Source organism: Lampris incognitus, chromosome 7, assembly GCF_029633865.1.
Source record: "Lampris incognitus isolate fLamInc1 chromosome 7, fLamInc1.hap2, whole genome shotgun sequence".
Lineage (NCBI taxonomy): Eukaryota > Metazoa > Chordata > Actinopteri > Lampriformes > Lampridae > Lampris > Lampris incognitus.
This window is the reverse complement of record NC_079217.1, coordinates 26,667,547-26,810,792: the sequence shown is the minus strand read 5'-3', so window position 1 is coordinate 26,810,792 and position 143,246 is coordinate 26,667,547. Positions and strand designations below refer to the sequence as shown.

At 44.4% G+C, this 143,246-nt stretch overlaps 6 protein-coding genes and 2 non-coding genes across 12 annotated transcripts; 4 read left to right on the top strand and 4 right to left on the bottom strand.

Annotated features, from left to right (window-relative positions):
- Positions 1–64,203: 64,203 nt before the first annotated feature.
- On the top strand, positions 64,204–82,053 carry LOC130115512 (protein NipSnap homolog 2-like). Its single transcript, XM_056283203.1, has 10 exons — positions 64,204–64,298; positions 69,621–69,760; positions 69,851–69,896; positions 72,256–72,350; positions 75,338–75,408; positions 79,361–79,501; positions 79,918–79,949; positions 80,342–80,436; positions 80,597–80,680; positions 80,923–82,053. Exons 1-10 carry the CDS (start codon positions 64,207–64,209, stop codon positions 80,985–80,987), a joined length of 861 nt encoding a protein of 286 aa, XP_056139178.1. The 5' UTR covers positions 64,204–64,206; the 3' UTR covers positions 80,988–82,053.
- Positions 82,054–82,184: 131 nt separating this feature from the next.
- On the bottom strand, positions 82,185–85,851 carry psph (phosphoserine phosphatase). Its single transcript, XM_056283202.1, has 6 exons — positions 85,646–85,851; positions 84,828–84,968; positions 84,504–84,638; positions 84,103–84,248; positions 82,916–83,064; positions 82,185–82,658 (listed from the first exon to the last, which is right to left on the bottom strand). Exons 2-6 carry the CDS (start codon positions 84,965–84,967, stop codon positions 82,548–82,550), a joined length of 681 nt encoding a protein of 226 aa, XP_056139177.1. The 5' UTR covers position 84,968; positions 85,646–85,851; the 3' UTR covers positions 82,185–82,547.
- A 5,532-nt stretch (positions 85,852–91,383) lies between these two features.
- Positions 91,384–91,523, top strand: LOC130116225 (small nucleolar RNA SNORA15). The gene has a single exon (XR_008810571.1). It is a non-coding gene; the product is annotated as a small nucleolar RNA SNORA15 (small nucleolar RNA).
- A 409-nt stretch (positions 91,524–91,932) lies between these two features.
- LOC130116226 (small nucleolar RNA SNORA15) lies at positions 91,933–92,067 on the top strand. The gene has a single exon (XR_008810572.1). It is a non-coding gene; the product is annotated as a small nucleolar RNA SNORA15 (small nucleolar RNA).
- A 5,843-nt stretch (positions 92,068–97,910) lies between these two features.
- Positions 97,911–104,852, bottom strand: phkg1a (phosphorylase kinase, gamma 1a (muscle)). The gene is made up of 10 exons (XM_056283889.1): positions 104,692–104,852; positions 103,309–103,439; positions 101,655–101,833; positions 101,261–101,315; positions 100,996–101,061; positions 100,589–100,752; positions 99,474–99,564; positions 98,818–98,971; positions 98,397–98,522; positions 97,911–98,194 (listed from the first exon to the last, which is right to left on the bottom strand). The coding sequence occupies exons 2-10, from the start codon at positions 103,389–103,391 to the stop codon at positions 97,928–97,930; spliced, it is 1,185 nt and encodes a 394-aa protein (XP_056139864.1). The 5' UTR covers positions 103,392–103,439; positions 104,692–104,852; the 3' UTR covers positions 97,911–97,927.
- Positions 104,853–105,150: 298 nt separating this feature from the next.
- chchd2 (coiled-coil-helix-coiled-coil-helix domain containing 2) lies at positions 105,151–107,875 on the bottom strand. The gene is made up of 4 exons (XM_056283900.1): positions 107,731–107,875; positions 106,730–107,015; positions 106,087–106,273; positions 105,151–105,587 (listed from the first exon to the last, which is right to left on the bottom strand). Exons 1-4 carry the CDS (start codon positions 107,778–107,780, stop codon positions 105,577–105,579), a joined length of 534 nt encoding a protein of 177 aa, XP_056139875.1. The 5' UTR covers positions 107,781–107,875; the 3' UTR covers positions 105,151–105,576.
- A 746-nt stretch (positions 107,876–108,621) lies between these two features.
- On the bottom strand, positions 108,622–111,459 carry im:7138535 (uncharacterized protein LOC797998 homolog). Of its 3 annotated transcripts, XM_056283891.1 has the most exons (8): positions 111,316–111,459; positions 110,995–111,104; positions 110,426–110,545; positions 109,983–110,248; positions 109,814–109,894; positions 109,611–109,727; positions 109,190–109,336; positions 108,622–109,089 (listed from the first exon to the last, which is right to left on the bottom strand). In XM_056283891.1, exons 1-8 carry the CDS (start codon positions 111,357–111,359, stop codon positions 108,922–108,924), a joined length of 1,053 nt encoding a protein of 350 aa, XP_056139866.1. In that variant the 5' UTR covers positions 111,360–111,459; the 3' UTR covers positions 108,622–108,921. The 3 variants fall into 3 exon arrangements, with proteins under 3 accessions (XP_056139866.1, XP_056139867.1, XP_056139868.1); XM_056283892.1 differs by lacking the exon at positions 110,995–111,104 and having other exon boundaries at positions 111,316–111,453; XM_056283893.1 differs by lacking the exon at positions 108,622–109,089 and having other exon boundaries at positions 109,206–109,338; positions 109,612–109,727.
- Positions 111,460–113,270: 1,811 nt separating this feature from the next.
- Positions 113,271–137,696, top strand: si:ch211-235m3.5 (BICD family-like cargo adapter 1). Of its 3 annotated transcripts, none has more exons than XM_056283429.1 (10): positions 113,271–113,838; positions 116,003–116,218; positions 122,315–122,434; positions 123,624–123,770; positions 124,562–124,744; positions 129,199–129,363; positions 131,365–131,442; positions 134,198–134,310; positions 134,607–134,727; positions 136,204–137,696. In XM_056283429.1, exons 1-10 carry the CDS (start codon positions 113,386–113,388, stop codon positions 136,444–136,446), a joined length of 1,839 nt encoding a protein of 612 aa, XP_056139404.1. In that variant the 5' UTR covers positions 113,271–113,385; the 3' UTR covers positions 136,447–137,696. The 3 variants fall into 3 exon arrangements, with proteins under 3 accessions (XP_056139404.1, XP_056139405.1, XP_056139406.1); XM_056283430.1 differs by lacking the exon at positions 136,204–137,696 and adding an exon at positions 135,045–136,156; XM_056283431.1 differs by lacking the exon at positions 113,271–113,838 and adding an exon at positions 113,949–114,035.
- Positions 137,697–143,246: the final 5,550 nt, after the last annotated feature.

Below are 143,246 nucleotides of genomic sequence, written 5' to 3'. Positions count from 1 at the left end.
GGGCCGAACACAGGCCGAGCATGACCCACGGGAGCCGGTCCATCCAGTCGCAGCCAGTGAGGCTTGCCCGCAGAGCGGCTTTCATGTCCCGATGGAACCGCTCACAGAGTCCGTTGCTCTGCGGGTTGTACGCCGTAGTGCGGTGGATCTTCACCCCCAGGTGCTCAGCGACCGCCGTCCAGAGCTCCGAGGTAAACTGGGAGCCCCGGTCGCTCGTGATGTCACCAGGCGTGCCGAAACGGGCCACCCAGCAGCCGATGAACGCCCGTGCTACCTCTGCTGCTGTCATGGAGGACAAGGGAATAGCCTCTGGCCACCTGGTGGCCCTGTCCACAATAGTGAGGAGGAACGTATAACCACGGGAGGGGGGCAGGGGACCCACCAGGTCAACATTGACGTGGTCAAACCGCCTCTCTGGAACCACAAACGGCGCCAAAGGGGCCTTGGTATGGCGGTGCACCTTGGCGCGTTGGCACGCCACACACGAGCCGGCCCAGGCTCTAACATCCTTACGGAGCCCAGGCCAAACGAACTTGACGCTCACCAGCTTGGTCGAGGCCTTCACTCCCGGGTGGGAAAGGCCGTGGACGGTGTCGAAAACTCAGCGCCGCCAGGAAGTAGGCACCAGGGGGCGCGGTTGATCGGTGGAGATGTCACAGAGGAGGGTGGTGTTGGCCGCGTCGAACGTCACGTCCTCCAGCCGTAGCACCGTAGGGGTCGACCGGTAGTCTTGAACGGTCGCGTCCTTGGCTTGGTCCGCTGCCATAGCGGCGTAGTCGAGTCCCAAGTGAACGGCGTTAACAACTGCCCGTGAAAGGCAGTCGGCGACGAAGTTATCCTTGCCCGACACGTGTTGTATGTCCGTGGTAAACTCGGAAACCGCCGCGAGATGGCGCTGCTGACACCCAGACCACGGTTCTGAGGTTTTGGCCATACAGAACGTCAGCGGTTTGTGGTCCACGAAAGCGGTGAACTGTCGGCCCTCCAATAGGAACCTAAATTGTCTGGTTGCGAGGAAGAGACCCAGTAGTTCCCTATCAAAGGTGCTGTATTTGCGCTCGCTCTCACGGAGTTGTTTACTGAAGAACGCCAACGGCTGCCAGCCCCCCCCCCCCCCACCCACCCACTGCTCACACACGGCCCCCACGGCGTAGTCGGAGGCATCCGTTGTAAGGGCTATGGGGGCGGCAGGCGACGGGTGAGCTAGCAGCGCAGCGTTGGCCAGCGCGGTCTTGGCGGCCACAAAAGCCTCGTCCATCCCCGAAGACCAGTCCAGCTCGTCCTTAGACTTCTTACCCCGCAGGGCCTCATACAGGGGACGCATGATGTGGGCGGCACGGGGCAGGAAACGGTTATAAAAGTTCACCATGCCCAGGAATTCCTGCAGCGACTGTACAGTGCGGGGGCGGGGGAACATGGTGACAGCCTCAACCCTGGCAGGGAGGGGAACGGCCCCCTGTGGAGTGATGTGGTGCCCGAGGAAGGTGATGGACGACTCCCCGAACTGACACTTAGCTGGGTTGATGATGAGGCCGTGTTCGCTGAGCTTGTCGAACAGCTGTCTGAGGTGCGTCATGTGTTCCTCCGCCGACGCGCTGGCCACGAGGATGTCGTCTAAGTACACAAATAAAATGGCATGTCGCGGAGCACAGAATCTATAAGGCGCTGAAACGTCTGCGCCGCCCCTTTAAGGCCGAAAGGCATACGTAAGAACTCAAAGAGCCCAAAGGGTGTGAATGACAGCCGTTTTTGGGACATCCAGTGGGTGGACCGGCACTTGGTGATACCCCCGCACTAAGTCGATTTTGGAATAGATGGCAGCGCCCGCCAGGTGGGTAGAGAAATCTTGTATGTGCGGTATGGGGTACCGGTCGGGGGTCGTGGCATTGTTTAGGCGACGGTAGTCCCCGCACGGGCGCCAACCCCCGTCGGCCTTAGTAACCATGTGAAGAGGGGAAGCCCACGGGCTGTCAGAACGGCGGACAATGCCGAGGCGCTCCATAGTCGAAAACTCCTCCCTGGCTATTGCGAGCTTGGCCGAGTCGAGGCGTCGGGCCCGGGCGTAAACCGGGGGGCCCACTGTGGTGATATGATGTTCCACGCCGTGCTTGGCCACCGCCGAGGAGAAGGTGGGTGTGGTGAGCTCGGGGAAATTTGCGAGCAGGCGTTGGTATGGATCCCCGGTGGAGAGTGTGTTAGCGAGGCACAGCGCCCCAGCCCCCCCCAAGCGTGCAGGGGTATGACGCAAAAGAGACGGCATCAATCACGCGACAGTTTTTAACATCCACCAGCAGGTTGAAAGCACAGAGGAAATCCGCACCTAGGAGCGGGGTGGATACAGCAGCCATCACAAAGTCCCAGCCGAAACGTCGGCCGCCAAAACACACGTCCACATGTCTGATACCGTACGTCCGAATGGACGTGCCGTTGGCGGCGTCCATCTGGGGGCCGTGACTGTCGGTCATCGTGTCCACAGCTTGTGCTGGTAGTATGCTGCGTTGAGCGCCAGAGTCAACCAGCACCCGCCGGACCGACAAGGAGTCCCTGATGAACAACAGCTTGCAGTCACGGCCGGTGCCCATAGCTGTTAACGAGCGCCGGCCTTGGCGTTTCCCTGAACCCTGTAACTGCAGGGTTTGCGACACTGTTTTGCTTTTGCCCCAAACCTGGCATGGTAATAACAGAGCCCGTCGTCAGGTTGGCGGCGGGCTGTCACCGCAGCCGCGGTGTCCATATAGTCGTACACAGGTGGTGGTGGGGCGGTCTGGTGGGGTAGCAGGGCATGCACAAACTGTTGCCGGTTGGCCAGGAAAACCCTGTCTGCTTCAGCAGCCAGAGAATGGTAGTCCTTGGAGGCGGCGAGAGGAGAACTGGCCAGTGCTGTGCGTACAGGTGCGGGGAACTGCCTCAGAAAAATGTGTGTGAAAAGAAAGGCCGGATCAGCCGATCCCAGCACAGACAGCATTTTTTCCATTAACTCAGACGGTTTGCCGTCGCCGAGGCCATTCGGGGACAGTAAACGGTCTGCCTTCTCCACCTCCGACAGTTCAAATAGTTTCAGGAGGAATGTCTTTATAGCATCGTACTTGCCAGCAGCTGGCGGAGCTTCCAACAGCGTCATTGCTCGCGCCGTTGTCGATGCGTCTAACGCCGCCACTACGTGGAAGTACTGCGTTGCATCCTGCGTTATCCCTCTCAGCTGGAACTGGGCTTCCACATGTTGAAATCACGGCCGTGGGTTATGCTGCCAAAAGTCGGGTAGCTTCACAGTAGCGGCGTAAATGCTAGCGTTAGCAATAGCAGTGTTGTTAGCACCGGCGTCGGGAGCGGGTACCGCGGCAGCATTATTCCCGGCGTCTTCGTTGTCAGACATACTCGTATTAGTAGTTCGATCACGTCGGGGTCACCAATGTGGAGTTAGAAAACAACGAGACAGGAGACGTGAGAGTAGACGTAGTCGAGGTAGTTTACTAGCTCCAACCTAGCATGTCATACATTCGACAACGACGCTGAACTGTGAACCGGAAGCGGAAGTGCATTATCTGACCCCTCGCCTCTTCCCTTAAAGGTGCACCGTCCTCTTAGGTGAATGTCTCTGGTTATATAAATGTGGGTCACCACAACACCATATTTTGACGTCATATTGTTAATCCCAGATGACGAGGTCGGGTGGTAACGCCGAAATCCTATTAGGGGTACATTGTCAGCTAGAAATGCGCTATAAAAAATGCGACTTGGTTGTGTACTAAACCTGCGGCGGGAGGTGATTGACATGAGACGTGGCTCCTTAATGAACTGATTGCTTGCAGCCGCGCAACTAGACTGGAGGAGACGCAAGTTAAAAGAGAGGGCTAAGCAGTCCCTCAGGGTTGCTGGAGAGAGCTGACTTGGTTGGTTTGCGAATACACTCATCGCGGGGAGGCGGCGTTCGCAGTTTTTAGTATTGCCGGCGCTGAAGACAGAAAGGTAGGGGAGCTGTTCCAGATCAGGAGGGGAGGCTAGTTGCCTCCTTTAGTTAGAGAGGGCCGGGAACGCTTAGGAGTGTTTTCGCGGACCTCCGCTCTCCAGCCCTGGTTCCAGTGGTCGGCACGCCGCCGCCCGCTGCCTGTACCGCCGACTGAACGCGATAGTTTCCCCGGTTGTCGGACGATGCCAATAAAGCTCAGACCCTGGGGGAGGGTCTCGCCAGCCGAGCGAGCTAAGTTTTAACTCTTGCTATTTCCCTATTCCTTTTGTACTATGTTTTATATATGTATTCACGGATGAGTTTTATTGTGCCGGCTTTTTATAGAGAAGCAGAGGGCTAGTGGGCGGCTCAAGTTACCCGGGTGGTGGGGACGTTTACTGTCTTATTTGCAGTGTTTGAGCAGGCGTTATAGCCCCCGTTTGCTCCTTGAGTGGAGGTGTAGCCTAGTGTTTCATTCCCCGTGTGCAGTGTCTCCAGCGTGCGGAGCGTAAATGGCGTGGTGTTTGCATTCATGCGTGCCGTGCCTGATCTTAAAGTGTGCCTTATTCCATGTGCGTGGTTGTACTACAGTAAACAGACTTTACTTACCTGTGAGTGGTCGCCGGTCCTCAGGCCTATCTGTTCAACTCTGTATGCCTTTTAATATAATTGGTGATGAAATAAAGGTTTATCTACTTTTCCCTATTCCTCGACTGGTGTTGTGTCTTTTAGATCTCTGACAAAGCTCATATCGGGCTTGTTTATTACAACTGATTGATTGATTGATCGATTGACTTATGCACTGGTGGCAATGATGGCAGGCTGGGGATGGATGGGTAGGAGGAGGCTCTTCGAGCGCAGAGCAGCTCATTTTAAAAAGGAAGAAAGAAATTAACGTGAACTTGGTGTAAAATTCAATATAATGAACATGAACTAGTTCATTTTAATCTCCGTAACGTTAGTTTCTTCGTTTTTCCCCCCTTCCCATACACACACGAAAGAGCATAACGTCAGTCCGACATGATCTCAACAACAGAGAAGTTTCCACTGCTGTGCTTAACCTTCAAATGTAACTAGGCTAAAAGAAAAAAGCTAATGTGTGATATTTTAGTTACATACAGGGTTGTTGTTGTTGAACATAATGTGCAGTCTCACATATACAGCCAGTCAGCCACTGTATTTACTGCGCTATAAGCAGCTATTTTGGTCCTTGCGGGTATCCATATATATGTATGACTTCTGCGCATGTGCAATAAAAGTTCTCTTCCTGCCCCACCAAGTACGACTGGACGTCTAATGTTTGCTCCTGCAGTCTAACTCTACAAAGGTATATTAACATACCAAACAAGTATGTAGCTAGACATCCGTGACATAAATATGAACAGTGCAACAGGTTATGGGCCCAGTGCCATGTCTAGTCAGCGATTTAATAGACTTTTGTTCGACGGCGACGAGAGAGGATACGAGTTCTGGGAAACTCGCTTCCTAGCCCACATGGAGTTGAGAGGACTCAGCGAGACTCTACTGAACGTGCCAGTTATCGCTGCGGGCGAAAATGCTGTCCAGTTGAGAGAAGCAGACGTCAAGAAAAACAAAGAAGCGTACGCGGAGCTGGTGCAAGTTTTAGACAAGAGCTTGTCACTAATTATGCGGGATGCAGCAGCCGACGGTAGGGCGGCATTGAAGATACTTCGGCAACATTACACGGGCAAAGGGAAACCGCGCGTGGTGAGTTTATATTGTGAACTCTCAGTTCTTCGCATGGAAAGCAACGAGACCGTCACGGAGTATATTGTTCGTGCAGAGACAATATTCTCGTCGTTGAAAGGAGCCGACGAGAACATAAGTGACGGGTTGCAAGTGGGAATGGTAGTGAAAGGACTGCCGGACTCTTTCAAACCGTTCGTGGTTCATATTACTCAGAGTAGTGACAGCCTGACATTCAGTGAATTTAAGGCAAAACTAAGGAGCTTTGAAGACAGAAAGGTACAAGCCGAGTAATGGTGATGACGGGGACAGTGTGATAAGAGCTGCCACAGCAGCCACCACCTCTCGTGGAAGAGGTAGAGAGAGAAAGAGCATGGCCGAAATTGAGTGCTTCAGATGCCACAAAAAAGGGTATATGTCTCGAACATGTACGAGCATGCCTGAACCAAGAAGAGCGGAACGCAGCAGAGACGCGCGAGGCCGGGGAAAGCAGCGAGACGCCATCGCGGGAGTGACCGGAGCAGAGCAGGGTGCAGCGGGGGACCAGGACGGACGCTGGGGAGCGCACCGAGAGACAGACGGCACCCACCGAGAAATAGAGGCGGACGCCGATGACCGGGAAGGCAGGTCATATTGCTTCAAGATGAAAGAGGACACCAGGCCGGTGAGGCGGACTGTCAACAACAGAGGTTTGATGGTCGACTGTGGCGCGACGTCACACATGATAAATGACTTTACAAAGTTCAAAACAGTCGATAAAGGCTTTAAGCCCAAGAGTCACGTGATTGAACTTGCAGACGGGACAAAGGCTACCGGAGTTGCCAAGGCCAGAGGAGAAGCTGAAGTCACCTTAATTGACAGCGAAGGAAGAAAGGTGACAGCACGACTGAAGAGGGCCCTGTATATCCCGACGTTTCCTCAGGACATTTTTTCCGTTAAAGCAGCCTCAAGTAACGGAGCAGAAATCCACTTCAAGGAAGGTGAAAATTGGATGGGGTATAAAAACGAGGGTACCAAGTTTAACATTGAAGTATTTGGGAAACTATTATTTGTCTACAGCTAATAATACTGATGATAATGTTGACGGATACAAAGGATGTCATTATTGAAACGTGGCACAGAATCCTTGGTCATTGTAAGTTAGATGATGTTTCAAGACTAGAAGGTGTAGTTGAAGGAATGATTAAGGGGAAAAATGACAAATCTAACTTCAACTGTGAAACATGTACACAAGGAAAATTTGTGGAGTCTAGAAACAGACAGGCTGATAGCAAAGCTAAAGGAATACTTGAACTAGTCCATACAGATCTGTGCGGCCCGATCGAGCCTACTGATAAAGATGGGTATAAATACACCATAGCTTTCACAGATGACTATAGCAGTATGACATGGACATATTTCATGAGGTCAAAGAGTGATACAGCTAAGGCTACCGAAAAATTCTTAGCTGACACTGCCTCCTTTGGGCAGGTGAAAACCATTAGGTCTGACAATGGTACCGAGTTCACTGGAGGATGTTTCCAAGATCTGCTGAGAGAAAATAAAATTAGTCACCAAACTAGTGCCCCCTACTCGCCGCATCAGAACGGCACGGCAGAACGAAACTGGAGAACATTATTTGACATGGCACGATGTATGCTGCTAGAAAGTAAGATGCCAAAACAGCTATGGAGGTTTGCGGTGCAGACAGCTGCACAGATACGCAACAGGTGCTATTGTAAGCGATTAAAGCAAACCCCGTACAGTGCTTTCACAGGGAAAACAAATATTTCCCATATGATGGTTTTTGGCACTGAGTGCTATGCCTATAGACAAGACAAAAAGAAACTGGATCCAAGGTGCGAGAAGGGCATTTTCATAGGATATGATAAATACAGCCCTGCATACAATGTATATTATCCAAAAACAGGAAAAGTGTCAAAGCATAGATTAGTTAAGTTCATACAGAAGAGCAACAGAGACTGCCAGACACAAACAGGTCCACACAACAATGGAGACAGCTATGAGGATATAGACTCATACGAGCCTGATGTAGTACCAGTTAGGACTGATGAGCAGCCCCAGATTACAGGTACAGGAGGTGAAAGTGGTACACTTTCTAATAACCAGGGGGATAGTGAGGGCAGAAACCGCTACCCAACTAGAGAGAGGAAGACCCCAAAATATCTTGAAGAATACCAGTGTAAAGCAGAATGTACTGACGGGCAAGATGTGGATTATTTTTATAGAGCTGTATTTGGGGTACCAAACACATTTAAGGAAGACCTGTTTTTCTTTTCATATAAGTCTGTAAAGGTGAGCCTGAGTGAGGGTGTTGAACATAATGTGCAGTCTCACATATACAGCCAGTCAGCCACTGTACTATTTACTGCGCTATAAGCAGCTATTTTGGTACTTGCGGGTATCCATGTGTGTGTGTATGACTTCTGCGCATGTGCAATAAAAGTTATCTTCCTGCCCCACCAAGTACGACTGGACGTCTAATGTTTGCTCCTGCAGTCTAACTCTACAAAAGTATATTAACATACCAAACAAGTATGTAGCTAGACATCCGTGACATAAATATGAACAGTGCAACAGTTGTGCATGAACGTGTCAGACGGCCCTTTGACGTGGAACTACATTCTCTCAATCGCAGACCGTCCATCTGATTCTGCTGATCTGCGGCGTAATAATGTGCGCTGCATAGGTGCACTTGTGCGAAGGAATACGGACATTCTGCGGTTGAGAGAATGTAGTTCCACATGAAAGGGCCGTCTGGCGGCAAGATTCTTCTTCTCCTTTCGGCTTGTTCCCTGTTTCCCAGGGGTCGCCACAGCGGAATCGACAGTTTCCATCGGTACCCTGTGAGGGCACAACACCGATGGCGGTCTTGTCAATCCGCATAATGATCTGGCAAAATTTTACGTCGGATGCCCTTCCTGACACAACCACTAACCCTATGGACGGGGGCAGAGGGTTAAGCACTGGATGCCAACCCAGTATTCATGGACCTCCGCTTAGTAATATGCTTAAATTCAGCGGGTTGTCTCGTCTGATCTGAGGTCGAAGTCCAATCATGGATGGCATGCCACCATTAGCGGCGCAATACAAATGCCCCCGGCCGTCCCTTTTAATCATGGCTCCAGTTCAGAGAAGAAAACCCACAAAACAGAACCGGCGTCCTATTCCATTATTCCTAGCTGAGGTATCCAGGCGACCTGGCCTGAAGTAAACGCTTTGGACCCCGCGGGGACACTCACTTAAGAGCATCTCGGGGGCGCCGAGAAGCAGGGGCTGGGACAGACGATGGCTCGCCTCGCGGCGGACCGACAGCTCGATCCCGAGATCCAACTACGAGCTTTTTAACTGCAGCAACTTTAAGATACGCTATTGGAGCCGGAATTACCGCGGCTGCTGGCACCAGACTTGCCCTCCAATGGGTCCTCGTTAAAGGATTTAAAGTGTACACATTCCAATTACAGGGCCTCGAAAGAGTCCTGTATTGTTATTTTTTGTCACTTTCTCCCCGAGTCGGGAGTGGGTAATTTGTGCGCCTGCTGCCTTCCTTAGATGTGGTAGCCGTTTCTCAGGCTCCCTCTCCGGAACCGAACCCTGATTCCCCGTTACCCGTGGTCACCATGGAAGGCACACAAAGGACCATCGAAAGTTGATAGTGTTATGTCTGCACACATCGACACTGCTGCATTTGATTTGGTGCTGTTCTATTGTGCTGGGATCGATTGGTGATGCCTGCGGGCTCTGGGTTGTTTGATCGGGTCTGCCTTTGATGCTGTGTCAGTCTAAATAAAGAATGCCACGGAGAGGTTGTGTCGAGCGACAGCGCTGTGTCCTGACGTGATTTAAAAATACAATATTGGCGACGAGGATGGCTGATATCTCTCTCCCACCACCTGCCCCCTTCCTGGCATTACCTGGCGAGCCTCCGGTACCATGGACTCGCTGGCTACATAGTTTTGAAAATTACATCATCGCCTCAGGGCTCGACGACGTGAGCCAGGCTAGGAAGACGGCTCTGTTGCTACACTGCTTGGGAGCAGAGGGTCATCGTGTGCTCGGGACTCTGGGGAACGTCACAAGCTTTGCCGAAGCTGTGGGACTTATGAGCACCCATTTCGCTGCTCCACAGAGTGCCCTCCTTCGGCGATTTATATTCCGTCAGCGACACCAACTGCCTGGTGAGTCTGTGCGGCAGTACGTAGCTAATTTGCGAGGGCTAGCTAGCTCATGCAAGTTTGGCGCGCTTCAGGACGAGATGGTTCGCGACCAGCTAATCGAACACACCAACAACGCAAAGGTGCGTGAGACTCTCCTGCTGGAAAAGGACGATCTGCTGCTGTCCAGAGCAATTACCATCGCACTACAGGTTGAGGGAGCAGCTGAGTGTGCTGCTATGCTAAATACACAGCAAGTGGCCACCTCCAGTCAAGCTGCCAACGACTCCTCCCTCTACTCACGGCTGCCCCTCGGGACGCAACCCAACCAGAGCGAGGCGGGCGCCGACTCCACTGGGGACGTCTTGCAACTGCAACGACGGCGTTCTCGGCCCCGCCCTCAACAGTCCTGTGGTAACTGTGGGTCTCGGTCTCATGTTTCAAGGGCTCAGAACTGCCCTGCCCGTGGCCAGACATGCCGTAGCTGCGGTAAGCACAATCACTTTGCCAACGTCTGTCGATCTTCCCCGGCTGGGTCAGAGGGCCACACCCCCCAGTCTTCAACCGCCGTCATTCACAAGGTGAGCTCTGGGCCAGTGTCATTCAAATCATGCACAGTCAACATTAATGATGTGTGCATCCCCCTGCTGCTGGACACCGGTGCAAGTGTGTCTCTCCTGAATGTTGATACCTACAGTCAATTTTTCGGTTCACTGCCACTGTCCGCACCCTCAGCTGTCCTCTGTGGGTATGGTGACTCCAAAATCGATCTGGTTGGCTCTCTCCAAGTGACTGTCCGCTATGGAACCAAGCTGGTGCCCAATGCAGTTTTTCATGTAGCACGCCGTGGGGCCAACCTGATGGGCCTGGACCTGTTCTCCCTCTTAGACACAAGGGGGGCAGCAATCCTGACTGTCGCCACACCTTGGCAGCAGAAGTGGCCATCGCTGTTTATGGGGCTGGGCTGCCTCTCCGCCTTCACCCATCAACCTCTCCTCAACCCTGCTGTGAAATCTGTCATCCAACCACTGCGCCGCATCCCGTTGGCTCTCCGTGATGGGGTCTCCGCCGAGCTGCAACAACTGCTGGAAGCTGGCATCATTGAACCGGTGGACGCGTCACCTTGGGTCTCAAACCTCGTGGTGGCTAAGAAGAAGTCGGGGGGCCTGCGTGTCTGCGTCGATCTACGTGCAGTAAATAAGGCAGTAGTCCCTGATAAGTATCCACTGCCCACTTCAGAAGAACTCACTGCTCAGTTCTTTGGCTCTGAGGTGTTCTCCAAGCTCGACCTCAGACAGGGGTACTTACAGGTGCCCCTCCACCCCAGCAGCCGAAACCTCACAGCCTTTGTGACACATGCAGGAGTGTTTCGCTACACCAGGATGCCTTTCGGTCTCAGCTCCGCCCCTAGCTGCTTCCAGAAAATCATGGTCTCCGTGCTGGCTGGCATACTGGGCGTGGCCATTTATCTGGACGATATAGTGGTACACGGGCCCACCAGTGAAATCCACGACAAGCGCCTTAACATGGTCTTGGCAGCCCTGTCCAAGCACAAGCTAACTCTCAATGCTGAGAAATGTGTCCTCTCTGTGCCAGCCATCGACTTCGTGGGGTTCCGGCTGTCAGCGAGCGGTGTAACTCCACTACAATCCAACGTTGATGCCATTCAGGCCATCCCTGAGCCCAGCTCGGCCGCCCAGGTCGCCTCCTTCCTGGGTATGACAAGTTACTACCTGAGGTTTCTTCCCCAGTACTCTGCGACCACAGCCCCCCTGTGCCAGCTGCTGCGTAAGGACGAGCCATGGGTGTGGTCAAAGGCATGCAGTGACGCTGTGCGTGATCTCAAGACTCAACTGACTTCACCACCAGTGTTGGCTCACTTCGACATCTCCAGCTCCACCTTTGTGACATGTGACGCATCAGCCACAGCGATAGGGGCTGTGCTGTCTCAAACCCAGAACGGTGTGGAGAAGCCCATTGCCTTCGCCTCCCGTGCCCTCAACCTGACCGAGCAGCGGTACTCCGTGGGTGAGCGTGAGGCGTTAGCCTGTATCTGGGCTTGTGAAAGGTGGCACCTCTACCTCTATGGCCGCTCCTTCACCCTCAGGACAGATCACCAGGCCCTGACAGCGCTGCTGTCCACATCTGGGACAGGCCACAAACCCCTGAGGCTGCACCGCTGGTCTGACCGCCTCCGCCAGTACAACTTCAGCCTGCAGTTCACCCCAGGCAGAGACAATGTTGTCACCGACCTGCTCTCTCGCTCTGTCTCCACCCCAGCTCCACAGACGGACACTGACTGTGTGGAAAAGGACATTGTCCAAATGCTACACACACCCCTCCAGGCCACTGTCTCTCTGCAGGAGCTGAGGGCAGCCTCCGAACAGGACCCTGTCCTCTCCCAGCTCCGCACCTACATCCAGAACGGCTGGCCTCACAAGGTCCCAGAGGAGCTGGCTGCGTTCGCCCGAGTCAGACAGGAGCTCTCCTGCTGGAACGACACCTGCGTGGCACGTGGGTTTTGCACAGTGGTCCCAGCTGCTCTCCGTGCACGTGTTTTGAATACGGCGCATGAAGGCCACCTGGGCATTGTGAAACTGAAACAGCGCTGCCGAGACCTGGTGTGGTGGCCGGGGATAGACAGAGATATTGAGGCTCTGGTGAAGGACTGTTCTGCCTGCCTTGTGAGTGGCAAGACTGGCCACCAGGCTCCCCCACCCCTGCAACCTCTCGCCTGGCCCTCTCAGCCCTGGGAACACCTGCAGTTGGACATTTGTGGTGAGATCCATGGAGTTCCCCACCACCAACGCTTCATGGTGGTCGCCTACGATCTACACTCAAAATGGCCTGAACTCACCACTTCCGGCACTGTGACCTCACAGATCATCATCGACTTCCTGGACTCTCTTTTCTCTCGCTGGGGCCTCCCAAAGGCCATCACCACTGACAACGGCCCTCAGCTGGTCTCTGCTGAGTTCACTGCTTATCTCGAAAGCAAGGGCATCCGTCATATACGCACTGCGTACTACCACCCCCAGGCCAATGGCGGCGTTGAACGTTTTCACCAGTCACTGAAGAACGGCCTCAGAGCACACATGGCCCAAGGGTGCTCTTTCACGCAGGCCATCCGTCACACTCTGCTGCACTATCGGGCCACACAGCACTCGACCACAGGCGTCTCCCCAGCCTCTCTCATGCTAGGCCGGGAACTGTGCATGCCCCTTGACAGGCTCCGCCCCTCCACACCTCAGGCACCTCCCTCTGGGGTCAGAGCCTCAGTCACTCGTCAGCAGACGCGGATGAAGCAACAGTTTGACCAGTCAAAACGAACCAGGGTGCCAGACATCAATGTGCCAGACTGGGTCAGGGTCCGCAGGCCCCACAGGGACAATGAAATGGCTTCATACTGGTCCTCTCCTCTCCAAGTCACCCGTCAGCTGGGCCCAGCCACTTACCTCCTCAGTGATGGCACTCGGTGGCACTCCAGTCGTCTACGGAAGGTGTCAGCTCCGCCACACACAGCTGGTGACACAACCATAGCCATTCCCTCAGCATGGCGAGACGCCCCGGGGCTTCATGCAGCTCCTACACGGGCCCCAGACATTTCTGGGCCTCAGCTTCCCCTGCCATCTCCCTCCCCACGTCGGCCTGCCCAGCCTCAGGCCGCCCCGCGACCTGTTCGCACACGTTTACGCCCTGGCCACCTAGAGGACTTTGTGTCAACCTTTCATGTTTGAAATCCTGCCGGGGGGGGGGGAAATGTTATGTCTGCACACATCGACACTGCTGCATTTGATTTGGTGCTGTTCTATTGTGCTGGGATCGATTGGTGATGCCTGCGGGCTCTGGGTTGTTTGATCGGGTCTGCCTTTGATGCTGTGTCAGTCTAAATAAAGAATGCCACGGAGAGGTTGTGTCGAGCGACAGCGCTGTGTCCTGACGTGATTTAAAAATACAATAGATAGGGCAGACATTCGAATGGGACGTCGCCGCCGCGGATGGCAGGCGAGCGGCCCGAGGTTATCTAGAGTCACCAAAGCGGTCCGAGGCGCCACCTTACGGAGGAGCACCCCGCGAGGGTTTTGGATCTGATTAATGCACACATCCTCGAAGGTCAGCGCTCGTCGGCATGTATCAGCTCTAGAATTGCCACAGTTATCCAAGTAACGGAAGAGCGAGCAAAGGACCCATAACAGATAGACAAAGCAGTGAAAATAATCAAAACATGGCGTACACTTAAACGAATTTTATTTTTTTAGGTGAGCCTTTTCTTGAGTGGCTAAGATGCGTTTTGTCCGTGTCCCATTCCTCAACTTCCATGCCGGCTACTCCTGCTGAATTTCCAAACTGGGAGCACACAGACAACCATCTACTGCAGGTAATACACTGACTATACCGATAAGTACATCATACAACCCCACTTCAAAAAACCCGAACTATCACTTTAGAGATAAGAGAATGGGAAAATAATGACACTACTCTGCCCTAGCAATTGTGCCCTAACAAGGCGTAGGCAGATAGCAAACGAGAGAATGAATGTAGCTTGAGCTTGACGTCTTCTTCAGATGGAAGTTTATTGAAGACTTTACTCCATACATTCGTTTTTCCCTTTTTTCCCCCGTAAAACTAAAGAAACACAAATAAAGAATACAATTACTAAGTACCCAAACAGTCTTTTCTGTCTTTTCATATTACCTATTTCATATGCACACAAACTAGCCCGCACACATTCACACGCAGATAGCTAGCTAGCATAGGCTACACGAGGTAAAATAATGAGCTACGCTGACATGAAATTACATGCTTATAACTATTACATACATACGTAAGTGTTAATTATGATATTTCTATATAACAAGAAAAAACAACACTTACAGACGTATCGCTCCAAGGATCCGACGCTTATAGAACTGTCTTTCTCTGCTTGAAACGCGTGGGAACTGAACTCGTTCATTCCAAACAGCTACCGACAATGTCGTTTACACTGAAACGCACAGACACAAAATGCAATACCCAGTCTCACCACTAGGTGTTACATAGGCATCGCAAAGAATGCGGAGTAGCTGACTAACATAGGCCTAGAATAGACTGAAAACAACAAACCTTTAAATTTCTCAGTCAGAACAGACACTAATGTACATTTTTCCATTCAGTTCTGTCAAAGCCTGCTGGGAGCACTTTAACCAGTTTATTCATCCATCCATTGTCTGAACTGCTTATCCTGCTCTCAGGGCCACAGGGATGCTGGAGCCTATTCCAGCAGTCATTAGGAAGCAGGCAGGGAGACACCCTGGGCAGGCCGCCAGGCCATCACAGGGTCGACACACACACACACATTCATACCTAGGGACAATTTAGTATGGCCGATTCACCTGACTTACATGTCTTTGGACTGTGGGAGGAAACCGGAGCACCCAGAGGAAACCCATGCAGACACGGGGAGAACATGCAAACTCCACACAGAGTGCGGCCCTGGACGACCCCCAAGGTTGGACTACCCCGTGGTCGAACCCAGAACCTTCTTTTTTTTAAAATTTGTAGTTTTTCCCCTTATCCCACCCGATTATCCCAATGGCATATGGCCAGAACTCTTGTCGAATAACTCACCTGGCTCACGTTTCCACAGGAAGGAGATAGTCATAACACCAGCGTCCTTCAAATTCGTGTCGGCTGCTCTCGCTATTTTACATGCTGAAGCCTCGCATGGATTGCATTACCTTCAGGCCGCGAAGGAGACGTAGGGAGAATGCTTTCGGTTGCTTGGCTGTAGGCGCCCGGATGGGCCAGAGGGGTCGCTGGAGAACGACAAGTCCCCGAACACTACACCGATCTACGCCCACTATCCCTCGGGTAAGGGTGGCCTAATGAACGCCTTCCCCCGTGGACGCTCTGGCCGTCACCGGTTACGGCGAGTCTGGGATACGTACCTCACAGCCATATGACGAGCCGATTGCAAGAACGGCGGTTTATTCCGCTTGGCCATAAGAGCGGCTAGAACCTTCTTGCTGTGAGGCGACCATGCTAACCACTGCGCCTCCGTGCCGCCACTTGAAATCCAGTTTAATCCAATTTCAAATTCAATATCAGATATGATATCCATGGCAAAGAAACTGAATCTGCAAAAAGAAGCAACAATCCTTCCGAGAATTCAAGACAATGATTTTAACATCCGAGCATTTCAGTAATTGTAACTATGAAGAGCTAATGAGCTGAAAAGTTACTTTAACATGTCTCAACTTTCTGTGCAGCCCTGGGCTATTTTTCTTTTCCAGTGACCAACTACTGGTATAGATAAGAGTCACTGATGTGACAGTCTCCAAACTGTAGTTCATAATGTATTTAAGAATATTTATGAAGTGCTGGGGACCAGAGAATGTCCACCAAGAGTACTAGTGCCATTCCATAACAAATGGTTGCTTTGTGTGAATGTATAAATGTTGAAAAATTGAGCTCTACATCCTGAAAAAAATTGCTTGCGAAGAATCCTTTATCAGTCTTTGAGCTATTTGTTAGTTTCACCACTACTACTTTTGGCTGCTCCCATTTGGGTTCGCCACAGCGGATCATCTGTTTCCATTTAGTTTCACTGATGGTTATATATGGTACATGGAGGCTACAATATAATATAACAAACTTAATTCAAAGCAGGTTCCTCCAATATTTGCAGCTGAATTTTACTGAAACATTAACGTAATTTTTGAGCAGGTTTTTTTTTTAATTTGTCTTGCCATAAAAGGTCAAATTTCCAAGCATAATAATAAGAAGTTGGCCTGACAGTACCATAACTTCTGTAATAAGCGAGTTAGTTAGATGTCAACTTTGTTTTTGGTTTATCGCACCAGATTAATGAAGCCATAGCCCTGTTTTGAATTTGCAGAAAAAAATCTTCAAATGTTTGTGATAATCTGAATCCAGCTGCTCCCCTGTCACGTAAACTGGCTCCACCCCCATCGTGCAGGCTCCTCCCCATCGGAGACTCCGCCCACATTATGCAGCTTCCTTCCATTTCATGTTAGGTGGCATTACGCAAACTCCTCCTGGTTTTGCTGGTTTCTCCCTGCCAATCTAGCTTTTGCCCCCAAGTTCAGAATAATCGTTAATTTAATTACACTAACAAAGAATTCAGCCCATTATTTTAGTAAAAATGTGACCAAATTTGACCTGATTCCCGAAATAAATGATGAAATCACTGAACTGTATGTTTTGGTTGTTCTGAAGCAAATTAAAGCAAATAATTACAGCTTAAAAATCCGTTAAGCAATTTTCCCGGAAGTTTCTCCCTCACTTTCTAAAACAGCGATATGATGTTCTTCTTGCACTCTACTGACGCCTATCAGTCAATCAATCAGAGTTTATTTGTATAGCACTTTCCATACAAACAAATGTAACGCAGTGCTTCACACAATAAAACAAAATCTCCCTCCTCACAAAAAAGTACAGACAAATTTTATAAAAGTACAGACAAGATTAAAACTGAGTTAGTAAAATAAAAGTGCCATAAACACTGATTATTAAAAGCAACAACAATCAGAGCAGAATATATGAAAATAGCAAAATATATAAAACACACTCACACACACACTAAAAACTTATCTGTAGGCTGTTTTAAAAAGTAAGGTTTTTAACCTGCTTTTAAATGTGTCCAGTGTGGGGGCCTCTCAGGTTCTCAGGCAGGGTGTTCCAGCTACTTGGGGCGTAAATAGAAAATGCAGCTACCCCTGCTCTAGACCTAGCATGAGGGATGGTTAAAAGACCACTGCCATTGGACCTGAGAGTTCTTGCTGGTTTATAAGGAATTAACATGACTTTTATATAGTGTGGTGCAAGGCCATTTAGCGCATTGTATACAATTAACCGAATTTTAAAATCAATTCTAGTTTTGATGGGGAGCCAATGCAGAGATCTAAGAACAGGGGTAATGTGCTCATACTTTTTAGTTCCGGTGAGAACACGCGCTGCCGCATTTTGAATAAACTGTAGTTGGTGCACAACTGATTTTGGGAGGCCAGTGAATAGTCCATTGCAGTTGTCTAGTCTTCTTGTTATAAATGCATGGATACATTTCTCAGTCTGATTTTGATAAAAAGCCCCTAGTTTTGAAATGTTTTTAAGATGGTAGAAGGCTGATCTTGTGAGATGATTGATGTGGCTCTTAAAATGTAGATAACAGTCTATGATTACACCAAGATTTCTAGCTTTGCTTTTGCACTCCAGAGACAGAGAGCTGAGATGAGCTGCAATTCTCTGTCTCTGAGTCTTTGCACCAAAAATAAGTATTTCTCTCTTGTCTTTGTTCAGCTGTGGAAAGTTCTCTGACATCCATAGATTAATATCATCAATACACAGAATTAGGGAATGTATGGGCTCTTGATCATCAGGAGATAGGAATATGTACAGTTGTGAATCATCTTCAACAGTGAGTAAACCCTTCTCGTCACATGGTCTGAAAGTGGGGGTGACCATGCCGGCCTTCATGATGGGAACCCGGTAAAATAGCTTATTCTAGCTTATTGTTAACCTTCAAAACATTTTCAGTCTTGATCTACTGTGAGTGCACATTATCTAAACCCCACACACACACACACACACATATTTACATACATTACAGTCATTTAGCTGACGCTTTTATCCAAAGCAACTTACAATAAGTGCATTTAACGTAGGAAATCAGGAGAGCTACTAGTCATCAGAGGTCATAAGTGCATCTTCTCTGTAACCATGCATCAAAGTGCAAAACCAGTGCGAAAGTAAAAGCGCAAGAAAGATAATTTTTTTTTAATTTTTTTTTAGGGAGCATGCATTGTGTATGGTCTGGGCTATTTTCATGGGTCCTCAAATTGCTGTTAATATTAGACCAGTCACTGTGGACCTCTTGAGTAAGCTTTACAGCCTTTGATCCAAAAAGCTTACAAGCAAAACAATGCATTGTTTTGCTCTGAATATTTTTTTTTGTACATCTTTGTTTAATATTTATGTACTGAGGAAGGACTTCCACAATTTCAAAAAGCTTTATGATAGACTTGTTTGCAAAATGACCAAAACCATAAAGCTTTGAGATTATATACAAACGAGACGGTCACATATAGATAAATATACCTACTGTATTTTTATTTTTATTTTTTTTCTTGTACATTGTTGTGGCCCTGTGACTGACTGGCAGCCTGTCCAGGGTGTCTCCCCGCCTGCCACCCAATGACTGCTGGGATAGGCTCCAGCATTCCCGTGACCCTGAGAGCAGGACAGGTGGTTTGGATAATGGATGGATGGATGGAGGTTGTGGAATAACTGCTGTGTAGTGGGATTCAGATGCATGTCTTTCAACCAACAATCTGTATTGTGTATTCAAAGAATAACCAATAATATAACGAATGAACAAAATGTATAAAAATTATGAAACAAGGAATGGAACCTAAATCATTCCAACCAAACTTTTTTAAATGATTTAGGCATGGATGAGGTATGTGGGACCGAATGTGCCACAGACTAACAGTGAAAAGTCTACTATGGAGTATCAATAGCACTTTTTCTTGAGAGGCATGAGTCAAAGAATTCCCCTAGAATACACCAATGTGACCTTGTTTCAGAATACAAATTGATGATACGCCAGAGAGTGACGTGAGGGGAGACACGCTTGACTTAGGTGAAATAAAACTTGAGAATTTTAGTATAGCTGCTTAGTAAAGCAGTTTAGTGTATTGTTGGTTGCTTGGTAGACTGACATTACTTCATGACACGCTGCTGTTCTTTTTAATCTGTTATTGCATCTTAACTTCTGGAGTGATTCTGAATTGCTGGTTCATCTAGAATAGAGTAAGTATCATCTTTCTTGCTTAACAAGTTGCTACTAGTCTTAATCCAGCTGCTTGAGTATTAGTCCTTTTGTCTATACATCTGCTGCTGGTTGCTAGTGGGCTCTTATTCTAGCTGTAGCGGTCTTATTCTACAAACCCCAATTCCAATGAAGTTGGGGCGTTGTGTAAAACGTAAATAAAAACAGAATACAATGATTTGCAAATCCTTTTTGACCTATATGTAATTGAATACACTACAAAGACAAGATATTTAATGTTCAAACTGATAGACTTTATTGTTTTTTTGCAAATATTCACTCATTTTGAATTTGATGCCTGCAACACATTCCAAAAAAGCTGGGACAGGGGCATGTTCACCACTGTGTTACATCACCTTTCCTTTTAACAACACTCAATAAGCGTTTGGGAACTGAGGACACTAATTGTTGAAGCTTTGTAGGTGAAATTCTTTCCCATTCTTGCTTGATGTACGACTTCAGTTGCTCAACAGTCTGGGGTCTCTGTTGTCATATTTTGCGCTTCATAATGCGCCACACATTTTCAATGGGAGACAGGTCTGAACTGCAGGCAGGCCAGTCTAGTACCCGCACTCTTTTACTACGAAGCCACACTGTTGTAACACGTGCAGAATGTGGCTTGGCATTGTCTTGCTGAAAGAAGGAGGGACGTCCCTGAAAAAGACGTCGCTTGGATGGCAGCATATGTTGCTCCAAAACCTGTATGTACCTTTCAGCATTAATGGTGCCTTCACAGATGTGCAGGTTACCTATGCCATGGGCACTAACACATCCCCATACCATCACAGATGCTGGCTTTTGAACTTTGCGCTGATAACAATCTGGATGGTCCTTTTCCTTTTTAGCCCGGAGGACACGATGTCCATGATTTCCAAAAACAATTTGAAATGTGGACTCGTCAGACCACAGCACACTTTTCCACTTTGCGTCAGTCCATCTCAGATAAGCTTTGGCCCAGATAAGCCGGCGCCATTTCTGGATGTTGTTGATATATGGCTTTCGCTTTGCATGAGAGAGTTTTAACTTGCACTTGTAGATGTAGCGACTAACTGTGTTAACTGACAATGGTTTTCTGAAGTGTTCCTGAGCCCACGTGGTAATATCCTTTATAGAATGATGTCGGTTTTTAATGTAGTGCCGCCTGAGGGATCGAATGTCACGGGCATTCAATGTTGGTTTTCGGCCTTGCCGCTTACGTGCAGAGATTTCTCCGGATTCTCTGAATCTTTTGATGATATTATGGACTGTAGATGATGAAATCCCTAAATTCCTTGCAATTGTACGTTGAGAAAGATTGTTCTTAAACTATTGGACTATTTGCTCACGTAGTTGTTCACAAAGTGGTGAGCCTCGCCCCATCCTTGCTTGTGAACGACTGAGCCTTTTGGGGATGCTCCTTTTATACCCAATCATGATATTCACCTGTTTCCAATTAACCTGTTCACCTGTGGAATGTTCCAAACAGGTGTTTTTTGAGCATTCCTCAACTTTCCCAGTCTTTTGTTGCCACTGTCCCAGCTTCTTTGGAATGTGTTGCAGGCATCGAATTCAAAATGAGTGAATATTTGCAAAAAAAAACAAAGTTTATCAGTTTGAACATTAAATATCTTGTCTTTGTAGTGTATTCAATTGAATATAGGTCTAAAAGGATTTGCAAATCATTGTATTCTGTTTTTATTCACGTTTTACACAACGTCCCAACTTCATTGGAATTGGGGTTTGTATTTACTTACTTGTCTTATTTACTTATTCTAGTTATAGCTGTTTTTCACCTAGTGTGTCCTTAAATATTTCTTGTTGCCCGGCTGTTTTGACTTAGTTATCCTTTTAGCTTATAAATATATTCCTTGGTAACTTGCTGTTTGCAGTTTTAATACTATTGTGTGAGGTTTGATAGAGTTTTACATAAGTGACCAGTTTCTGGGCAACAGGCCCATTTTCAGTGTACCTCTTTGGCCAATTGGGTGTTAGGTGGCCAGGGTGTGGCCAGAACATCACAGGGATTTATAAGTCTGGCCTCATTCAGTTTCAATCCAGTGTGCATTTTAACTTCTGGAGTGATTCTGAATTGCTGGTTCATCTAGTATAGAGTAAGTATCATCTTTCTTGCTTAACAAGTTGCTACTAGTCTTATTCCAGCTGCTTGAATATTAGTCCTTTTCTCTATACATCTGCTGCTGGTTCCTAGTGGGATCTTATTCTAGCTGTAGCTGTCTAATTCTATTTACTTACTTGTCTTGTTTACTTATTCTAGCTGTAGCTGTTTTTCACCCAGTGTGTCCTTAAATATTTCTTGTTGTCTAGCTGTTTTGACTTAGTTATCCTTTTAGCTTATAAATATATTCCTTGGCAACTTGCTGTTTGCAGTTTTAATAGTATTGTGTTTCCTTCGCATTCCTGTCCTTTCCACTTCCCGGTGCTGGCATAGACATTGGGTCACTCCTAGGCGCTGTGACCCTACCAATCTCATCTATCCCACTCTCTCCACTCAAGTTGAGCAAGTGGTGACGGGAGGGCTCTGGAATTGCCAGTCTGCGGTGCCGAAAGCTGAGTTTATCTCAGGCTACGCATCCTTGCTCTCCCTCAACTTTCTTGCTCTAACTGAGACCTGGATCATGCCAGAAAACACTACCACACCCGCATCTCTGTCTGATGTGTACTCTTTATCTCACACTCCCAGAGCTGGGAGGTGGGGTGGTGGTACTGGCCTGCTGATCTCCCTGAAATGGAAATACTCTCTTGTTTCCATTCCACAATTTTCTCTGCCCTCTTGAATTTCATGCTGTTACTGTCTGTTATCCAGTCAAACTCACCATCATGGTTGTGTACCGCCCACCAGGCCCCCTTGGTGAGTTTCTGGAGGAGCTTGACACACTTCCCTGTTGATGACTCTGTACTTATCCTTCTCGGTGACTTCAACATCCACACTAACAAGCTAGATCCTCTTCTCTCTTTCCTCTCCTCCTTTGACCTTCACCTCTCACCCTCTCCTCCTACCCACATGGCCGGCAACCAGCTGGACCTTATCTTTACTAGACACTGTCCTATTTCCAATCTCTCTGTTACTCCCCTCCAGCTCTCTGACCACTATATCATGTCCTACTCTCTCTCCCTCTCTTCACCCCCCTCAGCCCCTTCCCCTACCCATATGGTTTCCACCTGTAGACACCTCCGCTCTCTCTCCACCACTGATCTTTCTTCCTCTGTTACCTCTATCCTCCCTATACCTGAATATTTCTCTCTCTACCCCCTGACACTGCTACTGATCTTCTTCTCTCCACCCTCTCCTCTTCTCTGGATAATCTCTGTCCCCTCACCTCCAGGCCTGCACGCCCAACTCCACCTGCCCCTTGGCTGACCGACTCAATACGTACTGACAGACGGAGCCTGAGAGTGGCAGAGCGCAAATGGAGAAAAGGCAAACTCCCAGAGGACCTTCTCAACTTCCAGTCTCTTCTTTCCACTTTCTCCTCCTCCCTTTCTGCTAAGGCTGCCTTCTATTGCTCTAAAATCCTATCATCTGCCTCTAATCGTAAGAAACTCTTTGAAATCTTCTCTACACTTCTTCAACCCCCACTTCCTCCTCCTACTTCCTCCCTTCTCCCTAATGACTTCGCTAACTTCTTTGACAAGAAGGTAAACGACATCAGATCCTCCTTTTCTCACCACCCGGTTAGTGCTGCTTGCACTATCCCACCCTCTGCACCCTCCCTCACCTCTCCACGTCCCACCCTATCCCACCTCGCTCCCCTCTCCCCTGACGAGGTTCTAAACCTCATCACATCCAGTCGCCCCACCACATGCTCCCTTGACCCAGTCCCCTCCCCTCTTCTTCAGTCTATAACACCTGAACTCCTTCCCTATCTAACCCACCTCATCAACACCTCCCTTCAGGCAAGATGCTTTCCATCTGCCTTCAAGACCACTAGAGTCACCCCCCTTCTCAAGAAACCATCACTTAACCCCTCTGACGTCAAAAACTACAGACCAGTTTCCCTTCTACCCTTTCTATCCAAAACTTTCGAACGTGCTGTCTTTAACCAACTTTCTTTGTACCGACACCAGAACAACCTCCTGGACCCCAACCAGTCTGGGTTCAGGGTGGGTCACTCGACAGAGACGGCCCTCCTTGCAGTGACAGAATTGCTGCAGTCTGCAAGAGCAAACTCTCTCTTCTGTCCTGATACTCCTGGACCTGTCAGCTGCATTCGACACAGTGAACCACCAGATCCTCCTCTCTACCCTCGAGGGGCTGGGTGTCACAGGCTCTGCACTCTCAATGTTTACAACCTACCTGACGGGTCGCTCCTACCAGGTGACATGAAGGGGATCTGTGTCGGAGCCTCGCAGACTGACTACAGGCGTTCCTCAGGGTTCGGTTCTGGGTCCTCTCCTTTTCTCCCTGTACACGACGTCCCTGGGTTCTGTTATTCGCTCGCCTGGCTTCTCTTACCATTGTTATGCTGATGACACCCATCTGATCTTGTCCTTTCCTCCCTCTGACACACAAGTAGAGACACGCATTGCTGCGTACTTGACTGACATCTCGGAGTGGATGGCGACACACCACCTTAGGCTCAATCTGGACAAGACAGAGCTGATGTTCCTCCCGGGGAAAAGTTGCCCGCACCGAGACCTGGCCATCAACATTGACAACACCGTGGTGACGCCAACTCGGACTTTGAGGAATCTGGGTGTGATCCTGGATGACCAACTGTCGTTCGCTGAAAACGTTGCATCGGTTGCTCGCTCCTGCGTATTTCTCCTCTATAACATCAGGAGGATTCGCCCATTCCTCACCGATGAGATAGCACGGGTGCTTATCCAGGCTCTGGCCATCTCCCGGCTGGACTACGGCAACTCCCTCCTTGCTGGCACCCCGGCGTCGGCCATCAGACCTCTGGAGCTTGTTCAGAAAGCTGCAGCTCGTCTGGTGTTCAACTGCCCTAAGTTCTCCCACACAACTCCCCTTCTCATGTCCCTACACTGGCTCCCAGTAGCTGCTCGCATCCAGTTTAAGACTCTGGTGCTATTCTACAGGACAGTGAAAGGAACAACTCCTTCCTATCTCCAGGCCATGGTCAAGCCCTGCATGCGTTACTTTCTATGGGGTGGTTGGATTTGAGTTGTGTTTAGTCAGAGATTTTTGTTTAGTTTAAGTACAAACTTGTGAAAGTTATTTCGTTTACATGTAGTTAAATTGTAACATTGTTTGAATTGTTAGTTACATAAGTGAATCTGAGTATTGATAATAATAATGAGATTTATTCCAGTTCCGATTGTATGTGATTTCTGTGTGCTTGATAAGGACTTTTATTGCGAAATTCTATTGGCGAGAAATGCGTGCATCCGGGGTCTCAGTTAGGGAGCTGCTGTGATTGGCTGATTTACGTTCTGGGGGTGACGTCAAGAAAGTTAATACAGCTTCAGAGCGGGGACTCTTTAGTATGACGGGACGAGGACGGACTGGTGAGTGATTGCAAGAGTGAGTTATATTGTGTGTTAGCTTTGAGTTGAGAGTACTTGAATGATGTATGTTTGTATTTTGTGTGTTTTCTTTTTCAAGGTTCGTAACCTGTTGGTTAAAAATAAAGAAATTTTCGACCATTGAGTGACGTCCTGTTCATCCTCGCCTCAGCTGCGGGGCTTGTTTGAGAGTTAGCAGCACAGTTACGAACCAAAACGATGGCAGAAGAGTTGCTGAACCGTCGCCTGGAAGAGAAAGGTTGTGGTATCCATGTTGTTGGTGTAAACGAAATAAACCCGCACATAAGGCCACTAGGGTCAGCGAGCAGGTGGTGAAATTTCCCTTTCAACAACGTACCTGTTTGTAGCCAGCATGCTAGCTCAGGTCCGTGTAGCTAACTAAAGTACGGGCTCAGCTAGCAATTTAGGAAGCTAACGCTGCTAGCTAAAGTAAGCACAGCTTGTAGGCTATGAAGCTAGTGTGCTAGCTAGCAATTATGAGAGTTAGCAAGGGAAAGCTAACGTGAGTTAGCATCGGAAGCTAACGTAATTACCATAACAAAAGCTGACGTGAGCTAGCAAGAAAAGCTAGCCCAGCCAGTAGAATAGGAGCTGGTTAACTAAACAGCTACCTGCTGATGCCAGTGATCACATTTAGCAGCCGTCTAAATTAATGGCCTAAGCTTTAGCTTAGTTTTGAGCGTACCTGGGTAGCAAGCCGGCGGGGGAAGGTGAGACCTTCCCCACTTTATTTATTTGTGTTGTTTTCTATTTTGGGCGGTATCCCCGGGGGGACCCCTGGTGAGCCCGGTAACGCTGCTGAAGACTAGTCAGGCTGAGCTAGTCAGGGCAGAAGATTCTGAGCTAGTGTAGGCAGCTAGAGAGGGCGAAAGACTTTGAGTTAGAAAAGGAGATACGGGTACGCTCAGTGTTATGTATGCACACATCGACAGTGCTGCATTTGATTTGGTGCTGTTCTATTGTGCTGGGATCGATTGGTGATGCCTGCGGGCTCTGGGTTGTTTGATCGGGTCTGCCTTTGATGCTGTGTCAGTCTAAATAAAGAATGCCACGGAGAGGTTGTGTCGAGCGACAGCGCTGTGTCCTGACGTGATTTCTAAACTTAATACTCAGGGCTTAGCATCCAAGGTAAATCAATAAAAATGGAATCACTAAAGAAAGAGAGGACCAAAGTGAAGACGGCATTCACGAAAAGAGCCAACTACATCCTTAGAATGGCAACAACCATGGTTCGAGATGAGCTGAAAGTTGAGTGGAAATCATTTTCTGATGATGCAAAAAGGGTTCTTTCTGCAAATGATGACTACGAGGCTGGCTTGCTAGCTGAAGTGAACGATGACGCGGAGGCACTGGATGGGCAGCTCGAAGCAGACATAGAGAGAGTAACCAGAGAGTGTGAGCTCAAAGTTGAAGAGGTGAGACGGGCAGTCAAGTCCAGCCTTTGGTCGAGATATGCGGAGACCGAGCTAATATCTGCCATTGGACGGGCAGAAAGAAGCTATGAAAGCGCTGAAGGAGTCAGCCTGAAAGGAGTAACCTACAGCGACGGTAAGGAGCAAAACGCACTCTTGGAAGGTCTCATCGCCAAGTCAGAAAATCTGCTGGCTGTCTGGGAAGAGTGGATCCCTGAAGGTGTTACGCGCGACATGAGTAAGCAGCTTCGGGTGCTGGAGGACAAGAGAAACGAGCTCTGGATCAGGTGGTTGGCAGAATTCGGCAGGGCCAGGAAAAGGGAGGCCGATGAGATCACCGAGACTGAGAAGAGAGCCGCTGAGGCCAGGCTAAAGGCTGCCGAAGTTAGCGCCGAGTCTGAGGAGAGGGCTGCGGAGGCCATGAAAAAGGCTGCTGAAGCTCAGCAAAGGATGGCAGAAGCTGCCGAAGAAGAGCGTGCTGAGCTAGCTAAGTCTCAGCGGAAAGCATGGGAGGAAGCACATAGCGCCAGTATGGCAAGCCTGGGAGCGGGAGGCGCGCAAGCAGCAGCCAAACCGAGAGTGCGCCTCCAACCAACAAGACTACTGACGTTCAGCGGTTGCATGAGAGACTTCCACCGATGGCGAAGAGAATGGGAAAGTCTGCAGAGGCAGGGAGATCCGTCAGAGTCACCGGAAGTGAAAAAATTCCAGCTCCTAGACAGCGTGGAAGAAAAAATCGCCAAAGACCTCAGACTTTCGAGCTACGATACTGCATGAGAAATGTTCAGGGTCCTGGAGAACCGGTTTGGGAACAAGACTACCATCGCAATTCAGATAATCAGGGAGTTGGAGAAGTTTCCAGCGGTGAAAGGAAACCAACCAAGAAAGACAATTGATCTGATTCAAGCTGTGGAGAAGGCCCTGACCGATCTGACGGATCTCGGAAATACTGATGCCATAAATAATCCGCTGGCAATGGAAACTATAGAGAGCAAACTACCTGACAGTGTGAAGATGGACCGGAAAGGAGGGCGTTCACAAGGGCCACAGGAAGGAATTTGGCAAAAGAGGAGTGCAGCGTGTTTGGAGATGAGAAACACGGAGGCAGGATCTTCTTCTGCGAGAAGTTCAAAGGGCTCAGCCTAGCCGAAAAGAAAGACGTCATTGAAAGGAATGGAGCCTGCAGGAGATGCTTGGCATCCCATGGTGCGGATGGAGAATGTAGTAACAGGTTCCTCTGCAAGAAGAAGTGCTGCCAGAAAAGAGACAGCTCAGACCACCACTACCTCTTGTGCTCCGTGGAAGGAGGGCACAAAAGTGATGAGAAAAAGAGGGAAGAGCAAGAAGGGGGAAAGAGAGACACAAAGGCAGGAAGGCTCTCAAAAGAACAAGAGAAGGCCCTAGCTGATGTCTCCCCTGAAGTAGCGGAAAGGGTAATAAGGGCATTTACCAACAAGACAACAGCGTCAATGAGAGTGAGCACAAACGGTGATGGTCTCCTTGAAGAAAGGGGTTTGACAGAGCATCCAGTGCTTATGATGATCATGGAGGTCACAACCAATGGAGGACAAACTATTGGGACCTTGATGGACCTTGCATCTGACACTAATTACATTACCCACCAAGCCGCCAACAGACTCCGACTGAAAGGAGAGAAGGTAATGCTGGTCGTGCATGGAGTTGGTGGAATGAAAGTAAGAGTCCAGACAAAAAGGTACTTGCTCAAAGTCAGAATGTGGACTTCAGAGAATGAGTGGAGTCCCCACCAGATCGTCTGTTATGGACTGGACGAGATCGCACAAGCAGACCATGTCGTTAGCCCGCGGCAGCTCAAGAAGTTCTTCCCGGAGGTCAAGACAGAGGAACTGGTCAGGCCAAAGAAAGTCGAACTCTTAATCAGCCACCGAGAGGGTAGGCTTGATCCGCAGCGGATGAAGACAGTGGGAGACCTGGTGTTGTGGGACGGCCCACTGGGCAAGACTGTGGGGGGAGCGCACCCTGATCTGTTCGAAGAGGTGAAGGTAGCCATTCACAACTCAAAGACACATTTTGCACGCTCAATGAGAGCAAAAGTGATCAAGGTCGAAGAGATTTCCAGAGAGCCAAATGGCTCCAGAGAGGAAACGCTGGGCCTGGAGCAAGAGAGTGGTGAGGAGATCAGGAACATGGCCACAACCAGCAAGGAAGTTCTTGAGTGGTGGAAATGGGACAGCATCGGAGCTGCCTGTGAGCCGAAGTGTGGAGGATGCCGGTGCGGGAAATGCCAGCCAGGGGGGAAGGAAATGACTCTAGCTGAAGGGAAGGAACTAGAAAAGATCAAGGAAGGCCTGACCTATGTGGCTACTGACGACCACAGTGACTCGCCGCACTGGAACGCGGGATACCCCTGGACTGAAGACCCGGCTTCACTTCCAAATAACAGGAAAGTGGTGGAAGCGACATTCTTGAGAACCGAAAAGCGCCTCATGAAGGACCCATTGTGGAGAGCTGCTTACGCAGCCCAAGTACACGAGATGGTGGAAAGAGGAGCAGCCATCGAGTTAAAGAAGGACACAATCAACAGTTGGAGAGGGCCAGTTTGGTACATAAGTCACCTAATCGCACCGAACCCTCACTCTGTCACCACGCCAGTGCGGCTCGTCTGGAACAGTAGCCAAGAGTTCAAAGGGACGAGCATGAACAACATCCTGCTGAAGGGTCCGGATGTGCTAAACCCAATCCGGGCGGTTCTGCTCAGGTTCAGAGCAGGAGAGCATGCGGCCATAGGAGACATCAAGAAGATGTACAATTCTGTGTGGCTGAACGAAAGAGAGGTTCACCTTCATCAGTTCCTCTGGAGGGACTCACTCGAGGAAGAGATCAGAGACTTCACTATCACTCGGGTCAATATTGGAGACAGGCCAGCGGGATGCATAGTGCAGTTGGCCATGAGGGAAACCGCGAGACTGCCCAGGTTCTCTCACATGAGCGACGAGAGAAGAGTGCTTGAAGAGGAAAGCTATGTGGACGACATCTTCACGTCCCACAATGACCCAGGGAAGCTGGACAAGATCACAAGAGGAGTGGAGGAGATACTCTGGGCCGGAGGCTTCTCGCTCAAATCGTGGGTTCGGTCCGGTCAAAGTGGGAGGTGCGAGGGTTGTCAGGTTGGGCAAGCTGTTAAAAGCCCAAGTCCAGAGTCCGGAACCCTGGTGTTGCCCAACCAGCTAGGGCAGGAAGACAACAAGGCTCTTGGTGTCGGATACTACGTGGACAGCGACAGACTCTTCCTGATGGTTTCAATCAACTTCTCCAAAAGAAAGCAGAAGATGAGGACGGGGGTCGACCTCTCAGAGAAGGAGATCAAGGAGAAAACGTTAAACCCTCAGACCAGACGGGAGCTCCTAAGCCAGGTGGCAGGGCTCTACGACCCTGTTGGTGTAGCTACCCCGGCCAAAGCGAGAGGGGCCATCTTGGTAAGGAGAGCCTTCCAGGAGACTGGGGGAGGAGACTCCAAGAAAGACACGTGGGACAGTCCCCTTCTGACAGACCTCTGGGCAGATGCCATCAAGCTTTTTGAAGAGTATGTGCGGCTTCGTCAAATCAGTTTCGAAAGGAGCCTTACTCTTCCTGGATGGAGGGGGAGGCCGTGGGGCATCACGTTTTCAGATGGGAGTGATGACGCCTTCGGAGCTGTTCTGTACCTGAGGTGGGAGACGTCTACAGAGGCAGACATCCGCCTTGTTGAGTCAAAGGCCAAGCTGGCGCCCCTTGACCAGAAGGGCGACGTGGTCAAAGCAGAGTTCTGCGGCACCATCTTCGCTGCCAGGCTGAGAGGGTTCTGGGAGAGGCAGGGTTGACTTGAGGTGGAGAGATGGTTCCACTTCGTAGACAGCCAGACTATCCTGGGAGCTATCCAGAGGGAGAGTTACGGGTATCAGACGTTATTCGCGAACAGGGTCGGGGAGTTTCAGAAGGCTGGGCCAGTAGCTGACTGGTGGTGGATCTCAGGAGATCTGAACGTCGCCGACCTTATCACCCGAGGAGGTCCTCTAGAAGACCTGGGTGAGGGCTCCATTTGGCAAAAGGGTCATGAGTTCCAAGTGAGGCCGGTAGAAGAGTGTCCCATGAAGTCCGCGGCGGAGGTGGCAGCCAGCACCAGAGAGGCTGTGAGTAAGCTCCAGCGGAGGGCATTCCCAGTGGCTTTCACTAGAGCCCAGTGGAAGAAGACGGCAAATCCTGTCCAGGGGCGTCTGGATGGGACTGACGAGGCTCCTGTGCACACGGTGAAGGAGGAAGAGTCGACCTCCGCTGAGATTGAAAACAAGGAGAGGCTCTGGGGCGCGGCTATCGTTGATCTGGTTGAGCCTGAAAAGTTCAGTAGCTTGGCCAAGCTCTGTGGGGTGATCGGTTGGGTTCGCCGAGCTGTTAAGAGACGGATGATTCGCAGGAGAGCCATGGAGTGAGCAGGGTGGGAGGCTAAGCACTCGAGAGAGAAGGTGGGCAAGCCAGTTATCGATGTGGGGGAGGTCAGAGCTGCCTTTTGGGACCTATGCTTGGCAGCCCAAGAGGGGGTAGCTTTCCCTGAGTCTACATTGAACAGGCTTGTAGTCATCAGAGAAGAGATGTCAGGACTACTGTTGTGCTATGGAAGGGTCCAGACCACAGGAGAGACAGGAGTGCCGCTGGTTCCGTATGGAGCATGGATAAGCACCCTGCTGGCAGCGAGCGACCCTGTGATGCTGGCCGTGCCTCTTCGGGGGGGACCTGGCTCCGGGGTCGTTAAAGACTTAAAGAAGAAATTAAAGAGTTGACCGAAGAAACGCCACCAAAGAGAAAGCGGTGATTATTAGTGTGGTCTCCTTAGGTCTAGAGTCCAGTAGACCAAGTGGGAGGTGTGTTACTTTCTATGGGGTGGTTGGATTTGAGTTGTGTTTAGTCAGAGATTTTTGTTCAGTTTAAGTACAAACTTATGAAAGTTATTTCGTTTACATGTAGTTAAATTGTAACATTGTTTGAATTGTTAGTTACATAAGTGAATCTGAGTATTGATAATAATAATGAGATTTATTCCAGTTCCAATTGTATGTGATTTCTGTGTGCTTGATAAGGACTTTTATTGCGAAATTCTATTGGCGAGAAATGCGAGCATCCGGGGTCTCAGGTAGGGAGCTGCTGTGATTGGCTGATTTACGTTCTGGGGGTGACGTCAAGAAAGTTAATACAGCTTCAGAGCGGGGACTCTTTAGTATGACGGGACGAGGACGGACTGGTGAGTGATTGCAAGAGTGAGTGAGTTATATTGTGTGTTAGCTTTGAGTTGAGAGTACTTGAATGATGTATGTTTGTATTTTGTGTGTTTTCTTTTTCAAGGTTCGTAACCTGTTGGTTAAAAATAAAGAAATTTTCGACCATTGAGTGACGTCCTGTTCATCCTCGCCTCAGCTGCGGGGCTTGTTTGAGAGTTAGCAGCACACTGCACCCCCGCCTGACCACTTCGCTCTGCTGCCTCGGGACACCTGGTTGCCCCGTCGCTCAGAGGCCCTTGCTGCCGATCGACCCGGTCACGGCTCTTTTCTTTCCTGGCCCCACAGTGGTGGAATGAACTCCCACTGATGTCAGGACAGTGGAGTCGCTGCCCATATTTCGGTGCAGGTTGAAAACTCACCTCTTTAAGAAGTACTACCCTGTTACTTGTTCTTAGCACTTATTGTATTCACTCATTTAAGAAAAAAATCTCTTTCTTGCACTTTTACTTTAGCACTGGTTTTGCTCTTAGATGCTTGTTTAGATGCACTTATGACCTCTGATGACTAGTAGTTCTCCTGATTTCGTATGTTAAATGCACTTATTGTAAGTCGCTTTTGATAAAAGCATCGGCTAAATGACTGTAATGTAATGTAATGTTATTATAGTGTAGAAAACCTCAGCCGCAGCCAGGGTCTCCAAGACAGAGACACAAGACACCGATGGTAAATGAGGGCTCAAGAGCCCATTCATCAAGCAAGAGAGACAGATTTAAAAACACCAGAGTTAAAACCACCACCACAAAAAAAAAAAAAACTCACCCAGGCTCTTGTGTGAGTTTTCCTCAGGGTCCAGTCACATCCAAGCCCATCTCCAGCCAATTCGGCTAAATTGTGACCAGTGTGACTGCACCCCACTCACCATGTAGTGTATAGAATTTTGTTTAAAAAAGAAAAGTTGGCTATCACTTGTTTGCCTGAAAAGAGACCTTGAAGGACGCCGAAGGGAAAATATTACAAAACTGTAAAAATTTAAATCTCACTGTGTGTAGTTGTTTAAGCAATGAGATTTAAGAGAACAAGAGAAGCGAGATTGAGATGCTTTGGACATGTGCGGAGGAGAAATGCGGGGTATATTGGGAGAAGGCTGCTGAAGATGGAGCTGCCAGGGGAGAGGAAAAGAGGAAGGCCAAAGAGGAGGTTTATGGATGTAGTGAGGGAGGACATGCAGGTGGCTGGCATGACAGAGGAAGATGTAGAGGACAAGAAGATATGGAAACGGATGATCCGCTGTGGCGACCCCTAATGGGAGCATCCGAAAGTAGTAGTAATAGTAGTAGTAGTGAGCGTAGTCGTTTCACCATTGATTCAGTAACAACAGGTGGTCTTCTACTCCCAAGAAAACCATGGGAAAACATCTGCTTTGAAATGTCAGAGAAGTCAGGTTAAGACGTAAGAAAATATGTATTATTCATGTGACAAATCTCAACAGCATGTTCGCTCAAATGCCAGTTGTTCAGCAACAGGACAAGTGCCAAGTTGGCCATGTACTTCGTCTGTCATTTCATGAAGGAATGAAATCACCAAGGCAGCGTTGGTGCTTGTAATGCTTGGCTCAGACAGGATACACTTCCATAATGTATGGATAACCCCCCTCTGCGTGTGTCCAGAAGCTATCTACAAGCCAAATTACTCCCAGGCAGACATATTGTAGGTGAAAACAGATCTGGCTGAGAAGCCCCCCCCCCCCCTTATATGTTTGGCTTTGAACGCTGGCCACTCAATATTTCATGCACACCTCTGACCTGATGTCTGCATATTGAAGAGGAAAGGGTGCAATGAATCGGAGAACGGAGAGCTGGGAACACAAAATGCAAAGACGGTCCCGGATGCCGTGAAAAACCAGTGCAAGTACAAAGACTTCCTCTATTTCCCAGGCTGCTATTTGTCCAATCCCATATGATGCTGGAGGGAAGGTTAACGAAAAATAGTCGATTTCCCTGAATGCATGAACACTTTTCATTGGAACTTGTCGACAGTAAGCTGGCTTGACTAAAGCCTCATTAATAAGGCTTGTACACAAAATGAGCCCAATCCAGACTTATTTGCAATTGATATAAAGGGACATATCACAACACAAATACCAGATAATGCAAGATGTGAATTATTTAATAAAGGATATGCCCTAATTGTCATACATTCATGTTTAAATGACAAAACAGGTTTAAAGAGGAATGCTGTTGAGATTCTCAAGTTTCACCTAGAATGTGTCTGATAGAAATTATGCTTATGTCACCGTTCCATATGATAATAAAGCTAAGATAAATGTATGCATAATGTTCGTATTACACACGTTGTCGCTTCAACAAGCCTATCCATATATTATCAGAATCAGAACCAGGTTTATTGGCCATGTAGGCTTGCACATAAATGGAATTTGACTCCAGTTTTGTGGCTCTCTGTGTACTTAACATAGAATAACAACAGAACAAGGATTGACTTATGCAGGCGAAATAAGAGGCGATAAAGTGCAATGGTGCAGAGAATATATCAGAGATGCTGACTAGATTTTAGCAGGTTTGTATGTTCTCCCTGTGTCTGTATGGGTTTCCTCCGGGTGCTCTGGTTTCCTCCCACCATCAAAAAGACGTGCCATGTTATGGTTAATAGTCCGGTCTGTGTCCCTGACCAAGGCAATGGAAAGAAGAACTGGAGTTGGTCCCCAGGCACTGCAGCTGCCCACTGCTTCTATTATTATTTAGTTTAATTTTCTGGTATGTTTACATTTGATGAATGAGTCACGATGATATATTGTTGTCCCTTCATAGTTAGCATCTCTTTTCCCTTGTCAGTAGGCTAATAATTCACAGAAGATCTGTCTTTAACTTGAGTCTTTTAGTATGCCTTTGGGAACCTAGAAAGTCAAGAATGATGTTATGAAGTAAAAGTATCAACATGATTATTTCTTATATAGAGTTGGAATTTGTTTCATCGAACGATTCCAGGGCAGCTGCATGGCTGGACAGGGCAACAGTACATTTGTAACTCATCACACGTGGGAATGGATGATTGTCAAATGTGCCAGTATTTAAAAAATGTACAGCAGAGACCAAAGAGTGAACAAGACTGATACACAAAACTATAACAACATTTGTCATGGCTTTCAGTGGAATTCAAGACATTATACTTACTAGTAAATTTGGCAATTTTTCATAAATGACCTAATAAAAATGGGTAATCTTCATTAAATAAGGTGACCCATACTTAGACTTGTTTTCTAATGGTGAATAATGGAGTGCATTAAGGCAAATTCTGCATGATAAGCTTATAAGACTCTTGTAAAAAAAAAAAAAAGGAGGGAATACTGTATGAAACACCTGAAACACATCTACGGACGGATAAAGTGAGGGTTACGGGATACATTTGTACAGTCCCACAAGGTTGCACAAACATTGCCACTCCTTCTGAGAAATATCACACAAGCATCTGAAGTCCAGGGCTCAAACTCAGGGGCCCATTGCCAGAAGATGTTGAGGGATGAGAGAGCATCTTGTCTGCCTATCTCTGACACAATTGTTAACATTCATTTTTCTGGATCTAAAAAAAATCAACCTTCAAGTCACAAATTCACTAGTTTATCCTCCACTTTGACAATTGGAGCACTGTATCACACTTCTAAGTGTTGTGACTTGGTGGACAGAAAAGCAGATAGCAAGTGTTATACCTTAACCTAGGTTATAACCTAAACAACACAAAATATGAATGTTCTTACACAGGGCTGTGCGATATGACAATATATATTGTGAGATGATAGAAAAACCTCTGTTGTTTAATATCATGCTCTTTCATTTATTTTGTTGTGTTGCAAATCACACAGCAATATTTTTCTTCATTTCGAGTCTGTATCTTTCGCATGGATTACATTAATGAATTACTCTTATTGGCTTTTACACGTGAAGCTTTTATTGCACCTACAGTAACGTAACTAGTTGTCATCAACTCTCCACCGCTGTCTGTCTCTCCTCTGCTCCGCTGAGCTCCATGTGGGGACGGCTGAGCCCCGCCCGTCGTGAAACAGCGGATGAGAGATGAGAAACTAACACTACCATAAATGACAGAAAAACACAGTAGAGACTGTTTATGTTATTCACCTAATTTATGAGCACTCCGTTTCATTTCAGCTCATTGTGAGAGTTTCTACCATGTTTTGCTGTCATTTATGGTCGTGCTGCTCCTCTCAGCTTTGCGAGGGCAGGGCTGCCCCTCCACACACACATTATTTATTCATTGAATTTACAGAAAATGTGCTATATCATGATATGTATCATTATCGGAATATGAAATGATATATCGGGATATTATTTTAGTCATATCTTCTTTCGGCTGCTCCCGTTAGGGGTCGCCACAGCGGGCCATCTGTTTCCATCTCTTCCTGTCCTCTGCATCTTCCTCTGTCACACCAACCACCTGCATGTCCTCCCTCGCCACATCCATAAACCTCCTTTTTGACCTTCCTCTTTTCCTCTTGCCTGGCAGGTCCATTTCAGCATCCTTCTCCCACTATACCCAGCATCTCTCCTCCGCACATGCCCAAACCATCTCAATCTTGCCTCTCTTGCTTTATCTCCAAACCGTCCAACCTGAGCTGTCCCTCTAATATACTCATTCCTAATCCTGTCCTTTATCATCACTCCCAGTGGAAATCTTAGCATCTTCAACTCTGCCACCTCCAGCTTCGCCTCCTGTCTTTTCATCAGTGCCACCATCTCCAAACCATATAACATAGCTGGTCTCGCAACCATCCTGTAAACCTTCCCTTTAACTCTTACTGGTACCCTTCTGTCGCAAATCACTCCTGACGCTCTTCTCCACCCACTCCACCCTGCCTGCAGTCTCTTCTTCACCTCTTTCCTGCACTCCCTGGTACTTTGAACAGTTGACCCCAAGTAGTTAAACTCATCCACCTTCATCACCTCTACTCCTTACATCCTCACCATTCTGCTGTCCTCCCTCTCATTTACACGTATGTATTCCATCTTGCTCCTACTGGCTTTCATTCCTCTTCTCTCCAGTGCATACCTCCACCTCTCCAGGCTCTCCTCAACCCATTCCCTACTCTTGCAACAGATCACAATGTCATCCACGAACATCATAGTCCATGGAGACTCCTGCCTGATCTTGTCCATCAACCTGTCCATCACCATTGCAAACAAGAAAGGGCTCAAAGCCAATCCCTGGTGTAATCCCACCTCCACCTTGAACCCATCTGTCATTCCTACCACACACCTCACCACTGTCACACAACCCTCATACATATCCTGCACCACTTCTACATACTTCTCTGCCACTCCCAGCTTCCTCATACAATACCACACCTTCTCTCTCGGCACCCTATCATATGCTTTCTCTAAATCCACAAAGACACAATGTAACTCCTTCTGGCCTTCTCTATACTTTTCAATCAACATTCTCAAAGCAAACATCACATCTGTGGTGCTCTTTCCCGGCATGAAACCATACTGCTGCTCGCTAATCATCACCTCGCCTCTTAACCTAGCTTCCACTACTCTTTCCCATATCTTTATGCTGTGGCTGATCAACTTTATAACTCTGTAGTTACTACAGCTCTGCACATCACCCTTATTCTTGAAAATTAGTACCAGCACACTTTTTCTCCACTCCTCAGGCATCCTCTCACTTTCCAAGATTGTGTTAAACAATCTAGTTAAAAGCTCCACTGCCATCTCTCCTAAACATCTCCATGTCTCCACAGGTATGTCATCTGGACCAACCACCTTTCCACTCCTCATCCTCTTCATAGCTGCCCTCACTTCATCCTTGCTAGTGTCATGTCACACAGCCCTATTCTTACATTATATTTTCTCTGAAAATTATAAAACTACAACAGTCATAAATTTTAGGACTTGGATAAATTTTGTTAATCTTGAATTGCATTTGGTCTCAGTTAAAGATTAAGATCACAGATCACTGCACTTTCAGACAGAGTATAACGAGCCCACTATAGTATGAACATATAGGATTCATTTACATGGGCTGCATGTGTAAATTTATGGCTTGTATCATGTTAATTTTTGTCATGACATATGCATGGATCAATGTGACCTGAGGATGGTGTTCAGTGCCCCTTTAAAAGGCATGGTCTGAATTTGATGGATTCCCCATTTCAGATTGTATGGTCCAAGAGGGAAAAGACAATGTGACACTCCAAAACATTCAATTGTAAGTTAGTTATAACTTGTGCAAATAAGGATACTTTCAGACAAAGATCATTTTGTTTGTAACGTTTCATTTCATTATCAAATATTTTTTAAGCATATACAAAGTCTTACAAGACTATTTAGATCGGATATGGTGAACTATTTAGAACCAATGTTTGTGGCAGTTCCTGCAGCTGGTAAATTGAGCTGACCAGATGCAACAACTGTCTCAGAACAACACAGCCAAAGCATTTTTTCACAACTCTGAGCTAATAGCTTTTTTTTGGAGAACATATTCGTAATAGAGCCAAAGACAACAAAAAGAGAGGATGGGGAAGAGAAAAAACTACGGGTCAGATGTTTTGGCCTGGAGATATCTGTTAGTCAAAGATCCACCTGAGACACTGAGTCTCTATGATGGGGGATTTTACTATTTGGGCTCAAGAAAACTTAATAAAGACTTTTTTTTAATATTCTAAACTCTTTGATTTTTTTTTTTGTTATTCATAGTTTTCAAGCCAGTGCACAAGTGGAAGAGCTATATCAACTGTGTTTTCACAGCTGTTGTTCTCTGAGAACATCCGAGGATACCCGACGTGATGATGATGATGGTTCTCTGGGACATGTATGGGGTAATTCATCATGCTAGTATAAACTTGCAATGCTTAATGAAATACAAGAACTGCTACAACTACCAGTACTACTAAAACTGACGCTACTACTAACATTGCGACTACCCCAACAACTACTATCACTATGACTCGTTTACTAATATTACTACTAATGGTATTACTAGTAGTAACTACTACCACTGCTACTAGTATTACTACTACAACTACTATAGCTGCTATGACTAAAAGTAGTAGTACTCATAGTAGTGGCAGAACCCTATCCCTTACCTAAATTAACACAGTATGGTGCTCAAGGGTGGATATGGCTGATGTATTTTTATTTTCTTTGTATTGTCGACATAGTCTCTGGGAAGACTTAAACCAACAATGATTTTCTTCTACTCACTAGCAGCCATGCTGTGGCCAGTGTCAAAGATGGTAATATTTTGCAAGTCGTTGACATTCCAAAAAACAGTTTAACCAAGTCACATAGCTGTATCCTTGTTTTGGCTGACACAATTGATCATTACGAACGGCGTGAGCATTGTGGTTTTCTCTGAATGTGTTCACAGATGGCCACAGCATCCATCCATCCATCATCCAAACCGCTTATCCTGTTCTCAGGATTGCGGGGATGCTGGAGCCTATCCCAGCAGTCATTAGGTGGCAGGCGGGGAGACACCCTGGACAGGCCAACAGGCCATCACAGGGCATTTTACTTGATATTAAGGGAAAAAAATCAAGATTATCTCAAATCAGGTTTCTTGTTTTAGTGAACATTCCTTATAACGGGTCTTATAACCACACAAGTGCACTTCAATGAAACAAGCAATAATACCTGTCAATGCAGTGGGAAATTTTTACTAGTGAAATAAGCATTATGAGACCTCAAACAAGATAAAATACCTTGATAAACTTTTTTCCTTTTTTTTCCCTTTGCTCTCTTTCTTCTTTTTTTTTTGCTGTGTACCTCATTCTCATTGGAGAGCAGGCAGGAAGAAACTTAATCAGAATTACATCTTGTGCTCCTAATTAATCATGGCCCACTTGAGAGTTTGGAGAAGGGGATGCTGTGCAGAGTGCTGTCAGGCTTCTGCGTAAACAAGACACTATGCATGTGTAACAGAGATAAGAATCACATTTTATAAACTTGTTGAAGTTCGGCAAAATACTGTAGCGAATTCAGCGGGGCAGCCGCATCTGGGACGCGAACCCGTGGCTCCCACACCGCAAGCGACTACGTTAATCTGTCGACTAAAGGGTCCGACCCATTAGCCAAGGGCTACCGAGCCTATTTATCCGTGATCGTTACATTGCCTCTCTTCCTTCCGGAAGGGCTTTCCCGGCCGGACCGTCACAGCCGGGGCGCGAACTCGTGTATTCCACACCGCGAGCGACTATGTTAACCAGTTGACTAAAGGGTCCGACCCGTTAGCCAAGGGCTACCAAGCCTATTCATCCGTGATTGTTATAATCCCACTTCTGACACCAATGCAGCGAATTCGCGGGGGCAGTCGGGAATCACCACAGCCTGGACGCGAACCCGTTTCTCCTGCACCGCGGGCGACAACGTTAGCCAGTCGACTAAAGGGCCCGACCCGTTAGCCAAGGGCTACTGAGCCTATTCATCCGTGATCATTACAATACATTGTTATTTTTCTTTATATTGGCAGCACGGTGGTGCAGTGGTTAGTGCGGTTGTCTCACAGCAAGAAGGTCCTGGGTTCGAGCCCCGGGGTCGTCCAACCTTTGTGGGTCATCCTGGGTCGTCCTCTGTGTGGAGTTTGTGGGTTTCCTCCGGCGGCTCCGGTTTGGTCCCACAGTCCAAAGACATGTAAGACAGGTGAATTGGCAGTACTATATTGTCCATAGGAATGGGTGTGTGTGTGTGTTTGTGTGTGTGTTGGCCCTATGACGGCCTGGCGACCTGTCCAGGGTGTCTCCCCGCCTGCCGCCCAATGACTGCCGGAATAGGCTCCAGCATCCCCGTGACCCTAAGAGCAGGATAAGCGGTTAAGATAATGGATGGATGTTCTTTATATGTAAACCGCACTTTGCGTTCGGCCGTCGTCTCCCTACACGCCCTGGGACTCTGCGTTGTGTTTGTTGTAGTATGATGTTTGCGTGGAAAAGGAAGGAGACGGAGGCTTGTGATCGTGGCTGAGACCTGGACACTTTATTGGCACTCGCTTACACTTCACCTCTCATCAATCAGCTGGCCGCTGGCCTCCTCATACTCACAGCTTCCGGCAGAAGAAACAAAAAAAACATTTTTCTTTCTCAATAAAATTAAAATAAAAAGTGCAAATGTGCAAATAAACACATCTCATATCAAAATGCTACCTTACGGCAAAACCACAGCAAATGTCATCCATTATAAATTAAATAAGGCACTTATTACCCATAAAATTAAACAAAAAAACCATGGATAATCTGCTCAAATAATACTGCATCCTGCGTTATATGCCATGCTAATGCTCAACAGGCTAGCCAACACTTTTTGTCACATTTCTCTTGCCAAATACAATGTTCGACATCAAACTTTAACTAGGTTATAAGCAAACTTGTCTATTTACACCACAGAATAAACAGTTAGACAATATGTGCGATATAAATCAATATTTTTATGATAATGCAGACCGCCAGTAACACTGCTCACCTTCCGGCAGAAGAAACAAAAAAAAACATTTGATCAACGTAGCCTTTTGCCCGGGACAAGACTTAGGGGTACGGTGTTGCAAAAGGGACAAACATCGCCATTTGCGGCATTCCCAGGGGAACATACAGCGTAACAGTGCCACCCTGTGGCGGATTTACATTACTACCTTACATCTACCCCTTCTTTAATTGATGGCGTCCCAGCCATCAGACCAAACAAAACAAAACAAATAAAACTTATGAGCATAAACATTAAAACAGATCACACTGAAAGTGACGTATTAATACCATGAGTTGCATATGAAATGTAGATGTGTAAATGCAATCAAAGTAAATAAACCATTAATAAAACTTGTTTGTTTTTTTTTCTTCCGTGGATTATACATGCCTTGCTACTCTCTCTGCTATGGCTCTCTGCCACAATGTCCAGCCCCTCTCTATCTTCTGCGGTTCCTCTTTTGATCTCACCACCTGTGACTCGTAAGACAGTTTCTTTGGGGGACGTCGAGTTCTCTGTGGGTTCCTCCTCAGGCTGGGGCCATCAAGTGCGTTGGTGTCGCTGACATTTATGTCTTCTTCCCCCCCTTGACTCACTTTTTCGGCTTCCTCCCCCATTATCTCCATGCCATCCACCTCCCAGTCCCCCATGTCAGACTCAACTCCTGCACTTGTTGCTGCACCAGCCCACTCCACCGGAAGAAACATACACTGTGTAAGAAGGTTGCGGTGAACCACTCTCTCTTTTTCACCATCCTCTGTTCGGACCACATACACAGGTATACTGGGTTGTTTCTTCACCACAATGTATGGGCGTGACTCCCACCTGTCTCCCAGTTTCTGCCGTCCCTCCACATGACATATTTTGACCAAGACTCTGTCCCCTGGGCTGAAACCTTGACTCTTTGCCTTTTGATCATAGTACCTTTTCTGCTGCTCTTTTGCATGTCGTGAGGCCTGGTTAGCCTGAGTATAAGCTTCCGACAGACAGTCATGCAGGGTCTGGACATATTCACTATACTCACATGGCTCTTTGGTGGTAGAAGCCCAAAAATCAGGTCGACTGGGAGTCGTGGATGTCTACCAAACATTAGGTAATACGGTGGGTACCCAGTAGAGTCATGTTTGGTGCAGTTATACGCATGTGTCATTGCATCCACATACTCATGCCAGCGGGGTTTCAGGTGAGGCTCTAGTGTCCCCAGCATGTCCATGAGAGTCCGGTTGAACCTTTCGGTGGTGCCGTTACCCTGGGGTTGATAGGGGGTTGTGTGTGTCTTAGTGACACCAGTACACTTACACAGCTCTTTCACCACAGCACTTTCAAAATTACGCCCCTGGTCTGCATGTAGTTTTGCTGGGAATCCAAACCGACAGAAAAAGTTCTTCCACAGTACCTTCGCCACTGTACAGGCTTTTTGGTCTTTAGTGGGATAGGCCTGGGCGTACCGGGAGAAGTGGTCAGTGACAATAAGCACATTTTCTATGCCTCCCTTTGATTTCTCCAGAGTCAGAAAGTCTACACACACAAGTTCCATAGGAGCGCTGCTGTGAATACTGACCAGGGGAGCCCTGAGGCTTGCAGTTGGAGTCTTTCTGAGGCAGCACCTTTCACACTGCTCACACCAAGCCTTGATTTCCTGGAACATCTTAGGCCAGTAAAATCTCTCCTTTATCATCTGCAGCGTTCTCTCAAACCCTAAATGCCCTGAGTCATCATGAAGTGCAGTCTTGACGGATGTGTGAAATCTCTCTGGTAGTACCAGCTGCTCTACTACTCCCCTTTGACAGTCTTGGACCTGACGATACATTATTCCATCCCTTACTAATAACCTCCGCCACTCTTTTAAGAGAAGGCAAACCTGCCTGCCACCACCAATCCTCTCGCTGCGGCTCGGTTTTTGGTTCACACTTTTAAAGTGCAAAACGGGACCGATTACAGCATCCTCTTTTTGCCCTGCACGAATCTCCTGTTTTGTCAATGCAGGTAGAGAGTCCATCCCCACATCTTGATAGGATTCACCGAGCGTGTGTGACAGAGGTTCTTGATGCTCAGGTCCCTCTGAAGCAGAGCTTTCCAGTTGTTGGGGAGATTGTTCCTCTACACACCTTTGTACTTTGGCTGATACAAGCTGAGGGCAGGTTTGCAGGACTTGGGTGACCTCCTGGTTAGACAGCCGGGAGAGGGCATCAGCGTTCGCATTATTCTGTCCCCTTCGATACTGCACATCAAAATCAAATGCTGACAGCCGAGACACCCACCGCTGACCTGTAGCATCCAATTTTGCAGACGACATGACATACTTGAGGGGGTTATTGTCTGTCTGGACTGAGAACTTGCGCCCATATAGATGGTCATAGAACTTGTCGGTCACTGCCCATTTCAGAGCGAGGAACTCTAGTTTGTGTGCAGGATACCTCGTCTCTGCTGGGCTCAAGCCTCTGCTGCCATAAGCTATGACTCTCTCGACTCCGTCCTGAACTTGGGCTAATACAGCACCAAGCCCCTCCCCCGAGGCGTCAGTCTGGAGCAGAAAGGGTAGGCTGTAGTCTGGATAGCCTAACACTGGAGCAGTTGTCAATCTTTCTCTCAGTGACTGAAAAGCCTCCTCACACTCATCAGTCCAGACAAAGGGCGGTTCAGGCACTAACCTCTTCTTCCCCCCTCTCTGTTTCTTTCTAGGGTCACCAGCGGTAAGGCGGTACAGGGGCGCGGCTAAGGTGGAGTAACTGCACACAAACCGCCTGTAATATCCGGTGAATCCCAGGAACTGAAGCACCTCTTTACGATTCGTGGGCCTCGCCCAGTCCTTGACTCTGCTGATCTTCTCTGGGTCTGTCCTGATGCCCTCCGCAGACACCAGGTGACCCAAGTAGTGCACCTCCTTTCTCACAAGCTGACATTTGGAAGGCTTCAACTTCAAGCCATGCTCCTTCAGTCGATCGAACACCAGCTGCAGCCTCTCCAGATGCTCATCAAAGGTTTTAGAGAATATGATCAGATCATCAAGGTAGATCAGGAGATGGGTGAAGTTCAGATCGCCAAAGCAGCAGGTCATGAGTCTCTGGAAGGTGGACGGAGCGTTTTGAAGGCCGAAAGGCATTCTGTTGGCTTCAAACAGCCCCATGGGAGTACTGAATGCTGTTTTATGTTTGTCCTGCTCCGCCACCTCTACCTGCCAGTATCCAGATGTGAGATCAAGTGTTGAGAAATACTTTGCTTGACCCAGAGCCTCCAGGGCCTCCTCTATTCTGGGCAGTGGAAATGCATCTCTTGTGCTGCAGGCGTTAAGCCTTCGGTAATCGATGCATAATCTTAGTGATCCGTCTTTCTTGGTAACAATCACTACTGGCGAAGCATATGGACTCTTACTAGGCCTGATAACCCCTGCTGTTTCCATTTCTGTCAGCAACTTCCTCACATCCTGCCACTGTGAAGGGGGAATCTTGCGGTACGGGAGTCGAAAGGGCTTTGAGTCGACCAGGTGGATTTCGTGCTGCACTGTTTTTGTGTGGCCGTAGTCCATTGAGTGCTGTGAGAACACCCCCATATTCCTCTCCACAAGCTCTTTTAGGAGGGCGCGCTGGTGCTCATTCTCCACTGCTGCTTCACTTATGTCCACCCCACCATTGCTCACAACTTGGTTCAGACACCGGTATGTCTCTTTGTTCTCCTCATTTTGATGATAACCCTGTTCCGTGGCTGAAAAATCCACAACACTGTCCACCAGGATGGCGCTGGCCAGCTGTGTGTGTGGTTTGATTGTGACAGTTTGTTGGGACAGGTTCATCACTCTGACAGGAGCACAGCCTTTCTTCACATCTGCAAGAACTTTGGCGACCATAAGGTCCAGGGGAAGCCGAATGGAGGCGTGGCCTTCAATTAGCGCTGTGTATGTCTTTCTTTGTGGGCCAGCTTTGATTTTGCACATTAAGTCCATCTCTTTCCCTCCCGGGATGCGTATTTTACGGCCAGTGTACACAGCAGGGCCCACCATGTCGTCTGCTCCTGTATATTCAGTGTCGCCAGTTTCCAGTAAAGCTGTGTACCACTCTGGATGGCTTTCCTTCACCCGCTGAAGATATTGCTCCCCATAGGTTGCTTGGAGGTGCCTCCTGGCGGCACGGACGACATTAGTTCCCACAAGCAGTGGGACGGAGGAGTGATACTCGGAGTCAGGGACAACAAAAACCGGCACACTCTGGAACTCTTTCCCCAGCACTTTCAACTTAATGCGTAGGACACCAGAGTAAGGCACATCCTGACCTGCTGCACCTGCTATGGGTATTTTAGAGGGCTGTAGTTTCTGTCCATGGAGGTCAGGGTGGTTGCACCAGTATCCGTGAGTAATACTGGTTACCTGAGAGCCGGAATCGATAAGAGCCCTGCACTTTAATCCATTGACTTCCACCTCACCCTCATTCCTGGGACCCACAATAGGAATGTCCTCTACTCCATCATCAGTATCACTCACCTGCAGTGGGGGGTCTTGCTGCTTGCCCATGGTTGCCCCAGCTACCACAGGCTCTAGGCGTTTAAATGCTGCGTTGAGTGGGGCGTGGTGCTCTCCGCGGAGGTCGCAGGCTGGGGTCGGTGAGTCCAGGGCGGACTGGGATCTGGGAGCACCGCTCGACATACTCGGGCTATATGCCCTTGCTTCCCACACCGGTAGCAAACAACACTGGAGCCCTGAGTAACTGTTCTGGGAGATGGCTGGGGCCTTAGTGGGGGTGCAGGGGCTGGTGCAGGGGTAGGTGCAGCAATTCTCAACTGAAGGTGAGCCAACTTGGTCATCTGTTCTTCTTGGCTAAGAGCTAATTTCTTGACCATATCTTTAAGCTCTGTCCACTCTGAAGTGTGTTTTGACCTCTCCGACCTCATATTGGTATCACATTCTGATGTGACCTGCACCTGGGTGAGCGCTTTCTTTGTCTTGTGTTGTGACTGGAACTTCTGAGTCTCTTTTGCAAGGTTTCTAAGCTCTGCTTGCAGCTCCCGGAAACTCAAAAGCCTGGGCTTCATTGGTGCGATCCTTGCATACACCATCTCATCCATAAGCCCTCTTAGAAACTGTCAAGTGAGTTTACTATCACGATCAGGAAATTGCCTGCCCCCTCTCTGACTTTCCTCTACCACTCTCAGTGTTGCCTCCAGAGCAATAGCATAAGAGCAGGCAGACTCTCCGGACCTCTGGCTGCGCTCATAGAAGTCGGCTAGTGGATCAAGTGAGCCTTGTGTGTTGCTGTATTCAGCCCTGAGCTCCTCATACGCCTTCTCTTTAGTCTGGTCGTGGGGGGGGTAGGTTCAGGACTAGCTTCCTGGCCTCACCGCTCAGGTGTCGCACAACAGTCGAAAAGCGGAGGTGTGTGGGGAGCTCGATTGCCTCCAGAAGGTACTGCATATCACGAACCCAGTCTTCTACAAGTATTTTGCTGTCTGGATTGCCAGTGAAGATTTGGACATTTTTTACCTGATGAGTTTGCATGAACCCACCACATGCAGCTGGTGGAAGGGTTGTGTTGGCTGCGGCTCTGACGGCACCATTCATTGGGGGCTCATACGGACGTGGGTGCATGTGCGGGGTGGTGGATGGGTGTGGTGGAGGGTGTTGTGGGAGTGTGTTGTGGTACATGACAGCTCGAGGGTCTGAGGCAGGGGCTGTGTGGTTAGGGGCTACATGTTGCACTGCTAGTGGGGTGGTCACCTCTTGGGGGTAGAGGGCAGCAGGCTGTGACATATGCAGCTGGGGGATTGATCCATGCTGCAAACTTTGAAGGGTCTGGCCAGTAGAAGAGGGGTAGCTCATAATGTTCATCATTGGTGGCATTTGAAAGCTTGGCATGAGGGCCTGGGGCACAGGGGGATTATATGCAGGACCAGTGTAGACCTGGGGTTTAGGCTTGGCAGCAGGGCTTTGGTAAGGAGGGGTGTCTGGGTGAGTCATGGTCGGCCGCTGTACAGTTTGCATTTCCGTGGAGGTGGGGCACGAGAGGCTGTGAATGGGCAAAGGGTGTGTGTGCTGGTTCACACTGGCTTGGGCCAGGGGATTAGGTTCCACTAATATCTGTACAGCTGGAAGGGATGCACTGGGCAGGCTGTAGTCTGGCCTGCTGTTTCGGTGGATTGGTTTGGCAGCTGGGCTGCTGTCAAAACATAGTGAGGTTGCTTGCATTGGAGCTCTAGAGGCTGGCAAGGTGGGTGCATGAGCTGGAGTGGAGTAGTGAATAGGGTAAGGTGACAGTATTGGGGGTGGTGGAGTGAGTGGTGCACTTAGTCCTGGGTATGGGGGCTGCTGACTGCTGTGGTGGTCTTGAGGGAGGATCAGCTGTTGGGTGGTGGTGGGGCTAGTGAAGTAGTTGTTAAGCTTTGGCCTCACTGATTGCTGTTGATTTGCAGCACTGGTGGTTGTTACGCCCTTGCTTGAAAGGTGGGATTGTGTCTGGGCTGGAGTGTCACAGTTGTGGCTGGCTGTGGGCATCGGGGGCAGTTGGGAACCCGGTGTGGCAGCAGAGGCACCTTCTTGCTTTGACTGATAATCTGCATAGTCACTGAACATTTTGATATATTTTTTTCTAAATCACTATGACTGGTGTAACTGTTGGTGTCAAAACAGATGACTATTAATGATTCACTGTGTTCACAGAATAAGTTTAGCTGTGTATGCAAAATCTCCCCTTTTTTTCCAGTAAATATATCAAAAAACAATAATCACTATCAACTCAAAACTCACATTAAACTTGAGTCAAAATCAGATGGTCAATACACAACCCTTAACCAAAACCAAAAAATTATGAATGATATATATCAGCATAATGTTAAACACAGTGTTCCTATAGCAGGATCTCACATAGCACACTTTTACACAACTCAAATAACAGTTAAGTTTATCGAAATATCATAAAAAGTCCTCAAATGGATATAGCAAGCTTTCAACAGTCTTTAAAGGATATTTGAAGAGGTGAGTATCTTGCCAATGCTGCAGCGCCGATGACAGTAGTTCAGTCCACCACACTGTCCAGTCACTGAAGGTAACGCAGTTCAATGCAGCAGCAAAGGCGAGGACGCGAGTCTCTGTATCTCCTTGTATCTCGAAGCACCACGATCCGGGTCACGGCACCATGATGTAACCCGCACTTTGCGTTCGGCCGTCGTCTCCCTACACGCCCTGGGACTCTGCGTTGTGTTTGTTGTAGTATGATGTTTGCGTGGAAAAGGAAGGAGGCGGAGGCTTGTGATCGTGGCTGAGACCTGGACACTTTATTGGCACTCGCTTACACTTCACCTCTCATCAATCAGCTGGCCGCTGGCCTCCTCATACTCACAGCTTCCGGCAGAAGAAACAAAAAAAACATTTTTTTTTCTCAATAAAATTAAAATAAAAAGTGCAAATGTGCAAATAAACACATCTCATATCAAAATGCTACCTTACGGCAAAACCACAGCAATGTCATCCATTATAAATTAAATAAGGCACTTATTACCCATAAAATTAAACAAAAAAACCATGGATAATCTGCTCAAATAATACTGCATCCTGCGTTATATGCCATGCTAATGCTCAACAGGCTAGCCAACACTTTTTGTCACATTTTCTTGCCAAATACAATGTTCGACATCAAACTTTAACTAGGTTATAAGCAAACTTGTCTATTTACACCACAGAATAAACAGTTAGACAATATGTGCGATATAAATCAATATTTTTATGATAATGCAGACCGCCAGTAACACTGCTCACCTTCCGGCAGAAGAAACAAAAAAAAACATTTGATCAACGTAGCCTTTTGCCCGGGACAAGACTTAGGGGTACGGTGTTGCAAAAGGGACAAACATCGCCATTTGCGGCATTCCCAGGGGAACATACAGCGTAACAGTGTTACCCTGTGGCGGATTTACATTACTACCTTACAATATATTGAGTTTTTCTTGTACTCCCCATATTCAAACCTGGCATCTTTCACTTAGCACCTCCTAGTGGTGACGGTTGCAATCATGTGCATTATGTAATAACATCTCTGTCCCTTCGTCACATGACGGCGACAGAGTTGGTTTGTTATTCTATGGAGCTCACTCCAAATATGACTTAAAAAAAGTGTTATAAAATTGATAAAAGTGCACTCCAGTTACAGCAATCGTTGTATAGATGTATGCACAATATTTTTCCATGCCATATATGTTTTTTATTTCTTCTGTTAAACTTCACGAAACGTTCACTCAAGCTAGTGAAGCGTGTAATGGCTGCCATTGTAATCGCCGCTAGCTAACATTTGGTTACATTTCTTTATGAATAGGGCTGGAGTTGAGCTGACAATACATGACCACATCTATCTGTTCATTTTGATTTTGTCAGGTATGTTGTTTTGCTGAATATACATTTTCTGTGATGGACATATAGTTAGATTCATTTCGTATTGTAACGATCATGGATAAGTAGACTCGCTAGCCCTTGGCTAACGGTTCGGACCCTTTAGTCGACTGGTTAATGTAGTCGCCCGTGGTGCAGGAGACCCGGGTTCGTGTCCTGGCTGCAGCGGTTCCTGGCTGCCCCCCAAATTCGCTGCATTGGTGTCAGAAGTGGGATGATGAGTCCATGAGCCCATCAGAGGCGTGAGGAGAGAGTTGCTATGCTGAAGCGCGGGGATGCGCTTCCTGAAAGAGGGGGGTAGTGTAACGTGCACGGATAAATAGATTCGCTAGCCCTTGATTAATGAGTCAGACCCTTTAGTCGACTGGTTAAAGTTGTAGCCCACGGTGAGGGAGATCTGGGTTCGCATCCTGGCTGTGGCGGTTCCCGGACTGCCCCCCGAATTCACTACAATATTAATACAAAACCGCTTCAGGGAATGCTATTATGTAAAATGTTTATATTAAGTAGTTAAATTTAACACTGTTGTAAACTATACGATCAAGTTTTATTTTGGTTGAACCAATTGTTATTATTGTATTTTATTTTTTGTTTATTATATATGTATATATCAGCAGTAGAAAGCCCTTCGTCACACAACGGCGACAGAGTTGGGCTGAAGTTGAGCTGAATACATGACCACAACATCTATCTCTTCATTGTGGTTTTGCCAGAATTCAGTTGTGCCAAAAATAAATGGGCCTTCAAGAGCTACACTATCCCGGTCCCCAAGAGACCCCGTATCACAGGATTAAATGACTACAGGCCCATTGCCCTAACGTCTGTGGTTATGAAATCCTTCGAGAGACTGGTGTTGCCCCACCTGAGGGAAATCACAGGCACCCTGCTCGACCCCCTGCAGTTTGCCTCCCGAGCAAACAGATCAGTAGATGATGCAGTCAACATGGGATTGCACTCTTCCAACACCTCAACTCCCAAGGGACATACGGAAGGATCCTGTTCATGGACTTCAGCTCAGCATTCAACATCATTGTCCCAGATATCCTCCACTCCAAACTAACCCAGCTCAGTGTACCAGTTCCCACCTGCCAGTGAATTAAAAACTTACTGACAGACAGGAGGCAGCTGGTGAGGCTGGGGAAAATCACATCCAGCACCAGGACAATCAGCACTGGCACCCCCCAGGGATGTGTGCTCTCCGCTCTATTCTTCTCCCTCTACACAAATGACTGCACTTCAGGTGACCCATCTGTTAAACTCCTGAGTTCTGCAGATGACACAACCATCAATAGCCTTATCCGGGATGGTGACGGGTCTGCATATAGATGGGAGGTTGATCAGCTGGCCCTCTGGTGTGGCCATAACAACCTGGAGCTGAACACACTCAAAACAGTGGAGCTCACAGTGGACTTCAGGAGGAGCCCCCCCAACACTGCCCCCCCACCACACTCAACAGCATGGTGTCTATGGTGAAGACCTACAGATTTCTGAGTTCCAGAATCTCCCAGGACCTAAGGTGGGCATCCAACACAGACACAACCATCAAAAAGGCCCAGCAGAGGATGTACTTTCTCTGCCAGCTCAAGAAATTCAACCTGCCTTAGGAACTGTTGATTCAGTTCTACACTGCAATAGTCCAGACTGTCCTCTGCATATCCATCACTGTCTGGTTTGGTTTGGCCACTAAACAGGACAGGGGCAGACTACAATGGACAGTTAGGTCTGCAGCAAAAGTCATTGGTGCCAATGTGCCCTCCATTCAGGACTTTTACACCTCCAGACTCGGAAAATGGGCAGGCAACATCACTGCAGACCCTTCACACCCTGGTCACAACCTGTTCCAACCCCTCCCCTCTGGCAGGTGCTACAGGGCACTGTAACCTAAAACAACTAGATATAAAAACAATTTCTTTCCACGGGCTGTCATTCAAATGAACACTTAACACTGTCAAATAAATCCAACCATTTTCTATATACTGTACTGTACATTGTACGTATACTGGTATGCTCTGTCATGTCCATGTACTTCAGGCATGTATGTAACTAACCTGCTAACATCTATTTCAGCATCTCTGGTATATATTCTGTGCAACATTGCACCTTATCACCTCTTATTTCACCTGTATATAGTCAATCCTTGTGTATAGTAGTATCTGAAGATTATTGTGTTGTAGTCATTTTATTCTATGTTAAGTACGCTAAGAGAGCCATGAAACCGGAGTCAAACTCCATGTTTGCGCAAACCTATATGGCCAATAAACATGATTCTGATTCTGATATATTGCCACAGGCTTGATGGTGAAGATGTGGTCATTGCTCAGCAACGCCAACTGAGGAAGGAGGCAGATGCTACATGGAATGGGACATCCTGAACCAGATATACCAGATGACCAACATGGTGAACCCTGCATGACACAACACCTTGATTTTGCTAAGTAGAAAAAATAAATTGGGGTCGTAACAATGTCCCTGCGGGTCCAGACGGCTTATTGTCTGCTCAATAAGTAAGATTAGTGTAGTTTCTTATGGTGCACAACATTTATTTCTGACCAACACTTTTCCAGTAACAATCTTTATGAAAAGAAGTTTGACCAGATTAGCTTTTTCCCACATCTTATGGTGGAAATAAATAGCAGTTACCGTGGATGTAACGCCAGTTCTGAGTACATGCATAGCCCTCCAATGGGCTTCGCTATTGGTTTACCCTTCGAGGCTCCACCTTAGCACCCGAGACAGATCTTTCCCCTCACCGCCCAATCAGGTGGTAGGAGCCACACCGCACCCCACCTCCTATAAAACCGCTGGGTCTCTGTTACTCATCTCCCTTTGTCACTCCACCACCTTGAGTACGGATCTGTAAATTTTGTTTCGTCACCCTCCGGTCTGCCCCTCTCCAGACCTGCTCTTCCTGCCCTTCTGAGATGTCGTCTCTGAACAGCTACTAGGTCTGTTTCTTTCGTCTCGATTGACATCATCAGGAGGAATTCGAGACCTGCCCTGCTTGCCTCGCTCTTCCCCGGGAGGAGCGCGAGAGCAGGCAGAAGTATACTGACTCCTTCCACCTCTCCTGCACAGAGATATCTATCGTGATATCCATAAATGTCACGATCACTATCACGTGACATCGATCAATATCACGATAATGTTATTATCGTGAATTCTTTTGGCACGATAATTGTGTAAGGAAACGCTGATATCGTGACAGCTCTAATCAGGATAAAGTGCTACAATAGTTAGTGATCAGACTAAAGGGTCAGACCAGCCAGCCAGCGGCCAGCGTGGCTACTTATCCATGCACGTTACGCTACCCCCCTCCTTCGGGAGGCGCATCCCCACGCTTAAGCATATCAGCTCCCTCACGCCTCAGGGCGCATACACTTCCGATGGCCTTACGGTCGCTCCATCCCACTTCTGACACCAATGTGGCGAATTCGGGGGACAACGCAACCACAGGAACTGCCGCGGCCTGGAAGCGAACCCGTATCGCCCGCACCGCAGGAGACATCGCTAACCGCTCGACTAAAGGGTCAGACCCGCCAGCCAGCGGCCGGCGTGTCTACTTATCCATGCACGTTACAATACTATTTTTCAAACAATATAAAATGGCCGCTGTCCAACGCCTTTAAATACTGCAACGCGTCGGTGGTAGTCATGGTGCGTCTGTAACGGTGTCTGTACCCAGACATGTTGGCAATGATCAAAAATCAAGTTTAGACTATTACTCTGCACTGGAGAACGCTGGGGGTTTTTTTCTAGGACAGAGCAATGAACTTTGTGACGGAAATGATGCGACCAAAACACATCATAATAAATAGTGACATGACGCGCACGATCACGCGCAAATTACGAGCGGTCATTTTGACCGGTCATGGACGTTTTAGGTAGATCTTATCATAACCTGTTTGTGCAATTGGTCTAAAACTCGTTTGAATGCAAATATATGCAATTTTAGGGGAATTCGGGGAGCGGCAGGTCTGTACCCCCCCCCCCCCACACACACACACACACACACACATACACACAAAGTTATTAAACTGTGATGTGGTTAAATAATGGACTCCTCAGCCAGCCTTTTAGAGTTAACCAGCAAGCGTTTAATGACCGTAAGACAAGCCAGTGATAACACACATATTGTTCTCAGCTTCCTCATGGCTTGAAGGCTGGCTGTCTTTCGTCGCATGGTCGGGACAGGAGCTCTTTGTTGGGCTTGTTCTGAAGGAAGAAATTTTCCATTTCCTCGGGACTCCGCCCCTCGGACACTACCCGGCGCGTCTACCGCACTTAGGGGTGGGCACAGGTCTCCCCCTTCCTGAGGCCGCACTGCGCTGCTCCCATCTGGAAGAGAGAGCAGACATCTAATCTCCTCTTCGAGAGCAGTGATTTCCATACGCCCACCCGTCAACTTTCAGTTACGCCCTTTGGCCAAGGTTTGCTGCCTAGAGAAGTCCGTCCCACTTCTGACACCAATGCAGCAAACTCATGGGGCAGTCAGGAACCGTCACAGCCAGGATGCGAACCCGTAACTCCTGCACCGCGGGCAACAACGTTAATCAGTCGACTAAAGGGTCCGACCCATTAGCCGAGGGCTAGCGAGTCTATTTATCCGTGCACGTTACACTACCCCCCTCCTTCGGGGGACCAATACAAGACCAATACAAACCAATGTGTGTTATCACTGGCTTGTCTTACGGTCATTAAAAGCTTGCTGGTTAAGTAAAAAGCTGGCTGAGTAGTCCATTATTTGACCACATCACATTGGTGTCAGAAGTGGGATGGACTTCTCTAGGCAGCAAACGTTGGCCGAAGGGCGTAACCGAAAGTTGGCCGGTGGACGTATGGAAATCGCTGCTCTCGAAGAGAAGATCAGTGGTCTGCTCTCTCTTCAAGATGGGAGCAGCGCAGTGCAGCCTCAGGAAGGGGGAGACCTGTGCCCACCCCTGAGTGCGGTAGATGAGCTGGGTAGTGTCCGAGGGGCGGAGTCCCGAGGAAATGGAAAATGTCTCCTCTTTCTGAACAAGCCCAACGAAGAGCTCCTGCCGCGTCCTGCCCCGACCATGCGACGAAAGACAGCCAGCCCTTCAAGCCATGGGGAAGCTGAGACCAATACAAACCTATGTATGTTATCACTGGCTTGTCTTACGGTCATTAAAAGCTTGCTGGTTAACTCTAAAAGGCTGGCTGAGGAGTCCATTATTTGACCACGTTACATTTGTGTCAGAAGTGGGATGGTGAGACTGTGAGGCCATCGTAAGCGCATGCGCCCAGAGGCGTGAGGGAGCTGATATGCTGAAGCGCAGGGACGCGCTTCCCGGAGGAGGGGGGTAGTGTAACGTGCACGGATAAATACACTCGCTAGCCCTTGGCTAACGGGTCAGACCCTTCAGTCGACTGGTTAACGTAGTCGCCCGTGGTGCGGGAGACAAGGGTTCGCGTTCCGGCTGTGGCGGTTCCCGGACTTACCCCCCGAATTTGTGACAAAACTCTGAAAATCCAAAACAGTCATAATGACCGTCTTGGTCAGCCAACAATGAACGCACATAGAGCCAAATATGCCACTGTTGTCCCTAGTTTGTCATTGATCTTTTTTCTTTATTGTGGAAGAAAAATCTTTATTCATAGCTAGCTAGTAAGAAAGGGCCCAAACACATTTGGGAAAGTAGTCTACAGTCCAGTTTTTTTTATTTTTTTTATTATGATTCCCGCTCAGTCAAGGCTTACATTAGCAGTTAGCCACCACAGCTAAACAGGCGTTAGCTTAGCTGCTGGAGAATTCAACTGTGTCCCAACTTATTTATTTATTTATTTATTGCATATGAAAAAAGCTGTAGGATATTCTTTTATGAATATTTTGGATATTGGCCGTGTTTTTGCTTTATTTAGTTTTCTTTTAACACTACCACCTCACTACTGACGCCTCCATTCTGATTTTGACTGACAGTCTATGTCAGCGGTGGCTCACCATGTGCCATGGAGAGCCATGTGTATGCAGGTTTTCATTCCAGCCAAATGCCACACCAGGTGATTTCACTGATTAGCAAGAATGTATCAGGGAAATCACCTGGTGTGGAGTCTGGTTGGAATGAAAACCTGTATACACATGGCTCTCCATGGCACATGGTTAGCCACCCCTGGTCTATGTTGTTGACGATGTGCTAGATACCACTGTGCTATTAGCAACTGATGGGGGATCAGCCTATCTATCCATCCATCTATTATCCAACTCTCAGGATTCTGGAGCCTATCCCAGCAGCCATTGGGCAGCAGGCAGGGAGACACTCTGGACAGGCCACCAGGACACACACACACACACACACACACACACACACACACACACACACACACACACACACACACACACACACACACACACACACACACACACACACACACCTAGGGGTAATTTAGTATGGCCAATTCACCTAACCTACATGTCTTTGGACTGTGGGAGGAAACCGGAGCACCCGGAGGAAACCGGAGCACCCGGAGGAAACCGGAGCACCTGGAGGAAACCGGAGCACCTGGAGGAAACCCACGCAGACGCGGGGAGAACATGCAAACTCCACACAGAGGACGACCCAGGACGACCCCCAAGGTTGGACTACCCTGGGTTTCGAACCCAGGACCTTCTTGCTGTGAGGTGACAGCGCTAACCACTGCGCCACCATGCCACCCTAGGATCAGCTTGTGTTTAATCTTATTTAAATACTTTCAGATTGGAGGTTGGAAACACTATTCAGACACCAGTTCCACACCTACCACAATCAATACACAAATAAAAATATTTTTTTTATTTTAATGATAGACATTCTTTATTCTATTCTGATTGGTCTTTGTTCACCCCAAAAAGCATCTTGATGTATATAAAAGACATTTCTGCTACAGCACAATATTGCTTACAAAGAACCCAAAGAAACGGGCTTGTAAATACTGGCAAAAAAAAAATCCCTCCAAACTTTCCAAGAGTGTATTTGATACTAAGCAAGCTTTAATACATAGTGACAGGGCAGCCTAAGGAACAGTGTGTGGTGCAGTATGTATTAGGAAGTGTCTGTGATTTGTTTAGTCAATATCTGTCTGTGAATAACTCACATTTGTCTTCACCATCTCTCTTGGCCGGTTAAAAGAGGGACCCAATCACAATAGGACTAATTGGTTAAATAAAGTTATCGATCTATCTATCTATCTGTCTGTCTGTCCATCCAGCTGTGTATCTGTCTGTCCATCCAGCTATGTTATCTGTCTGTCCATCCAAGCTATGTATTTGTCTGTCTGTCCAACTATATATATATATGTCTGTCCAGGTATGTCTCTGTCTGTCCATCAAGCTATGTATCTGTCTGTCCACCCAACTATGTATCTGTCCGTCTGTCTAGCTATGTATCTGTCTGTCTAGCTATGTACAGGGGCATTTCCAGAATTTGAGGACATTCGGGGATTAGCCTGTACTTCTGTAGGGGAGTCCAGGGGGATCCTCCCCTGGAAATTCTTTTTGATAAACAAGCTCTATTTTGATGCTTTTTTATGCTTTCTGGCACCTTATTTACATTCAAAGTATATGTCAATCATTGAAAAATTGAAATCTGTACCTCAAAAACTGTTGTTTACTCTCCAGATTAATTATGAATTATGATGTTAAAAATATTAGTAGTTGTTATTAATTAGTATTAGTATTGAGTAGAAGCAGAATACTTCACAACGGCTATCATTAAATATGTTGTCCTCACTACAGTGTAAGAACTGCAGCTATACAACTAGCTAAACTCTTTCTTGTAAAATGATGACTTGAGTCGTAGTAAGCTTTACACGCTGTTTGCTGTGGCTCTTTACACCATCTTACACAGAGTGAAAACTGAAACGAAAACAATACAATCACCATCCTGTTGGTAGCATGCTTTTTTTTACAAATTTAAATACATGTAAATAAAACCCTTTTAATTACAAACAAATCAAATTCTTTTTCAAGTAAATTAGTGTTTTCACATTAACTTATAACAATGAAATTATTTACTCACGACATTGCCTCTGTGGCGTTTACAATGTGAGTTATCTTGTATTTCCTTGGGTTTGTAACTAAACGAACGCACATGTTATACAAATTCAGCTGGCTTCCTCAACATGACTGAGACTACTTGATGACTAACACTTATCAAAATAAAGGTCTTGTCAAAATAAAAGTCCACACATCATTATGCCTTAAAGGCAACACACTCCCCGCCTGGCCTCTGTGAGGTCACCACTCGGCCTGTGAACTAAGTGGGTTTCTGAACATCAGTCTTTAGTCAGAAGTAAGACGACTTCTGACATTGGTCTGAGGAACTTCTTTGAAAGTCCTTCATCCGAGGTCTTTAATTCCACCTTTCTCACTCTTCCATCTTCTCAAGGGAAGGTCTTTGTGATTATGGCCATTGGCCGGATGTTGCGGGCAGCTTGATCGTCTTTGAGAAGGACAATGTCTCCTTCTTGCTGGTTTTGGGGGAATTTGGTCCATTTCTTCTGGCCTTGCAAGGTGGACAAGTACTCTCGACTCCAGTGGTTCCAGAATTTGTTGTCCAGACTTTGTACTTGTCTCCACTGCTTGGTGAGGAGGTCTTTGTAAAGTCTCTTGTTTTCCTTCGTTGGAGTGATGCAAAGCGTTTGACCGCTTGTTCTCGGTTGTTAAGCAAGCATCGTCTCGGCTGTCTGAATGGGAGCAGGGCTACTGTGTGGCTCATTCCTGTAGACTTCGTCATCCATCACATTCAAAAAGATCTAATTTTCAACTGAAGATGCCAGCTTGTTGTCATGTTCGGTGTGATTAAATATGGTTTATCCCAACTTCTCTTCTGTGGCCTTACTGGACCCTGAGATCCTGTCTTGCACCTCCCTGCCACGGTGGCTCTTTCTTTGATTTGTAAAAAGCTTGTGCAGGTTTGGAGGAGAGAGGGACGACTCATAGTCCAGCACAATTGTCTTAAAGGTGTTGACTGTCGGCTTGTGTGTGCTCCCCAAACAAACTTCTCCATCTAGCACGCAGCCTAGGTCTAGGCGTTGGACAAAGGGGGCATCGTGAGGGCCGTTGACTTGTTCTTGTACCTTGTGCACCCTAATTAGGTCTCTGCCGGGCAACAGGAGAATCTCATCAACAGGGTCAAGCTCTGGGATGTGCTCTGTTACCTTGACAAGATGTGGGTGATGTAGAGCTGCATTTGGCGTTAGGATTTTGGGCCGATATGGTTGCACTCAATGAGTGGAGGGAGAGAGATTGTGACCTTTCCATTGAGTGACTCAACAACATAGTCTTCAGCTGTCGGCCAGATGTTTCCACTGTGCTGGAAGACGTTCTCAGAGAGTAAGAATATGGTTCACATTTGACGTGGAACAGCTCAAAAAAATTGGACCTTGCTAGTGACCGGTTGCTTTGGTCATCCAGGATGACATAGGCCTTGATAGCTTTGTCCCGTTGACCATTGTGATATACTTTCACAAGGCAAATCTTAGAACAAGACTGGCTGACTTTTCCTGTTCCACAAACTTTAGTGCAGTTTGAGTCAACAATGGCTGTGACGTTGTTGCTTTTTTCTCCCTCCCCACCGATGTATGGTGCAGTTGAGAGAGCTTTGATTTGAGGTGTAGGGCCCGGGTGCATAGCAGAGTCGTGATAGGCGCTATCACACTCCATACACTTAAGTCTGCAGTAGCACAGTTCTTTTCTAAGTGAGTGGTTGAGCCACAACACTTAAAGCAGATTCCTCTTTCTTTGAGAAAAGTCTTTCTGTCCTCCAGATTTTTGGCTCTGAAGGCTTTACATAGCCTGAGGGGGTGTGACTTGCCATGTATTGGGCAGCGTTTGTTTGTGTCGTTGACACTTTTCACAAGACTGTTTGTGCTGGAACCCGTTGAGGAAACATTTGTCTTGTGAACCAAAATAGGGTTCCTCGTGCCTTTATAGACAGGGTTTTCAGGTAAGCCATTAGCACTTGGAAGAGCGAAACTGGGGTCATTCCTCTTCCGTGCCTCACAGCATGTGAAGAATTCAAATGGTGGAAATTGTCTTCCATTTTCTTCTTTGTGCCTCGAACCAGCAGAAATCCATTTTTCTTGAACCGCATAGGGTAGTTTCGCAACTATGGGTTCAATCCCGTGTGCAGTATCCAGGCAGGACAGGGCTGGAAGGTATCCATCCTCCTTGGCACACTGTCATTCCATTAGCAACGCATGATAGTTTTCAGGCTTATCATCAAATTGATATAAACTTGAACTCACCAGGACACGCCGAGCTAAGTACTGTGCTAGGTGTTCAGTTGTGGGTGCACCGTGGTTAGCTATTGGCACTTTCTCCATATGGAGCCTGGTTTCCCCACTTTGTTTGCTGATGGCACATACAGATCATCAAAACCGTCTTTGGCTAACATAGGGTGACTAGTGTTGTTAGCATGTAATGGCTCATTTGGAAAAACAGAGGGCTGCCATCTTGTGGTGAAAGGATTGTTAGGGCTTACTTGAAAGGTGTCATTTGCAGAGGGCTGAAATGTTGAAGGGCTAACATTAATGACCGCTTGCGCTGGGGAGTCCGCAGGCGGATGGCTTTTTTGTATTTGTGGGTCAAAATGAGATTGGACATATTCTCTTGTTCGCTCCATTTTGTCTTCCTCTGATGGGCCTGCTTCATCCAGCCATCCAACCATCCATTATCTGAATGGCTTAAACTGTTCTCAGGGTCGTGGGAATGCTGGGGCCTATTCCAACAGTCATTGGGCAGCAGGCGGGGAGACACCCTGGACAGGCCGCCAGGCCATCACAGGGCCCGCCCACACACACACACACACACACACACACACACACACCTAGGGACAATTTAGTATGGCCAATTCACCTGACTTACATGTCTTTGGGCTGTGGGAGGAAACCGGAGCAAACTCACACAGACACGGGGAGAACACGCAAACTCCACACAGAGGACGACCCGGGATGACCCACCAAGGTTGGACTACCCCGGGGCTCGAACCCAGGACCTTCTTGCTGTGAGGCCACCGTGCTAACCACTGCGCCATCGTGCCGCCCCTACTTCATCCAATACAACACAATTTTCCATTGCATTAGCTGCTTCCCACACAGCCACTTCGGCTTCGGCAGCCGCTGCCTCTCCTCAGATAGCGAGCGTTTCTAGCTCAGCGTCCCTTCTTGCCTTTTCTGTCTGCGTTTCTAGGTCTTTCGCTGCTTTCTCTTTCTGGTATTCAGCTTCTCTGTCGGCTTTTTCTTTCTGTAACTTAGCCTCCTTAGCAGCTCTCTCTATTTTAGCTTTAGCTTCTTGGTCTGCAAATGCAAGGCGTACTTTAGCTGCCTCCACTTTAGCGCGAGCACGTGTTAATGAGCTAATTGTCGATGCAGATGACTTTGAACTTCTTCCACTCGCAACTGAAATCTTGTCGGTTTTTTTGCTTCCATCTTACCACGATGTACAACACCAGCTTTTCTTTGTCTTTTCACTATGTTGTCCTCACTACAGTGTAGGAACTGCAGCTATACAACTAGCTAAACTCTTTCTTGTAAAATGATTACTTGAGTCGTAGTGAGCTTTACACGTTGTTTACTGTGGCTCTTTACACCATCTTACACAAAGAGTGAAAACTGAAACGAAAACAATACAATCACCATCCTGTTGGTAGCATGCGTTTTTTTTTTCAAATGTAAATACATGTAAATAAACCCCTTTTAATTACAAACAAATCAAATGCTTTTTCATGTAAATAACTTTTTAACGTTAATTTATAAGTATAACAATGAAATTATTTACTCACGACATTGCATCTGTGGCGTTTACAGTGTGGGTTATCTCGTATTTCCTTGGGTTTGTAACTAAACGAACGCACGTGATAAACAAATTCAGCTGGCTTCCTCAACATGACAGAGGACTTGATGACTAACACTTATCAAAATAAAGGTCTTGTCAAAATAAAAGTCCACCCATCATTATGCCTTAAAGGCAACACATTAAACATTTATTGACATGCTACAGTATCAGAATAGAGAAAAAAAGTTTTTGTATTAACAGTAGTTTATTGGAATATGATTTTTTCACACACAGACATGGAGTTAGTCTAGACTTGAATTTATTTTGACAGGCTGTTATGTTTCGAAGACTATCGGACATTCACACACGTTACGTTTTTTTGTCGGGCTTCACATAGGTTTAAATTTAAAATTATATTTGGGGCTAGACTCAAAACGTAACGTGTGAGTTACATTTTGCCAGGCTTAAGCTCCGGCAAAATGACCTGGCGATGCCGATGGCTATGTATCTATCTATCTGTCTGTCTAGCTATGTATCTATCTGTCTGTGTATCTGTCTGTCTAGCTAGCTAGCTACATATCTATCTGTCTGTCTAGCTATGTATCTATCTGTCTAGCTATGTATCTATCTGTCTGTCTGTCTAGCTAGATACATATATAGCTATGTATCTGTCTGTCTATCCAGCTATGCATCTGTCTGTCTCTCTAGCTATGTATCTGTCTGTCTGTCTAGCTATGTACGCATCTATCTGTCTGTCTAGCTATGTATCTATCTGTCTGTGTATCTGTCTGTCTAGCTAGCTAGCTACATATCTATCTGTCTGTCTAGCTATGTATCTATCTGTCTAGCTATGTATCTATCTGTCTGTCTGTCTAGCTAGATACATATATAGCTATGTATCTGTCTGTCTATCCAGCTATGCATCTGTCTGTCTCTCTAGCTATGTATCTGTCTGTCTGTCTAGCTATGTACGCATCTATCTGTCTGTCTAGCTATGTCTGTCTGCTATATATCGATCTGTCTGTCTAGCTATGTATCTGTCTGTCTAGCTATGTATCTATCTGTCTGTCTGTATTGATCTGTCTGTCTGTCCAGCAATGTATCTTATCTGCCTGTCTAGCTATGTATGTCTGTCTGTCTGTCTAGCTATGTATCTATCTGTCTGTCTGTCTAGCTATGTATCTATCATTCTGTCTATCTATCTATCTATCTATCCATCTGTCTGTCTGTGTTAGAGAAATGATGTAGCGTGTATAAACACTGAGCATTGTCCAATGTATGTAACCTTGCACTGAAATGGAAAATTAAGTAGCCAAACCAAAAGGGCAAAACCGGAGATAATACAATCGCTCTTTGAATTCCCAGACATATTCATTTTCCCCAGTATAAATTTTCTCTGGCCAAAACGGCTCCCTTTGAAACACTCCCTTTGTGATTCATGTTTTAGGAATAAGTCAAATCCCTCAAAAACAGTTTGCTGAATTCCAGAGGAGGTAAGCATTCTTCTGAAGTCAAGTAAGTCTGAATCCTGTCAGATCTGTTTTCCATTTTTTTAATAATACATTAATCTGAATCCCCCTTAACTCATCCATACAATACGATTTACATCATCATACTGTGATTGCGGACTTGTTATGAAGTTCAGCAAAATTATAGTCTTGTGACCACTGGGCTAATTTTCCCTTTACAGTTGAAACAAAAGGCATCAACACCATCTGAAGCTGGACATGACGTCATTTTAGAGCACATGTCTTCATTAAATCTGTAAATACAACCTAAATACAAAATTATAACTACGGAGATTGAAAGGGAAAAAAAGTCAAAACTTTCTTCATGCACAGCAGATTGTTGTTGCTACAGTACAAAGGTTGAGTAAATTAACAAAAGATCGAAGATTTTTGAATACCCTGTCCGTGTTAATGGTCCTTGGCTTTACTGACACGAGAGCAGGTCAGCCGATGCATGGAAAGCTCTCCAAACAGGCTTACTGGGCACAGGCCCAGGGGCGCAAGGGGTCAGGGGCCCCTAAACTACAGTCGCTGTCGCTGCATAGTCGCTGTTATTGACTTTTCATTTCTCACTGCAGAGTTAAAGGACTCCGTCATTTGTATCATTAACAGCTCACTTTCACGGTTATTTTAGGGCTATGTCTTTGTTAATATTAAAGGTGGTTTAAACTGATCTCATTTTGTGCTTGAGAGAGGTGTGTTTCTTTTTTTTTCTTTTTTTGCTTGCTCTCCATAAGTATGCGTGGAAGGGGGTCTTTTAGGGATTTTTGCCCAGGGAGCTCATTGTCTCATAATTCATCTATGGACCTGACGACGTGAGGACTTTAAGGTTTGAGGATATATGAATAGAAACGGGTGATTGGGAGCCGTTCAAGGAGTCATTTGAATTATTGCCCAGCTCTGCTGTTGATAAAAATTTCACCTGGGTAATAAGTCTACATGAGAATCTGGGTTCCAACATTGTAAGCACATAATTATATGTGGCGCATTTAAAACGCACTGCTGTTTTGCCACATAGACAAAGTTGGGACAGGATGGGATTTAATTTCACTGGCCAGTTGAACAATGAGTCTCACGCTATGTGTGATTTGTGGAGTCACATCAGCCTGTTTTTTTATCATTGCCTTCTTTTTTAATCTGCACTTTCGCTTAATGTAAACCACGTTGCTTTGCCTTAAGATTGTTTGATTGACTGAGACGACGTCCAAGGCAGCACGGTACTCTGCTACCACCTAGTGTCCAGCTTTAGTAATAGCATGTCTTTTTTTTACTTTTTCTTTTTTCTTTCTTTCTTTTTTTTTTACATGAAGTGCGGAAGATGGCGACTCGAGTCCTTCACAGGATAAGCCATGGCTTGGATCGGGCAAGAAACGGCGTCCAGTCGCCAGGTCAGCTCTTCATTTGGAGCAGGTTCGGGAAAATTATCAATATGTTTAATCAGCATTCATTCAGGGTGACCCTGGCGACTGGGTAGTCTCGTTTTCATGGGGATCCTGTCCCCCCCCCCCCCCTTTACAATGGCTAGGATGCGGAACCGGTGTTCTGTCGATATGTGCTACCTTTGGAGAAGCGCTATTTAGCGGTTCTGCGCATGGTTAGGGTTAGGGATAGACTCTGCTATCGATTCGTGCTACGGTAGCATTTTGCGACCAGGCAGCATACATCGTCAGAACACCGGACAAGCTCTCGGTACTGTTCAATGGAGTGAAAATTCGGGACATTGTCTTGGATCCTGTAGAATGTAGATTATTAATGCGATAGTTTCAGGATTACTCTCGTCAATGATAAAAGAGGATAGCAAGACATTTAAACTTGCATGTGTAATCCCCCCCCCCCCTGCACTACCCGGCACGGCGCCAAGATTTCAATGTTGTATGGGCCAAAGTAATTTTGGCTGGGCCTTTTACTTACAGAGGAAAATACTGTTTGCCTTCCTTTGGCGGTTACCAGCTGGTAGTCTCGCTAAAACATTAATGACTGATGTGCTGTGGAATGCGACTAGCGCCTCTGGATGATTACGACACTTTTTAAATCTTTTCCTAAAACATTTTCGATGCCAAGATATCTTATTATTTACCCGCGACAGGTTGTATTTATTACAAGTGTTTCATGCGGGTATCATGTTTATTTTTTTAATGTGGATTGTAGACCAATACATCAATTCATTTGGATCACTGACATTTTAATTCTGTTTAAAGAAATACCATCTACTACTACTTTCGGCTGCTCCCGTTAGGGGTCGCCACAGCGGATCATCCGTTTCCATTTCTTCCTGTCTTCTGCGTCTTCCTCTGTCACACCAGCCACCTGCATGTCTTCCCTCACCACATCCATAAACCTCCTCTTTGGCCTTCCTCTTCTCCTCTTCCCTGGCAGCTCCATATTCAGCATCCTTCTCCCAATATACTCAGCATCTCTCCTCCACACATGTCCAAGCCATCTCAATCTTGCCTCTCTTGCTTTGTCTCCAAACCGTCCAACCTGAGCGGTCCCTCTTATATAATCGTTCCTAATCCTGTCCTTCTTCGTTACTCCCAGTGAAAATCTTAGCATCTTCAATTCTGCCACCTCCAGCTCCGCCTCCTGTCTTTTCGTCAGTGCCAATGTCTCCAAACCATATAACATAGCTGGTCTCACAACCATCTTGTAAACTTTCCCTTTAACTCTTGCTGGTACCCTTCTGTCGCAAATCACTCCTGACACTCTTCTCCACCCACTCCAACCTGCCTGCACTCTCTTTTTCACCTCTCTACTGCACTCCCCGTTACTTTGGACAGTTGACCCCAAGTATTTAAACTCAGATGTCTTTGTCACCTCCACTCCTTGCATCCTGACCATTCCACTGTCCTCTCTCTCATTCACGCATAGGTATTCCGTCTTGCTCCTACTGACTTTCATTCCTCTTCTCTCCAGTGCATACCTCCACCTCTCCAGGCTCTCCTCAACCTGCACCCTACTCTCGCTACAGATCACAATGTCATCCGCGAACATCATCGTCCATGGAGACTCCTGCCTGATCTTGTCCGTCAACCTGTCCATCACCATTGCAAACAAGAAAGGGCTAAGAGCCGATCCTTGATGTAATCCCACCTCCACCTTGAACCCATCCGTCATTCCAACCGCACACCTCACCATTGTCACACTTCCCTCATACGTATCCTGCACCACTCCTACATACTTCTCTGCAACTCCTGACTTCCTCATACAATACCACACCTCCTCTCTCGGTACTCTGTCATAAGCTTTCTCTAAATCTACAAAGACACAGTGCAACTCTTTCTGGCCTTCTCTATACTTCTCAATCAACATTCTCAAAGCAAACATCGCATCTGTGGTGCTCTTTCGTGGCATGAAACCATACTGCTGCTCGCTGATCGTCACCTCTCCTCTTAACCTAGCTTCTATTACTCTTTCCCAAATCTTCATGCTGTGGCTGATCAACTTTATACCTCTGTAGTTGTTACAGTTCTGCACATCGCCCTTGTTCTTGAAAATCGGTACCAGTATGCTTCTTCTCCACTCCTCAGGCATCCTCTCACTTTCCAGGATTGTGTTAAACAATCTAGTTAGAAACTCCACTGCCATCTCTCCTAAACATCTCCATGCCTCCACAGGTATGTCATCAGGACCAACTGCCTTTCCATTCTTCATCCTCTTCATAGCTGCCCTCACTTCCTCCTTGCTAATCCGCTGAACTTCCTGATTCACTATCCCTACATCATCCAACCTTCTCTCTCTCTCATTTTCTTCATTCATCAGCCCCTCAAAGTATTCCTTCCACCTTCTTAGCACACTCTCCTCGCTTGTCAGCACATTTCCATCTCTATCCTTGATCGCCCTAACTTGCTGCACATCCTTTGCAGCTTGGTCCCTCTGTCTAGCCAATCGGTACAAGTCCTTTTCTCCTTCCTTAGTGTCTAATCTGTCATACAACTCACCATACGCCTTTTCCTTTGCCTTTGCCACCTCTCTCTTTGCTTTACGCTGCATCTCCTTGTACTCCTGTCTACTTTCTTCATCTCTCTGACTATCCCACTTCTTCTTTGCCAACCTTTTCCTCTGTATAATTTGCTGTACTTCCTCATTCCACCACCAAGTCTCCTTGTCTTCCTTCCTCTGTCCTGATGACACACCAAGTACCTTCCTAGCTGTCTCCCTCACTATTTCTGCAGTGGTTTTCCAGCCATCTGGCAACTCTTCACTACCACCCAGTGCCTGTCTTAACTCCTGCCTGAACTCCACACAACAGTCTTCCTTCTTCAACTTCCACCATTTGATCTTCGGCTGTGTCTTCACTCGCTTCCTCTTCTTGGTCTCCAAAGTCATCCTACAGACCACCATCCGATGCTGCCTGGCTACGCTCTCCCCTGTCACCACCTTGCAGTCTCCAATCCCTTTTAGATGGTGCCTTCTACATAAGATATAGTCCACCTGTGTGCACTTTCCTCCACTCTTGTACGTCACCCTGTGTTCCTCCCTCTTCTTGAAATATGTATTCACCACAGCCATTTCCATCCTTTTCGCAAAATCGACCACCATCTGTCCTTCCACATTTCTCTTCTTGACTCCATACTTTCCCATCACCTCCTCATCACCTCTGTTCCCTTCACCAACATGTCCATTGAAGTCCGCTCCAATCACCACTCTCTCCTCCTTGGGTACCCTCTCCACCATGTCGTCCAACTCACTCCAGAATTCTTCTTTTTCATCCATCTCACACCCAACTTGCGGGGCATATGCGCTGATAACATTCAGCAATAAACCTTCAATTTCCAGCTTCATACTCATCACTCTGTCTGACACTCTCTTCACCTCCAGCACGCTCTTGACATACTCTTCCTTCAGAATTACCCCTACCCCATTTCTCCTCCCATTCACACCATGGTAGAAGAGTTTGAACCCACCTCCGATACTCCTGGCCTTACTCCCCTTCCGCCTGGTCTCTTGCACACACAGTATGCCTACCTTTCTTCTTTCCATCATGTCAGCCAGCTCTCTCCCTTTACCAGTCATAGTGCCAACATTCAAAGTTCCAACTCTCACCTCCACATGCCTACCCTTCCTCCTCTCTAGCTGCCTCTGGACATGCTTTCCTCCTCTCCTTCTCCTTCGCCCAACAGTAGCATAGTTTCCACCGACACCCTGCTGGTTAACAGTACCGGTGGCGGTCGTTGGTAACCCGGGCCTCGACCGATCCGGTATGTAAGTCTTATTTATGATCCGCATATTTCATTTGGCAAAGATTTTACGCCGGATGCCCTTCCTGACGCAACCCTCCCCATTTGTCCTGGCTTGGGACCGGCACTAAGGATGCACTGGCTTGTGCATCCTCAGTGGCTGGGTTTAAAGAAATACCATCTAGTTTGGATAATCTGGCTGCATTATTATTTGTTTAAATCGATTGCGGAGAGAGAGTGGCGCACTGCGCTGTCAATTCATAAGCCTGTCTCAACAGAAACGGTCTATGCCTTCAAAGCACTATAGACACCATCAAGTCAGGCAGGAATTTTAGATAGATTTTTCAAACAAGTTTTTTTTTTTGGCGATATGCTGCTGAACAAGGTTGGTGCTAGAATGCATCATCCGGCGGGGGGTGGGAGGGAACTCCACTGCACGTCATCAAATGCTCACAGCGGAATCGACCAATCTTATGATTGTGTAGGGGCTAGTTCGGTTTAGGAACAGCGGGAAACAGTAGATTGACGTTAGACGCAGCTCGGGTCTTCGGCCCTCGTGCGCGCTCGCTTGTCCAGGTCCTGAGCCTGCGGCCTCGCTCCTTAGACGCAGCTCGGGCCTTCGGGCCTCGCGCCTTTACTAACCAACCCTATGTCAACGTGGATTGTAAAAAAAAAACACACAGCTAAATAACTGTAAAGCTAGCGTTAAACTACGCTAGCTAGCAACATAATCCGTGACGTCATATGTAGTCGAAGGACCCCGAGTCGACATTGGTCATGAGCATTTGATGACGTGCAGCGGAGTTCCCTCCCTCCGGACGATGCATTCTAGCACCAACCGCTGAACAACCTCTGTACCGTGACGTGCGTGCGCGTGTTTAACGGGCCTGGGCCAACATAAAATGGCCTGTTGTGATTGGTCCAGATTTCACACATGATAGTAAGCCTAATAAATGTTGTCTTATACTTTTTTCTTTTTTTTTTGGGAAGGGAAACTTTTTTAGTCTTTGTGTATTTAAAAATAAAAGTTAAGAAATATCTGTTCCCCCAATCATGTAGGATGGACCTGTTGTACAAGTGGGCAGGCCCAGGTCCGTCAGGCCCAGCCACAACGCTGCGCCTGTGCACTATAAATGGTGAAGCTCTTAACTTAAATGAGGTTTTAAGTGGATGTGAAAGGTGCATATTACATTGTCCTGGCCATAGTCACTAAACTAACTAGCTGTAACACAGAGATGTGACATGGTGAAATACCCTTTTTCCTTTTACAATCTACTGTATGTTATTGCTGTGGGTCTACAAAAGACAGCTGCCATCCTCAGCGTGATATACCTCATAGCACTAACCCTGAAATGATGAGTAACCACATTTATGATCACAGAAACAGGCCACATGAATTATATATATTTAGACTTTGTGTGGAATTTGGGTGCAGATGAATGTTTGTAGGATTGAAAGAATTAGCTACCCAGTTTGAAGATACTGTAGCCTGCTATGAATAAGATTTTTTTTTTTACCAAAACTGCTGTTCATTATTAAGTCTCATTATTTTTAGGGGATTTTCAACTTCAAGTACCAGAAACAGAGATGACAGCTGGTTCAAGTCACTATTTGTGAGGAAAGTTGATCCACGGAAAGATGCACACTCCAACCTGTTGACCAAAAACGAGGAGAGCAACCTGTACAAAATTCAGTGTAAGCAGCCCTCACAAATTTTAGACTTCAAAATCAAGCATATTTACTTTTATTAAACAGGGAGAGTCTCTAACTTAATTTTCTTGGCAGTCCATAATGTCAAGCCAGAGTGCCTGGATGCATACAACAATCTCTGGTAAGTTTGGTCTGTTTTAATTTAACCAAAGTCTTTCTGAATTAGTGATTAAATAGCAGAAAAGACGTAACCTAGTAGTAGTAACAGCAATGGCTAGCTGGGTACTGTGTTAAGCAGTGTCCTGTTCAAAAATGTCTGTGCCTCTATTCCTGTGAGGTGATTGACATCCAAGCATGGCTCCAGTCCATCAGAGAAAGGTTTTGCTGATACCTAAGATGACTGTGGAGAGGCCTTTCACATGTAGATAATGGTCAAACATACTTTTTTAGAAGAAGAAGAAGAATATAATGATGATTGTTATTGTAACTTTGCTGTTTAAAACACACTGATTTCGGCCGAGTTATAGTTACAAAAAGTAAAACTGACCAGAATCTACGTGTGAGTTCCATGGTGTTATAAAGTGTACTGCTTCATTTGTGTGTGGGTGTGGGTGTGGACATTTTGGCCAGTCCTCACTTCTATAAGGGTCTATTTTAGGGTTAGGACTTGAGTTTAGGGCTAGAGTTAGAATAAGGATCAGGTTAGGGTAAGAGTTAATGTTAAGCAAGTACTTATGATATTTAAGGTTGGGGTTAAGGGCTAGGGAATGAATGTAGTCAACGAGGGTCCTCATAGCTACAGTATAGCCTCATAGCTATAGTACACAGGGTCTGCCTCTGGGTTGCGTAGTCTATTCCATTGCCTACCAACACGGGGATCGCCAGTTAAAATCCCCGTGTTACCTCCGGCTTGGTCAGGCGTCCCTACAGACAAAATTGGCAGTGTCTGCGGGTGGGAAGCCAGATGTGGGTATGTGTGCTGGATGCTGCACTAGCGCCTCCTCTGGTAGGTCGGGGCACCTGTTCAGGGGGGAGGGGGAACTGGGGGGAATAGCGTGATCCTCCCACACGCTATGTCCCCCTGGCGAAACTCCTCTCTGTCAGGTGAAAAAAAGCGGCTGGCAACTCCACATGTATCGGAGGAGGCATGTGGTAGTCTACAGCCCTCCCCGGATCAGCAGAGTGGGTAGAGCAGTGACTGGGATGGCTCGGAAGAGTGGGGTAATTGGCCAGATATAATTGGGGAGAAAAAAAAGGGGGGGGAATTCCCCCCCCCAAAAAAAGTATGCAGGGTGCAAACTACAGGGGAGCCAGGGGAAGCTTGACTCCTCTTAATAAGGCATGAGCTCCCCTGAAAACATGACTTGTGAGATTTTTTGGGGGGGAGGGGGGAGTCTCTAAAATATTGACAATATGCTATTTTTGCCATGCATTTCTATTTTTCTGTATCTTCATCAGTTTGGGTCATGCGTAAAATTAGGCTACTTTTAACGTAGGATTTATGCACTGGAGTAATCGATTCATCACTAATTCACTCTAATAAAGATACTGGCATGCATGCTATTCTTGCTATCACCATTAAGGCATGGCAGCACAATAACTCACTTTAACTCAAAAGATCAGGAAGAAAAAAGAAACTTGCTTAGTTCTACTCAGTCTGTGTGCCAAATCGCCATTATTCATTTCTGTTTTGTAGTCAGCATACAGATATGTCAAAAAGAAAACAAGGAACCTTACTAGCAAATTTTGAAGTTACCAAAAAATCTAAGCCAATTGACTCCAAAGAGCAACCAGAGCCAGAGGCCTCTGTGGTCAATTCTGTTTTAAGGTAAATGCTTTTCCCAATTAACTGTATTATTCACTGTTAGCACTTTATGTGATGGGTGTTGATGAGAACTGGATCCTTTTTAGGTAGCCTGGCCTATTTTTTTTGGCATTTACAATGCTCATGCATGTGTGTTGTTATAGGCTGGTTTGTTGATACGTGACCCTCGCATTTGATGTCTTAATTGCACCAAGAAATTATTGTGTATTTGGTGGGTAACTTTAACTGTTGTTGATGAAGACTCGGTCCCTTGTAGGCAGTCTGGCGTGCTCTATTTTTGATTTAATGCTCATGATACATTTGTGTTTTGCTATTTGACCTATCTGTGTCTTATTTGTGCCAATAAACTATAGAATACAGTCTAGAGAGTATACTGTGCTCTGCTTTAGTTGGCCATATTGTATCATACTGTGATATTTGGTTTTGATACCCATGTGGGTACCCTTGCTGACATAAAGCAAGTAGGCCTACATGCTTGCAGCTATGAATGTTTCTTTGAAACAAGAGTCACAGTAAGTCCTCTTTTTGAGGCACGCGCAAGTGCCATGGTATAGTTAGCACACTGGAAGTACCTGTGTGTGTGTGTGTGTGTGTGTGTGTGTGTGTGTGTGTGTGTGTGTGTGTGTGTGTGTGTGTGTGTGTGTGTGTGTTTGGTTTTGGGTAGGGAAGGAACTGAGATTTGGTCAAATTGTTGTTGTTTTTTCATTCATCACAGTGAAGAAGTTTTGCCATCCATCCATGCTGATAAGTACTACCCCTGTGAGCTCGTTGGCACCTGGAATACCTGGTATGGAGAGCAAGACCAGGCTGGTAGGACTGTCTAGCCTAATTACATATATCAACCACATTACCTGTCAAATGTTACATGTAAACACCACTCATTCAAGTACACTGTTGCTGAATGCAATTGTGAATAGGTGGGAAATGAGTCAGACTATGACTGACCAAACTGGTTCTGTATGCCATAAAAATTATTGTTCCTGAACTACAAGGTGTAGACCTAATAATGGAAAACCCACATTCAAATAGACTTAAATTCTGAAGAAGACACACCACAATTGCAAAAGTAGCCACACAAATGAGTAATCAAACACAAAATTGATGTTTGTGTCAACTTCAACAGTAGACTTTGGGTTAGTCCTTTTATATGCTGGTTTTCAAAGCAACAAGAAGCACCTAACAGTTCCAAAGAAACCAACTTACAAGAGCATTGTTTAAAATTTGCAGAATGATTAAATGCGGGAAAGGAAAGCGTATTACAAATCATGACAAGATACACTAAACACAGACAAGCTGCATGAGCAGCAGTGTTCATATATCAAAACTCCAAAGCTGAGATAGATTGTTGTTTAACTGGATAATTAATATATCAACTATATATGTGTGTATGTATATATATATATATATATATATATATATATATATATATATAGTATATATATATCGAAACTCCATAGCTAAGATAGATTGTTGTTTAACTGGATAGTTAACTAAAAACTATAAGTGCAGCCTCAAAAATGATCACAGTATACAGTTGACTTATTCTCAACAAAAACTGTGAACTGTACAAAGATGGTATTTGTGTCAGCACCATCATTTGGAAACAGTTTCTAACAAAGCACAATGCACAGAGGTACATAACCTGGTATAACAAAACAGAGAACCCTGAGAAGTGATGTTGATGAGTCATTCTTCATCTAATGGGATTCGGTTTCGGGAAAAACAGAAGATGCCTTCAACCCATGATACTTGTCATTTGGTGTCATTAGGTTTAGTTTGGCATTGGTTATATAATGGCAAAGATATAAAAAGCCATGTTATTGGATCAGATGCACTTAACAAATCCAAAGAGACCATCTTAAAGACGCACTGTTTAAAAATTGTGAAACGGGTGCACCAGATCCTGTAATGTGGCTTTGTATATCTTTGCAATTATATAATAATTTTATTTGTACAGTGCTTTTCAAAATACTCAAAGACGCTTTATATATGTTAAAATAAACATAAAAGCAACACACCAAAAGCATAAAACACACAACATAATCACACATTAAAAGCCATTCTGAAGAGGTGAGTTTTGAGTAGTGAGTTGAATATGGACAGATGGGTGCAGTCGCTGATGTGGGGAGGGAGTTCCGAAGAGAGGGGGCAGCAATGGAGAAGGTTCTATCTCCCCAGGTCCAGTGCATGGTCCTGTGTGGTGGAGACAGGTGGTTGACATCAGAGGAGCAAAGGCTTCAGGAAGGAGTATGGTAGTGGAGGAGGTCAGTGAGGTAGGAGGGGGCCTGGTTATAGAGGGATTCATGAGTGAGGAAAAGGACTTTGTATTGGATCCGTTGTGGGACAGGGAGCCAGTGGAGATCCTGGAAGACGGGTGATGTGGTCACGGGAGCGGGAGTGGGTGAGGAGGCAGGCAGCAGAGTTCTGGATGTACTGGGTTTGTTTAGGACTTTGGATGATGAGCTGTAGAGAATGCTATTGCAGTAGTCAATTCTGGATGAAATGAAGGCATGAATCAAGGTTTCAGCAGCAGAAAAGGAGAGTGATGGGCAGAGATGAGCTATTTTTTAGGTGGAAAAAGGCTGTTCTGGAGATTTGATTGACATAGTGTTCAAAGGAGAGGTTGCTGTTGAAAATGAGTCCGAGTTTACGGGATTGAGTCCACGTGGATCTTACCAAGAATGCAGGAAGTCAGTGCAACAATCGATAATTGGGTAAGAGTCCATAAAACAGGCAAACCATGAAACAATTAGAATCAAAATGGTCTCTTGGAGTTCTTAAAAGGTAAGCAGAGTGGGGTGTCCGTGTAGCGTAGCGGTCTATTCTGTTGCCTACCAACACGGGGATTGCCGGTTCGAATCCCCATGCTACCGCCGACTTGGTCGGGCGTCCTTACAGACACAATTGGCCGTGTCTGCGGATGGGAAGCCGGATGTGGGTATGTGTCCTGGTCGCTGCACTAGCACCTCTTCTGGTCAGTCGGGGCACCTGTTCAGGGGGGAGGGGGAACTGGGGGGAATAGCGTGATCCTCTCACGTGCTACGTCCCCATGGCGAAATGCCTCACTGTCAGGTGAAAAGAAGCAGCTGGCATCTCCACATGTATCAGAGGAAGCATGTGGTAGTCTGCAGCCCGCCCCAGTTCAGCAGAGGGGGTGGAGCAGCAACCAGGATGGCTCAGAAGAGTGGGGTAATTGGTGGGATACAATTGGGGAGAAAAAGGTGGAACGAGCAAAAAAAAAAAAGTAAGCAAAGCCACAAACAAACAAACTGCAGCTGGCAACCGGAACCGGAAGAATGTCTTATAACGGTCTTTTAAAGTCTATGGTCCTACACCATATATGAATATATGACCAATGCAGAACAATCACTGAACCTAATGACATGTTGCAAATAATCTTACCTCATAATTTTACCATTATCCAATATTATGATGTCCCCACTGTGGTAAACCAATCCAATAACCATTCCCTGAACACCGCAATGTAGTCAGCGTAATCCATTCAAAGATGCTTAAATGAAACAGTTTTTACCTCACTAATTTGTAGAGGTGGAAAGAGTACCTAAAATTCATATTTGAGTGAAAGTAGATACTTTACCAGAAAATCACTTTGGGAAAAGTGAAAGTCACCTATAAAGATATGATGTGAGTAAAAGTCCTAAAGTATGATAGTAAATGTACTTAAGTCATAGAAGGGTCAAAGCTGACATTTGAATGTAAGTGGCTGGCTGGAAACCATTGCTTCCACTGTGGACAGTTTGTATGATGTTGTCCATTAATTTTCTTTCTTCCGCCAGTTCATTTGTGGCGGTACAGAGGCGGTTACCCAGCTCTCACTGAGGTGATGAACAAGCTGAGGCAGAATAAGGTGAAGACACATGCACATCACATGCAGTGTTTATTATCGCTACAGTTAAGTGTTAGAATTAGGGCTAGGCAATATAGCCGATAAATAATATTGCGATAAAGGCTATATTGCGATGCACAATATGTATCTCAATCTTTTGCAATGTCCTATAAAGAAGTTTATAAATGCTCAATTTAACCCTTTGATGCATACAATCACACCAGTATGATAATTCTAGTAGTCCCTGCAACATACAGTGCATCTGGGAAGTATTCACACCCCTTCACTTTCCCCACATTTTGTTATGTTACAGCCTTATCCCAAAATGGATTAAATTCCTTTTTTTCTCATCAATCTACACACAACACCCCATAATGACAAAGTGAAAAAGATTTTGAAGAAATTTTTGCAAATTTATTAAAAATAAAAAACTGAAAAATTGCATGTACATAAGTATTCACACCCTTTGCTATGACACTCAAAATTGAGCCCAGGTTCATCCTGTTTCCAATGATCATCCTTGAGATGTTTCTACGTCTTGATTGGAGTCCACCTGTAGTAAATTCAATTGATTGGACATGATTTGGAAAGGCACACACCTGTCTATATAAGGTCCCACTGTTGACAGTGCACGTCAGAGCAGAAACCAAGCCATGAAGTCAAAGGAATTGTCTGTGGACCTCCGAGACAGGATTGTATCGAGGCACAGATCTGGGGAAGGGTACAAAAAAATTTCTACAGCTTTGAAGGTCCTGAAGAGCACAGTTGTCTCCATCATTCGTAAATGGAAGAAGTTTGGATCCACCAGGACTCTTCCTAGAGCTGGCCGCCCAGCCAAACTGAGCAATCAGGGGAGAAGGGCCTTGGTCAGGGAGGTGATCAAGAACCCGATGGTCACTCTGACAGAGCTCCAGCGTTCCTCTGTGGAGATGGGAGAACCTTCCAGAAGGACAACCATCTCTGCAGCACTCCACCAATCAGGCCTTTATGGTAGAGTGGCCAGACGGAAGCCTCTGCTCAGTAAAAGGCACATGACAGCCCACTTGGAGTTTGCCAGAAAGCACCTAAAGGACTCTCAGACCATGAGAAACAAGATTCTCTGGTCTGATGAAACCAAGATTGAACTCTTTGGCCTGAATGCCAAACGTCACGTCTGGAGGAAACCAGGCACCGCTCATCACCTTGCTAATACCATCCCTACAGTGAAGCATGGTGGTGGCAGCATCATGCTGTGGGGATGTTTTTCAGCAGCAGGAACTGGGAGACTCGTCAGGATCGAGGGAAAGATGAATGGAGCAAAGTACAGAGAGATCCTTGATGTAAACCTGCTCCAGGACCTTAGACTGGGGCGAAGGTTTACCTTTCAACACGACAACGACCCTAAGCACACAGCCAAGACAACAAAGGAGTGGCTTCGGGACAAGTCTGTGAATGTCCTTGAGTGGCCCAGCCAGAGCCCAGACTTGAACCCCATTGAACATCTCTGGAAACACCTGAAAATAGCTGTGCAGCGACGCTCCCCATCTAACCTTACAGAGCTCGAGAGGATCTGCAGAGAAGAATGGGAGAAATACCCCAAATATAGGAGTGCCACGCTTGTAGCTTCATACCCAAGAAGACTTGAGGCTGTAATCGCTGCCAAGGGTGCCTCAACCAAGTACTGAGTAAAGGGTGTGAATACTTATGTACATGCAATATTTCAGTTTTTTATTTTGAATAAATTTTCAAAAATTTCTACAAAACCTTTTTCACTTTGTCATTATGGGGTATTGTGTGTAGATTGATGGGGAAAAAAAGGAATTTAATCCACTTTGGAATAAGGCTGTAACATAACAAAATGTGGGGAAAGTGAAGGGGTGTGAATACTTTCCGTATGCACTGTATGTCTACATGAAAACATTTTTATTCATATTCATTAGTGGTTTCTATTGGAATTTTAAACTTGCCTGCAAAAAGGGGGAAATCACAACCAAGTTAAATTTAACAAAACAGTGTTTATTCAAATCAGGCAATTGCACACATAGTAGTGATGTGCGGGCCAGGGTTTTTTAATACCCGCACCCACTTGACCCGTTATGAGAGTCAATCCACACCGCCAAACCCACTAAAATATGTGATAATTAACCATCCGTACCCAATCTGACCTGCAAACCTCCAAATTTAGCCTAGGCTACAGCAAAGTGAGCAGTGTTGTACTATTTCCTTTTTGAGCCGTTTGCCCAGCATAATACACAGATTGCAAGGCATACCTATTGTATCCTAGCCTAATAGTGTCTGGATCTAGGCTGCTAAATAAACAGACGAATTGTTCCAAATGATCTTCTTTATTGTTGAATAGCAGCAAAACAAGTAACCCTTCATTAAAGTCATGAACTCTTTCTCTCTCTCACTCACACACACACACACACACACACACACACACACACAAGCAAGCATCTTCTTTCTGTCCAAGAAAAAGAGTTGACGGTGTAAACAAAATCTACAAATACCACTTGGGGAAAAAACTCATAGGTGAAGCCCCAACACGTGGCCCAGTGGTTAGCACTGTTGCCTCACAGCAACAAGGTCCTGGGTTCGAACCTCAGGCCGTCTCAGGTCCTTTTTGTGTGGAGTTTGCATGTTCTCCCTGTGTCTGCATTGGTTTGCTCCGGGTGCTCCAGTTTCCTCCCACCATCAAAAGACATGCATGTTAGGGTTAATACTCCTGTCTGAGCCCCTGACCGAGGCATGGCAAGAAGAACTGGAGTTGGACCCCAGACACTGCACGGCAGCTGCCCACTGCTCCTAGCTACACAACTAGGATAGGTTAAATGCAGAGGAGGGATTTCCCCACAGGGATTAATTAAGTACATCTTAATCTTAAAACACATGCATTAACCAAAACCACAATCGCAAATAGATGATAAAGCTGCTTGCATGCGTGCATGTGTGTGTTTGAGAGAGGGAGAGTGTGACAGAGAGAGGAAGAGAAGGTAAACTAGTAATGCAAGCCTAGCCTATTGCACAAAATGTTTCTGCAAGTTAGCCTAATTATAACATACTCGGAAAAATTGCTTTGTCATTTCTTGACCTGCACGCCCGAACCGCTGATATTATCTAGTAACCTTACCCGAACCCACCCGACCCACAGTCATCCCACAGGTCAACCCGCAAGTCCCACGGGTTGTGGGTCAACCCGTGCATCACTAACACATAGGCTTTTAACAGCTGTTACATGAAAATAAATAATGGCATGATGTAGGCCTATATACTGTAGCCTTGTTCTATAGATATCAAGCTCAACAAAGACCCTTTACAACAAGCACGAAACCGTCCAGACCCACGGTGCTATTTGTTGTCGTTATTTGTTGTCCTCCGTGTGTCCAGTCCATGCATCAGTTGAGAGCATGTCCTACTAAAGTTCCCTGCTAAACGTCCCTCTCAGGTCATCCATGAGTGAGTGAGTGACCACAATTTGTGACGCATAGCCCACGGCCGCAGTTGTGCATGCGGTGTGGGAAAAACAGCTCAAATATGGTTTCTTTTTGGAACCAATTTGTCCACCTCCATCTTCTATTACTGTTTCCGAACTTAACACATATAAACTTGCTTTGACGCTTCACTTCTTTCGCTCTCTCCAGGCTCTTTCCCTGTTCCCTCCAGATACAAAAACACACACCTCACATATATACGTCACACACACTCATGCAAGAGAATGGCCTGGATGGGTGGGCAGGTGTGTGCAACGTATGTATGTGAGTTTTTGTCTTGTGTCTGTGAGAGGGAGAGAAGCAAAAGGCAAAAGTGAGTCTCATGCTGGCAACTGAAAAAAAATTACATGACAATTTCTACTCTATCTCACATAGAACAAGCCACAATACATTGGATATATTTAATACGTCATCAACCCCTAGTTAGAACAGTGCCACATTATCTACCAGAGAATGGTAGCCAGTGGTTGAGCCTTGATGATTTGGCATCTGTCTGATTGCAGGAGTTTATGGGGTACAGGAAGGAACGGGGCGAGATGCTGCTGTCTCGTAGGAACCAACTTCTTTTGGAGTTCAGTTTCTGGAATGAGCCCGTACCCCGAGAGGGCCCCAACATCTATGAGCTCAGGTCCTACCAGCTCAGGGTAAGAACCAGAGTCAAGACATTATTCCATCAAGGGTGTTGATTTATAAGAGGGTTTTGCAAGCAGCTTTGCCCAAACATACTTGGCTCCCAAGTTTTCTCCTACAACCTAAAAATGTCTTCCAACATGAAAAAACACCTTAGTATTTTTTCCACAATAAGCATTGATTCATTAAATCTAAGAGTCAGCCTATTTAGTTTGATTAAGGAATAGTGAGTGATGGCTTTTTATTGAGAGGAGATATACTTACAGGCAGTGTTGCATTGCTCAGTGAATACTTAGTTCGCAACTCTACATATTTTTTGCACAGATGAATTTACTTTGGAAATGAATATTGAAATGAAAATGGAAGTGTAATTTGTAGAATTTCTAGACAATATGAAAACCCTTATTCCTCTCTGTTCTTTTTATTCTAGCCAGGAACCATGATAGAGTGGGGTAATTACTGGTAAGACAGCCTGGTTTCATTTGAATCACTCAACTGTATTTACAGAACAGTTGGACTACATGAAAGTCCCAGATCAAACACTCATTAATAACAGTTACTCCACAGAGAGAACCTAATTTTACCCAATAGGAACAAATTGTATGGTTGCTTTCTGCCCTATATTCCTGGCTATTAACGACTACTGTCCTGTTACTGAAGTTGTATATAAAAACATTATGAGCACAATCCAAATATGCAAAATAAAAACGGTCCAAAGTAAATTAAGGAATAATATTTAAATCTATGGACTGTGGACAGTAATATGACAGTATCATATGACAGACAGTAATAGACAACCATGAGATGTTGGTAGTGTTTGCTTGGGTTTTGCGTACAGTTGCTTTGTTCAACAGGGCCAGGGCCATTGGATACCGACAGCACAACAGGGAGGCTGTGGGAGGGTTTTTCTCCCAGATTGGCAATCTTTACATGGTGCATCACCTCTGGGGTAAGGGCAGTTTAAGGATAGTTCCATGCAGAATTGTGTATTAACAAAACCAGCATCCATATAGGAAAGCTCCAGACATGAAGGTTCTTAATGTTAAAATGGACCATAACCCTCATCTGTATGTAGCCTTATTGTGTACATAATCTGTTGTTCATTGCAGCTTACAAAGACCTTCAGTCCAGAGAAGACACGAGGAACGCTGCCTGGCAGCATGAGGGGTGGGATGAGGCAGTGTATTACACAGGTGAGAAAAAAAAATGCTCCAAGCATACACCAGCTCATACACCAATCAAAAGATATTTCCTCATATACTTAGGCCTTAAGCCCTCGTCTTGAAAAACAGGTTGAACCTGGATTTGCTTTTCAACCTAGCCAAGACTGCTCACTATCAAATTGATATAACTTATATGGACAAATGCATTTAACTGTGTAGACATACAAAGTCAGTTCTAAATCAGATGCTGTTGTGTTGCCTCCTTTCTCCAGTTCCTCTTATTCAGCATATGGATTCCAGGATTATGATTCCAATGAAGGCCTCCCCGTTGCAGTGACGTGAAAAGCCAGCTGGAAGCTTGGATCAAAAATAGAACCCCTTAAAATGTCACATCCATCCAAAAACTCCCTGCTGTGGTCTCATCGTCTTGTCAATGTTGCCAGCCAACACTCCCTCTGCTGATTTTTTTTTTTTTTTGCTTGCCTTTGCACTAGCTGACAATTTTAGTACTTCAAACCTATAAACTGTTAGTCTGAAATGTTTCTGTTGCTAAATACTCAACCTATCACAGTAAAACAGGAACCAATAGGCCTTGAGAATACAGTTTTTGTTCACAAAAACAATCTTTTTCTAACCTCCTGATAGTCACATAACCCAGAAGTATGTCCAGCATGCTTTGCCGCATTAGAAATGGCTGAGAGAGAAAGCTTTGATCTAATTTTAGAGTCAGCTGAAGTGTTGCTTAATAAAAGCAGTGGGGGAAGGGGCAAAGACATGGCAAAGTACTGCTTTTGCTCACTGTACAGTGCAATTGCTATTTATTTAAATAATGTAAATATTGAATAAATTGATTAGATCAATTACAGGTGTATTTCAAATCTACACCTTCTGTATATGTGAGCAATGACATTCTTGAGCCGAGAGAAAGAGGACTGTATATTCTCTGGATAGGATATAGTTCTGTTATAAAGCTAGTAATTTTTAGCACAGCAGATGTTTTAAATGTGTTGTATGAATTCAGTGTGTGAATTTCATTGAGGTCTACTATCCTTTTTTCTTCTTTTTTTTTTTGTTCCAAAGTGTTCATAGTAATGGCATTTTGTGGCCGTTGTTCCTGAGGTTTCCCCGACATTTGCCATAAGCTTGATGTTTTGCTGTACTGTGTTGGTGAATGTGGCTTTTACTTTTTATTTGTGATGACTGCATGCCCAGTCGGTAGAAACATGTTCAATATAATATAACATGTTTTAGTGGGGCATAATGATCAATTACTCTCAGCATGAAAGCACTGGTCGCAATCATCAACAACTGTTGTTATATACACACTCATGTAGTATACTGTTTTTCAGAGATGTCATTGTTGACATGGGCATGCTTTTTCCAAAGGACAATTCATGGGGAACAAGATTAAAGGGTTGGTAAAATTGCCAACACAAATTAAAGTAGCTCACTACTTCCTTAACATGCTCTTCCTGTGTTTTATGCCATTTTTATAGAACTAGTTCAGAAAAGGATCTCAGTCACCACAAATGATACATATATATGTATTTTATGGTCCTTAGTATTAATATAGAACAAACATCTATTTCTCATTACGCACACTTTTATATGCATTAGTTATTCTAAACACTTAATTCCATGATGGAAAAAAATGCAAAAACAATGAAATTCCTCCATATGGACTCCATTTGGTTATTTTTCTAGTATTCTCCATTATAAAAATCAAGAGGGTAACATCCCAAAAAGGTAAAAATTGAATCACTATTTTAGTGTAAAAATTTTCATTCATTATAAAATCTACTGACTGTATGAGTTGAAGAAACAAACGTACCATAGATAAAGCTATTAAGTGCAAATAAAACACGTGTTAAAAGTTAGTAACGGTATGTTCTCTCTTTTAGATCTTCTCCAGTTCCTTTAGGAGTTCTCCAAAGCTTGTGGCGTACCACGAACACCTCTCCTTCACCTGTGGCCTGGTGACGTTTCCACCAAATCCAATAAAGGCACTCTGAAAGACATTTAAGCATAAATCACCTGACATGTTTCACTGATTCGCAAGAAAACTTGCCAAGATCTTATATCAAACCTGCAAGCATGCATTCTTGTAATTGACAGATCGAAAGCAAAAAGTGTGCAGAATACTAATAGCTTCCCTTTTACCTGTAGACACCTGCAGGGTTTAATGGGACTCCCTAAGTAAATAAAAGAAGTATAACATGTATAGAACACCGGTGTGTGTCACGGTCTAAAGGGACGGACACTCACAGCAGGAGGGCAGGCCTCTAGGTCTGTGGCTCCATCTCCAATCATCACTACAGTCTTGAAGCCGTACTGCTCCTTCAGCATGCCGATTACCTTGCCTTTCCCACCACTCTCTGCTGTGGGCTGACTTTCATCAAAACCGGCATACTCACCTGAATGAATAAAAAGCTGTTTACAGGAATACTGTAGCAATATTCAGGATTCAAGGCATCAAAGTACACTTGCAGTAGCTCCAAAGATTACTGGGATGTCAAGTGTTTTTTTCTTCTGATAAGGACACCAATTCAGATTCTACATTGAAAGAGGGCCAAGTAGGCACAATAGCAAACTATAATAACCCCCCTTTTTTTCTTCTTTACAACCTGGGCCTTATTTTTGTTGTTTTTATCATTTATGTATTGATTATATCATTTTCCTCACCAGATTCATTTTGGAGATTTTGGGCAGGGGACCATTGCTAGACTAAGCTTTACCATGTGTCTTGCAGGACAACATAACACAAGCCTTAAACCTGTCCTTTCAAGAACAACAAAAAAACCTAGTACCTCAGTTAGACTGTGTGCATGATTTCCCAATATCCATGGCTGTGTAGTTTATCAATGGTTACGACAACCTACGGAAAGTAAGGTCAATCTTGTTTGACAATCAAGTTGAACCAGGAAGTAGCACAGCAGTGCAACACTTCCAAATGGATGGTTTTGTAATTGGTTTAATTGGACAGTTGAAACATGTCTGACACTCATGTTCCAATACCCATAAGAAGCCAGCTACGTCCAGAGTAGTTTCCGTATCATAAATCAGCACAATGATGCCATGAAGTGAAATAATATATATGCACAATTGCACAAACTACGAGAACAAGATCCAGATTGTAAAAAAAAATGGAACTACCCTTTGAGTAAAATGTTGTGGAAATCTTATTAGAGGGACTATTTGATCCTCAAAAAAGGAGGGAAAAAAGCATGAAATGTTTGATACTTAAAGAAAAAAAATCAGGTAGTTTTGGTTATTGAGAACTTGCAAGCATGAATAGTCAAATTCTTTTTTAGAGGTCGATTCAAACTCCATTCTTGTACACTAATGGGTAAAGATAACCCATCTATGACTGCAGCTTAAAATCCATCTACATTGCTCCACTGTTCTTGTATCAGACCTTCTCAGCACTCATAACAATCTGACTCTGCCCTTACCATTGAAGTAGAACTTAAGGCGGTTGGCATAGACATGATGGAGAGGAATGTTGAGCTGAGTAGCCACGTGCTCCACAATGCAGCGGAAGCCACCCGAAATGAGGAACACCTTTATGTTGCGCTGGTGTAGACTGTCCACGAGTTCTCTGAACAAAGACAAGAGATGGGCTGACCATTTACTGGAGATGAAATCAAGATGATACACTTGTTTGCTTATGTTCATTTGATCTTCTAGTTTTGTACACTGTACTGGGGTACATTATCATTCAGACCAGATTTTTTTCCCCAGTGCCCTTGTTTCAAGCGGAAAAACAAGGTCAGCTCAATGGCTCCTACAAAAATAAGCATACAGATATTGATTATAAAACATGGCTTCATCAAACTGGAATCTACACACTTACTTAATACCTGGTGTCAACTGAGGTGGATGGTCTGTTATCAATTTGTTCACTTGTTCTCTAGAGCAACGGATGATGCCGAGACGCTCAGTAAGAGCCGTCTTGAATGTCACTGACCCACCCATAGCCTTGCGAGTCCTGAGAAGCAATAGCAACACAGAAAAGCACAATTCTATGACCAAATTCACTGCTGCCAGACATAACAGTAAGATAAAGGTGCCCTTTCCAACAGACACATGCAAAGTACGGCAGAAAGCGTGGATTTCTTCCTGATGTAATAGTACTCATGTAATATCACTATGGATGGGCATTTCGGTGGGAGCATACATTTCAGTGACAGCATCCCCCACACCGCAGAATTTGGCAAGTTCATCGATGCCCTCTTCTTTGATAACTGTGCTGTCCACATCGAAACAGACAGCCTCTGCTCTCCTGAAGATTTCCTTTGTTTGTGATAGTGTTGTCATGCTGGAAAAATACACGAAAAAAGAAAAACCCACCATGAGACACTCTAAATCAATACCTGCGTTCTGCTCTAGGTCTTCAACTGCAAGGTTTAGTTATGTTTGCATAGCTTTTAGGATCAATTAGGCAAGAAGCTTCTCACTGAGCATGTGGAGCATCTGAGGGCATATTAGTCCATTAGACTTCAGCTGACACAGTAATTGGTCACGAACTAGACATAATGTGGTAACGTGAGGTCTATAATTTCCAACGCGACTGTCTGCCCCTAACTCTGTTGAAAGTACATCAAGTGACAAATTGAAAGTGATGAAAAAATGTGCCGCCAGTTGTTAGTAAAAAGGATCTTTTTGAATCACTAGAGGTTATTCTAAATGGCATAGTACTAACAGCGGCGTGCGTCTTGTATATTAAAATGCGTGACATAACTGATGCTCGGTGAATGGTCATTTTGTACCGGTGTTGCGTCACCCCATACATAAAGCAGGGATGTAACTAGCGTACATTAACTTTAAAGGTACACGGAGGCAAAGTCATCATATTCAACGGATCTATTTCTCCTTGATTGGCAATACTTGGCAAACGACCGTGGAGCACTGTAGGCGAGTGACACCGAATATCAATGCTAGGCACTAGCTAGAAACCCCTTTAGCTTCATATATGTATGCGATAGATGAACTTACCTGTCCGGTGCAATCCGTTTCGCCCGATGTTTTTATGCAGCCCTTTTCTTCTAGTGTTGAAAGTGCCACAGTGCTGCTCAGGAGGCACAATTAGGCCACCGTCTCTAGAAAAGTAATAAAATTATGCAAATTTTTCTATGCTTCTTACTGGTAACCACAGCGTTGATGGGGCACGAACAGCAGTAACAGCATTGAGCGAAGCACCAGTCCCGTGAGTTCGGCACCACTTCGACGCTGAGCCAATCCGAAGAAAGCCGGCGAGAGAGGCCCCGCCCCTTAAACGGTGGCGACGCTAATAACGGTTGCGATATCATTGTCCTCTAAAAGTGAACGTCTCACTGAAAATTAAAGGGAAATTTTGCACACATTATCTACTTTATAATCTATTAATCACCCATCAAATCAATTAAATTAAAAAAAATATTTAATTTGAACCCGTTTTATGCCCCTCGCGTTATTGGCCCATGTTTCTCGCCATGTTTATTGACAGTAGCCTGAACCAATCACAATAGAGGAACTTTATTCTCGTTGCACCAACTGTCCAATAAACGTCTTTACACGTGGACGTTGGATTTACAGAAATAAAGAGCACTTTTAAGCACCCATTGAAGGAAAGTTGGCAAAAGCAATGGGAGGAAGAGAGGAAAGGACGATGGTTTTACAGAGTTCAAAGGAAAGTGGGAGAAATTAGGTGTGCAGGAAGGAAAAGGAGAGATGAGACAATAATTTCAAGAATCAGATTTGGACACACTGGACTAAACAGTATACTTTTCAAAATAGGCAAACACAATACAGGCAGATGTGACTACTGTGGGCAAGAAGAAACATTAGAGCATGTTATGATATATTGTCAGAAATATGACGCAGAAAGAAGGCGTCTGACTCAAAATCAAATCAAATCAATTTTATTTGTATAGCCCAATATCACAAATTACAACTTTGCCTCAGTGGGCTTAACAGCAACACAACACCCTGTCCTTGGGCCCTCTCATCGGATAAGGAACAACTCCCTAAAAAAAAATCCTTTAACAGGGAGAAAAAATAGGAAGAAACCTCAGGGAGAGCAACAGAGGAGGCTCTCTCTCCCAAGACGGACAACAAAACCTCAAAAAAATAAACATACAATTTTATTTAGTGGATATTCTACAGAAGAATTCAACTGAGTGTTATAAAATCTTGTTTCAGTTTCTTAGAGTAGCTAATTTAATTAAGATTTGAGGGGGTTTTTCGGGGGGGGTAGCGTAAATAAGAGTCTTATCCATACCAGCTGTTGGCGGTAATGCACCATACCAGGTGGTGGCGGTAATGCATAATTTCGTCGTTTGCCAACCGCCAATAAACACCAAGAAGAAATAGAAGACGCAGAAGAAGAAGGAGGAGGACGCTGGATTAGACTAGACGAGCGTACATTCCGGAAATCCAAACCGACATGTTTGCCGCTGCTTCAGCATGGAAGCGCTGGTCTACACGACGACTCCGATTAAACTACAAAGCGGCTTTCGCACTAAATACAAGGGTGTCCGTAACGTAACATAGGACTTCAAACTGACAGTGAAAATGTGAGTAGCCAACAGCTTCAGGAGGTTTCAGTTGGCTGTTAGCCAATTTTCCTATCCGCTCGGTTTTAATAGTCGAAGCGTGCAGAACGTCTACTTTCCCCATGTAAAGTCAAGTCAGTTTTATTTGTATAGGCCAGGGGTGGTTAACCATGTGCCATGGAGAGCCATGTGTATGCATGTTTTCATTCCAGCCGGACTCCACTGATTAGCAACCCTTCAACCAAAGAGGAAGAATGTATCAGCGAAATCACCCGGTGTGGAGTCGGGTTGGAATGAAAACCTGCATACACGTGGCTCTCCGTGGCACATGGTTAGCCACCGCTGGTATAGGCTAACCCAATATCACAAATTACAAATTTGCCTCAAGGGGCATTGAACAGTCTGTAGATTTTCTGAAATATCTTACTATGGCCTATTTGTATAAAACCCATCCTCATAATCCCCGGTTTGCCGGCTTTCAGGCCGAGTGTACACGAGGAACCGTATAGGGCAGACATTTTGGGCCCTCCCAATGCTTCAGACTCAAATCTCCCACTTTCATTACAAAGTATCATAAAACCATGTTGTAACCGCATGATCTGGTTTTGGGTTGACTGTCAAATTTAATAAACTGCTTGCCTTCCTTTCCTGACTTCAACCTGGCCCCTGTTTTGTCAGACGTAACGACGTGTACTTGTTGTAAACTGTGTTCAGCTAAACATCCTAAACCTTGGTCCAGAGGGCCTTTTTCTAGAAACGGGGCGAATTTTGTTTGCAAAACCTTTTGAGTTGAACTCTAAATGGCTTTTCCTTGAAGGGTTGTCTCTGGTGCTGCTGGCTTAAAGCTAAGCAAAATTACCATGTCTTGTGGCATGTACATGTGTAAGAGTTTTTTATGATGTTCTCACAAAACACTCATCTGCTTTTTTTTGTCTGTGAATGTTCTCATTCATCCAGGTCATGACCATTGAATAATGAAGTCGAAACTAACACCCCTCCGATGGCGACGGGCGTGGCTGGACATCGGAGTACAGGAGAGCCACGCAAATCAATAGCTCCGATAACGACGGGCGCGGCCAAACATCGGTACACAGAAGAGCCACACATATCTATGGCTCTGTTAGCGGCGGGCGGTGGTAAACATCGGGACACAAAGAGCCATGGACATCTATAGCTCTGACAACGACTCCAAGAGGATAAACATCAGACAGCAAACCATTACATCAAAGTTGTAAGTTACAGGTTTACTCACTTTGTACATTTCTGTGTCGAAATGGCAATTTTAGCATCCAACCGCAATTTATTTGATTCGTATGGTCAAAATTGTCCCATCTGTTCTTTCCCCGTCAGATTACAGACTTGGTGTTGGTGCCCCGATGTCTGCATATAGGGCTGGGCAATATGAATTCAAATCAGTATCACGATTATTTCAAACTTTTACCTCGATTACGATTAATAAACGACTATTTATTTTATATGCTTTTTTTTCACTGCCCTCATAGTTCTCTGACAAGGTCTGTACTGTAAACATGCTGAACTACTGGGATATTTTTTTCTAATGAAGCATATCTTATGTTTATGATTTTTAAATAATTTAAGGAAACACACAGATGAACATTTCACCTCAGTGTGGATGAATGATGATAGGTAACTCACCTACTTCATGTAAGTGAATACAAGTTGAAATGATTGATCCGATTTAAAAAAAAAAAGTTTTCAGTCAGTTTGTTAACTGAGAGTTTGTAGTTAAAAAGACGGAACACCATTTTATTCTGCGTAGTCAACATTGTATGTCTGAGGAGAATGGAATGAAAAAAGATGAGTTCTAAAATCTTTATTCCAGTGAGGTAAACGGCTGAAGAGAAGGAGAAGCTGGTGGATGCCAGGAGAAATTTCATTTAAAATGTTGCTGCTCATCGCTGCTTTCAACTACCTACACTACCGTTCAAAAGTTTGGGATCACCCAAACAATTTTGTGTTTTCCATGAAAAGTCACATTTATTCACCACCATATGTTGTGAAATGAATAGAAAATAGAGTCAAGACATTGACAAGGTTAGAAATAATGATTTGTATTTGAAATAAGTTTTTTTTTACATCAAACTTTGCTTTCGTCAAAGAATCCTCCATTTGCAGCAATTACAGCATTGCAGACCTTTGGCATTCTAGCTGTTAATTTGTTGAGGTAATCTGGAGAAATTGCACCCCACGCTTCCAGAAGCAGCTCCCACAAGTTGGATTGGTTGGATGGGCACTTCTTGCGTACCATACGGTCAAGCTGCTCCCACAACAGCTCAATGGGGTTCAGATCTGGTGACTGTGCTGGCCACTCCATTACCGATAGAATACCAGCTGCCTGCTTCTGCTCTAAATAGTTCTTGCACAATTTGGAGGTGTGTTTAGGGTCATTGTCCTGTTGTAGGATGAAATTGGCTCCAATCAAGCGCTGTCCACTGGGTATGGCATGGCGTTGCAAAATGGAGTGATAGCCTTCCTTATTCAGAATCCCTTTTACCCTGTACAAATCTCCCACCTTACCAGCACCAACGCAACCCCAGACCATCACATTACCTCCACCATGCTTAACAGATGGCGTCAGGCATTCTTCCAGCATCTTTTCATTTGTTCTGCGTCTCACAAACGTTCTTCTTTGTGATCCAAACACCTCAAACTTGGATTCATCCGTCCACAACACTTTTTTCCAGTCTTCCTCTGTCCAATGTCTGTGTTCTTTTGCCCATCTTAATCTTTTTCTTTTATTGGTCAGTCTCAGATATGGCTTTTTCTTTGCCACTCTGCCCTGAAGCCCAGAATCCCGTAGCCGCCTCTTCACTGTAGATGACACTGGTGTTTTGCGGGTACTATTTAATGAAGATGCCAGTTGGGGACCTGTGAGGCGTCTGTTTCTCAAACTAGAGACTCTAATGTACTTATCTTCTTGCTCAGTTGTGCAACACGGCCTCCCACTTCTTTTTCTACTCTGGTTAGAGCCTGTTTGTGCTGTCCTCTGAAGGGAGTAGTACACACCGGTGTAGGAAATCTTCAATTTCTTAGCAATTTCTCGCATGGAATAGCCTTCATTTCTAAGAACAAGAATAGACTGTCGAGTTTCAGATGAAAGTTCTCTTTTTCTGGCCATTTTGAGCGTTTAATTGACCCCACAAATGTGATGCTCCAGAAACTGAATCTGCTCAAAGGAAGGTCAGTTTTGTAGCTTCTGTAACGAGCTAAACTGTTTTCAGATGTGTGAACATGATTGCACAAGGGTTTTCTAATCATCAATTAGCCTTCTGAGCCAATGAGCAAACACATTGTACCATTAGAACACTGGAGTGATAGTTGCTTGAAATGGGCCTCTATACACCTATGTAGATATTGCACCAAAAACCAGACATTTGCAGCTAGAATAGTCATTTACCACATTAGCAATGTATAGAGTGTATTTGTTTAAAGTTAAGACTAGTTTAAAGTTATCTTCATTGAAAAGTACAGTGCTTTTCCTTCAAAAATATGGACATTTCAATGTGATCCCAAACTTTTGAACGGTAGTGTATGTCCTGGACCAATTTTAATGTGTTGCTATATTCAGTTTAACAACTTTAATGAATTCAATTTTGATGTCATTTGTAATTGCATTGCAATGATGAAATAATTTGTGTGTGTGTGAATTAATTTTAAAGCGCTTTGAGTGGCTGTTGCAGCTAGAAAAGCGCTATAAAAATAGAACTTGATTGATTCATTTAGAACAAAAGGCAAAAATATGCCCAAATTAATGATAATTGACTAGCTTGACTCGCAAATGGATTTTTTAACTTTGTGATTCAAACTTTGTTGTGATCTCTTAAGATTACATTTGCATGGAATGCAAGTCAGTGCTTGTATGAAGGCAACTTCACACAAGCTTCACACATTCATATAACTTCATCCAGCAAACATTTCCATACTTGCAAATATTTAGCCACTCTAAGTAATGCAGATTTATACAGCCAAACCAACAAATCTGTTGAGCTCATGCAGAGTGCCTTGGTTTCTGTCACTGTGCCAATGTGTGCTCTTGACTTGGACTAGAGAATTGATTCATATTCTCTAAATGCCTCAGTCAAAGAGGGCATTGTTGCTTTGTCAGGGCAAAGAGGAAGAACATGGAGTAGTAACCAATGTTAAGATGCAAACTGAGCAAGGTGCTTGACTTCGTTGGATGCATGGCTGAATTCTGTTTTACTCTGTCAGTAGTAAATGCAGTCAGACACCATGCTAAAGGATTTCTTTCACTTATGAACTCAATCAAAGGAGATGAGTGCTGTTCTGTGCATTATTCTTCTGTCAGAGTGAATACAACAAAATATTGGGGCTTTACTGTGGGTTCTCTTGTCGTCTTCCGTGGTGGCATTGCCATAAGCTGAGTCAGTGACCTCCACCTGACTTCCTGGAACATGCCAGTGTTGTTTAGGAGCACACCCTGGAAAAGAAATACTGTACAATATAGATCTGATATCTTCTCAAAGGTCCCACCTCCATAATAGCCTGTAACTAAAATGCCATGAAATAAACTGTAAAGATCTTTTTTTCCTCTTTTCCAGGGTAAAGATATAAAAGGGTGGTAATCTGTAATCAGTTCGGAGGGCCCATCAAACACACATTGACCCAAACTGAAGAAGCTGTGAGGGACGACCTTGAGGCGGTCAAAACCCCCTCCGAAGACGGTATGCCATTACAACAAAAACTTTTTTTAAGTGTTAAAGTGCCAAAGCATGGAAGAATTCTGTCTCACCATGTCTGTGGTGGAGACAGTCAGACACCATGCAAAAGCTTTCTCTCACTTCTACCAATAACTGGATGAATGCTGCCCTGTGCTTCATCCACCCTTGTGAATTGAGGACAACAGTATGATGTGCTTATAAAATTTACTCGGGATGCTTCATGAATACAAATTTGACTTAAAAGATTGGGATGTTGTCTTGTTTTTAGGTGGTGTGGTGGCTGGAGCAGGAGTATTTAAGGTGGCAGTGGCAGATGCCCCATTGAAGCACAAACCAGACTGTCTGTAGAAAGAAGTACTAGTAGAATTACTCCTCAGGCAAAATGGGCCGAAAAAGAGATTTGACTGACTCTGAAAAGTCAAAAATTGTAAAAAAAAATCTTTCAGAGGGATGCAGCATGCTTGAAATTGCAAAGATATTGGGTCGTGATCACAGAACTATCAAACGTTTTGTTGCAAAAAATCAACAGGGTCGAAAGAAACGTGTTGAGAAAAAAAGACGCAAATTAACTGCCAAAGATTTACGAAAAATCAAGCGTGAAGCTAGTAGGAACCCATTGTCCTCCAGTGCTGGCATATTCCAGAACTGTAACCTACCTGGAGTACCCAGAAGTACAAGGTGTTCAGTGCTCAGAGACATGGCCAAGGTAAGGAAGGCTGAAATCCGACCACCATTGAACGAGACACATATGAAACGTCAAGACTGGGTCAAGAAATACCTGAAGACAGATTTTTCAAAGGTTTTATGGACTGGTGAAATGAGAGTGACTCTTGACGGACCAGATGGCTGGGTCCGTGGCTGGATTAGTAATGGGCACAAAGCTCCACTTCGATTCAGACGCCAGCAAGGTGGAGGTGGGGTTCTGGTATGGGCTGGTATCATTAAAGATGAGCTAGTTGGACCTTTTCGGGTTGAAGATGGACTTAAAATCAACTCCCGGAACTACTGCCAGTTTTTAGAGGACACTTTCTTCAAGCAGTGGTACAGAAAAAAGCCTGCATCTTTCAAGAAGACCATGATTTTCATGCAGGACAATGCTCCATCACATGCATCAAAGTACTCCACTGCATGGCTTGCCATTAAAGGCCTTAAAGATGACAGGAAAATTACATGGCCCCCTTCCTCACCTGACTTAAACCCTATTGAGAACTTGTGGGCTCTTCTTAAACGGGAGATTTACCATGAAGGAAAACAGTACACCTCTCTGAACAGTGTCTGGGAAGCTGTGGTTGCTGCTGCACAAAAAGTTGATTGTCAACAGATAAAGAAATTGACAGACTCCATGGATGGAAGGCTTGTGACGGTTATTGAAAAGAAGGGTGGCTATATTGGTCACTTTTTTTTTTTTTTTTGTGGAAATGTGAGAAATGTTTATTTGTAAATTTTCAGTTGTTTGTTCATCAGTTTCACTTTAACAGATGAAAATAAACAAGTGAGATGGGAAAATATTCATTTTTCATTTAGTTGCCTAATAATTCTGCGCACCAATATTTGCCAAATGATTGTGCCCACTGAGATATTCTCTTAAGAAAGACAAAACCTGACTTTTACTTTCTTAAATATTCAGGTTTGAGCTTTATTAACATTTCTGATTGAGCGAGAACGCTGTAGTTTTTAAAAAATAAACTTAATCATCAAAAATGCAACTTGCCAAATAATTTTGCACGCCGTGTATAGTTCACACACGCATTCAATACTTTACACCTATGGCACAGTTGAACCAGCAGGGTTGCAATGATGGCATACTTATTAACTGAAAGTGTTGATATATTTGTACAGAAATGTTGATTTTTATCAAAGACATGTCTTTTATTGAAATGAAACCATATATGTCAGTTTTTCTTTCAAACATAACTGCATTTATTCTCAAGCCACCTTTGTATTTGTAACATTTGATAAGATTGTACCTAACTCGTGTAATTGTTTTTTTATTCTCAATAATTTGCATGCATGTAAGTTAATTCAATTCAATTCAAAACTTTATTGTAGACTCAGGGTCCATAACAGACAAAGACAAATCGGTAAAAGACAATCCCTAGACAATACACAGAGTAAACACAATAAATTACATAAATGGATCAAGTCAGTGTGTTGAAAGAAGGCAGCTATACCAGTGGTCCCACAGCCGGGATTGGTAGCGTGTGGCACTGAATCTTATATTAGTCAAACTGTTGATTACATTATCAGAGTCATTAAGCCGGCAAATAAATTTCTACATAAGATTTCTTAGAAGAGCCTGAAAGGTACCGACTCCTGCAGCCACAAACATTTCACTTGCACTACACCATCTAGGTCTTTTCAGCAGTATTCTCATGGCATCATAAGCCACTCGAAGCTTCTGTAAGCTTGCTTTTTTATAGTTTGACCACAGGTGTGCAGTATAGAGTGTTGTACAATATGCTCTGAACAGAGACATCGTCACACTAACTGAACACATACCAAACTTGCATGACAGAGTGTTTGCTTGTGCATGCATCATGCGGCATTGCCTATAAATATCGTCTGTCATTTGTTCAGTCATATAGTGCCCAAGATATTTCACCTTATTACATACCACAAGATTATTATCAGGATTATTATTAGACAATTTAAAATCAGGACATTTTAGATGATTGACCTCTTTGGTTCTGCAGATCATGACAACACTCTTACTAGCATTGTATTTGATATCATGCTGCACACCATACACAGAACATATATCAAGGAGCTGCTGGAGACCGGCGCTACAGGGACTAAGAATGACAAGGTCATCTGCATACATAATATGGTTCACCAAGGTATTGCCAGTCATGCACCCAGTGTTACAGGCTTTCAGCTGCTTGGACAAATCAATATATAAATTGTAGAGAGCCGGAGACAGAATTCCCCCTTGTCTGACACCATTGCCAACCCCAAATGGGGCTGAAACACTATTACCCCATTTCACTTGCATAGTCTGGTGGGCATACCAATAAGCCAGAATTCTCACAATGTATTTAGGCACCCCTCTTTGACTCAATTTAACAAACAACTTTCTATGATTAACACGATCAAAAGCTTTAGAAGCATCAATAAAACACATAAGAACCGATGAGTTTTGACCTCTGTATTTGTTTACAATTTCCTTTAAGGCATATATACTGAAGTCAATGCCATGTCTAGCTTTAAAACCAAACTGGTTATCTGCGGAGTTGATAAATTCATGCACTCTATCCAGCAGTCTTCTTTCTAGGACTTTTGACAGTATGCTGGCTAGAGCTATAGGCCTGTAGTTCTCTAGACTGCATACTTTACCAGCTTTGTCCTTAATGATTGGCACTAACAGTACAGACAACACTGAATCTGGTAACAAGCCATGGACGATAAAGCCAGTAAAACAGATAGCAAGGAGAGGAGCTAACCTCGGACTGGCATATTTAAGGGGTTCAGCAGTAATGTTATCTAAGCCACTTGCCTTGTTAACAGATAGCTTGTTTATAGCTTGGTACACCTCGTGTGACATGATCACCATTGAATCATCACTCTCAATATTGCCCACCTTATACAGATCACTGTGGACACAATTGAATAAGGTACTATAATGCTGTTGCCATAACTCAGCAATATTGTCTGTACCGGAGGTACCATCAACTGCATGGTAGAGATGTTTTATAGTTGTTGAGAGCTCTTTCCAAAAATTAGCAGGATCATTTCTTAGCAGCTTCTTAGCCATGGAATCTGCCCTCATGGCTTGCTCATTTTTACAGATGAAGCGAATGGCGTACTTGTATCTTACATTAGTGAGCTTCTTGTGTTCAAGCTCAGGCCCTTGTCTGGGTTTGCCTGCCATAGCCCATGTTTTAAAGGCTTCACGTGCTTCTTCATGATATCCAGCTACATACTTGTTCCAACTAGACCTGCTGTTATGTGTCTTATTTTTATACTTGTAGTAGGGCTTACTACCTTCATACAGAGCACTAACAGTATCATCATACATGCAGCAGAGATCTCTCATATGCCTCATATCCTTACAATTAATGTCTCTGCACATAACTGCGCTCTAAGCAGATGTATATTACCCAAGGTTTCATCTGTACAGGCATGATAGCCTAAGTCATCCTCCTTTGTAAGAGCTGACCAGTCCAACCTTTCTGCATTATCACTATCTCCATTACTAGACAGCACAGGCAGATGTTCAACATTTATAGCCATAGCAAGAGGTATGTGATCAGTAATTGAAGAGTGAGACTCAAAAGTTGAATTATAGCTTGCTTTTAATAAATAAATCCACTGGTAACTCGGTATACATTGTCACTTATTTCAAAACGGACTCATTCCCTTTGAAGCAGTCGGGAGAACCGTATGCATCCCAGAGTACAGTACATCCTACATAATGTCCAAACTGTCACACAGTACATATCTTAAACTCCATGCCATTTCAAGTATGTAGGGTTATTGCATTTTCTAGCAGCACTAAGAAATCTAAATACTAAACAAATTTTCTAGTCATCTTATTTCAAGTGCTACAGAACTCTTCCACAGTGTTTTGCTTCGGCTTTGAAGCCAAGATTCACAGTTCTGAAAAGCTTAAAGAGATACCTTCATGCTGTTTCGGAGCACATTTTTAACACGGGTGGTTTGAATTACAGTCGAAAGGTAGGTGCGGTTTTATGATTTCATAGCTATTGGCTACTGAAATTCAGGGCGGTCGTGTGGGTGTAGCTGGGTGGGCTTAACCGCTTGCCGTAGAAAAACGAGAAAATCACTGGTGACAGCCCCCTTCCTGCTCTGTCGTCACTTTACAACAACAAAAAATAGCGAGCGACGAGACCACCGACAGCAGCTTTGAGGAGGTGGAAGACGACTCCTCTTTCTCAGTGGAAGTTGACTACTCGCCTTACTAATGCTACACAGCCAATACAGCCGTATTCCTTCGAGCCAAAAGGGTGCGTCTCCGTTTTTATAGCGTCCCGCTACGGACACGCCCTCTATGCTAATTGAATTCGTGACGCGGCAAGTCGCCACATTTTTTTCGCCAATCGGATATATGATCTCGACCGCCGATATCTCTCGTCTGGCCATAAATGTGATTTTAGGGCTATCATTTGTCTCATCGACCACATCCACACTCCTTACATCGATTAACATCAGGAAAAGTCGGATTTTGATGCAAGTATCTCTTTAACGCTTAACAGGGGAGAAAATTATGTTCAAAAATGCTTAGAAATGTTCCACTTACACCTCCTTTGACGTCCTTGGTTCCATGACTATAATAAATGATTTAATCTACTAAATTCTTATTTTAAAACAGTTCACTGAAATTTCCCAAAGGTATTCAACCCTTGAATTTAATTTGAACTGCTGATTGCTAGGGATTGCAGATAAAACTCAGTAATTTTTGGCATCAAGATCAATATTTAAATCACCTCTGCCTGAAATTGATAAATGAAAATAATGTTGATGGGAAACTTATCAAGACCCAACTTAACTTTAAGGTAGACATAATCTTTGTATTTTTTAAGAGATGAACATAGCTCCATAACTTCAGAAACAGATAGGTTCCATGAAAATTAATGGATTATAATTAAATAGATGCTTGATCTATATAGGCACCTACTGTGAATAAATAATGATCCCATCAGGTCATGGGGAACACTAGACTATCAGGGTCCTGATTTTAAATGCATGAGCTATAATTTCTTAAATGACCTTTCCCTCTTCCAACTGTTCCACATTTTTGCAAATGACTTGGACAGGAGGAAAGTAAACTATGGCACCAGCTACCACTACATGTTTCAGTCCTGTGGAAAAGACTGACTGCTACATTCAAAATCCATACCTTTGTGCAAGGTGTACATGAATATGCCACCTTACTTTAAATTTTTTTTTAAAAAAGATGAACCGAGCCTTGAGGGAGTTGGTTGTATTTCACCAGTCCTTTCCCTTTGTGTAACTGGGAAGGGCCCAAAAATCCACACAGTACAGGATTGGGGATATCCTCCCCCTGTCCTGAGGAAAAAGTGGTATTACCATGTGTGGAGAGGTGACTCCTCTGCTTCTGCAGCCAGTGAGATCAGGATGGCCTTGGGAGTATTCTCGAACAGGGCTGCCCTGTTCTGGGTTTGGCCTTTCTTCACCCAGTGACCATATATCTTGAAAGCGCAGGCGTCGATGAGCTTGCGGATGGGTTTGACCGCGTAAGGGTCGCTCTTGATCACCTCCTTGGTTACAGGCTTAGCACGACGGTAGTTGCAGTAGATGCGCATTGTGGCAAGCACCGTCATGCAAATGACCTGGTAACAAGAGAGTCGACAAAGTGTTTGTTTATAATAAGTGGAAACAGCACAGTGAAGACATATATCCTCTTAGTATGCTTGCAGAGATGTAATGTTCAATTCATGTTTGCCTCAAACTCAAGAGTCCCCTGTGATTAAGAATGCCCTACAACTGCACTCAGCTTTTAGACTCTAGGTCCCTTGGACCTTTATACCTTACCTTGAAGCGCCTGTATGGGCTGAATTGTCGCACTTCAGCTACCACATACTGTGAGAAGAAGGGGTGGTTGAGGGCATCATCAGCAGTGTAGCGTTTTTTAGGGTCCACCACCAGCAGCCGCGAGATCTGAGGGCACCCCCATAAAGCATGTGTTAGACCCCATACTTCATTTGCCCACTCAGTTCTTGTGCATATCAACACAGATCATAGTTGCATAGCAAATAAATGCTTTGCAGCTCAAACAGCATACATTTTTAACTAATATTTTGTCATTGGTCATATTAATTCAATCAGTCAGTGTGAGAAATAAGGTTAGGGTTTCAATTTCAGTGGAGGGAGCCAATCTAAAATGACGGATTGGGACTTTTCCCATCAATGATCATTTAGAAAGATAGCATAGCAGATAGCTGTAATAGCCTACCAGGTCTTTCACAGTGTCCGAGCAGTCCGCCCAATCTGGAGAAGAGAAATCATACTGCCCTGCCAGGATCATACGTAGCATCAGCATCTGTTTCCTATGCCAGAAAGGAGGAGAGCCAGCCAGCAAGGTGTACATGATCACCCCTGAACTCCACCTGTCGGGACGATCCAGCCGCAAATGATGATTACACGCTTTGTAAACAGGATGTCTATAGTTAACCATGCAATAACTAGAAAATATGCTTGCAGGTCATCTAAAACATAATTTAAGATTTAACCCTATGCATTAGTATTTTTGAGATAATTAAAACCATCAAAGCAGAGAAAAACAGAAACAATAGTAATGCATTCAAAAGTTTCACGTACAGTCTAACTCGCACTGGAAAATTGTAATTGTGTTCATCAAATATGAAATCAACCAAAACTTTAAACAGTTGATAGAAAACATCATCACATCATTGCTGTAGATTGCGTGCGACATTGTTGGTTAATTGCTTCTTCTTTTTTTAAATCCATAATTTTTCTTTCTGTTACTGTTGGACTTAAGTCTTTAAATTGGTCACATTTAATGTCAAAGACTTCCAATCAAAGTCAGATCTTGTAAATTATCTCCTGTCCTCCCCGGTGGGTTGTCGTCATTTGTATCTGGAGACTCACATGTCCACAGCGGTACCATATCCTGCGTGGTCGGGATTCATGGAGCACTCAATGATCTCAGGGGCCAAGTAACCAGGAGTCCCACACACCTCTGGATTCAAGAAAAATCACAGTACAGTAAAACAAATAAGGAAGATGTGAGCAAGAGAAGGATCAAGCTTGAAGGCCATAGGGATCGTGACCTGTAAATTATATTGCAAACTGATGCCCCTGTTCACACTCACCTTTTAAAACATCTTGAACTGATACTTTAAGGTGAAATCTTTGTATATCGTTCACCTCAGTACATAGTATGCAAGTATTAATTCTGATAACAACCTTCAATCAATTTTTAATTTGTTAACCGTGCTGTATGGTTGCAACAAATGGCAATATGGAACACATGTGGAAGAGTAACACTTTCAATTAGATCTCCCATAGGTCTGAAAGGGAAAAACTTGGTGGAAGTAACGCATGGTAAATTGCATTTCAGTAAGTCGGCGTATATCAACTGATGATGAATAATTTTTCTCAGACTTGTATATCCTAGTCCTTCCTCTGAAAGATCCGCGTGGTCACCACCAGTGCAGCAAATAGATCTACGAGTGTCCTGTTGCATGTGAGCTAACGGAGGGGTGAGTGAGGTACAACCAGACCCTGGGGAGGCTTGAACTTATAAGGCTGTTATTCTGCAGAAGAGTGGAGGCAAGAATCTAAACATGTGGGTTGACTTCATTTGATGTGTTTTTTTTGTTGTTTTGTTTTGGGGTTTTTTAAATTCTTATTGGTAAACTGTCCCTTAGGACAGAATACAAGGAAGGCCTCTACAGAAACTTTGCCCTTCTGCTTTGCAGTCAACCCTATCAGCATGGATGCTAAGAGTGGTTAGAGAGCACTGTATTGCCATTCAAACCGTTAACATGGGAAACATGTGCATGATCTGTGTGCATCTGATCAATGCAGGATCAGCGATTTGGGACAACTCCAAAGCAGACTGTGTTACCGTCTCTTGGTGTAAAGGAGCCTTTTGTCATTACTTTTAAAATTGATATTAAAATGTTTGTCTTAAAAACAACCCAAGTGCATGCTTTCATTAGCGGTTAATGTTGGGTTCTCACACTCGAGTTGTCACTGACCGTTGAGCTGCTGTCCTTGATCGAGCTGCACAGAAAATCCAAAGTCAGTGAGTTTGATGTTCATCTCATCATCCAAAAGGATGTTTTCAGGCTTCAGATCTCTGTGGACGATGTTCTGGTTGTGGAGGAATCGGACCACCTCCAGCAGGGCACGCATGATCTTCCTGTAGCCACCAACCACACAAGTTATATTGTACGTCAATACGCCTTTTCCTCACGCTGTCTCAGTTCATGTGTAAAAATGCAAGGTATTCATAAACAAAGAAGCATTTTATATAAGAAAACCAAATGTCATTGTTGAATATTAGATATTAATTGGACCACATGCTTCCCATTACTTTCATCATCACGTCAATCGACTTTCAGAATTAATGGTGAAGTAAAATGCTTATTTCAGTAATTCTGACCTGGTTTCTTTCTCACTCAAGGTAACCTTTTCAGTGAGGTAGTCAAAAAGCTCTCCCTTCTTCATCCTGGGGGAAAATGAAAACAATCTTCTGAACAAGTCTTCCAGACTTCACTAAGCTGTCACAATAGCAGGGAAGAGTAGAAACAGGTTTTCTGCTCAGTATCCATGCAGTCATTGCAGCCTCATTTCATTTATCTAGAGCATTTCAGTGTGTAATAATTCAGAGTCAAACAAGAAAAAAAAATCTATGGTTTGAAACTTACAGGTCAAAAACCAGGAAGAAGAAGGCCTTGGACTCATAGCAGTCTTTGAGCTGTACTAAAAAGATGGTAGAGGTCTTTGAAGAAGGCATTTTACATCCACAAGTCGAAAGCATCTTTTCTTTTTCATGCAAAACGTAGGGTCAGTGTATATGTGGAGGACTACATAGAGCAAAAGCCAAACCCATTCACCTGAATATGTAACCAACTGTCTTTCTCAGCAGGTCAGTGGGACATGGCAAGTACACTGTTTCATGTAGGCTATCCGATGCTGTCCATGTTCAGTAGATCAACTCCATTTCTGAGACTATTTGGTGTACGCTTCTCATCGATTTTCCAATGTATACACTATTTCGTGTGAAACCTCTTCCAAGCTCTTTCTTCAATGTGTACTTACTGATATTGTCTTGTCCGCAGACTTTCTTAAGGATGTCAATCTCCTTGACCGTAGCTTCTCTGATCTCCTCGATTTCCGGCGGTGTCATCTTGTCTGAGGGGGTGATGTCGATGACCTTCACTGCGTAATCCTGAGCGGTCCGCTTGTTAATACAGCGACGCACCACGCTGCTAACTCCCCTGAGGGGGGAAGAGGACAGAACACATCAGACCCTCGCATCCGACACGCTCTCCTTTGCTTATTCAACACACTCTCATTTGCTTATTCTTAGTCTGTGTTTGTTCAGCCGGACACAAAGGTCAAATGTTTGTAATGTTTCAACCTGAAGATTATTGCTTTTTTTTTTCAAACTGTGCATCCACTGACCTATACTCAATCTCATGGTTAGATTCAATGCTCTACACTGTGACAAAGTGAGAAGCTTTAGCTACAAGATGATGCTTATGCCAATAGCCAATTTGATTAACATTCAACAACCTCTTGTTGAATGGGAAGATCATAGCATAAAGTATAAAAATAAATTCCCCCCATTATAGCTACACACATGTGAGGTTTCTCCTTACATCTGCTGTATGCCAGAAATTAATATTGGCATTTTTAAAGTGACAAAACCAAGTGTTGTGCTCACTCTCAAACTATTGACGTGTAGGCTCATTTTAAGGTTTGGGTCTTCTTTTATGCAGGATGCTGTAGCTGAGAGTGTTTTTGTGTGGAAGGCTACTGGGCTAACTGACCCGGTATGAACAGCAGTGTAATGTGTCATCTGGACTAATGGTTTACTTATTCATACACACCTATGGCTGTTTGTCTTGTCTTGCACACAGCCCACCCAGGGCACATAAACATAATCTCTAGGAACATAAATAATCTGCATCCAAAATGTGAAAATTTGATCACATTGATATTGTCTCTCCATTTCCTGTGTTGAATTTCATTTCTAAGGATAAATCAGAGGCTGTGCCTCCAATAGTCAGCCACTGAATGGTATGGGTGACTTGCATACAGAGGACACATTGACTTGTCTTTTCCTCTGCAATTTGGGAGGCTGTGTGAGGCCACGTGAGGAATAGTGGCAGGGGGAACCAAATGTCCTCATCCAGTAATTTAATGACCTGCATGTAGGAATGGGAGTGAAATTACATAATCCGTTAACATGCTGACCAATCACAGGGCAGCCAACACTTCACACTAAACCTTTGTCCAAAACAAGCTGAACCAAATGAATGCAGCCTTCCCAAATACCGGTTACTTACGTAACAGCACCTCCCACTACAAACGGCTGAGAATAACAATGAGGAGGTTCCACGGCTGCTGACATTTTTCGTGAACTTCAAAACAAGTTCAACCCATTCAGCAGATTTCTATGTAGCCCAGACTCATCATATTCAGTGACATAGAAACTCTAAATCAGTACAGTGATATGCTCTGTTATAATGTATTCTTGTTCAGATTGGCAAACACTGGCAAATGGCATGCCAGTCAGCAAACGTACTACTACTACTACTACTACTACTTCCATTACTACTACTAATAATAGTAATGATAATATTACACATGAACTTCTAAAGCCTAAAGAGCAGGTATGTTTTTCAAGTAAAAACCTGACTAATAGTGTGTGAAGTATGTTATCTGCCTTGATGTTGTTGGAACATACCTTCCCAGAACCTCCTTGGGATCATATTTTTCATAAAACTCCTGGGCTCCCACCCAGTCAGGGATCTCCTCTTCTTTCGTCATGTTGGCGTGACAGGATGACCAAGACACCAGAGCAACTCTACAAGACAGCTGACAACATGTTGAAATCGAATGCATAGAAGAAGCAGTGTGTTTACTGATATAACAGTGCTTTGGCTGTTATGATAAAATGTCAGCCGTACACAACCTAATGAATCATCTGGTAAATCCATAAGTATTGTACTGAAAAACAGAGCAGCCCATTATTCATTCACTATTTCTTTCAGAGGCCTCATACTCTGGAATATATATATATTTGTTTGTTTGTTTGCTTATTTATTTATTTTCTACTTTATTAATCCCCATGGGGAAATTCTTTCTCTGCATTTAAACCCATCCTAGCTGTGTCAGTAGGAGCAGTAGGCTGCCACCTTCATGCAGCGCCAGGGACCAACTCCAGTTCTTCTTTCCATTGCCTCGGCCAGGGGCACAGACAGGAGTATTATTAACCCTAACATGTTTGTCTTTTTGATGGTGGAGGAAACCGGAGCACGGGGAGCACATGCAAACTTCCACACAGAGGACGACTTGGGATGATCCCCAAGGTTGGACAGCCCGGGGTTCGAAACCAGGACCTTCTTTACTGTGAGGCAACAGCGCTAACCCACTCGCCCACCATGCCGCCCTAATATCAAATATCAGCCATGTATTTTTTTTTAGAGACGATGCCTCTGGCAGTTCTGAATGACGTTTCACCCCCCCCCCCACCCCACCCCACCCCAGGCTCTCGTTCTAGAGCGAAACCGGTAAATTAAAATCGTCATAGTTGGAGCAAATTGAATAAATGAATGTGATAAAACGAATAGAAGTGTTAGGTTATTGTACTGTCAATGTACTGCCGGACCAACAGGAAAACCAAATAGATAGGTAGTTAAGGAAAAATAGACCAGGATAGACAGGCAGGCAGATAGATAGATAGATAGATAGATAGATAGATAGATAGATAGATAGATAGATAGATAGATAGATAGATAGATAGATAGATAGACCAGGTTGAACTTGATGTTAATATAACACGCCGCCAGTGAGTCAGGTGTACGAGTGGTGCAGCAAACAAAACCCATGTGAGGACACTTTGTTTTGGACCTTTGAGAATTTAATTTTCTCCACTAATTTACTCTGACTGCGATGCGCGAAACTGGCAAATGCGAATCGTTAAACGTACGAATCTGTCGTGCATGCACTACCCACAGCACTCCGACGCGCTCCCTTCTCTCCCGCTTATCCCTTTGACCTTTCGCAAGCGGCCGCGCCAAACCCCGAGTCCTCCGGTCTAGCGCGTCTTGCGAGACAAACAACTCACCGATTCAGATCATAGTCAGTCCCCGGTCTGAAGGCAAGTCATCTCTGATCCGGCTTCAATATGAGGACAAATATCGATCAAGAACAAAACGCGCACCTTTCTGTCAACGCAAGTTTTCACCGCAGCTCGTGGCAGGCGACCATCGCAAAGGGCGAGCTCTAATGTCAGATGCCAAAAATACATTGGCGCTTCCACCAGCCGTCCGCATAATATTCAACATGACATGACACACTAGGGCTCATGTTCACCCCCATCTAAAGAAAATGCCTCCCCAGTTTTCATCAACACCGCCTCTGAAAACCTGACTAACCAGAACTAATTCATGTTTACTGGTTCACACGGGACGTGACAATTCAGTTTTTGTTTTATTTTGTCACTATACATGAACAGACGCGTACATACATGAACATGTGCAGAGGAGTAAAACCCGGTGACTGATCAGAAATAAGAAAAGCTCCGTTTGTATTTTATGACTCAATTGCTTTATTGGAACACCCTGCTGGTTATGGGCGTTTATTTATTTCACAGACATTATGCATATGAGGGAGATTGGTGGGTTAGGTTATTACAGCTCACTTGAAGATAAATGTGGATGAATATTTAAATTCAAATTCAAATACAACAAGTTCAATTAAAGTCAAGCACTTGAAACTGATCAAACATATTCAGGAAAACTAGTCAAATTAAAGCAAAATACATGAAAATAAACATTATTTATAAGGATGATTACAAGTTCTGCAGAGTTCTCCTAAGAAAAAAGCAGGTACTACTGCTGATTGATGATTATGACAAACACTCATCTGTCACAATGAAGCAAGTTTATTGATTTCCTGTGGATTTCATCTTTAGGAGTCTGCTAGATGTCCATCAGTTTTTGCTCAAGTTTCACGATAGTCCTGTAGAGGGAACAGACGTTGAGGTACATCATCTTGCCATCATGATACTTTCATATACTGAACCCCCCGAATGTCTTGCTTTCCTCTTCAACCCATACGCAGCCCCACCCAATTGCCAAAGTATTACAACAGTTAGTGTTTGTGACTGTACCAAATCCAAGCAGTGTGGGAAATTGTTTGGCTATGACGATCATATGACAAAGCATTTATGGATGCCATAATTAAGTTGTATTAGCTGAAGTAAACAAAATTAAAATGATATAAAATAAGTGGAAAAAGTAGTATAACAAAATGATTTCTTAAAAAGTGTTCAAATTAGTGATTTGTATGAAAATACTCACACCACAAAGAACTTATATGATAGAAACTTAATTTAAGTTCCCCACAGCCTGTTCCACACACACCTACGCTGCACGAGACATTATTAACCGAATCCCAAATTAACCAAACAGGTTTTAAGTGATACTAACACACAAACACAAGCACACATTATCCTTACCGTTGGCAAATTTGCACTGTTTGAGCACCTCACTGAAGCCTTCACAGAGCTTCAAGTCGCTCTGGGTCTGGGCGCACTCAATGAACTGCTTGAGTTCATAGGAACAAGCCTGCTGCTGGGGTGCAACCTCCTGCTGGTACATGGACTGTGGCTGCTGAGGGTACATGGGCTGTGTCTGGTAGGGCTCCTGACCAACACAAGGGAAATGCTTAAAGACCACTCACATCAAGCTAAAGAATGGCCACACACTGTCTAATCTGCCTATTTCACAAATTTCAATTTGAGGACTTTTCGGGATGAAAATTTCACTGTTGACTGTGAAAGAAACGCCAATATAAAGATCATGACAATCTAATGTTTATAAATCAATAACAAATTACATTAAATAAAGTGTAACAATAAAGTTAGTTAGTACATTGTGTTGTTGACATCTTTCATTAAAGCCTGACATGGGATGATGGCATCGTCCATATGGATTATATGCTGTCACCCTTTTCTCCTTTCCAGTGTTTTTCATGGCTATTTTCATCTTTATCAATAATGTTTCATTGACAACCTTCCCAATATATTCCAGACAGGAAACTCATGATGTGACCTTACACTACACCAATCCCATTACTGACTAATGCCCGAATTTTGCTACCTGGTAGGTTACGTCAGGCCTGGCAGCCTCTGACTGTCCTCCACCTCCACCTCCACCTCCAGACAAGGAATGGGCGATAGTGTGCCCAACTGCTGAGCCTACTGCCACCCCGGCAGCTGTAGTGGCCATCTGGGCAAACATACCCGGCTGCCTGGGTGCTGCAGCTGGGGCAGCCATGGCAGAGGGAGGTGCCTGGGTTGGAGCCGGGGCATAAGAAGGAGGGGGTGCCGCCCTGGCCATAGGTGGTGCCGCCCTGGCCATCGGTGGTGGGGATGGTGGAGCACGTCTGTAAAGATACATAGGTTTATAAGTTTAATTTCATCACAGGTATCAGATGAAAATACCTGCTATAATGGGAAACGTTTATAATAGCCAAGAGTTTGGTTACTACCAGCTGGTATAAATCATCATAGGTCTATTGACTAATAAGATTAACATTAGATAAAAAGTTAAATTGCGTCCTGAGTAAATTTATTCTGTAAACATAGATGACATTCAGGTTTGTTTCACTTCAATACCTGATTATGGACTCAAACGTAGGCCTGGTGCCAGGTAAATCAGATTAAAGTCACACTTCAGGACCTTTAGAATTACAAGTTACCTTTCTTGACAGGTTTGGCATATTTACTCTATGATACGTAGGTTGTAGAATTGTTTGTTATATTCAAACGATTAACTTCCAGTTTAACATTTTCCCCTGGCTGTCTTTCCTGTCGAGCCCACATCAAAATCAAGTTCAAGACTGACTCGTTGTAAGCATAGTTTTTATAATCTTAAGCAACTTTAAACTAGTGCCTTTACCGAAAGCTAAGCACCCATAGCATCCCATCATTGCACAGACCAGATATAGCCCCAGATTACCCCGGATAACCTCTGGTAAGAGCTAGCAAGCACACGGTTAACGTCGCATTCAAAAGCTAGCTAGCTAACGGTAGCACACTCGCTTATACTAGGAAAAATCAGAAACGAAGCAGTTCTCCCCTTTCAACATTAGACGTTACCTTGCCGGAGCTGGCATCCTAGATGTCCGGCTTCTGCTCCCTCTCGGCATTTTTAAATATAAGTTACAACAGCAAGTACAAGATCTCTGTTAGGAAACTGCGCTAATGCTGTCGACCTTCAGTCAGTCCGGAACTTTCCACGTGTTACATGATTTGTTTCACGGGCAACTTCCGGTATAACACGAAAAGTTACCCCCCCCTCCCCTCCCCTCCCCAGTAATTCCGCGATATTTAATAAACAAAAATACAAGAATTCTTGCATTGCATTTATTACTTGTTTTTATTTAATGGAAAAATGCTTGATTGTAACTCACTACTTTCACAAAATATCTAATAGAGTCCATTTTAATTGTTCATTAAAACTGTAATTAACCATGAAGATGGTCGTTTTCAACTTTTTGGCAAATTTTTGGTTATACGTGGTAAACACATTGGTGTTTGACGATTCCAAATCAGAGATGCATTGGGAATGGAAGAGAATCCAGTACTTTTTGGACAGCACCTACCCTCAAAACAAAAACTAATACTGATTTTTACTATGGACACTACATTGACTATTAACTGAGTTTACTCTTAAATCCTGTGAAGTATGTGAAGACGGAGTCTTAAAAAACATCTGCGAAATGCCTTCCAAAGTCCACATAAGAGCCCCCCCCACACACACACACATTACATTTTGCAGTGGGATGGCAGTGACCCCTTCTATGTGAATTTTAGAAGGCATTATTGCAGTCTTTCGGCAAAACATGCGTGCATATTTGCAGGCTTAAAGAAAGTAAACGATAAGCTGCTACTACTACTGCTACTTTCAGCGGCTCTCGTTAGGGGGTCGCTAAAAAAAATTCAAATATTTTTTTTTAAAAAAGTGAATAAGAATCTTCAAAAATGAAATACTGTGTCTTTATTCAAATTAACATTTATTCAAATTAACATTTTATATGACTATATATTTTCAAATACACAAGTGGGGGGTGGCCAAACAACTTAAAAATAGTAATGCTTATTATTATAACTACATTTGCTATTAACTAAGATTTATACAAACAATTTACAAAAAATAATCTTCGAGGCTACAGCCTCAGTGACATTCAATGTCTCATCCCATGTTTAGCTTTGTAAACAGGCTCTAAATAAAAATAGTTCAATGATCAATCATAATCTTTTTATATAATTAAGCCAAATTAAATAACATTACTCTTTTTTCACTTTCTTTTTTCCTGAACTTTTCTGCCGTTGCTGATGGCATCCACTTCCTCGTCCTGATTGATTCCTTTGCCCTCTTCGACCTTCCCATAACGGCATAGGTGGTTCAATTTCCCCAGGACGTCCTCCTCTGTCTGGTACCGCACCTGTCAATATCTGTTGATACCACAGATGTAATACAATGGGCTCTTCATTCTGAACCATGGAAATTTCAGTTTAAAAAAATAAACTGAAAATAACTGTATATTGGCTATACCTTGTAGACAGCAGTGCTTGGTCCAGCTTTAACTGGCAAAATGCAAGACTGATCCTTCCTTGCAGCAAGCAGAAGAGATATGGACACTTGGGAAGGAAAGGCAAATGATGCGAGAGGAGGCACTGAGGCAAGAACTGCACTGTTTTTCTGTGGAAATCAGAAAGAGATAAGACACAAATCTGGAATCATTATAAAGCAATGTCTAATCTCGCTGATGGCCTCATTTGCTTATGGTGGTTATAAGGCATCAAAGTAATAGCTCTTAGGGCTCTTGGCATAGAGAATTGTCAAATGATCAAGAACAACAGGTGAAACATGAATTTATCTTATCAAATTAACCACTTCAGAAGCATGTTTCAAATATCAAGCATAAGCATTCAATAAGATGAATCATTTTAATGTACAGCTTGAACATTCTCACCTTTTTTTTTTCTCCCCAAGCAAATGAATGAAGGGTAACTTGAAAGCGTTTGATCATCATTTGCCGCCGACACTGATAATCCTCGAGCAGCATTTGGTTTATCTCATCAACCTGCCTCTAAGAAAAGGATGGCAAAGATGCTTCATGTTAGAAGTTGCCAAAGATGTGTGACAAACTGCAGGAGGTAATCCTGGTCAGCATACCCATTGTTTTGAATTAAGATGTGTGTTTAGAAGAGGCTCGACCATATCTCCACTTGGTAAAACAGCAAGCCTCGATTCCACCTGCATTAAACATAAGCAATAGTTTTAGCAGTTGTCAATGATTATAACTGCAGTTGTTTCATTAGCAAGTCTCTCTTATTGGTCTCACCTCATGCAACACATCTGCAAATTGAGCTGAGGCCTTCATGTCAAGGGTCTGAAGCAGTGATTTTAATTCTGCCTCCATTTCCATCCTTCTGGTGCTTTGGTCAAAAACCTCACCATCCTCATGTTGCTGGCAAAACTTGGTATAGTCATCTATGAGACCTTTCACTCTTTGCTCTTTTACAGATTCCTCTTCCATGGTCTTTTCCTCAGGATGCAATTCCTTGTACTTGAGTATGCATGCTGCTTGCAATTCTGATACAAGGAACTCTGAAAGATTAAAACACGATTGGAGAAAAATGTTTCATGGATTAAGTTTTAATTTAGCAAATAAGTGAAATAAAACAATGACCACAGATGCTATTCTGTATTGGCAATTCCCAGAAACTGCTACCCTTCATCACAGAACTCCAATGGAGCACCCACCTGACCCTTAGTATTTCTCACCAGTGACTTTGTTGAGGAGGGGAGGCCCCAGTGAATCTGAGGTCAGTATTGTGAGAGGACAGAGCATGTTCTCCAACAAAACTCTAAGATCACTCATCAACAAGACGTCCACTTTCCTGTCTGAAATAAGAAGAATATATAAATACAGTGTTTCAGTCCAGGAAACACTACAGGAAGTGGGGCTGGGGAATAATTCAGTATCACTGTTTATCATTATTCAGTGGTATTGCATCGGGATAAAATTCGGATACTGTCATATGTGGTACACAATTTTGTCTCAATAAATAACAACGAGAATCTGTTACTTAGCAATTTCTCACAAAATTAGGTATGAAATATCTGAGCGAGCATGGTGTGAAAACTAGTTTTGGTTAGATATTGTACTTCTATATTGTCAAACAGTTCAATGTGACGAACCCAAGTTAGATTCTTAAATATAGTACTTATGCATATGTAAGAAGATACCATGATATCTATATTCATATCGTTTAAAATTGCCAAAAGGTTGTCGTGATAATATTTTCCATTAACAGTAGAGCCTAGACTTTGTTTGCCACTGTTCGTCTAACCTCGTATTAAGTCCGGACAGACAGCCCACAGCTCCGCCGCTAACCAAGAGAGCAGCGGACAGGGAAGTTCATCGCATTTACACTCACTGACACATGTACTATTCGGGTACCTACATTAAATAACATAAAGTAAAAAATAGTTAGAGATGATTCCGATGATGGAATAGCACGTATCCATGCCAAAAGAAAAGACTGGACAAAATTAAACATTCAACAAGTATCGTTATAAATGGTATGCTATCGGGATGCAACTGATAACATTAGCCGAGTTGTTAGAAACGTTAGCTTGTTAGCTGGGACTTTATCCAAGTTAGAACCTACCCAAGAGCATTTATCGCGGACGTCACAGCTGCACTCCTTGCCATTGTCACATTGGCGGCAGCAATGGAAATAACGCCGATTTGTGATTAAAATAACCCTCCCCTAACTTGTGTGCAGCTAGGCTGCAGGATGTTTATAAAAACAGTGTCTTCTTCTTCTTCTTCTTCTTTTATATAGTGAGGCAACTGTCCAACAACGCTTTGCCTCCACCTACTTGAGAGAGGCGCAATACAGAATGAACGCTGAAATTAAATGAATGTCTGAAATGAAAACAAAGTTAGCTTTCGTTTTCTCTTTACCTCTTCATTTTACCTTTAATAAAAGAGCAACAGTAGGATGCATTTAAAATGAAAATGCAAAGCCAAAAGAGTGCACGTAAAGTCTGAAAAATCGCTTGTTGGTTTCGTATAGTAACATAGTTCACGCTTTTGTCCAGTAGATGTCACTCTAGTCGTTCATCAATATCATTAGTCACTGCCTCGCAAAAACTAGGGGAAAAACGCTCAGGTGATATCAATCAGGAGACATTAAATGTACTGTCTGTAGTGTTTACGAGTGTGTGTTTTTTTATGCACCCCAATCCTCAAAATGCAAATACGTGTATTGCCAAGCCACTAACAACTATCAGACCATGGTTAGGTGTTTATCCAGATGGAAATGGTCACTTTTATCATAGTCGATGACACAAATGGAGCAAATTATGGGTAGTCCTGGTGTTGCGTCGGGTGGAAGGCACACGTGTGGGACCCTGCTGCACTTTCGCCGCAAGAACTTTAATCAGCGTACTGTGACTTGAACTTGTACAATAGAGACAATAGCAGTAAGGTAAACAAAGCCTTGATGTACAGTGTCTCCATCTGCTGTGGCTCCATGTGAAAACAATAGCTTTGGCATGCGTTGGGATGCCGTATCTTTTAGTCCCTTGACACTACCCCATGCCCCCTAAAACCTTGTGGAGGCCGCCCTTTGACCTCAGGCAAGCTCGCACACAAAGGAGTCAGACACGTGCCCCTTGTTGGCCACTGCTGTCACCCCAGATTCTGGGTTGATGCAAAGCATGGCACTGCTTGTTAAACACTCACTGGTGTGAAGAGCATTACTGAGACATCTTGTTAAGCATGAAATTGGGGAAGGCAAAAGAAAAAGGGGTGATGGGAGAGAGAGAGAGAGAGATGCAGACAGACTGACCTGACATAAAATAAATTAGCTCCATAGGGATTATTTAAGGTCACATGTAGGCAAAGAATTTTGACATCACAACAGCAACGGGATTATTTTCACAACAGTTAAGGTAAATTAACCCTCATTTTTCTGTTCACTTATTAGCAATGGCGGTAGCTGTTCGTACTGACCCAGGCCCCCTTTGGATTTCAATACAGTTGTAGAATGTATTTAAAAATACCCAAAGTATCATATTGTAACGTGCATGGATAAGAAGACACGCTGGCAGCTGGTTGGCGGGTCTGACCCTTTAGTCTAGCGGTTAGCGATGTCTTCTGTGGTGCGGGCTATATGGGTTCGCTTCCCGGCCGCGGCAGTTCCTGTGGTTGCGTTGTCCCCCGCATTCGCTACAATATATTCACCTCACACGGTGATAATATTAACAATGTTAATGGTTATAGTTGTTATTCGGAATAGAATACCACGAGTTGAACAGTGTTACCGTTTGATCATTCATTTCGGCTGTAAATCTCAATATGCAGGTAAACCCTTCCCATCCATGAAGGATTAACACTTTTAATCTCGTCACTGGGAAGGTGTTCAGTTGTGTTGTGTTGTGTAACTAACAACTCTGGGATAGGGAACTGTTGCCTGGGTTTACAGACGTCAACTCCCACAAGGGACGATCACCTGCAAGTGACAGAGGACCAGCCTACTTTCAGTGGGACTGGTTTAAACCCATCAGGTTCACTCGCCCTGAGAAGCTGAGAGATGAGAGCGTGAGCGCATGAGAGCAGGTGCTGCACGGGACACGGACGGATAAGATCACCGCGTGTTTGTTTTTTGTTTGTTTGTTTGTTTGTTTGTTTGTTTTGTAAACATGACGTATATGTCCCAGCTAGAGCTTATATGTCACTCTTCATTTCTCTCACGTATTTGATCGTAGGGTTTTGTTTCTCTCTCTCTCTCTCTCTCTCTCTCTCTCTCTCTCTCTCTCTCTCTCTCTCTCTCTCTCTCTCTCTCTCTCTCTCTCTCTCTCTCTCTCTCTCTCTCTCTCTCTCTCTCTCTCTCTCTCTCTCTCACGCGCGCACACACAAACAAACAACCAAAAAAGCCATGGATCGTCTTAATGAGTGGGGCTTCAAAACCAAGAAACTGGAGGTGGAGGATGATTTCTATTTTGATTACGGAGCGGAGGAAATGACAGCTTATCAAGACCCCGGTGAACTTTTAGCTGCCCTGAAACAAAAGGAGGAAGAGGTTATTTTGGCAGCCGAGCTGGGAAACGCGCTGCTCCTGGAAACCCGTCAGCTGAAAGAGCAGAGGCAGAAACTCCATGACCAGTACGCAGACAAAGTGGAGGTAAGAGAAAACTTCTCTTTCCTTTGTGCCAGGGGAGATCTTCCAAATACAGCCTGTAGCAGAAAATGAGACCGGCTGACTTTTTTATCTTTTTTTGTTGTGTGCAATATCTGAACCAGAAATAACTCGTGTTACTACCGACGTCTACGTTGGCCATTCTTAGCACTATTCAGCCATGTGTGCTGCAGCGTTAAAACGTAGGTAGAAAAACATCACCTGCACAGCTCTTTTACGGTTACAAAATGCTAATTTTACAGAGTGGAAAGATACACTGCTGCTACACAACGCACCCATTCTTCTCTAAATTGCATGTGTCCTTCCATTTGCTGTCATTCATTCATCCTGACGTACACACCAAGGGGACGGGACCGAGTTGAGAGTGATGCATCTCAGACGAGCAATTTCCATGCTGGGAAAATTGTCTGATATCTGCTGTGCCTTCAGTGGCGTTTTAAGATTTGAGTCGCAATGAGCCACGCAATGACATTTTAAGATGCTCCACTCACTGGGAAATCTTACTGCGAAGTCGTCAACTATACAGTAGAGTTCGCAGTATTCCTGTTAGCTAATCCTAGACACTCATGCACATGTGGTACATATTCTCCAAAGTTCATTATATGTCTGAAGAACCACACGTTTACTGTGTATGTGTGCAGCACAATGACGAAGCCAGAGTTAGTGAATAAAATTACATTGTCATGTTTCTGTGAATCAAATTTCTATTGACTGGATGCATGCTCAATAATCCAGGTGTGGAAATCCCAGAAAAGTTGAATCAGTTCATCTGGACACAGCATTTAATTCCCACGAAACATTGTGTCCAGATGAACTGATTCAACTTTTCTGGAACTTTCTATTGAATTGTATCACGTACACGACAGGTAATATCATATACTGCATCAGAGCCTGCGATTTGCTCACAGGCTTGCTTATGTCTTGTGTACGTCATACCAGATACTAAGGTGTGACTTTAACAGCAGGGTGACATCAGGCTGGGCAGAGTTCACTGATAACACATCAAAGTATTGCACAGACCGATACAAACACATGCACTAAGACCTTGTATGTCAACACACTTGCCATCCTGTAACTAATGAAATAATAGTTGCACAAGATTACAATCCATTGATTGTATATTCAAAGATATGGATGAGGCATTAGGCGATACTCTCAGTGCCACCTATTCACTTCCACACTGTCATGCATTAACCTTGCTCATGACATCACCGCATAAGGCTGCCCAAGAGGCATTCTTTACATTTGTATCTCTGACATCCCTGCTGAAACAAGATTTCACTTGTCACTAACAAGCTCGATTAGTTGTGGTTTCATTGCACATATCATCTTTTTGATCCCACTTTTAGAACATCTTGATGAGACCAAAGCAGGCCACAACGGTGCCTTAAGTTGAAATGTAGCTACTAGGTCCCATATACATTCAAATCAACTCAGTTCAGCTTTATTGTCATTGTTCAGGTACATGTACATGAACAATGAAATGTTGAATTGCATGCTCACAGGGTAGTGCAAGTTTTTGGTCATGTAAATGAAAGATTAAGGTGCAAGGAGGTCTTATTGGGTAGTAGTAACATTACTTCTACTACTCATAAGAGAGTTACAATATTAATATGATATAATAGCTGTAATGTGTTATTTACATGGTGCAAGCAGAGCAGGAGTAAAGCGATATGTGCAGTAAGGCAATGTTAACAGACACAGAAAGACACTTTATTATTTGTCATTGTATATACATACAGCGGAATTTGTTCTCTGCATTTAACCCATTCTGTTGTATAGGAGTTGTATAGGAGCAGTGTGCAGCTGTAGTGCCCGAGGACCAACTCCAGTTTTTCTTTCCATTGCCTTGGTCAGGGGCACTAGCAGGAGTATTAACCCTAATATGCATGTCTTTTTGATGGTGGGAGGAAACTGGAACACCCGGAGGAAACCCACACAGACACAGGGAGAACATACAAACGCCACACAGAAAGGACCTGGGATGACCTGGGGTTCAAACCCAGGATCTTCTTGCAGTGAGGCAACAGTGCTAACCACTGGGCCATCGTGCTGCCTGGAGAATTAATAGCTTATCATATCACAATGATCACTTGTTGAGACCCCCCCCCCCCCACCTTGACACTACCATCTTCTCCCCCCTGTACAGGAGCTGGAGCAGAGCAGGCATGAGCTGCGGCAGAAGCTGGAGGGCCGCCAGTCCCAGTGGGAGAGCCAGGTGGGGGATTTGGAGCGGGATTTGAAGGAGCTGACTGCTGAGGTGGAGCAACTCACCGAGGCCCTCAGCAAAGCTGAGAGGGACAAGAGTCGGGCCCAGCAGATGTACAGCGAACACACCCAGCATCTCCGTGAACAGCTCAGCACCGTGAGTCCCCAAGTCCATAAACAGAGGAGAATCGATGGCAGTGATTTTTTTCTGACTCTACCATTAGATGTTGTAATTTGAAAAGGTGAAGTGGCCTTTCATTCTGCAAGTTGTTCAAAACCATCTAAGTGGCAAAATGTCCCGTTGACATCAGGCATTTACTTCATAGGATATCTATGTAGTCTACTTTTGCAGAACTATGCATTTTGAGACATTTGCCTGTGTGTCAATAAGGCATTTCTAATGCAAATTTTAGATTATTTAGTTACTCTGCCCATGTCAAGTAAATGTAAGATGTAGCAAGGACTGAGGTAGCATGCAAGGAAACCTCACGACTTGATGAAACTATTGCTCAAGCTGAGTTTTAGCTGAGCCAGACCTGATAAACTGATATGTTACCTAATCCACACACCAAAGGACAATGTTCTATGCAAACTATGCAGTTGTCAGTCTGATTTAGCCTAATCTATTCAAGAGTGTGGACAAGGACATGGCCTAATGTTATACTGTTCAAATATGAGCAATAAAATCTAGATAAAAGTGTATCCACCGAACATTAAACTTCTCCATCTGATTAGGAGAGACAGATGCTGAGTGGGTCATTCAATTGCAATGAGCTCTTTAGAGTTGAGACCTCAGGCAAGTTATTCAGTCCTAGACTGCTTGCAGGATAGAAACAATATGTATTATGACATATCAGGGGCTTAGAATTCATGCCATGATTTGATTTTAATTTACATCTAGGGCACCAGAAGAAAAGCATTTGGTCCAATAGAAATGAGTTTTGCTTTTTCAGCCTAGTTGTTCTCGCATATATGCTCATTCATTCAAGCATAGCTCATAGTAGTAACTCATAAAAGATCAGATTCAGGATAGTTATGAAGTACTTAGAGAAAATACATTCATCACAAGTGCTGAGAAATGAGACAAAATTATTTCCACAGCATGTGCCGGAGAAAAGTCAGGGCCAGATAAAGCTGTTTCGGGTCGTTATCAGTTCACGATTATTCTGTTCAAATGTGTCTTTACAATTGCATTCTACCTTTAACGTTCAGTGATAAGCATTGCTGGGTGGAAAGTAAACAACCAAGTTTAGCAAACCTAGTAATGGAATTATTTATGGTCTCTTATCAGTTAAGCTGGTGGAGCTCAGCAGATTGTACGGCCAGACCACCTTGAGTTACTCGCTAGCACCTTCCTGCCTCCTAAGGAGGGTAGTGTTTTGCTAGACATTATCATCCAAACTTGTAGCGTAATATATGACCAGCCACTTGTAGCCCCGTGTCTTGTGTTGTTGTGACTGTGCAAACTGAATAGCTAACTTGAGATTAAAAATTTAGAAATGAAGCCGTAAAAAACAAACCCTCCCCTGAGTCAAGGTCCTCGAAACAAGGAACTATGGGAGTCGTTCCACCTCTGCAGCCACACTGAAGGAGAACTGTGTGATGACGACTTGATGAGCTCCTCAAAAGCGCAGGAAAAGGTCAATTTAGATAAGAGGGGCTTTCAGTCCGCCTGTGATCTTTAGGAAGGAGGAAGTGGAGAAGTTTAGTTTTTTCGGCTGACTGGCATCAACCATGGGCGACTCTGAACTCTCTGTGGCTGTAAATGTCCAGGAACAGAGCGTAAAGGAATCTGCTACAGAGAGAGGGAAGAACAATGTGGGCAGTTTGTCTCATAGTTTCAACTCTGGCATCTCCTTACCAGACCTGGTCAATGGTAGTGCTGGCACGGAGAGTGCATGTGTGAAGGTACGTGTGTGGAGCGCTGTAGTCGGTCTACTTAAAGGGGTGGATCTTTTGGACTTGAGTTATATCCCAAGTGTAAGCCTGACTTTGACCTACTGTAATGTAGTGGAAGTATCACCAAATGATGGGTATTTCAGGCTTAAAATCATGATTTGGTAGTAATTATAAGCTTATCTTATTGCTAATGTAACTGCTGCTTGGTTTCATTGGATACATTTTAGTTGGTCCTTTTCATTTTTGGGGCGATTCGAATGGCCCATACAACCCCCTGCAACAACCACAGTGTGTGTGTGTGTGTGTGTGTGTGTGTGTGTGTGTATGTGTGTGTGTGTGTGTGTGTGTGTGTGTGTGTGTGTGTGTGTGTGTGTGTGTGTGTGTGTGTGTGTGTGTGTGTGTGTGTGTGTGTGTGTTTTCATGGCATATGAAGCTACTTATGGGATTGCTCTCTTATTTTCTGCCTACTATTTCGAGGTGAGTGGAGGCGACAATGTGTATGTTGGTCTGCATTTGTGTATGTCTCCATGTGTGTGCTTGTGGAGCCAAGGAACTCTGCTCTGTGTGTACCTTCATGGAAATCACAGGTTGGATTTGCGTCTTTTATCAGGTGAAGGTGTCACTTTGAATGGCCCCAAGCATAAGTGTATTCTGTTTTGAAGGTTGTACCTTTCAGTATACCTTATATAATACCTTATGGGCTGCATACTCTCTGATCTGATATCAGGCAAGGAAACTATGCCTCACATGATGAAAGCCATCAAAGTCTCCAAGTTCAGATGTGGATCAAGCCTGCAAAAGCTATTTTTTCTTTAGACATGGAGCATATATTTATGCTGAACAAGTATTTAAACGGTGTATAACCCTGCCTCTTAACTGTGATAGTGAAACAGGAATCTCAGGTAGGGAGTCAGTGGTTCACTGCAGGACACCTGAGAGGAAGCATTCATCACCTTTACCTGCACTAACAGCAATGTGACTATGCCGATGGGAAAATAAAGCTTCGTGGGAGTCAACACATGTGCCTTTGAGTCCAAAAATAGACTTAGTGTGACTCTCGACCCTGGTAGTGTCATTTGTGGATTGACTCAAGTAAGTCTGGGAAGTTCCCGGTTCTCACAAACTGTAAATCACCCACAAAATACAGTATTATTTTCCATTAAAGAACGAGAGAGGCATGTGACTTCCCCCCCCCCTGCTTTATGGTACTAGGATGACGTTGAGCCATTTCAGAAACATGTAAGTTTCTCTCCAGTTTGTAAATTTCAGTTTTGAGATGTCTAATGGAGAAGAAATATATAACTGTAAACAGGACTGGAGTCATGGTTTGATAGCTAGCTTATTTTGTTTTTGTTTGAATTTCTTATCTTGGACTTACGTCAGTACGTCTGCTATTGGACAGTGTGACTTCAGAAGCCCGTCGAACTCATTCACACCATATTTCAAAATAAGGAAGTTTAGGTTGGGTTTTTTTTTTCTCAAGCCAAATGAATTGTACGCTGATGATGAGGAATTTATCATCTGCGGTATAGGTCAGTATTACTCACGATTCCCTCCTTTAACCTCAATAAACTTCATTGCAATTGATATTGAATCAGAGAGCTCAGAAGAAAAAAAAATTGTTGTAAATATACCGTTTTAGATGAAAGTGATGTTGATAGAACAACCAACACAGCACGAAAACACCAAAGTCATGGTGTGATAGTTAAGTGTGTATTGAACATCCTCATCACTTCTGTACATGTTCAGCAGATGAAGAACATAGAAAAAACCCCGGGCTCTTGCTTTTGAACCCAGTATTACATGGTCACTTTCCCTGGGATCTCGGGCTGTCTTTCGAGGGCCACAACAATGGACACTTGTCAAATTGCTCTCTTCGGATTTCCGCTACGGTGAAACGAGACGCCCAATAAGAAGCTGGCCCCTTTGACCTTTGCTCACTTCCATGGCGTGGTGAAGCCCTCAGAGAAAAAAAGGAAAGGGTCGAATGATCGGCAGAGGGGTATAAATCTTGAGGTCTCCCCCTTTGATGTTATTACCCATGCTCCCAAAATTATTGCCATGTTTTGTCACACCCTCTGAGGGCTCCCTGAAGGGGTCCGCCGCGGCTTGGGTAGCCAGCTGTCGGCTGCCTCAGTGTTTGGTTGGGTAAGGACTAGCTTGGGGCCCTGTAAGGGGTTATCATTTTGGTCTTTGTGTCCCTAATAAATGGAGCGTCCTGCCTCCACTCCTCACTCCGCTTATTCCCAGTGGGTCGCTGCCTCTATTGTGGATAGAGTGCATGTTGATGAAATGCAGGCAGGAATAATGACGGCCGACAAACGTGAGCGTGCGTCTGGGATATCCGCTGCCCGACACTGTGTCGACATTCTGTATTTTGTTTTATTGTCCACGGTCCACTAGCTTAGCTCTCACTCACACACATAATGCACTCGTTTACACACACACACACACACCTCCCTTGTTGTACCTCACAGCCCTTCCCATTTCCCCTGTACTCACTCATAAACACTTGGACACATAATTTCCAATTTACTTACCCTCCTAAAGCCCCATTTCAACCCCCTACCACTTTGTTGTCTAATGTGGCATGATGATGTTACTGCCAAGACCAAGATGCCCTCTGCTCCATCTGCTGTAGAGGCAAACCCTTCATCTTGTATTGTGAGTCTGTGATGGGAACTGACAGGGGCCCGCCAAACTGCTGAGTAAGGGGAACCAGTGGTCCTGGCCCAGGACAGGGGTGGGGGTGGGAATAGGGGGTTGGACTGAGATGGTCCATCCATTAGTGCTACAGAACTGGTATATCGGCAGCCCACAGATTTTGTGTCTAAACAGTCCATTGAAAATTAAGTCTTTTGTAGTTATTTTTAGGAGAGCTAGAACACGTAGTGTTAATAGATGCAAACCACAACTGTTGTTGTCATCGACAGAACAATACGGGATCGTTGCCTTAAGTTTGAAATTGGAAGTAGGCTTAGTGTTGACTGCACATTTTCAGATGAGTAGCTAACATTACTTATTATTCACATAATATGCTGAATACACCCTGAACACCGACGTTGTGAAATAGATGATTTTGGATTAGTTCAGTGGAGCTAAAGTTAGCTAGTCTGCACTGATTCGTGGTTTTAGATAACCAACGACACGGAAAATCAAGCACACACATCAGAAACAACTTAAAAACTCATAATCAAAAGATTTATTTGTTAAAACATGTTAAAGGTGATAAAACATGTCTTACTTGCATCTCTGTGAAAGTCATAATTCACAAATCATATTTCAGCCTGTATATAACATTAAGGGTGACAGTAATTTGCCAGCATTTATTTAATTCCCTTGCCAAACAAAGAACAATGTTCCACAAGAGCCATGTTGTTTCTTCTCGTGTTACAAAAACACAAAGACTGTGTTTTAGCCACTAGCAGTTCAAGGAAAGTAAAACGTCTCAGTTTCTTTCCATTTAGTATATGGCTCATAGCATGAGAACAACATGCACAAAGAATCTCAATTCTAGAAGTCTAATCCCTACCGCTCAGTCATGTAACATCTACTATCATCTCTCTCTTTATGTTGACATTTATTCAATATAAAAGAGAGATTTTATGTTCAATATTTGCCGTCATTCTCAAGGCTGCATGCATTTGGTCTCATTACTCTTTAGCCTCGTGCCATGGGCAAGTTTGTGTGGCGAGAGTTTGCATGTTCTCCCCGTGCTCACATGGGATTCCTCCAACATAAAAAAAAAGAACCCTGATAAAAACATACGGACATCCATGACATGGATGTCCATCTGGAATTGGTCCCTGGGTGCTGAAGGGGAGAGGTCTGCCCACTGCTCCTGGCTGCCCCAGGAGGAAGGACGGCAGGATGGGAAAAATGCAGAAGCAATATTTCTTCAGCCACCACTCCCTGCGTGTGTGTGTGTGTGTGTGTGTGTGTGTGTGTGTGTGTGTGTGTGTGTGTGTGTGTGTGTGTGTGTGTGTGTGTGTGTGTGTGTGTGTGTGTGTGTGTGTGTGTGTGTGTGTGTGTGTGTGTGTGTGTGTGTGTGTGTGTGGCTGTAAGATGAATAAAGTCTCTTCTCAATATTTCCAGGGCAGATGAATAAAGCCCATATCTGATTTCATTTGTCTTGGACAAGGATTGGTTTCAATACTGATGTCCCTCTGTAACATTCATCTACACCCTCCCCATGTGTAAATATGTAGAAAAAATATATAATATGCATAAAGAATATACAAGGAGGGCTTTCCTGCAAAGACGATGGCTGTGTGGCTGTACTTCAAGCTTCTCCTTTTCCGCTCATAGATTTTATGTGTGTCTGTGCTGCGTCTGGTCTGTGTGGGTGGTGCAGGCTATGGAAGTACAGAAGGCCATGTCCAGTGAGCTACAGGCTCTAAAAGAGGAGCTCCGCCAAAAGGGAAAGCATACCAGATCACAGGATGAGGAGCTAATCAGTGCCATGAGGGAGCAGGTAACGCCTTCACACTTGCACATACACACACACATGCACTCACACACAAACTTGGTTTTGTCATCTTGTTTTTTTTGTGTTATGCAGTCAGAACTGATTAGTGATGTAGTCGATGGAAGTAATAAAGTCCTCACTGTGTACTGTATTGATATCAGTGTTGCCCTGCTCGCAGTCTTTCCCACAGCACCTACACCTACCAGAATGCATTGCATGTAAGCCTCTGTAGCATCATCCATACAATCCTCTGCGCTAGTGTTGTGGGACATCATTTCCACTACCGGAAACATTGCTTAGTTGAGCGAACGAGGATGTGCTTGTTGAACAGCATGTTCAGAGTAGTTTAGAGTATAAGAACACCTGCTAGGCTTTAGTTTTTCTGAAACTCTGCTTCGGGAACAACTACAGGTGTTTTTGTTTTTCTCCACGTGCTATCTCTGTTGCAGATAGAGATAAGGTTGAAAATTGGCGAATTTTCCCTTTAATAGGGGACTCTATGGCGGTACTCTGATGATGGGATTAGCGCCGCTGTACCTTTCAATCTCACTCAAACACCGTTTCTCAACACATTTACTTAAAGTTGAATAGCCAACCACAGCCTGAGCCTAATCCCCACTTCAGCCCTAGTCATTAATGATTAAAAAGACCCAAATGGGGCCCGATAAAGTTTTTCTAGCTCCGTGGGCACCACTATGTAAAGATTACAAAAACACACCACACAAGTCTGACCTTGAAAACATTCAGAATGCATGTCAGTAGGCTGTGTTGGGTTTCACTTCGTCCACTTAGATTTGCCTACTTTGACCTCTCTGCTTCAAAATCGGTCAGGTTTTGCGGTGCACCAGGACAAGAATGTGGTGGACATTTCTTTTGTTGTCAGGAAGGGAAAAATATTTAGACTGTGTTAGCATTTCTCCACTGGAATCCATTATCATTACCGTGGGCTTAATGACATGTTGTTGTTGCATGTGTGCAGTACAAGGAGCAAGGTGTAGGTTTGGTAGTGGGAGGGGGAGGGTAAGTTCCTCAAGTCAAAGTCTTCGACCGGAAACCACTTGCTCTATATTTAAATACAAATTGGTCAGAATACTAATCTTGGATTGTGTGTGTGTGTGTGTGTGTGTGTGTGTGTGTGTGTGTGTGTGTGTGTGTGTGTGTGTGTGTGTGTGTGTGTGTGTGTGTGTCTAACCAGGTGATGCGTCTAACTCAGAGGGAACAGGCCCTGGAGGAGCGGCTGGTGAGTGTGTGTCAGGAGAACTCTGAGCTTAAGGAGAGCCTGGCCTCTTTACACACACGTCTGACTCTGCAGGAACAATGCAACCAGCAGCACTGCCAACAGGTACAAACAAACCCAAGTGCAAATTTACACACGTAAGGCCACACATCCATTTACTTGCGTAGGGCAGGAATGGTGTGATATACATATTAAAGCACGTGCAAACACGGACACACAAATGCACAGACGGAGGAAGGCAGGAAGAACAGGCATGCACATGCAATCTCCAGGGATTTTACTCATATTCTGCTTCAAAATGAAGACACTAATTATTTGTACATCGCAATGGCAAGCAAAACTGAACTGCTCAGTGCGGTTGGCTGTATGAATGAATGGGCCAAGATAACAAAAGGATTTTCCACTCCCTGTCTGTCTAGCTGGGTTTCGGTGGGATTGTGGAAAGCATTGCTAAACAATCGCCTCATCCCTGTCATTGTGAATGTCACTTGCAATTCTGGATTCCACTTGTGTTCTGTTTGTGGAGTTTCATGTTGGGTTAGCGGTTGGAATCTGGCACGTCAGGATTTCTTTCTCACTGAATGGTGGTTACTGTTTTAAGAGAGTGTTTCCCCCTAGTTTGGACGGCATCTTGAAGTCTGATATGCATGTCCTTGGTTTGTGGCACTTAGAGTACATGTTAAGTCACATCTGTCTATCCACAACGACTGCTGATGTGATCTCTGGAGGGAAGCCTTAATCTTGATAATCCAGAATCCAGTACAAATCACACTATCTCAAATGGTGTCATTTGCGCCCTGTTTTTCTCTTTATTTGTTTTCGTGAATGAAACTAACAACTGTGTGTGTGTGTGTGTGTATGTGTGTGTGTGTGTGTGTGTTTTCATGTATGTACAGCTAGCTGAGGCATGGCAGGATGTAGAGGCAGCGCGGGGCCATTCTCAGCAGCTGCAAACTCGTGTGGAGGAGCTGCAGGAGGAGGTGTCGCTACAGGCGAGTCGGAGCCACGGAGAAGCTTCACTGCTGTCAGAGCTGGAGGGCAGCTTGGACACCTTAGATTTAGGACTCAGCAAGGAACAGGTACAAAAAAGGAAAAAAAATCCCCACAGAACCAAAGTAGAAAAGGTCTCGTAGCCTGTCTTTTCTCCTCCCTATTAGTTTTACTGCTTTTCTAATGCAGGTGAAAGTGATCCATTGTGTATCAGAATTACCTCCACCAACAATTGTCCAGTTTTAATCACCAGGGGGGGATTGAGTGACATGAGCAGGCTTTGGATGTGGTGGGGGGGAAAAAAATCAAAGCTGACCCTCCAGTAGCTCTGTTAGGAAAGTTAAAAACTCAATTTTTTTTACTCTGACAAGAAACGAAGTGTTGTCACATCATTTGTTTGTGCAGCTGAGTGGTATAAAATGCTGAATTAAAGATGTAATCCCTTTGGGTGACTGGGTATGAATCCCACTGCTGCTCAAGAAACCTAGAAGAAAGCCACTTTATTTTGACATTGTACAGGTTACAATGAATTTGTCTTCTGCATTTAACCCATCCTATTGTATATGAGCAGTGGGCAGCTGCAGCGCCCGGGGACCAACTCCTCTTCTTCTTTCCATTGCCTTGGTCAGGGACACAGACAGGAGTATTAACCCTAACATGCATGTCTTTTTGATGGTGGGAGGAAACCCATGCAGACACGGGGAGAACATGCAAACTCCACAAAGAAAGGACCTGGGACAGCCTGGGGTTCGAACCCAGGACCTTCTTGCTGTGAGGCAACAGTGCGAGCCACTGGGCCACCTTTGAAGCCAAGATGGCTTAGTAGATACTGAGGTTGTTCAAGATGTATAAATTATTCGGAACTCAAATCTTGCAAAGGCTGGCCATACACTCTGTACAGAGTCGATATCTTTGGGTCACACTTAAAACGCTTCAACTGTAGTTAAAAGCTATCAAGAGCCCATCGTTTTTAATGGGGGTGCTATTGAGCGTGAAAGGGACTTGGTCTGAAACAGGCACATAAGTAAAGCTGTGGAAAGTAATCTTCTGTTTGTTTTTTGTATGTTTTTTTTTTTAATCAGGATATGTGGTGACAGGAGGGCGGCACAGTGGCACAGTGGTTAGCGTGGTTGCCTCACAGCAAGAAGGTCCTGGGTTCAAGCCCCGGGGTAGTCCAACCTTGGGGGTTGCCCCGGATCGTCCTCTGTGTGGAGTTTGCATGTTCTCCCGTGTCTGCGTGGGTTTCCTCCGGGTTCTGTGGTTTCCTCCCACAGTCCAAAGACATGTAGGTCAGGTGAATCGGCCGTACTAATTTGTCCTTATGTGTGTGTGTGTGGGGGGTAGGCCCTGTGGTGGCCTGGCGGCCTGTCCAGGGTGTCTCCCTGCCTGCCGCCCAATAATGGCTGCTGGGATAGGCTCCAGCGTCCTCGCGACCCTGAGAGCAGGATAAGCGGCTTGGATAGTGACTAATTAATGAATGTGGCGACAGTGCACATAAGAAATTCAATAGTTTAATGTTCAAGAGAACACTTAATTTCATAGTAAGTGTGAGAAATAATGAATGTTCACACCTCAACACAGGAAATGCTTAAAGGACCAGCAATGTGCTTTGTCAAGGTTACTCAGTCAAGATAATGGGTCTACGTGGAAAGACACTGAGGTAGATGGAAAAAAAACAAAAAAAACAACCAAAAACATGTGAGAGCTCTTGTGTAGGACGGGCTGCATTGGCTTTATCAGGGCATGGTTGTTGGCAAATATTAGTCTGTGGAAAGGTGGAATGGTGTTTCCTGAAATGAGCACACCGCATGATCTCTCTAAAATCGTGCTCATGGCTGCTAAAGGAAGCGAAACAGTGATTAGATAACATGATCTGCAAGTCTCCGGGTGAAATTTGAGAAACGTTGTCATAATTGTCGTGGAGAGTTGCTTCGTCTGAGAGCTGGAACATGATGATGGGACATTCTGTGCGAGTTCTCCATGACAGTATGACCGCAGCGCCACATGAGAACACACGTCTCAGAAGTAAATGTGTGAACGTGTTACCTTTCAACGTGAGGAAACCACACAGGAACACTTGGCCAGAGAGCTTTTCTCCCACACTACCAGACTGTGAATATGCCCTCGGAGATCAGAAGAAACTCAATGAAACTGCTGCAAAACTGTGTGTGTGTGTGTGGGTGGGTGGGTGGGTGACAATGTGAGAGGGAATATTTTAATTCTCACTCTCTGTCTGTCTATTGTCAATGTTTTGTTCCAGCAGGAAAGTGTGATGTGTAACTACACCCATGAGTCATCCACTACTTTTCCTGTTTGTCTTGACAATATGGCAGGAATGTTTCCTTGTCTTGGTGTGCTATCAGTGAACATTTGCACATGTGTTTTACTGTGCACAACAACATGCTATTCCTCTTACCTTTCTTTTTTTTTTTAAGTGATATTGCAAAATCAGCATCGCTGTGTTAAAACTAAGTTGTTCAGATTCCTTCGTCATCTCATCATCAGAGCGATGTTGTGATGCGATAGGGCTGGAGGAAGTTAAAGAAAGTGATGAAGCACAGTGTGCACTGCCACTCGCCGGAGGGCCGGATGTCATGTAGGAAGTGGAGATTATCAAAAGAAAATCAGACGTGTGAGGAAAAAGACGAAAGGTTAACCAGTTTGTTTTCAGTACTCCAAACAAACTGGCCCGTCCTCCTTGGGGCTTCCTTGCAGCATTGAAACGTTTAAAAGAAGAGATGTGAAAAACACCTGCTTTTCTTATACGTACATTCATTATATCCTGGAAAACAAGGACGCAGAGCGTTATAGATGCAAAGCACAGCTGTTGTGTGACTTTTTTTGTGCACGTCTTAAGTTTGTAATTTGAAGTAGGCCTAGCGTTGGCTGCACATTTTCAACTGAGTTGCTGATGCTACATAGTAATAGTAATAATGATAATAATACTAGTAATAATACAGCAAATTTATATAGCACTTCTCAAGGTACTCAAAGCATTTTACATAGTAAACAAATATAGCCACACTTTTTTTTTTGTCGATTGCCCCCCCCTTTTCTCCCCAATTATATCCGGCCAATTACCCCACTCTTCCGAGCCATCCCGGTCGCAGCTCCACCCCCTCTGCCAATCCGGGGAGGGCTGCAGACTACCTACCACATGCCTCCTTCGATACATGTGGAGTCGCCAGCCGCTTCTTTTCACCTGACAGTGAAGAGTTTCGCCAGGGGAACGTAACACGTGGGAGGATCACGCTATTCCCCCTCAGTCCCCCCCCAAGAACAAGCGCCAAGAGGAGGTGCTAGTGCAGAGACTAGGGCACACCCACATCCAGCTTCCCACCCACAGACATGGCCAATTATGTTTGTAGGGAGTCCCGACCAAGCCGGAGGTAACGCGGGATTCAAACCGGCAAAAATATAGCCACACTTAGATAAAACAAAAAACATTGAGGGAATAGAGGGAATAGATTAATTGGGATAGGCAAATTATATACCCATCATATCCTAAATGCAGGCTTAAAATTGACATTGTAAATGTTTTTTCATTGGTTCAACAGAGATAAAGTTAGCGTGTCTGGATTGTCTTTTTTTTTTTTAGCTAACCACAAACCCAGAAAAGCAGGCGGACACATCAGAAACATGTTAAAGATTAAAGGTGATAGAGCATATGTCTCAGTCCATCTCTGTCGGTGATGTTTCTGTGAAAGGCTACCTTGAATGAAACTGCGTGGAAAATACCAAGTGATAGAAGAGGAGAGTTTGGGAGAAAAGAGTTTTGTAGGAGGGAGGCACAGTGGCGCAGTGGTTAGCGCGGTCGCCTCACAGGAAGAAGGTCCTGGGTTCGAACCCCGGGGTAGTCCAACCTTGGGGGTCGTCCCAGTTTGTCCTCTGTGTTGAGTTTACATGTTCTCCCCGTGTCTGCGTGGGTTTCCTCCGGGGACTTCAGTTTCCTCCCACAGTCCAAAGACATGTAGGTCAGGTGAATCGGCCGTACTAAATTGTCCCTAGGTATGAGTGTGGTGTGGTGTGGTGTGGGGGGGCTGTGATGGCCTGGCGGCCTGTCCAGGGTGTCTCCCTGCCTGCCGCCCAATGACTGCTGGGATAGGCTCCAGCATCCCCGCGACACTGAGAACAGGATAAGCAGTTTGGATAATGGATGGAATAGAGTTTTGTAGGAGTGCAGAAAAAATATATATATTTTGCCAATTTTCTTACCAATGAGGATTATAATGTTGATTAAAAACCCTCACAAAATCTTTAACGTCTTATAACAGCACATATTCTTACACACACTCACATTTTTGGAATGAATACAACCCCCTCCCCAAAGCTAAGCAGATGGTACAGCTAGCCGTGAGACGAAACATCACTTTGTGAGTGAGTGAGTGATTGCGTCACATCTAAAAAGGCTGCACATCTTCACTCACAAAACACAGGAATTGAGGCCTAGGAGAACAGTTTACAGCATGCACGCTGATCAGTTTACAGGTGGTAATAACTTAAATTAGACAAGTAACAACCCCCCCCACCTTATTCTGTCTAGATGACGCAAGACGTGTGGTCCGTGCTCCAGCTGCTGCTCCCGTTGACCGAGGAGGTGAGTGGCCCACATGGGTCTGAAGTCATGGATCCACAGGAAGACCTGCAGCTCATGCTGCACCAGCTGAAGGGAGTGGCCCGCAATCTGACCCACCCGAGCTGCCATCAGGTGAGAGTTAGTCATAGAAATTCAGCTTAGCAGGTGGGAGTATGCTGTCAAAATGTTGTTAGTGTGTCTTTGACCAATGACTTGCCCAAGGGAAAACGCACCATGCTTTATCTGCAGGCTGCTATTGTGAGTGCATTACTCGCCCCTAGAAAAGCTTTAAGCAGTGGGGATAGTGGTTATTTCCACTGAAAATAAATGCAATTCCTGGAATCAATTCAGAGCAGCTACAAGGAGTTTTCCACTGATTATTTATCAGCCTTAATTTAATTTTCGTGTCTCTACATATCCGACATACGCAAATGAGACCATCAGTGAGAACATAAGATATTGTGATATAATGATCCCATATGCTGATCGCATACCCCCGCGAAAGCTGACAAAACCATTTACAACACAGACGGGATGCATAAGAACAATAGGAAATACATTAGCTCATCCCTGTATATCTTACAAACAGCTGTTTTTCCAAAACATGTCTCTCACAAGTAAAAGAAATGCACAAGTCAGCAGAGGGTGAATGCAGATCTTTGTGATGAGAGGCAATGCTTCTGCAAAATTAAATCTTGCTTCCATGCAACACTACTGCTTTTGTCCATAGGTACATGCAATGTCAATGAAAATCCAAAGCTCGTCGTAGCATCATTGACTTCCTCCAAAGATTTGAAATTGTCTTTTGTCTAGATGCATTCATGTTATGTAGCTAGTATATATTGTCATAATTGGCCTACAAAATATAGACTACTTTCATCATTTAGGGCTCATATTTGTGTTGTACTAAAGTAAATCAAAACAAACTGTAGCGTTCTTGTATATTTTTACAGCAGTAAGGCGATTTTTGAGTTGAGGCTGAGTGGGGTGGCGAATGGGACACTGGAGTCTTAACCAAAGAAAGAAATTAGTGTGTTTAAAAATTATATTAAAAATGCACCCCTGGGTCTGCGGTGGTGTAGCGGTCTAAGCATCGGCTTTGTGTCGATGCAGTTGCCCACTGGGGACCGGGGTTCGCGCCCCGGTCTCGTCAGATCCGACTATGGCCGGACTCGATGAAGCAGCAATAATTGGCAATGCTGTCTTCGGGAGGGGGGCGGAGTCGGCTTGTGTTCGTCACATTAATGCGTCTCTCTGTGTGTCGGAAAAAGCAGTGGTTCGGCCTGGATTCGCCTTCTCACGAAAGTGGCAAGGCGTCTCCTTCGAGACTGCCGGCCGGAGAGATGCAGTTGGCGAACGCATGCAGTACGAGGGTGGGTGTTTAAACTAAAATAGGGATCAATTGGCCACTAAATTGGGAGAAAAAGGGAAAAATCAGAAATAAAATAAAATTTAAAAAAATAAAAAATGCACCCTGGTATGGCCTCATGAGGTTTTGTAATATAGTTATGGCTGCCAGAAAAGAGTCCAGCTGAACGGCTAAAATACTTCATTAGCATTTTGAGTTAAGAACTCTCACATAACTGCGATCACTGGGAAAGTACTTCTGTAAACTAGTGATTCTCTTGTTTGATTGTTGGAGTGATGAACAGCTTGTCAAACAATGACAAGGGAAATATCTTTTTTTTTTCACCCCATGGACGCAAATCTGTCCACAATAGCTTGCTTAGTTTTAATATTGTTTTTCTACACATCCATGGTATGCGTGTATTCCCACCAGGCTATGAGAACACATACACAAATGGCAGTTGTCCAACAAAGGCCAATGGCATCTGTTGGACATTTAGACCTATAACCTCTGTCATTGTAACTATCCGCCCAACCACGCACACACACACACACACACACACACACACACACACACACACACACACACACACACACACACACACACACACACACACACACACACACACATACAAACAACAAAACACACTCTATCCTCCAACCCTCACCTATGTACCCTGGAGCCTCATACAAATAGGTCAACACTACAGAAACTCTTATTTTGGTGTAAATCTCGATGGAATGCACGGCTGACACCTGATCTCTCGCTTAACGTCTGTTTCATAGGAGCTGAATCAGCCTATTGTTGATGGGACGACTGATCCGCGTGGGAATCTGACCACAGTCCAGGAGCTGAGATATCAGGTAACCTGGTGATGAATGAAGGTATCTATCAGAGAGGGTGGCAGTCCATCATTTGTAGATCACATTGTGTCAGTGCTGGCTTTGCTACTGTGTGATACACAAATTGAGTGCTTTTTATGATTGTTATTATTATTATTATTATTATTATACAGAGAGAGGCTGAGATTTCTGCCAACCTTGAGCTTCCTTTTTAAACAATACACCAGAAGTGTGTTTTAACTGTGTGTAACATGGACTGCCACAAAGCATTCACAACAGCATTGCAAAAAAATATACTGCAATTACACACCAACCTGTCGTCATGCAAGTTTTGAGGGGACAAATGTTTAAAAAATGTTTAAAATCAGAGCCATGATATACCTTAAACATTTAATTTAACCTCACAAATGATCCTGATATTTGATTGAATTTTATCATATTTAGGGAGTGTTCTCTTTCATGTCATAATTTGTGTCATATGGTGTGACAAGAGGCAGATTCTGCACAGTTAGATTAGGAAAGTGTCCTAATAGAGAAGTTTAATGCATAACAAAACATCTACAAAAACAACAACAAAAAAAGACAAAGATGTTTCTATAATAATAATAATAATAATACATTTTATCTGTGGGCGCCTTTCAGAGCACTCAAGGACACCTTACAGAACACCGTAAAAAACTGATACAGTGCTGTATCAGACAGCATAAAATCAAAACAAAGCAGGGTAGACAACAAAAAGTTAATACAACAGATAAGTATAAAATCATCATCTGCACAAAACTCAGTGAAGCGTGGATGAGACTGAATATGCCAGTTTGAAAAGGTACATTTTGAGAGAGGATTTGAAGGTTGAAAGAGAGTCAGTGTAGTGAATTTCTTGTGGGAGAGAGTTCCATAGGTGGGGGGCAGAATGACTGATGGCTCTATACTGGTCCTCATGGTAGTCAAGCAGGCTGATGGTGTAATGAGTTGGAGAGCAGCGGAGGATCTGAGAGTGTGGGAGAGCATGTGGATATGAAGGAGTTCGGAAAGATACGAAGGAGTAAGGTTATTAAGGGCCTCATTATTATTATGCCATTATTGGTTTGCTTCGGGAGCTTGCATATACCAGGGATCTAAGGTGTTATATTAAATGTGGAGATCAAGCCATTCAGCAACAGCATATTTAAAGTGGCAACAGAAGACTGACCTACGTTCGACCTGTACCGGACGTTATCCGGTGCTACTTTATCCTAACGGTTTATCAACGTGCTGAATAGCAGAAAAAGGAAGGGTTTTGGGGATTTTGTGGAATTTAGGCACCTACGGGTGACAGTTATATAGTCTTGCTTTAGTTAAAGGTAGAACAAGTGGGATTTTCCTAATAATCAATGTATAGACTCATGCAAAAATAACCCCTGTCAATCAATCATCACTTATGACCCACTAGACATGTGTGGTGGTGTCTGTATCTGCAGAGACCCTGTCCTCTGCCTGTGTTTTCATATTTTGCTGTGTACGGGATGTTTCGGGGTCTTAACCTTTGGGCAGCGGGACTCCATAAAAATGTAGTGACCAAGGTGCCAGATCGAGATCGTAAGCACGCATGCAAGAGGAAGCTATGACAATGGCAGACACAGCATCGAAAAGACGCAAATGCAGCGAGGTGCAACACCAAGCTGACAAAGTTCATTCTGAAATGAGAGTGAATCTGGGGTTGGCTTTCACCTGCTGGTGAGTACTGAAGGAGAGGATGGGGATGAAGAGCGATGCGGAGTTGGCCTGTACACTGGGATGTGTCCTGGCAACTGTGGTTCGGGGGCGTGTCCTTTTGGTGTTGTTGAGCCGGGGGAGAACGGGCCAACTTTAAATGTTGTGTTTACAAAATACAACCAACAAATCCTACTCATTCTACCTTTAAGCAATACCCAACTTTTCTGATTTCATTTAATGTGGGTCAGCTCACTTTTCTTCATCACTACCATGAACCGTCACTTTCATGCTCAAACATATGCCCCCATTGAGAATGTCTCAAATTCTATCCAGCTGCCCATGCTTTAACTATTAGACTGATTAGCCAAAACACTATGACCGCTCACAGGGTAATCGATTAATGTTGATCCTCTCCACATCAAGAAAATGAATTCCATTTACAAAAGGTGTGGGGAGATGGGATGGGGACTGAGAATACACTGCTATATTTTTTTGCTACGAGATAAGAAATGTATTGGGTATGGCATTGATAAGAGATTTAAATTAATTGAGATTGCAATCAAAATTACATTTATAACAAAAATCATTGTAAGATAATACATCCTCATTTACATCTAATAGGTCCATTACACACCAAATATTTCTATCTATCCAGTTCCTATAAAACAAAGATTTTCTGTTTCAGAGTATGTATCTGTTGTTCCACAATGGTGTATTATGAGGTGTGAAGTTGTGGTTGTAAAATAATTTCCAAAAAAGTGAACTTGTTGATGATATTTAGAAAGTTTGAGGTAATTTGGTTACATTGAAACCACATTTTAAAACAAATTCTATACCACCCATCTTGTCAAATATAGTTTGGGGGAATATGTGCCAGATACTGCCAGGGGATTTAGCACATTGTTTCAGCCAAATCAGTTTTAAAGTACCATTCATACATTCAAAGTCTATAGCCTTTAGTCTACCTTCAGAAAGATCTTTCACAGTGATAGCTTTTTTGATATAGTGAGTTTGATTCCTCCAAATAAAACTGAAGTTGAGTTGATCATTGTTGTGATGACAACTTGCATTGCCACCCATCCAGAACATGCAGCTCCAAGCACAGAATGCAGAACTGAAGCAGATGTTGGAGTGCAGACAGGAACAGGCTGGTTTGGTCCAACAAGCCATCAGAGACCGAGATGAAGCAATAGCCAAGTAAGTGGCTATGTATAAATGTTATTTCAAACAATACAATAACCTGTATTGTACCTAATCTGGGAAGATTTATTTAACATTTACATCTGCTTTCTGAAGAACTGTCAAGAAGCAAAACAAACAAAAAACAGAAATCATACTCATTCCACTCAAAAGTAGCTATAAAAACCGTCTGTTTCGGTCATATTTCAGTCATGGTCCAGCACCTGTGGGGATAAGGCATGTTACACATACTCAGATTCTGTGTTGTCAATGACTTATGTTGTGATTGAAGTGGTTTCATCATCTCATTACAGAAAGAACCTGATGGAGGCTGAGCTGGTGAGAAGTAAAAATGACATGATGTCTCTGAACAACCAGTTGTTGGAAGCTATCCAACGTAAACTGGAATTGTCACAGGAACTGGAGGCCTGGCAGGTGGGGTCTCTATCTCTCTCCAGCTTTTTTGTCACAGTCTGTCTCCGCTTGTTTATGGCCTACAAATCTACTCGCTTTTGTCATGTCCCCTCTCCTGCTTTACTTCTCTGTTCTACCTGCTCATCTCTCTCTCTCTCACTCACTCTTTCACACACACCTTTACTGTCTCTGATTAAACTGATTAAACAAGACATGTCCCTCGTCAACGTACAAGCGCTGATTCCCGCTTTCAATTTAAAGGCAAAATTGCCTTGGCATTATGTGTTCAGTGGGAGGTCAGGGGATGGACATGGCTAACCTTTCCACCGTCTTTTCAGTTTGGATGGACGCGAGTGACAGGTGTTCCTGTCTGGGAGTCCTTCTGCTGTTGAGTCTCTGTGCTGAGCTAAGTCGTCTGCCAGGAGCCTGCAGACCTCTAGTGGCAGGATGAAGATGATGCTTTATAACACAATAACACACCTACTGTATTCATCAAATTTGTTTAATAATCCATCCATCCATCCATCCATTATTCAAACCCCATATCCTGCACTCAGGGTCGCGCGATGCGGGAGCCTATCCCAGCAGTCATTGGGCAGCAGGTGGTGAAACACTCTAGACAGGCCAACAGGCCATCATAGGGCCCACACACACACACACTCGCAGACACATTCACACCTATGGACAATTTAGTATGGCCGATTCCTACATGTCTTTGAACTGTAATAATAATAATTGAGTTTGTAGTGTTGTGTGCAATGAAGCAGCATTTGTAATAGTGCCTGACTGGAGGGAGAATATACAGAGGTTTTTAATAGCTTGCCCTTATATTATTTGATGGTATTTTATCTCTTGCTGAGATAAAATTCCTTCAACCTTAAGCTAATCAACATAGAATCACTTCTGCTGTATCTGCTCTGCTTCTCATCTTTTACTTTACTTGCTTCTACCTCTGTTCCATATTGAAATTCTGCTTCTTCTTTTCTTTGCCTATGTGCTTGCTTATTTTTGTGTTTATCCATGGTGTGTTTATATGGGTGTGATTGAAAAGTATGTATGCATGTTTATTTGCATAGGCATACAAATACATATGTGTGCAACAATGGATGTATTTCTATGCCCCTATAGGCATGTATATTTCCTTTTATATGGATATGGTGATTATGTTAATGTATGTGAATTTCACCTGACTGTCATAGCAAAATTTCCATCAGAGAACAAAACACTCAAGCGCTGTAAAAACTACACTGATATTTACAAATTTAACATAATTATTGACAATTATAACAATAAATCATGTTTACAAGCTTATTAATTATCAGTCTGACTGAACACTTAGTAAAATGCAGAAATTAAGGAGAGTGACAGCAAAGTCGGTGGGCATGGATACACGATTACATTACAAAACACATTTAACCTAATCAGCCTGAATTAAAATGCTGCATTGATTGCCTTCACAGCTCAGTTCTTCATGTTTATATTTTTACTTTTGTCAAGGATGACATTCAGATCATCATCAACCAGCAGCTGAGGTCCCAGCAGCAGTCGGAGCAGCACCAGAGGAAGCCCACCTCCAATGGCAAATCATTCTTCAGCAGGTCCAGCTCTGCTTCCTCAGCACGAACACCTCGCCAGTCCTCCTTCTCCACCTCATGGGCCTCAGAGGCCAACCAAGCCAAAACCCAATCCCCCTGGAGGGACTGGCTCAGACGGGGCAAAGGGGCACAGCATGGCAAATAATGTAGATCGGTGCTCCTCTCTGAGAGACTGGAGCATAGTGCCGTATCCACCATCTGGCTGAGGAGGGGAAATGAAGATGGAGATGGGAGATGACAACTGATGGGGGGCCAAGGGAGCTGCTGAACTAGAAATCCCAGCAGATACTGCATGTTGTGGAATGAACGAACAGGGCATTGACCTCGAAGTAGACGGAGCAATGGCTTCAGGTGTGAGCGGCGGTGAAGAGAACAAAAGAGCATCTCCGAGCAAAGACTAGCCAAACAGGCTACCTTTCAAATGAGAGGCTTTGCCCTCTGAAAATGGAAATGTGAGAAGCCAAAACACTAAAATGTTCTCATGTATACAGTGGAAAGCATGTGTAGGACTGTAAATAATGTATATACTGTATGTTCATAATAACTGCATTATTGTGAAGCCCTTTCAGCCTGAGGACTGTCAAATGTGTGACAGTTAGATGAGTGTTTATGACAAGACTGAGTCTTTCTTCAGATTATGTAACTGTAGTTTACAAACAGAACTAACATGAAAGGTTAAAGTGCTAACAAGTCAGATAACACTATTAACTGTTTTGTCCAGAAATTGAATATGTATTGGTTGTATAAGCAGAAATACAAAATATGCCAGTACAGTCAACAATATTACAATATTTTTTTCAGTTGTTTTTTTTTAGCTCTTGAAAAGATCAAGTGCTGGTAGATCAATTTTCTACATGTAACTCAGTGTTCATTATTTAAGGTGCTCAAAATTTGTGGTTTGAGAAATAAGACTGGATAATTTGTTAAACTGTCAAATAATCGTTAGATTTCATAGTGTTTACATTTTTCTTAAGTGTAATCGGCAAATACATATTATTTTACCTTGGCTCACACCACTAAGACGTGAAGAATAAGGTGCAATATTGATTTCATATACCGAAAAAAACTGAATCATGGTCTTATATTTTCAACCCTGACAGCATGCTAACATTTGTATGGTGTTTAACATGTGAGGTGGCAAATCCTGTTTTGCCCATTTACTTTTCATTTCAATTTACAATCTATCTCAACAGGTCTTAGTCAGACGAATAGGAAAGACCATCCTTTAAAAAAAATTATATCAGATTGTTATGAAAATGTTCAATTTAAGAGTAAGAATTATTCACTCTTGTACTTTTTTTTACCAATGCATGTTTTTTAGCAATGCATGGAAATAAGATCTCAACCTTGAAATTGTTTCTTATACTTTCTTTAGATGTTAAATAAAGACATTTTCCAGTATTTATTTTTATTATTATTATTTTATCAAGACTGCTGTCACATAAAAAAATGTACAATACCCGAATCAATCCGCAAATATTGAATGGCAAACTCTCCCCTGGATGATTTTCTGAGAGCAAGAACGTATGTTCTTTTTCAGTGTATATTATTTTATTTTTTTTAATTTATTTCTGATTTTCCCCTTTTTTCTCCCAATTTAGTGGCCAATTGATCCCTATTTTAATTCAAACACCCACCCTCGTATTGCATGCGTTCGCCAACTGCATCTCTCCGGCCGGCAGTCTCGAAGGAAAGCGCCTCCCCACTTTCGTGACAAGGCGAATCCAAGCCGAACCACTGTTTTTCCGACACACACAGAGACGCATTCACATGACGAACACAAGCCGACTCCGCCCCCCTCCCGAAGACAGCGTTGCCAATGATTGCTGCTTCATCGAGTCCGGCCATAGTCGGATCTGACGAGACCGGGGCGCGAACCCCAGTCCCCAGTGGGCAACTGCATCGACACCAAGCCGACGCTTAGACCGCTACGCCACCGCGGACCCTCTTCAGTGTATATTATTATTCTGCTGCCGAATTGATGGTCTTTCTGTGACAAGCGGGTGTAAAACCACAGATTTCCAACAAATCCTTTCAATCCGTCTCCATAGCAAAAGTTACATAAGCCACATGGGGAAAAAAATCAGTTATCAAATCAGAAATGACAAAATCGTACTATTATTTAATTCAATTTATTCTATTTATTTAAGCAAGAGAGGCAAGATTGAGAGGACTTGGACATGTGTGGAGGAGAGATGCTGGGTATATTGGGAGAAGGATGCTAAATATGGAGCTGCCATAGAAGAGGAAACGAGGAAGGCCAAAGAGGAGGTTTATGGATGTGGTGAGGGAAGACATGCAGGTGGCTGGTGTGACAGAGGAAGACGCAGAAGACAGGAAGAAATGGAAACGGATGATCCGCTGTGGCGACCCCTAACGGGAGCAGCCGAAAGTAGTAGTAGTGGACGAAGGCAGCTTCTCCAATTTTATTTGGGGGAACTTTTGGGATGTTTAAAAGACCTGCCCAAGGGCTCGTGAAGGGAAACAGAGCAGCAGTGAATCAGTAATGTAAGAGGGTGTGAAACCATTAAGAGCTTTGTATACAAGTAGAAGGACTTTAAAATAAATTCTAAAAGATACTGGGAGCCAGTGCAGTGCAGCTAAAACAGGAGTGATATGTTCTCTCTTCCTTGTCCTTGTTAAAAGTCTAGCAGCAGAGTTCTGAATTAGCTGTAATCTCTCAATTGACTTTTTTTATGTGCATTTCTGTTGTCATAGTTCCCCTTCCCTAGATCAACTCCTTTTTGCAAAAGACACAGTGCCCTCTTAACTGATTGTTATGACATTGGTGAGGTAATGTAGTTCAGTAGTAGTTTATGTTCTGTATTTTCCACTCCTACTTGTAGAGTCAGAACCTTCGACACTCAGTGAGGGAGAAAGCGAGGCAGCGGATGACCCATTCATGCTTACGTTAGCAGGAACGTCAACATTGATAGCTGCAATGCTGCATAGCTAGCCAGCTAACTAAACTTAGCACAAAAAGTAAGGAAATTTGTGTTTGGTAGATTATTTCTTTGTTGTAACAATGCTTCTTGGCAATAAATCTTGTATCAGGCACCTGATTGTCAGCACCTGGGGTACCAGAAACTCAAAACAAGAGTCAATAGCAACAGCAAAATAAGCTGTTCAGCATTGGCAGAGAAGATTTGGCAAATTTTTCATGGGCGCAACCCACATACTCAGCTCTGCTGCTCATCCCACAAATGCATGTTCCTTACAAATGTGGCACCATTTAAAAGGGAAATAAAGAGGCTTTCCAACGGTATAAGGTTTATTGCCAAGAAGCATTGTTACAACAAAGAAATTATCTACCAAACACAAATTTCCTTACTTTTTGTGCCAAGTATATATGGGTCTTAGCCGTTAAGAGTCCGTTTTCCAAACTGGGCGATGCATAGTGTGTGACTGTGAGCACGCAACTCTCTCACCCTTCATCGCCAATGATAAGTGAATGGCTGGTGATGAAGGTGGAGTGTACGTAGTATGATAGTTGGTTTGGAACATGTCCCTGGTGACAGGTCCAGAAGAGCCATCAGCCACTCCAGTGTCCCCATCAACCCAAAGGCCCCCTTCTATGGTATGGTCCCAGATGAAGGAGGTGGGCACATTTGAATGACAGTTCCCCAATGGAAATGAAATAGATTCTTTAAATATATTATGTACTATATTTTGAATATATTGTAATATATTGCAATATATTTAATTTCCGTATGGGTTACTATAACAGACAAAAGACCTTCAAATGAAAAAAAATTCACTGGAAAAAGGTTATCCTTTATTTCTCTACCTGTTTATTTCAATTTATAAAATAAAGCTCTGGCAACTTGTATAAAGTAATGTCCCCTTCCTTGACCAGACTGTAATAAGCTGGTAACTTGTTTTTTTTTCAAAGCACACAACGCCCTTTTGGCTGATAGTTATGACATTGGTGATGTAATGTAGTTTAGTAGTAATTTATGTTCTATGTCTTTTGCACCTGTCCTGTTTCTAGAGCCAGGACCTTCCTTAGAAACCTCAGAAGGGAGTGTGGAAGAGGTGAAAGACAGCAGCAGACATTCAAGTGAGGAGGGCAAGCAGAGAGAGCACAGAAAGCAGCAGTGACGAAAGGGATGAACAGGCAGAAAGTTAGCGAAGCACAGAAAGTGAACAAATAGAGAAAAGGGTCAGACAGGAGGTAAGCACATGTATTGGACCCTGATATTTTTCTAGCAAACATGATGCGCAGCACAATGATAGCTTACACACAGCAGGCGGATCGAACTGAATGATGATGACGAACTCAACTGTTAGCGGAAAACTGAGACGTGGACTAAACCATTTAGGGGGGAGGGAAGGTCGGGGTTCAAAACAGATGCTGTCAACTGGATTTTTTTATGTAATAAAGCTTAAACTGCATTTCTCTATGTTAAATATTAAGGTTGATATTCATCTGTTAACTTGTTCATGAAAAAAATCATAAACGCTGTTTTGAGTAAGGTATGTATAAAGACTACTGTAGCATTCCAGCCGGACTTTATTCAGACGATGCACTCCAATAACGACTGATGGGTCCGTGGTGCGGTATCAGACCATTTATTGCAGCATTTTACTAGTCACACCGTAGACACACCATAGGACCACCGTAAGAGCTGAAAGCATATACATAAAACATTCAATTATACGTGCAACCACGTTTCCCCCATAGCTAGCCACCAGTACGGGGTGCATAGCACTAGCTAGCATTAGCTTATCATTAGCGATCTCCAAATCACAAAGAACACATTGTAAATAAAAACATAACGAAATTCGAATCAAACAGTCAATCGGCACTCATACCTGTTCGCCTTCCAGCTAGGTGCTAAATAAATGATGATGATGATCAATGAATTATAAGTTGTGAATTCGTTCTGTGCATAGCGAACATGACCATCGTGTCCAACTTTCAGTTTTGTTCTGCCGTTTTCTCGCAGCAGCGCACAGCATCATGGGAGACCAGAGTTTTTCAAATAAAGGTCACATAATAAAAGGAAGTGTAATTCGCTGTTAATATCAATCAGGACTGTACTTAAGGCACCAAATACAAATCAATAATGAGCACCATACAAATCAATAATAATAAAAAATATTATGACAAAATTATATGGGTCATTTACACTCCCACCAAATCGTTAATGTTTTGAATATAGAAAATCAAGCATAAGCAAAAACAAATGATTTCTCAACTCAAAATGACCATAAACCATAAGTATCGTGGGAAAGGAGCGTCAAGTATTTTAAAACAAAATAAAAAACGCATCTCAAGAGATGCAAGGCATGTGTTAGTTAGTAACTAACTAGTCACAAGACCAGTTTTTGAACTGGCCGTTCAAGCACCGTCTGCTTGGTGAGCTGTTCACCTTTTTTGCCTAGGTTTCTATCCCCTAGACAGATCTTCACCCTCCTAACCAGTCCATCTCTACTACAGTCTCTAAAACTCTACCCAACCTCCATTCATTTCTGAGTCTAAGATATGAACACTGTCCGTAGCCAGTCGTGCTTGCATCGGAGAAGTGGTGTAACTCCTGTCTGGTGACCCTCCCAAAGTTTGCAGGTGCATAGCTCCGGGGAATGTCTATCTTCTCCATGTTGGTAAGCTCATTTTTCCATCTCTCCCACCGTGGGCGAAGTTAATCAGTCAGAGGATCATCCCAACCCGTTCCATGTCTGCACATTTCCTGCAGTACTCCCTTTCCGATGAGCAAGAATGGGGCGACAAACCCTAGGGGGTCATACAAGGAGGCAACCGTAGACAGTATACCTCGGCGTGTTGCAGGTTGATCCTTGAGATTGACGTTGAACTTCAAGCAGTCTGACTCGATGTGCCATTGGATCCCCAACGCTCTTTCTGAGGGTAGGTCATCCAAGGTAAGGTTAAGGTCTTTGATTTCTGATGCACGTTCAGATGACGGTATGCTTTCTATTACAGCTCTGTCGTTGGACACAAATTTGTGGAGTCTAAGGCCACCCAGGGCACAAAGTTCTCTGGCTTCTCGAGCGAGCTGAATAGCCTTCTCAGTACTGTCCATACTTGCGACACCGTCATCGACATAAAAGTCTCTCAGAATGAACTGTGAACCTAGGGGTATAGGTCTCTGTTCTCAGTAGCCAGGTACTTCAAGCCGTAGTTTGCGCAACCAGGCGATGAGGCAGCACCGAAGATATGCACCCTCATTCTGTACTCTTGAGGTTGCATGCTGAGATCTCCTTTCTTCCACCACAGGAAGTGCAGGTAATCCTGATCCGTCTCGCTCACGTGGAATTGGTGAAACATCTTTTCTATGTCGCACATCAACGCAGTAGAATGCAGTCGGAAGCGAAGGAGAACACCATTGAGATTGTTCATCAAGTCGGGTCCGGTGAGCAGATGATCGTTTAGACTGGTTCCCTTGTATTTGGCAGAGCAGTCGAATACCACACGCAGTTTGTCTGGCTTCTTGGCGTGGTAGACATCATGATGAGGTATGTACCATTTTTCTCCTTCCTTCCCATCATCATGTACTTCCTCTGCGTCACCCTTTTATATGACATCCTCCATGAACTTGATGTACTGTTCTTTGTATCTTTCATCCTTTGACAGCTTCCTCTTCAGATGGCTGAGACGAACGATGGCAAGCTGTTTGTTGTCAGGTAGGTTGGGTCTGTTATGCTCACGCACCAGAACCTGACCCGTGTGGCGAAACCCAAGACAGACAGACACGAGATGACTTCAAAATCTACAAAGGGGGGTTTTATTGTGGGGGGGAAATGTATGGTGAAAAAAAGCGTTCTGTTAGTGGGATGTGTGAATAAACTATGTGTGGTGTCCCGTGGTTTGCGTGTATAACTATGTGTGTGTGTTTTTAGCCTATGTGTGGTGCGGTATGTAAATGACCAGGAGGTGTTGAAATAATGTGCGTGCACCTGGCAAGAATGTCCAGTCCGTGATCC

Bases quoted from the DNA above. Each gene is read 5' to 3' on its own strand.
- LOC130115512 (XM_056283203.1), top strand. From the start codon at position 64,207: ATGGCGACTCGAGTCCTTCACAGGATAAGCCATGGCTTGGATCGGGCA. The intron at 72,351-75,337 runs GTAGGACTGTCT...TTCTTCCGCCAG, and splicing joins TGGAGAGCAAGACCAGGCTG to TTCATTTGTGGCGGTACAGA. The intron at 75,409-79,360 runs GTGAAGACACAT...GTCTGATTGCAG, and splicing joins ACAAGCTGAGGCAGAATAAG to GAGTTTATGGGGTACAGGAA.
- psph (XM_056283202.1), bottom strand. From the start codon at position 84,967: ATGACAACACTATCACAAACAAAGGAAATCTTCAGGAGAGCAGAGGCT. The intron at 83,065-84,102 runs GTAAGGGCAGAG...TTATTCATTCAG, and splicing joins CCTTAAGTTCTACTTCAATG to GTGAGTATGCCGGTTTTGAT. The intron at 82,659-82,915 runs GTGAGTGTCCGT...AATGTCTTTCAG, and splicing joins TAGAGGCCTGCCCTCCTGCT to AGTGCCTTTATTGGATTTGG.
- phkg1a (XM_056283889.1), bottom strand. From the start codon at position 103,391: ATGACGAAAGAAGAGGAGATCCCTGACTGGGTGGGAGCCCAGGAGTTT. The intron at 101,062-101,260 runs GTAAGTTTCAAA...ATTTTCCCCCAG, and splicing joins TTCTTCCTGGTTTTTGACCT to GATGAAGAAGGGAGAGCTTT. The intron at 98,972-99,473 runs GTGAGTCTCCAG...TCGTCCCGACAG, and splicing joins TATGGTACCGCTGTGGACAT to GTGGAGTTCAGGGGTGATCA.
- chchd2 (XM_056283900.1), bottom strand. From the start codon at position 107,780: ATGCCGAGAGGGAGCAGAAGCCGGACATCTAGGATGCCAGCTCCGGCA. The intron at 107,016-107,730 runs GTAACGTCTAAT...GTATCTTTACAG, and splicing joins AGGATGCCAGCTCCGGCAAG to ACGTGCTCCACCATCCCCAC. The intron at 106,274-106,729 runs GTAGCAAAATTC...TGTGTTGGTCAG, and splicing joins GGCCTGACGTAACCTACCAG to GAGCCCTACCAGACACAGCC.
- im:7138535 (XM_056283891.1), bottom strand. From the start codon at position 111,359: ATGGCAAGGAGTGCAGCTGTGACGTCCGCGATAAATGCTCTTGG. The intron at 110,546-110,994 runs GTTAGACGAACA...TTCTTATTTCAG, and splicing joins CTGTCCGGACTTAATACGAG to ACAGGAAAGTGGACGTCTTG. The intron at 109,728-109,813 runs GTATGCTGACCA...TCCTTTTCTTAG, and splicing joins ATCTTAATTCAAAACAATGG to AGGCAGGTTGATGAGATAAA.
- si:ch211-235m3.5 (XM_056283429.1), top strand. From the start codon at position 113,386: ATGTCACTCTTCATTTCTCTCACGTATTTGATCGTAGGGTTTTGTTTC. The intron at 124,745-129,198 runs GTACAAAAAAGG...TATTCTGTCTAG, and splicing joins TAGGACTCAGCAAGGAACAG to ATGACGCAAGACGTGTGGTC. The intron at 129,364-131,364 runs GTGAGAGTTAGT...TCTGTTTCATAG, and splicing joins CCCACCCGAGCTGCCATCAG to GAGCTGAATCAGCCTATTGT.